Consider the following 144,179-nt stretch of genomic DNA (forward strand, 5'->3'; position numbering starts at 1 on the left):
TTGATTGAAGATTCAATATATCAACTCTTTGCATTTGAGACCTTTCCATGAGTTGTGACAAAAGAGAAGCATTATCAAGTGCCATCTTGTTCTTAACAAACAAAACACAAATAAAAATAAATAAATCTAAAAGACAATACAGAAACAAACAATCCAAGGGATTAGCAAATTTTCTAATCCCCGGCAACGGCGCCAAAATTTGATGCGAGATTTATACGCACACAAATTAAACCCTGTTTTTGACAATTGTAGTATAAGTATAAGTAGGGATCGTTCTGGACCGGGGATTAGGAGGGATTGTTAATCACTTGGATTTGACTTTAAAACGTAAAAACATAATATAAAACACTAAACTAGACTCAAAGAATGTAAAACTAAACTTTAAAACACTAAAACAAATCAAAAGACTCAAAATGCTTTTAAAAACACAAACTAAAATGCTATACTAAACTCGAAGAATTCAAAACTAAAAATAAGAAAGATTAAGACTAAGACTTTAAACGAAATATGGGGGGATTGATTTTGGACGAATTTAAACTAAAATGGATAGATTGTAAAGAAAACAAATTGTAAATATGAAATTGACGGAAATGAATGGATGGTATGGCTAGCTAAGGGGTTCTTCTCCACACATGTTACACTTGCATAATAAAAAGATTTCCAATTGCATTTCAATAAATTATGAAACTCATCACCCCGGGTTAATTAGGTCCGCTTAAATTAACCGTCAAGTTTTCCTTAAGTTAATGAATTGGATGATTGCATACGACAACCCAAAGCATTCCCCACAAGTTCCCTACATGAATTGCATAATAGAGATACAAGCAAGAATCATTAAGTTCTTTGAAAACTATAAGTGTTGACGAGGCATTCGTTACTATGGAATACGCATGAAACTTATGCCAAGAATTCGTTTAACGCGATTGTTTATAAGCAACCTCCACTACTTGTGAATATAAGTTCATAACGATTAGGTGAAACTCACTTATATTCTAGCGTCATATTCATGCATGAAAATTAAGTGTACACTCTCAATAAACATACATAAATAAGTTATCAATCAAACGGTTAAACAAATTGAACCACAACTTATGAAACGCAATTAGAAGTAATCAAATCAAAATGCAAGCATAAACATTTATTTCGAATCACCCCCTAGCTAAAGGGGGATTAGTTCTTCATAACATTGAAATCAAAGAAACACCTAAACATTCCAACAACTCAAACTTGAATTGTATGAACGTTTAGGCACTCTTCTCTTCCATTCCTTATACGTACAAAACAAAGAGAATTAAAATGAAACATTGAAATCAAAGAATCACCTAAACATTCCAACAACTCAAACTTGAATTGTATGAACGTTTAGGTCCTCTTCTCTTCCTCGTTGTTGTAGCATAAGGTCTAAGGATAGTTGGTTTGGGGGAATGGAAGTGTGGAATTGAGTGAGGAGTGATGGAAATGGAAAGATGGTTGGTGTTTGGATTAGTAGGGAGGGGGGACTCACGGCTAAGGAAAGAATGGGAGTGTTTGAGGGGTGTTGTGTTGTGAATGAGATGTTCTTGAATGAATGAATGCAAGGGTATTTATAGGAGTAGTGGAGGGAACATATGGTTGTTTGTTTAAGATGCAAGTGGCTAATTAATGATGGAAAAGTATGTGATTTAAAGGATGCAAAGTGAATGAATCATGAATCATTGTGGATGAAAGGTGGAAGTGCATGTGTTGATGCAATAAATAATGCATGTAGGGTTAGGAAATAATGAAGAAATGCATGTGAGATGTTTGGAAAGGAAATGGGAACCCACGGCAATGAAGTTGTTTTGTGTTGTGAATTATGATGAATGCATGTGAGTTAAAGAGGGAGAATGTGGTGAAATGATGAAGTAGGAAGGTGGAAATGCATGTGAGATGTTTGGAAAGGAATAAAGAATGAATGGTGGAAATGTGAGTGAATGATGTGCATGTGTGAGAATGCATGTGGAATTAAGAGGAGTATGGAAGTGAAATAAATGAATGATATGTTAAGTGATAAGTGAATGATATGTGGTGAGTGATAAGTGAATGGTTTGATAAGTGATAAATGAATTAGTTTAAAGGGCTAGGGTTTAAGTACATAGAATGGGCCTAAAATAGGTTGGTTTGTATGGCATAATGTGTTTGATTGAGCTAGAGCCATTGTTTTGTGTCTTCAAGTGCATACAAGGCCTTCAAATTCGTCCATCCTCTTGGCTCCATGGATAAGCTATCCAATCCATGCCCAAAAATGCTCCAAATGGCCTCAAAATGCACTTTCTTGCTCCCTAGGCCCTTAGAACCTGAAAACACACAAAAGAAGCATAAATGACTAAAATAACGAGAGAAACATAACGTAAATGCACGAGAACAAGCCATTTAAGTCGCATGAATATGCTCCTATCAGCAGTGACATTTCCTCTCTATAAAAATCGTGCAAACACACCTCATTTCAGAGGCATTCATTCATTTTCATATACACTTCATCCATTGCAGAAATGTAGACCATCAAACCATCTTTGTGCCGTGACTTTCCCTATTAATCCAAACACCACTCCCCAAACCATTCACACCATCAAACTATCCTTAGACCTTGTGCTACAACGAAGAGGAAGAGAAGAATGCCTAAACGTTCATACAATTCAAGTTCGAGTTGTTGGAATGTTTAGGTGTTTCTTTGATTTCAATGTTTAATTTCAATTATCTTTGTCTTGTAAGTATGAGGAACTAAACTCCCTTTAGCTAGGGGGTGATTCGAAACTATGTTTATGCTTGCAATATGAATTGATTAACTTTGGTTGGAATTTCATAAGTTGTGGATTCAATTTGTTTAACCGTTTGATTGATAACTTATTTATGTATGTTTATTGAGAGTGCACGCTTAATTTTCATGCATGAATATGACGCTAGAATATAAGTGAGTTTCACCTAATCGTTATGAACTTATATTCACAAGTAGTGGAGGTTGCTTATAAACAACCGCGTTAAATGAATTCTTGGCACTAGTTTCATGCTCATCATAGTAACGAATGCCTCGTCAACACTTATAGTTTTCATGTTGCTTAATGATCTTTGATTGTATCTTTATTGTGCTTTTCACGTAAAGGACTTTTGGAGAATGTTGTGAATTGCGTTGCGCAAATCCATCCAATTCATTAACTTAAGGAGAACTTGACGGTTAATTTAAGCGGACCTAATTAACCCGGGGTGTTGAGTTTCACAACTTATCGAAAGACCAACTGAGAATCAATATTGTATGCAAGTGTAACATGTGTGGAGAAGAACCCCTTGGCTATTCCATCATCCATATTTTCATCACATTCATATTTACATTTTGCCTTTAATTATATTCTGTCCATTTAATTTAATATCGTCCAAACACATTTCCCCCATATTTCGTTGAGTCTTAATCATTCGTATTTGTTTTATTTTTGTATCTTTAAGCTTTTGGAGTCATAAACACTTTCAAGTTCTAGTTTCTATTTGAGTCAATTTGATTGTTTTAGGCAGTTTGAGTTTTTCAAAGCTATTCTAAGTCATAGTAGTCTTGTTAAGAGTCTTTACATTTAGTTTTTGTGTTTTCAAGTCAATTCAAAATAGATTAGCACCCCTAGTTAATCCCCGGTTAGAACGATCCCTACTTACATCATTACTACAATTGTCACAAATAGGGTTTAATTTGTGTGCGCATAAATCACGCATCAAATTTTGGCGCCGTTGCCGGGGATTAGAAAATTTGCTAATCCCTTGGATTGTTTTATTTTCGTTTGTTTTTATTTTATTCCAGATTCTTATGTTATTTTGTTTCTTGTTCTAGGTACCAGTTTATGACTCGGAGTTCTCATCCGATTCGTGAACATATCCTGGAGTGATTGGGTTCTTCGTCCGGCTGCAAGACGTAAAAGAAAGCGCTACTTGGGAGGCAACCCAATGCATGTTCATAAAAAAAAAATAAAAAAAAAAAAAAAAATCATATATTAAATAAAATAAAATAAAAAAAAAAGAAGATACTAAACATGAAGAAAGATGGAGCCTTCACAGAGGTTGTTTGCGTGAAGCCCCACTACGAGGCATAGAAGCGGGAGGCATAGAAGCGGGAGGCATCGGAGCGGAAGGCATCGGAGCTAGAGCATTCCAGGCCTCAATACTTGGCCAAGCGCTGGATGACCCAGGAAAAAGGTGCCTCTGGAGATAAGCAGCAAGCTTTTGACGGTCACTTTGAATCCGACCTTCAGATTCTTGCAGCTCATCAAGCTTCCTCTTCATGCCCGCCGAATAGTTATTTGCAAGCACATGCAAACTTCTATTCTCGTACTTAAGCTGTTTGATCTCCTGCTTAAGACTTTCCACCTCTCCCATCAACGATTCCACTTGGCGGGACCGAGCAAGCAGGCGTTGGCCCATGTTGGACACAGAGCTCGCACACTGAACACTAAGTGCGAGGGACTCTTGAACGGCCAACTCATCGGACCGTCCTGACAGCAGCCTACTATCTTTTGGAGTGAGGAGGTTCCTAGCTACTATTGTAGCTGTTGTGGCGTCCTGCATCACAGAGTCTTCACCTGAAAGAGGACCGTTAGAAGATAAGAAAGAAGGGCGCCATACGTTACATTGACGCGGCGCGCCCGTATCACTGCTAAGGCTCAATTCCAAGCTAAGGTTCGATGGGTTTGCCATTTTTCAAAAGTGTTCAAAGAGAAGGGGCGGATGGAGTTAAATTTCAAGGGGCCGGAGACGATGTTCAAGAATGGGAAATCTTCAGAGTGTGTTTGTTGTGGTGATCGATAGCTCTATAAGAAGCCAAGGCGACGCGTCCACCAATTCAAAAAGCTGGAATTTCCGGCGTAATTTTGGCGACGCGTTCTCGGCTTTTCAGAAGACGTGTTCAACTTTGTCAAAAGATTTCTTCTTTTCAGAAAACACGTGGAGGCCATCATCGCAACTACACGTCTTTTGCCGACAAGCGCAAAGCTCGGCGACGCTTTCTCTGCTTTTCAGAAAACGCGTGCAGCTTTGTCAAAAGAGCCGCATCCGCACTACTACGTGTCGTTCAGAAAGCGAAGGAGCGTCGTTCAGAAATCGAAGGGGCGCCTGCTCAGAAATCGAAGAGGCGTCTTCAAAGATCGAAGAAGCGCCACTATTTCAAAAAGCCGGATTTGCGAGATCAAAATGTTTGTCGACAAGGGTAAAGAACAGTATGATAGGAGCATATTCATGCGACTTAAATGGCTTGTTCTCGTGCATTTACGTTATGTTTCTCTCGTTATTTTAGTCCTTTATGCTTCTTTTGTGTGTTTTCAGGTTCTAAGGGCCTAGGGAGCAAGAAAGTGCATTTTGAGGCCATTTGGAGCATTTTTGGGCATGGATTGGATAGCTTATCCATGGAGCCAAGAGGATGGACGAATTTGAAGGCCTTGTATGCACTTGAAGACACAAAACAATGGCTCTAGCCCAATCAAACACATTATGCCATACAAACCAACCTATTTTAGGCCCATTCTATGTACTTAAACCCTAGCCCTTTAAACTAATTCATTTATCACTTATCAAACCATTCACTTATCACTCACCACATATCATTCACTTATCACTTAACATATCATTCATTTATTTCACTTCCATACTCCTCTTAATTCCACATGCATTCTCACACATGCACATCATTCACTCACATTTCCACCATTCATTCTTTATTCCTTTCCAAACATCTCACATGCATTTCCACCTTCCTACTTCATCATTTCACCACATACTCCTCTTAATTCCACATGCATTCTCACACATGCACATCATTCACTCACATTTCCACCATTCATTCTTTATTCCTTTCCAAACATCTCACATGCACTTCCACCTTTCATCCACAATGATTCATGATTCATTCACTTTGCATCCTTTAAATCACATACTTTTCCATCATTAATTAGCCACTTGCATCTTAAACAAACAACCATATGTTCCCTCCATTACTCCTATAAATACCCTTGCATTCATTCATTCAAGAACATCTCATTTCATACACAACACACCACAAACACTTCCATTCTTTCCTTAGCCGTGAGTCCCCCCTCCCTACTAATCCAAACACCAACCATCTTTCCATTTCCATCACTCCTCACTCCATTCCACACTTCCATTCCCCCAAACCAACTATCCTTAGACCTTATGCTACAACAACGAGGAAGAGAAGAGGACCTAAACGTTCATACAATTCAAGTTTGAGTTGTTGGAATGTTTAGGTGTTTCTTTGATTTCAATGTTTCATTTTAATTCTCTTTGTTTTGTACGTATAAGGAATGGAAGAGAAGAGTGCCTAAACGTTCATACAATTCAAGTTTGAGTTGTTGGAATGTTTAGGTGTTTCTTTGATTTCAATGTTATGAAGAACTAATCCCCCTTTAGCTAGGGGGTAATTCGAAATAAATGTTTATGCTTGCATTTTGATTTGATTACTTCTAATTGCGTTTCATAAGTTGTGAATTCAATTTGTTTAACTATTTGATTGATAACCTATTTATGTATGTTTATTGAGAGTGCACGCTTAATTTTCATTCATGAATATGACGCTAGAATATAAGTGAGTTTCACCTAATCGTTATGAACTTATATTCACAAGTAGTGGAGGTTGCTTATAAACAATCGCGTTAAACGAATTCTTGGCATAAGTTTCATGCGTATTCCATAGTAACGAATGCCTCGTCAACACTTATAGTTTTCAAAGAACTTAATGATTCTTGCTTGTATCTCTATTATGCAATTCATGTAGGGAACTTGTGGGGAATGCTTTGGGTTGTCGTATGCAATCATCCAATTCATTAACTTAAGGAAAACTTGACGGTTAATTTAAGCGGACCTAATTAACCCGGGGTGATGAGTTTCATAATTTATTGAAATGCAATTGGAAATCTTTTTATTATGCAAGTGTAACATGTGTGGAGAAGAACCCCTTAGCTAGCCATACCATCCATTCATTTCCATCAATTTCATATTTACAATTTGTTTTCTTTACAATCTATCCATTTTAGTTTAAATTCGTCCAAAATCAATCCCCCCATATTTCGTTTAAGTCTTAGTCTTAATCTTTCTTATTTTTAGTTTTGAATTCTTCGAGTTTAGTATAGCATTTTAGTTTGTGTTTTTAAAAGCATTTTGAGTCTTTTGATTTGTTTTAGTGTTTTAAAGTTTAGTTTTACATTCTTTGAGTCTAGTTTAGTGTTTTATATTATGTTTTTACGTTTTTAAGTCAAATCCAAGTGATTAACAATCCCTCCTAATCCCCGGTCCAGAACGATCCCTACTTATACTTATACTACAATTGTCAAAAAGAGGGTTTAATTTGTGTGCGTATAAATCTCGCATCAAATTTTGGCGCCGTTGCCGGGGATTAGCAACTTTGCTAATCCCTTAGTTCTTTTCTTTTTTTTTGGTTGGTTTAGTTGTTTTCGTTTTAGTTTCTAACTTAGTGTTGTTTTCTTTGTTTGTTGTTACTTTTGATTTTTGATTTAATTCTCTTTCTTTTTAGGTACTAGAGAAGTAAGATATGGATTTTGCTAGCATTCAAGCTCAATTGGCAAATCTTACTTCTAAATTGTCGCCGTATGCCGAAAGGACCACAATGCAGAGTGTCCCTACATTTGGTGCTTCATATAGGCAAGGATTTCAAGCCAATCAATGTCCACAAAGAGATTGGAGGGATCATTCAAACTCTATATGGTGGGAAGATCAACAAGTTCAACGTGAAGCATATTGGCAACCATATGAGGAGTTCTATTCAAGACCTATGCAGCCACCACAACTTCATATGCAATATGCTCAATTAAATTCAAGTTCGCCAATAGATTATATTCAAATTCTTAATGAAATAAATTCTTTGGCGCAGGGGTCACAAAATCAAGCCAAGGAGGCTCAACAAGAAGCATATTGGCAACCATATGAGGAGTTCAATACAACACCTATGCAGCCACCACAACCTCCCCCACAACAATTCCAATCAAGTTCAAGTATGTCCATGGATAATGATAAAAATTTTCAATTACTAACCTCTTTGACGCAGGACGAACAAAATCAAGACAAGAAGTTGGGTAAATTGGACGAGCAATTTGGGCAGATTATGGAGTTCATGAAACAAATTCAAGAGCAAAGTGAACTTTCCAACTCAACTATTGAAAACTCGAAGGAAGATTTTGAAATCCATAATGCTATCACTTTGGGAAGTGCTATGGAGGTTGGAGCTGACCTAAAAATGTCCAAACATAGCCTAGAAGTGGATGAAGAGCTGCTAATTGAGGAGGAGGAAGAAGACATGCACACGGCAAGGGTAGAACAACCCTTGCCGCAGCCCCCTAAGCCCTCTAAACCACCCACCACCAGTAAGGACGTCCCAATTTCATGTTATTTTGATGTTATTCCACCCAATGTCCCTTTTCCTAGCAGGTTTTTGATTCCCAACCAAGAAGAGAGTAAAAAGGACATCGTGGAAGCCTTCCCAAAGGTGCAAAATGCTATTCAAATTCTTGGTGCAACACAGCAAGTTTTAGATGGTGTTGAATTCTTCAAAGGACTTTGTACACCAAGAAGAATGATTCAAGAGAAGGTAGTGGCTGGAGAAGATGTAGAAGGCATCAAAGAGGACAAATTTGAAACCACAATTCCCAAGGAAGTTGGATTTTATGACACGGGACAAGTCATAACTTTCGAAGGGGTGTTTATTCTGGAGTTCATTTTGGAGCACACAGGTAAGCCGCCTCCCCGAATTTCAATTTTCTTTTATACTAACATGTGGTTAATGATTCAGGCACCCAAAATGGAATTTAAACTATTACCGGATCATTTCAAGTATCACCGCCCATTCAAAGATAAATTCCATGCCGTTTGATTTTATTTATGTTAAAAAAAAAAAAAAAAAAAAAAAAAAAAAAGAAAGATACTAAACATGGAGAAAGGTGGAGCTTCACAAAGGTTGTTTACGTGAAGCCCCACTACGAGGCGCAGAAGCTGAAGGCGCAGAAGCGGGAGGCATAGAAGCGGGAGGCATCGGAGCGGAAGCCATCGGAGCGGGAGGCATCGGAGCTAGAGCATTCCAGGCCTCAATACTTGGCCAAGCGCTGGATGACCCAGGAAAAAGGTGCCTCTGGAGATAAGACGCAAGCCTTTGACGGTCACTGTGAATTCGACCCTCAGATTCTTGCAGCTCATCAAGCTTCCTCTTCATCCCCGACGAATAGTTATTTGCAAGCACATGCAAACTTCTATTCTCGTACTTAAGCTGCTGGATCTCTTGCTTAAGTCTTTCCACCTCTGCCATCAACGATTCCACCTGACGGGAGCGGGCAAGCAGGCGTAGGCCCATGTTGGACACAGAGCTCGCACACTGAACACTAAGTGCGAGGGACTCTTGAACGGCCAACTCATCGGACCGTCCTGACAGCAGCCTACTATCTTTTGGAGTGAGGAGGTTTTTAGCTACTATTGTAGCTGTTGTGGCGTCCTGCATCACAGAGTCTTCACCTGAAAGAGGACCGTTAGAAGATAAAAAAGAAGGGCGCCATACATTACCTTGACGGGGCGCAACCGGATCGCTGCTGAGACTCAAATCTAAGCTAAGGTTCGATGAGTTTGCCATTTTTTTCAAAAGTGTTCAAAGAGAAGGGGTGGATGGAGTTAAAAATTTCACAAAGGGCCGGAGTCGAGTTTCAGGAATGGGAAATCTTCAGAGTGTGTATATTGGCGGTGATCGATAGCTCTATAAAATGCCAAGGCGACGCGTCCACCGATTCAAAGAGCCGGAATTTCCGGCGTAATTTAGGCGACGCGTTCTCGGCTTTTCAGAAGACGCGTTCAACTTTGGCAAAAGATTTCTGACAAAGCTGAAAACACGTGGAGGCCATCATCGCAACTACACATCTTTAGCCGACAAGCGCAAAGTTCGGCGACGCTTTCTCTGCTTTTCAGAAAACGCGTGCAGCTTTGTCAAAAGGAGCCGCATCTGCACTACCACGTGTCGTTCAGAAAGCGAAGGGGCGTCGTTCAGAAATCGAAGGGGCGCCTGCTCAGAAATCGAAGAGGCGTATTCAAAGATCGAAGAGGCGCCACTATTTCAAAAAGCCGGAATTGCGGGATCAAAACGTTTGTCGACAAGGGTAAAAAGTACCACCACTTGATATTATCTCTATATATGTCGACCTTCGTCTTTTATGGCAGGGCAAACCTGAAGAAAATGCCCAACTCTCCCTCACCTCTGAGGGCGCACTCCCAGCAAGGCCTTTCAAAATACTCAATTCTTTCTTCTTCCCCAAAGATGATACCAGATGCCTGGAGTACATATGACCCAGGAGGAAACGGTGGATTGAAGCATGTGCTGATTCATCCACCGCTTCTTCAAAGCAAAGGTATCTCATATCATCAAGGTCAAAAGCAAAAGTATCTCATATCATGCTCTTTCCCTGTCTTTTTCTTTGTCCTTGTTCTTACTCGCATGGCAAAGTAAAAGAAGCAATCAGCCGGCACTTGGAGTCAATCTTCCGATCTGGAGCCAACTGCCTGGAATCTATTCCTGATTGCTTACCTAGCGTTGCTCTCGAGTAGTCATCTTCAACGGTTGATACACTTCCGGAGAAGGGACCACTTCTGCAAAGGGGAGCGAGTAAGGCAAGTGAAAATGATACATTGAAGCATGTGGAGACAAACATAGGCTGAGTTATCCTCCAACCCTTTTCAATACGAATTGGAAAGATTGAACAAAGAAACAGACCAAAAGGGTAAGCTCAGACCTTCGGGGGAGACCAAAAGAACCATCCTGCTGCCCAGTTCAAGAAGTAGCACAAAGGAAAATCAACAATGGGCAGAAACCAGTTCAAGAGTAAGCCTGTGGAATCATCAAGATCAAGCCTCAATGCAATCAACAAAGAGAAGAGGGAATTTACACTCCATAACCAGATTTGCGTCCCTAAACTCTTCTCTTTGTTAATTACATTCTGCCATGTTTAGTATGTTTAGTTGTTGTTTGTGTGATTACTTATGTTTTGTGTGAATCTATGCTTAAAACATTGAGGACAATGTTTGATTTAAATGTGGGGGGGTAACTAATGTTGTTAATGCAAATTCGTGGGATTTTATCACCCATAACTTCAAATGTTGTTCCTTGCTGTTTTAAGGTGTTTTTAAGTTGTTTTAGAGTGTTTTAGTATGTTTTGTTTTTATAACTCCGAAAAGCACATAAAAATTTGAAAAATTGTTTTGAAAAGCCTAAAAAGAGTGTTTTGAGTCGTTTTTGTGAGTTTGTGTCTTAGGGTACCTTCCAACACAATGATAAGGATTTGGTTTGTAATTGCATGACTGTTAAAAAGAGTTATAAACATAGAGAAAAGTTTGATTTACTCTTGGTTTATGCTTAGTTATGGTTATAATGTATGACTTCACATGCAATCATAAAAGAAAAATTCGTTTTTGTAACATGCTTGAAGGAAGGAACTCAAACAAACGCTACAACCCTGTGAGACTCGAGCCATTACCTTCTTTGGAGAGTTATTTTCTGTGATTCTTTGTTTTCTAAAGTTGTTGAATGATCTCATTATTCCTTGCTTGGTTGCTACTTAGAATGCAATTGTATCATGATAGAACTAAATGCTAGAACTTATATCCGTTTCATTCAAAGCATGATATTGAGTTGCATAACATATATCAAGATGAAGTTGTGTAGTTGCCACCATAGCCAAATAGCCTTACTTCCCATATTTCGTATATATTGTAAGTCTTAACACCGTTGAGCCTCGTTTAACCTATTTTCTTTGCTAACCATATCACCCCTTACCTAGCCTAGATTAGGACCATCCGTACCCTTGTTCTTAAAAGATAGTGAGCATGACTTAAATGAATTCCTTTTGAGTACATTTTGCAAGAAAATGAGTGTGGGGGAGTAAAAGTTTGTTCTTAAGTTTGTATGTTTTGAGAGTCAAAAGAAAAGAAGAAAAAAAAAAAAATTTGTGAAAAACATATGAAAAAGAAAAAAGAGAAAAGAAAAAAAAAAAAAAAAAAAAAAAAAAAAAAAAAAAAGAGCTTGTTCCCCCTTGTTGTTCAAAAGTTGAGTTTTCATTCAAAAGTGAATTCTACGTTAATTCAAATGCTTTGCTCGCTATTTCTTTAAGAACCTTTGTTTTCCATATACCTTCTTTGTTAGCCAAACACCTTTAGCCCCGTTACACCCCTTTGACTTCTATCTTGATCGTTATGTGTTCAATAATGTGGAGTTTGAAATTGATATGAGCTTATGGAATCACTGGTTCTCATTCTAAGTAGTAGCATTCCATTCATGAGATCATATTCATGTCATTATCGTAAATCCAGAAAATGCTTTCCTTGTTATAACATATGTGAGTGTTCGTCTACATGTTTACATCAATCTTCTCACATATAACTAGTGTAGGGTGTGTAGTCAGAAAATCTGTGTGAAAAACGAGTGCATATCTTGTAAGGATTTGAGCAATTTCTCTAAGGCATGTTACTACATTCAAAACATGGTTTTAAATGCTTAATTGTGAACTAGTATATGGTGACTATGATTAAGAATGTACTTAAATGTGAAGATGACTAAAATCTGTGAGAATGATGATTTTTAACTTGTCATGTGCATTGGAAATCCCTAAGACGGTTGTTGGAAGGTTTAGGTTGTGTTTTACGTGTTTAGTGTCGTTTTGTTTATTTGTTTTTATTCTGTTTTGCTCGAGGACTAGCAAAAGCTAAGTGTGGGGGTATTTGATAGGAGCATATTCATGCGACTTAAATGGCTTGTTCTCGTGCATTTACGTTATGTTTCTCTCGTTATTTTAGTCCTTTATGCTTCTTTTGTGTGTTTTCAGGTTCTAAGGGCCTAGGGAGCAAGAAAGTGCATTTTGAGGCCATTTGGAGCATTTTTGGGCATGGATTGGATAGCTTATCCATGGAGCCAAGAGGATGGACGAATTTGAAGGCCTTGTATGCACTTGAAGACACAAAACAATGGCTCTAGCCCAATCAAACACATTATGCCATACAAACCAACCTATTTTAGGCCCATTCTATGTACTTAAACCCTAGCCCTTTAAACTAATTCATTTATCACTTATCAAACCATTCACTTATCACTCACCACATATCATTCACTTATCACTTAACATATCATTCATTTATTTCACTTCCATACTCCTCTTAATTCCACATGCATTCTCACACATGCACATCATTCACTCACATTTCCACCATTCATTCTTTATTCCTTTCCAAACATCTCACATGCATTTCCACCTTCCTACTTCATCATTTCACCACATACTCCTCTTAATTCCACATGCATTCTCACACATGCACATCATTCACTCACATTTCCACCATTCATTCTTTATTCCTTTCCAAACATCTCACATGCACTTCCACCTTTCATCCACAATGATTCATGATTCATTCACTTTGCATCCTTTAAATCACATACTTTTCCATCATTAATTAGCCACTTGCATCTTAAACAAACAACCATATGTTCCCTCCATTACTCCTATAAATACCCTTGCATTCATTCATTCAAGAACATCTCATTTCATACACAACACACCACAAACACTTCCATTCTTTCCTTAGCCGTGAGTCCCCCCTCCCTACTAATCCAAACACCAACCATCTTTCCATTTCCATCACTCCTCACTCCATTCCACACTTCCATTCCCCCAAACCAACTATCCTTAGACCTTATGCTACAACAACGAGGAAGAGAAGAGGACCTAAACGTTCATACAATTCAAGTTTGAGTTGTTGGAATGTTTAGGTGTTTCTTTGATTTCAATGTTTCATTTTAATTCTCTTTGTTTTGTACGTATAAGGAATGGAAGAGAAGAGTGCCTAAACGTTCATACAATTCAAGTTTGAGTTGTTGGAATGTTTAGGTGTTTCTTTGATTTCAATGTTATGAAGAACTAATCCCCCTTTAGCTAGGGGGTAATTCGAAATAAATGTTTATGCTTGCATTTTGATTTGATTACTTCTAATTGCGTTTCATAAGTTGTGAATTCAATTTGTTTAACTATTTGATTGATAACCTATTTATGTATGTTTATTGAGAGTGCACGCTTAATTTTCATTCATGAATATGACGCTAGAATATAAGTGAGTTTCACCTAATCGTTATGAACTTATATTCACAAGTAGTGGAGGTTGCTTATAAACAATCGCGTTAAACGAATTCTTGGCATAAGTTTCATGCGTATTCCATAGTAACGAATGCCTCGTCAACACTTATAGTTTTCAAAGAACTTAATGATTCTTGCTTGTATCTCTATTATGCAATTCATGTAGGGAACTTGTGGGGAATGCTTTGGGTTGTCGTATGCAATCATCCAATTCATTAACTTAAGGAAAACTTGACGGTTAATTTAAGCGGACCTAATTAACCCGGGGTGATGAGTTTCATAATTTATTGAAATGCAATTGGAAATCTTTTTATTATGCAAGTGTAACATGTGTGGAGAAGAACCCCTTAGCTAGCCATACCATCCATTCATTTCCATCAATTTCATATTTACAATTTGTTTTCTTTACAATCTATCCATTTTAGTTTAAATTCGTCCAAAATCAATCCCCCCATATTTCGTTTAAGTCTTAGTCTTAATCTTTCTTATTTTTAGTTTTGAATTCTTCGAGTTTAGTATAGCATTTTAGTTTGTGTTTTTAAAAGCATTTTGAGTCTTTTGATTTGTTTTAGTGTTTTAAAGTTTAGTTTTACATTCTTTGAGTCTAGTTTAGTGTTTTATATTATGTTTTTACGTTTTTAAGTCAAATCCAAGTGATTAACAATCCCTCCTAATCCCCGGTCCAGAACGATCCCTACTTATACTTATACTACAATTGTCAAAAAGAGGGTTTAATTTGTGTGCGTATAAATCTCGCATCACAGTACCACCACTTGATATTATCTATATATATGTCGACCTTCATCTTTTATGGCAAGACAGACCTGAAGAAAAACGCCCAACTCTTCCTCACCTCTGAGGGCGCACTCCCAGCAAAGCCTTTCGAAATACTCAATTTTTTCTTCTTCCCCAAAGATGATACCAGATGCCTGGAGTACAGATGACCCAGAAGGAAACGGCGGAATGAAGCATGTGCTGATTCATTCACCGCTTCTTCAAAAGCAAAGGTATCTCATATCATCAAGGTCAAAAGCAAAAGTATCTCATATCATGCTCTTTCCCTGTCTTTTTCTTTGTCCTTGTTCTTACTTGCATGGCAAAGTAAAAGAAGCAATCAGCCGGCACTTAGAGTCAGTCTTCCGATCTGGAGCCGACTGCCTGGAATCTATTCCTGATTGCTTACCTAGCGTTGCTCTCGAGTAGTCATCTTCAACGGTTGATACACTTCCAGAGAAGGGACCACTTCTGCAAAGATTGAACAAAGAAACAGAGATAAAAGGAGAAAGCTCAGACCTTCGGGGGAGACCAAAAAAAAAATCATGCTGCCCAGTTCAAGAGTAGCACAAAGGAAAATCAATGATGGGCGGAAACCAGTTCAAGAGTAAGCCTGTGGAATCACAAAGATCAAAGCCTCAATACAATCACCAAGGAGAAGAGGGAATATACACTCCATAACCAGATTTGCGTCCCTAAACTCTTCCCTTTGTTAGTTACATTCTGCCATGTTTAGTATGTTTAGTTGCTTTTTGTGTGTTTACTTATGTTTTGTGTGAATCTATGGTTAAAACATTGAGGACAATGTTTGATTTAAGTGTGGGGGGGTAACTAAGTATATTTAATGCAAATTCGTGGGATTTTATCACCCATAACTTCAAATGTTGTTCCTTGCTGTTTTAAGGTGTTTTTAAGTTGTTTTAGAGTGTTTTAGTATGTTTTGTTTTTATAACTCCGAAAATCACATAAAAATTTGAAAAACATGTTTTAAAAAGCCTAAAAAGAGTGTTTTGAGTCGTTTTTGTGTGTTTGTGTCTTAGGGTACCTTCCAACATAATGATAAGGATTTGGTTTGTAATTGCATGACTGTTAAAGAGAGTTATAAACATGGATGAAAGTTTGATTTACTCTTGGTATATGCTTGGTTATGGTTATAATGTATGACTTCACATGCAATCATAAAAGAAAAATTCGTTTTTGTAACATGCTTGAAGGAAGGAACTCAAACAAACGCTACAACCCTGTGAGACTCGAGCCATTACCTTCGTTGGAGAGTTATTTTCTGTGATTCTTTGTTTTCTAAAGTTGTTGCATGATCTCATTATTCCTTGCTTGGTTGCTACTTAGAATGCAATTGTATCATGATAGAACTAAATGCTAGAACTTATATCCGTTTCATTCAAAGCATGACATTGAATTGCATAACATATATCAAGATGAAGTTGTGTAGTTGCCACCATAACCAAATAGCCTTACTTCCCATATTTCGTATTTGTTATTAGTTTTAACCCCGTTGAGCCTCGTTTAGCCTATTTTCTTTGCTAACCACATCACCCCTTACCTAGCCTAGATTAGGACCATCCGTACCCTTGTTCTTGAAGCATAGTAAGCATGACGGATAATGAATTCCTTTTGATTAATATGTTGCAGAAAATAAGTGTGGGGGAAGCGATTTTTGTGTGTATGTATGTGCCTAAGTCTTAAAGGAGGCACGGGAAAAAGAAAAAAAAAATGTGAGAAAAAGAAGAAGAAAAGAAAGAAAAAAAAAAAAGAGTGAAAATAAGTGAGAATGGACTCACAAGTGTGATTGTTGAAGAAAGGGCCCAAAAAGTTTGAATATGGCCCTAAGTTTTGTGACTTCCCCTTGGGTGTTCAAAGTTGACTTCTGCGTTCTAAAGGGAATTCTAAGTTAATTCAAATGCTTTGCTCGCTATTTCTTTAAGAACCTTTGTTTTCCATATCATTTCTTTGTTAGCCAAACACCTTTAGCCCCGTTTCAACCCCTATGCTTCTATCTTGAGTGTTATGTGTTTCAATTTGTGGAGTTTGAACTTGGTATAAGCTTATGGTGTCACTGGTTCTCGCTTCTATGTAGTAGCATTCCATTCATGAGATCATACCTAAACATGCTTATTAACTCCAGAAATTGCTCTCTTTATGATACATATATGTGAGTGTTCGTTTTCATGTTTACATCAATCTTCTCACATATAACTAGTGTAGGGTGTGAAGTTAGAAAATCTGTGTGAAAAACGAGAGTACATCTAGTAAGGAATTGAGGGAATTCTCTAAGGCATGTTACTACATTCAAAACATGGTTTTAAATGCTTAATTGTGAACTAGTATGTGGTGACTATGATTAAAAATGTACTTAAGTGTAAAGATGACTAAAATATGTGGGAATAATGATTTTTAACTTGTCATGTGCATTGGAAATCCCTGAGACGATTGTTGGAAGGTATAGGTTGTGTTTTGTTCGTTTTGTTTTGTTTTTGGTTTCTTTTGTTTTGTTTTGCTCGAGGACTAGCAAAAGATAAGTGTGGGGGTATTTGATAGGAGCATATTCATGCGACTTAAATGGCTTGTTCTCGTGCATTTACGTTATGTTTCTTTAGTTGTTTTAGTACTTTAAGCTATTTTCGTGTGTTTGTAGGTCCAAAGGGCTAAAGGAGCAAAAAGATGCATTTTGGAGACTTTTGGAGCACTTTTGGGCTTAGGATGGATAGCTTATGCTTGGAGCCAAAGTGTTGGACGAAATTGAAGACCTAATTGAAGACCAAAGTGTTGGAACCTTGTTCTCTTTAGTTTTAGGACATTTAAACCTTTCCTAATCCCAATCATGCCATGCATAACACACATCCATTCTAACACATTGTCATTGCACATGCATTTCCTTCATTAGTTAATTCACATGCTCCCATTACTTATCATCACCACTCATTACTTATCACATATCATCACCACATATTGATAAGTCTCATTTTGCATACATTTATATATTCCTTATTTGGCGTCTTTGTGATGTTTTTGGATTAAACTAGTTGCATTTTACATTATTTGGTGTTAGTGTGCAGTCAAGTGTGTATTTGGATCAAAGGGAAGGCAAATGAAGTAAAAACATTCCTTTTGGTAGCTGAGCATTCTTCCAAACGTGGAGAGGATTCTAGGGAGTTAAATTGAAGTCCAAATGAGGAATCTAGGACTAAGGTGGCTGCTTAAATTCAGGAGAAGATATGATTAGGAAAGTGGTGCATTGGAGTCACATTGGATGGTTCTAAACAAGGCAAAAACATGCGGACACCTTGTTCATTCCACATAACTTGTGCCGTGTATTCCCTTGCCTTGTCCAGCTCCCTTTTGCACCAAAAACATTCACTCCCATTAATTAAACCATTCAGCCATATTTACACCAACAAACATCATCATGCCGTGCAAATCCCATGTGGTTCCAGCTCACTTTTGCACTTCTAAACACCAAAACATGCATTCACATGCATGTTCACAACATGGCCGTGCATTCCATTACCTTTCTCCAATTCATCTTTGCAGATGTCCACTCCCTTGTTGCAGACATTGCACATGTATCTTTGATTAAATAAACCACATACCTACAGATCATGTCCATGCCTTGCATCCATCATTCCAGAAATCCACTCATCCCATCATTTCATGCGATTCCAGCTCCTTCTTGTCTATGCCGTGCACTTTCATACTCTTTTCCAGATTTGAACAACCAATTCCAGGTTGTCCATTTCAGCTTTGCAGCCAACACACATGCATGTTCAATTAAAATAGCCAAATGCATGCATTTTTCCCTAGTGCCGTGCATCCACCACCTCAGAAACCCACTCATTCCAGCTCACTTATGCACTGCCATCTGACTTGTGCAATTCCAGCTCCATTCTTAATGATGGCAGTGACATTTCCTCTCTATAAAAACCGTGCAAACACACCTCATTTCAGAGGCATTCATTCATTTTCATATACACTTCATCCATTGCAGAAATGTAGACCATCAAACCATCTTTGTGCCGTGACTTTCCCTATTAATCCAAACACCACTCCCCAAACCATTCACACCATCAAACTATCCTTAGACCTTGTGCTACAACGAAGAGGAAGAGAAGAATGCCTAAACGTTCATACAATTCAAGTTCGAGTTGTTGGAATGTTTAGGTGTTTCTTTGATTTCAATGTTTAATTTCAATTATCTTTGTCTTGTAAGTATGAGGAACTAAACTCCCTTTAGCTAGGGGGTGATTCGAAACTATGTTTATGCTTGCAATATGAATTGATTAACTTTGGTTGGAATTTCATAAGTTGTGGATTCAATTTGTTTAACCGTTTGATTGATAACTTATTTATGTATGTTTATTGAGAGTGCACGCTTAATTTTCATGCATGAATATGACGCTAGAATATAAGTGAGTTTCACCTAATCGTTATGAACTTATATTCACAAGTAGTGGAGGTTGCTTATAAACAACCGCGTTAAATGAATTCTTGGCACTAGTTTCATGCTCATCATAGTAACGAATGCCTCGTCAACACTTATAGTTTTCATGTTGCTTAATGATCTTTGATTGTATCTTTATTGTGCTTTTCACGTAAAGGACTTTTGGAGAATGTTGTGAATTGCGTTGCGCAAATCCATCCAATTCATTAACTTAAGGAGAACTTGACGGTTAATTTAAGCGGACCTAATTAACCCGGGGTGTTGAGTTTCACAACTTATCGAAATACCAACTGAGAATCAATATTGTATGCAAGTGTAACATGTGTGGAGAAGAACCCCTTGGCTATTCCATCATCCATATTTTCATCACATTCATATTTACATTTTGCCTTTAATTATATTCTGTCCATTTAATTTAATATCGTCCAAACACATTTCCCCCATATTTCGTTGAGTCTTAATCATTCGTATTTGTTTTATTTTTGTATCTTTAAGCTTTTGGAGTCATAAACACTTTCAAGTTCTAGTTTCTATTTGAGTCAATTTGATTGTTTTAGGCAGTTTGAGTTTTTCAAAGCTATTCTAAGTCATAGTAGTCTTGTTAAGAGTCTTTACATTTAGTTTTTGTGTTTTCAAGTCAATTCAAAATAGATTAGCACCCCTAGTTAATCCCCGGTTAGAACGATCCCTACTTACATCATTACTACAATTGTCACAAATAGGGTTTAATTTGTGTGCGCATAAATCACGCATCAAATTTTGGCGCCGTTGCCGGGGATTAGAAAATTTGCTAATCCCTTGGATTGTTTTATTTTCGTTTGTTTTTATTTTATTCCAGATTCTTATGTTATTTTGTTTCTTGTTCTAGGTACCAGTTTATGACTCGGAGTTCTCATCCGATTCGTGAACATATCCTGGAGTGATTGGGTTCTTCGTCCGGCTGCAAGACGTAAAAGAAAGCGCTACTTGGGAGGCAACCCAATGCATGTTCATAAAAAAAAAATTAAAAAAAAAAAAAAAAATCATATATCAAATAAAATAAAATAAAAAAAAAAAGAAGATACTAAACATGAAGAAAGATGGAGCCTTCACAGAGGTTGTTTGCGTGAAGCCCCACTACGAGGCATAGAAGCGGGAGGCATAGAAGCGGGAGGCATCGGAGCGGAAGGCATCGGAGCGGAAGGCATCGGAGCTAGAGCATTCCAGGCCTCAATACTTGGCCAAGCGCTGGATGACCCAGGAAAAAAGTGCCTCTGGAGATAAGCAGCAAGCTTTTGACGGTCACTTTGAATCCGACCTTCAGATTCTTGCAGCTCATCAAGCTTCCTCTTCATGCCCGCCGAATAGTTATTTGCAAGCACATGCAAACTTCTATTCTCGTACTTAAGCTGTTTGATCTCCTGCTTAAGACTTTCCACCTCTCCCATCAACGATTCCACTTGGCGGGACCGAGCAAGCAGGCGTTGGCCCATGTTGGACACAGAGCTCGCACACTGAACACTAAGTGCGAGGGACTCTTGAACGGCCAACTCATCGGACCGTCCTGACAGCAGCCTACTATCTTTTGGAGTGAGGAGGTTCCTAGCTACTATTGTAGCTGTTGTGGCGTCCTGCATCACAGAGTCTTCACCTGAAAGAGGACCGTTAGAAGATAAGAAAGAAGGGCGCCATACGTTACATTGACGCGGCGCGCCCGTATCACTGCTAAGGCTCAATTCCAAGCTAAGGTTCGATGGGTTTGCCATTTTTCAAAAGTGTTCAATAGCTCTATAAGAAGCCAAGGCGACGCGTCCACCAATTCAAAAAGCTGGAATTTCCGGCGTAATTTTGGCGACGCGTTCTCGGCTTTTCAGAAGACGTGTTCAACTTTGTCAAAAGATTTCTTCTTTTCAGAAAACACGTGGAGGCCATCATCGCAACTACACGTCTTTTGCCGACAAGCGCAAAGCTCGGCGACGCTTTCTCTGCTTTTCAGAAAACGCGTGCAGCTTTGTCAAAAGAGCCGCATCCGCACTACTACGTGTCGTTCAGAAAGCGAAGGAGCGTCGTTCAGAAATCGAAGGGGCGCCTGCTCAGAAATCGAAGAGGCGTCTTCAAAGATCGAAGAAGCGCCACTATTTCAAAAAGCCGGATTTGCGAGATCAAAATGTTTGTCGACAAGGGTAAAGAACAGTACCACCACTTGATATTATCTATATATATGTCGACCTTCATCTTTTATGGCAAGACAGACCTGAAGAAAAACGCCCAACTCTTCCTCACCTCTGAGGGCGCACTCCCAGCAAAGCCTTTCGAAATACTCAATTTTTTCTTCTTCCCCAAAGATGATACCAGATGCCTGGAGTACAGATGACCCAGAAGGAAACGGCGGAATAAAGCATGTGCTGATTCATTCACCGCTTCTTCAAAAGCAAAGGTATCTCATATCATCAAGGTCAAAAGCAAAAGTATCTCATATCATGCTCTTTCCCTGTCTTTTTCTTTGTCCTTGTTCTTACTTGCATGGCAAAGTAAAAGAAGCAATCAGCCGGCACTTAGAGTCAGTCTTCCGATCTAGAGCCGACTGCCTGGAATCTATTCCTGATTGCTTACCTAGCGTTGCTCTCGAGTAGTCATCTTCAACGGTTGATACACTTCCAGAGAAGGGACCACTTCTGCAAAGATTGAACAAAGAAACAGAGATAAAAGGAGAAAGCTCAGACCTTCGGGGGAGACCAAAAAAAAAATCATGCTGCCCAGTTCAAGAGTAGCACAAAGGAAAATCAATGATGGGCGGAAACCAGTTCAAGAGTAAGCCTGTGGAATCACAAAGATCAAAGCCTCAATACAATCACCAAGGAGAAGAGGGAATATACACTCCATAACCAGATTTGCGTCCCTAAACTCTTCCCTTTGTTAGTTACATTCTGCCATGTTTAGTATGTTTAGTTGCTTTTTGTGTGTTTACTTATGTTTTGTGTGAATCTATGGTTAAAACATTGAGGACAATGTTTGATTTAAGTGTGGGGGGGTAACTAAGTATATTTAATGCAAATTCGTGGGATTTTATCACCCATAACTTCAAATGTTGTTCCTTGCTGTTTTAAGGTGTTTTTAAGTTGTTTTAGAGTGTTTTAGTATGTTTTGTTTTTATAACTCCGAAAATCACATAAAAATTTGAAAAACATGTTTTAAAAAGCCTAAAAAGAGTGTTTTGAGTCGTTTTTGTGTGTTTGTGTCTTAGGGTACCTTCCAACACAATGATAAGGATTTGGTTTGTAATTGCATGACTGTTAAAGAGAGTTATAAACATGGATGAAAGTTTGATTTACTCTTGGTATATGCTTGGTTATGGTTATAATGTATGACTTCACATGCAATCATAAAAGAAAAATTCGTTTTTGTAACATGCTTGAAGGAAGGAACTCAAACAAACGCTACAACCCTGTGAGACTCGAGCCATTACCTTCGTTGGAGAGTTATTTTCTGTGATTCTTTGTTTTCTAAAGTTGTTGCATGATCTCATTATTCCTTGCTTGGTTGCTACTTAGAATGCAATTGTATCATGATAGAACTAAATGCTAGAACTTATATCCGTTTCATTCAAAGCATGACATTGAATTGCATAACATATATCAAGATGAAGTTGTGTAGTTGCCACCATAACCAAATAGCCTTACTTCCCATATTTCGTATTTGTTATTAGTTTTAACCCCGTTGAGCCTCGTTTAGCCTATTTTCTTTGCTAACCACATCACCCCTTACCTAGCCTAGATTAGGACCATCCGTACCCTTGTTCTTGAAGCATAGTAAGCATGACGGATAATGAATTCCTTTTGATTAATATGTTGCAGAAAATAAGTGTGGGGGAAGCGATTTTTGTGTGTATGTATGTGCCTAAGTCTTAAAGGAGGCACGGGAAAAAGAAAAAAAAATGTGAGAAAAAGAAGAAGAAAAGAAAGAAAAAAAAAAGAGAGTGAAAATAAGTGAGAATGGACTCACAAGTGTGATTGTTGAAGAAAGGGCCCAAAAAGTTTGAATATGGCCCTAAGTTTTGTGACTTCCCCTTGGGTGTTCAAAGTTGACTTCTGCGTTCTAAAGGGAATTCTAAGTTAATTCAAATGCTTTGCTCGCTATTTCTTTAAGAACCTTTGTTTTCCATATCATTTCTTTGTTAGCCAAACACCTTTAGCCCCGTTTCAACCCCTATGCTTCTATCTTGAGTGTTATGTGTTTCAATTTGTGGAGTTTGAACTTGGTATAAGCTTATGGTGTCACTGGTTCTCGCTTCTATGTAGTAGCATTCCATTCATGAGATCATACCTAAACATGCTTATTAACTCCAGAAATTGCTCTCTTTATGATACATATATGTGAGTGTTCGTTTTCATGTTTACATCAATCTTCTCACATATAACTAGTGTAGGGTGTGAAGTTAGAAAATCTGTGTGAAAAACGAGAGTACATCTAGTAAGGAATTGAGGGAATTCTCTAAGGCATGTTACTACATTCAAAACATGGTTTTAAATGCTTAATTGTGAACTAGTATGTGGTGACTATGATTAAAAATGTACTTAAGTGTAAAGATGACTAAAATATGTGGGAATAATGATTTTTAACTTGTCATGTGCATTGGAAATCCCTGAGACGATTGTTGGAAGGTATAGGTTGTGTTTTGTTCGTTTTGTTTTGTTTTTGGTTTCTTTTGTTTTGTTTTGCTCGAGGACTAGCAAAAGATAAGTGTGGGGGTATTTGATAGGAGCATATTCATGCGACTTAAATGGCTTGTTCTCGTGCATTTACGTTATGTTTCTTTAGTTGTTTTAGTACTTTAAGCTATTTTCGTGTGTTTGTAGGTCCAAAGGGCTAAAGGAGCAAAAAGATGCATTTTGGAGACTTTTGGAGCACTTTTGGGCTTAGGATGGATAGCTTATGCTTGGAGCCAAAGTGTTGGACGAAATTGAAGACCTAATTGAAGACCAAAGTGTTGGAACCTTGTTCTCTTTAGTTTTAGGACATTTAAACCTTTCCTAATCCCAATCATGCCATGCATAACACACATCCATTCTAACACATTGTCATTGCACATGCATTTCCTTCATTAGTTAATTCACATGCTCCCATTACTTATCATCACCACTCATTACTTATCACATATCATCACCACATATTGATAAGTCTCATTTTGCATACATTTATATATTCCTTATTTGGCGTCTTTGTGATGTTTTTGGATTAAACTAGTTGCATTTTACATTATTTGGTGTTAGTGTGCAGTCAAGTGTGTATTTGGATCAAAGGGAAGGCAAATGAAGTAAAAACATTCCTTTTGGTAGCTGAGCATTCTTCCAAACGTGGAGAGGATTCTAGGGAGTTAAATTGAAGTCCAAATGAGGAATCTAGGACTAAGGTGGCTGCTTAAATTCAGGAGAAGATATGATTAGGAAAGTGGTGCATTGGAGTCACATTGGATGGTTCTAAACAAGGCAAAAACATGCGGACACCTTGTTCATTCCACATAACTTGTGCCGTGTATTCCCTTGCCTTGTCCAGCTCCCTTTTGCACCAAAAACATTCACTCCCATTAATTAAACCATTCAGCCATATTTACACCAACAAACATCATCATGCCGTGCAAATCCCATGTGGTTCCAGCTCACTTTTGCACTTCTAAACACCAAAACATGCATTCACATGCATGTTCACAACATGGCCGTGCATTCCATTACCTTTCTCCAATTCATCTTTGCAGATGTCCACTCCCTTGTTGCAGACATTGCACATGTATCTTTGATTAAATAAACCACATACCTACAGATCATGTCCATGCCTTGCATCCATCATTCCAGAAATCCACTCATCCCATCATTTCATGCGATTCCAGCTCCTTCTTGTCTATGCCGTGCACTTTCATACTCTTTTCCAGATTTGAACAACCAATTCCAGGTTGTCCATTTCAGCTTTGCAGCCAACACACATGCATGTTCAATTAAAATAGCCAAATGCATGCATTTTTCCCTAGTGCCGTGCATCCACCACCTCAGAAACCCACTCATTCCAGCTCACTTATGCACTGCCATCTGACTTGTGCAATTCCAGCTCCATTCTTAATGATGGCAGTGACATTTCCTCTCTATAAAAACCGTGCAAACACACCTCATTTCAGAGGCATTCATTCATTTTCATATACACTTCATCCATTGCAGAAATGTAGACCATCAAACCATCTTTGTGCCGTGACTTTCCCTATTAATCCAAACACCACTCCCCAAACCATTCACACCATCAAACTATCCTTAGACCTTGTGCTACAACGAAGAGGAAGAGAAGAATGCCTAAACGTTCATACAATTCAAGTTTGAGTTGTTGGAATGTTTAGGTGTTTCTTTGATTTCAATGTTTAATTTCAATACTCTTTGTTTTGTACGTATGAGGAATGGAAGAGAAGAGTGCCTAAACGTTCATACAATTCAAGTTTGAGTTGTTGGAATGTTTAGGTGTTTCTTTGATTTCAAAGTTATGAGGAAATTCGAAATAAATGTTTATGCTTGCATTTTGATTTGATTACTTCTAATTGCGTTTCATAAGTTGTTGATTCAATTTGTTTAACCGCTTGATTGATAACTTATTTATGTATGTTTATTAAGAATGCGCGCTTAATTTTCATGCATGAATATGACGCTAGAATATAAGTGAGTTTCACCTAATCGTTATGAACTTATATTCACAAGTAGTGGAGGTTGCTTATAAACAATCGCGTTAAATGAATTCTTGGCACGAGTTTCATGCTCATCATAGTAACGAATGCCTCGTCAACACTTATAGTTTTCATAATGCTTAATGATCTTTGATTGTATCTTTATTGTGTTGTTCACGTAAAGGACTCTTGGAGAATGTTGTGAATTGCGTTGCGCTAACCCATCCAATTCATTAACTTAAGGAAAACTTGACGGTTAATTTAAGCGGACCTAATTGACCCGGGGTGATGAGTTTAATAATTTATTGAAATGCAATTGGAAATCGTTTTATTATGCAAGTATAACATATGTGGAGATGAACCTAATAGCTAACTTTACATCCTTTCAATTCCATCAATTTGTTCTTTCTTTTCTTGTTTCTGTTTTCATGTTTAATTTAACTTGTTGTTCAATTATGTTAAACATGTGGAACTATTTCTTTTTAGTTAGAGGCGAATTTGAAGCCATGGACATATGTTGGTTATGATTTGATTTACTCCAGTTATGAATTCATGAACTTTAGATGTGGGTTACTTTTTTGTTTTGATTAAGAACTTGTTTATGTATGTGGGTTGAGGGTCGACACTTAATTTGCATGCCTAAACTTGATGCTAGGATATAAGGGAATTTCACCTAATTGTTATGAACTTATATTCATGAGTAGTAAAAATCGCTAGTCACGATTGTGTTTAGTAAACCCTAGGCTGGATTAACATGCGTATTCCATAGTTATGAATGCCTAGTCGATGTTTATGATTTCCGTTGAACTTAATGATCTTTGTTGAATGTCTCTATCATGCGTATTCCATGTTAGGGACTTTGATTAGGAATAATTTGGTTGTAATGCGTATCCCATTCAATCCAATGAATCTAGGAAAATCTGAAGGTTAATTTAAGCGTACCTAATTAACTTGGAGCATTGTCATTCATCGTTTGTTGAAGTCATAATTGGGAGTCAAATTATATGCTTATGTTCATGTGTGGATAAGGAACCCTCTAACTAGTTTTTCATCATTCTATTTTATCAATTTCGTTTTTATAATCTGTTTTAATTAGAATCTGTGCATTTAGTTTAAATTCATCCAAAACCAATCCCCCATTTATTTTAAAGTGTTAGATTAGTTAGAAATACATTTAGTTTGTGTTTTTAAGAGTCTTGAGTCAAGTTACAACTTAATTTCGTCCAAAATTGGGTTTAAGGTCAGAAACTGCCTAGTTAGTGTTTTTAGGCAGTTTTGAGTCTTTTGAACTTGTTTTGAGTCTTTTGGTTTGTTTTAGTGTTTTAAAGTTTAGTTTTGCATTCTTTAAGTCTAGTATAGTGTTTTTTATTGTGTTCTTACGTTTTTGAGTCAAATCCAAGTGATTAACAATCCCTCCTAATCCCCGGTCCAGAACGATCCCTAATTATACATATACTACAATTTGACGAAAAGAGGGTTTAATTTGTGTGCGTATAATTCACGCATCACTAATTCCCAGTGAGATAGATTCCATTATGCAAAATCATACATGGGAATTAGTCGATTTGCCCTGGCAATAAGGTTGGGCATTTCTTTGTAGGTCCAAGCAAAAACGTCTTTGTACTCCATTAGCAGTTGGTAGTACTCTTCGATCTCATCCGCACTTAGTAGTGCACTTACGAAGATAGGCTTTAGTTCCTTGCTTGTGCCTAAATTGAGCTTCTTAAGATCATCAATTGTTGCTTACCGCTCATCCTCAAGCTATGGTGGCGCATCAGTGACGTCTTCCTTAGGGATCTCATCTTCTTTGTCTTCTTGGATTGTGATGTGGAAGATGTTTTGGACCTCCTCTTTAGTGTCGTCATCTTGGGCTTGTTGGTGTGAAGATTGGCCAATATGTACGATGATGTGCCTCTTTACCTTCAGTTGTCCTTTTGTGTCAACTTCCAAGGTTGTTTGGCGCTTTATCTTTGAAAGAATCAAGCTTCGAACGTCGTCCTTTGCTGCTAAACCGTCAAGCTTTTCTTCTTTTGGCATTGTCTTCCTCTTTCTACAAGGCTGCTTAGTTTCTTCAAGTCTTTCCAAGGCCGACCGTCATGGAGGAGAGCTAGCCATGTTGCTTTGTTTCTTAGGTTTTGAGAACCATTCAAAAATAGAGATTTGGGGTGTTGGTGTGTTAAGCCGCTTGAAGACAAAAGTTTGGTCTTAACCACCAATGCGATCAAGTACCAAAATTTTGGGTTTTGAACGATTCAGCCTATCAAAGATTGATGTTCGAGGGGCAGGTTTAGGCTTCTCTTGATTTTGTTCAACACTCACGCCGATGTGTTGAGTGCTAACATTTTCCTTTTGCTTGAAATCTTCACGGGTGTATTTGGTGTGAAGCCAAGTCCAGCTTTGTTGTTGTCAACTCCGTAAGCATGCTCCTTTAACTTTTTTAAGTCTCGATGAGGTTACATTCTTTTTCGTTGACGGTCTTTGCATTCTTCTTTCCAAGATTTGAAGATGAGGCAAAATCGTACCCAGCCTTTGACATGAGTTTTTAGGCGTTTGGGTCGAAACCTTCTTTGGTCCTTTAGGTTAGAAGAGAGCTTGGTTCTGCCCCCTTTGGCAGGGGTTTTACAAAACCTTGTGGTGGTTTTGAAACTTTAGCATTCCCTAGCTGTGTCAAAGGTAAAACTGCATTTGTCTTGAGCAGCTTTACATCGTCCTTGTGCAGCTGTGTGTCGGCTTTGCTTGTTCTAGTTTCGAATAAGGATTGCCTATTCTTTCTTCTTGACATTCGGATGTATTGGAAGACAGATGTGTTTGGTTATTCTGAGGGCATCACACTACCTTAGATTGTTGTGGGCTTAGCAGGCTCATCTTCGTTTTTGCGTGAAAATGGTATGGTTTCCCCTACTTGTTTCTTGGGCATGGCTTGGCACTCGTGTTTCTTAGGTGCAGCTTTGCATGTGGATTTGATTTCTTTTGGAAAGGCTTCGGGCACCATATCTTCATCCATATAGAACTTGGCGTCCGCAAAGTGTGATTTGGCTTTAGTAAATGGCTTGGTGTCACCTTGTATCACCTTCACCCTTCTCAATAAAACTTTAGGCATTGGTGGAAGGTAGACGGCACTATTACATTCTCGTGGATCCAAGGCCTTCCTAAGAGCAAGCTGTAGGAAGTTCTTGCATCAATCACATGGAATAGCATGCTTGACTTGAGTTCGCCAATGGTCATCTCGACTCGGATCATGCCCATCGCTCTTTGTCCTCCTTGGTTAAAACCTTGGATTAGTAGACGGCTTCGGGATAGTTCATCCACCTTGATGCTGATTATGATTATTGTTGACTTTGGCATGATGTTTATGGCCGACCTGTCATCCATAAGCATGCGGTTGATTTTGTTCTCTTTCATGTACCTAGAGACGAAGAGGGGACGGTTGTGAGGCTTTGATCCCATCAACAAGTTTTCATCAATGAAGTTAATTGCATCATGGGCAGCACAGCATATGGCATACTCATGTGGTCGAAGTTTCAAGCCTTCATCCTTTCTTTCTTGCACTTCGTGGTCGTCGAGACTCGCTAAGACCAGTACTAGTGTTTTTCGCATCTCCTTAGGCAATAGTAGTGCTTCATCCATGCTAAAGTATGTTGCCAGGCCTTCATTGGGCATGAGCGTGAGGGTCTTTTCCTCCTTAATGGCGATAGCTTTGCCTTTTTAGGGCTTTTCTATCTCTACTTTTACCATGTGACAGGCAACGGTAGTGCACTGTTGGAAGAAGTCCTTCGGGAAGTACTAGTGCAAGAAGATGGGAATGCGTGGGTCTTGCTCCAAAGGTTCGCTAGCGTACGTTGGCTTAGCAGCTCTTACGTTTCTTTTGGGCTTCTTACTGTTGCGGCAGCAGTGTTTCCTCCCTTGTTCCACCTTTAGCCTTGTGGCTTGTGGTATTGGCTTCTTTGTCCTTTTGTAGGTCACCAATGTCCATCCTTCTTCATCATTGTAAGCACATTTTGGTTACTTGCCCCCAGTGATGGTTGCACGGAAGGTGTCTTGTGGCTTGAGCATGGTCGGGAATGGTCATGCATCACTTGGAGAGGCATGGGATCGAAGCATCCAAACACAATCGTGGTAGTATATGTTGCATCCGTGTCTTCCAGGTCGAGTTCAATTTGCCATGTTGTGCTAACTTCATGATGAGCTCCTTGAGGACGAAGCACTTGCTAACAGGATGACTCACGATATGATGATACTTGCAATATCTAGAATCGTTAACGTGATTCATCTCTTCGGGGCGCTTGCGTTCAAGTAACTAAATTACCTTCTTTTCTAGCAAGTCATCTAGCATTATAGCCACATCAAAGTCAGGAAAAGGGTACGTCTTCTGCTCTAGTTCCCTCAAGGTGTTTTTGTACCTATCTTGGGTGCGAGAAGGCTCACCACTCTTCATCTCCTTCATTTTGTTCTTAGAGGAGATCTTGAAGGGCGCGGCGGAGGTCTTGATGGAGGGGTAGTATTGACGGCAAAAGCTTCCTTGGCGGGTTTTTTCTCAATCTTGTCTACCTTTGGAGCGAACACCTTATTCTTGTTGAAGTCGGTGATCGGCTCTTTCTTCCCATGATTGGCGATACTTAGCTCCATGTCGTGGGAATGAGTTGCCAATTCTTCAAATGTTCTCGATTTTATGGCTTAGAGGATGTAATGTAACCCCCAGTGCATGCCTTGAATGCACATCTCAATAGCAGAGGTTTCTAAAAGCCGATCTTTGCAATCCAGACTTAATGAACGCGACCTATTGATGTAGTCGACTACAGGTTCATCCTTCCACTGCTTTGTACTTTTCATCTTCAGCATGCTTACGATGCGGCAGGTGCTGTAGAAGCGGTTGAGGAATTCTCTTTCGACCTAATCCCAAATGTTGATGGACTCGGGCTCGAGTTCAGTGTACCAATCAAAGGCGTTACCTTTTAGCGAGCACACGAACTATTTAACGAGGTAGTCTCCCTCTATCCCAGCATTATTGCACGTTTCAATGAAATAGGCAATATGTTGCTTAGGATTGCCATTTCCATCGAATTGCGTGAATTTGGGTGGCTGATAACCCCTTGGCATCCTTAAGGTGTCAATCTTCTTGGAGTAGGGCTTTAAGTATAGCACGGAGTCATGTGAGCTCCTTTCGTACTACACCTTGATGGTGTTTGTGATCATCTCTTGCAGCTGGTGGATAGAGAAAAATCCCATGGGTGTGGTAGCTAGGTCCACATTCAGCTTCTCTTCGGCTTTCTCCACCAAAGGCTCCTCTTCTTCATCGGTTTTTTTCTTTGGTGGATTAACCTTTGGGTCAACTTTCTTGTCGTGCTGCACCTCCAGACGGTTGACGAGTATAGCAATCTACAAGTCCTTTTCCTCCATGGTCCTTGTCAACCTTGCGATTGCTTCTCTCATTTGTGCTAGCTGCTCTTCGATTGAAGTCGCACCAGTAATCATAACTTGCATGGCTACGGGATACAAGCTACTGCTTAAGTCAGCATCGGAAGTCAACGATTCGGAGTACCTCATCAAGCTTTCTTCCCTTGGCGCCCTTAGCTAGGTTAGGGTGATCACGGGCTCGTGCCTCGGCTGCACTTGCTCCTTTGGCAGAGTTGATGTAGGGGTGGAAGGCACGGCAGAAAGAGCTCTTGCCTTGCTTCGAGTTATGATGCCCAAAGTGCCACCATTTGCGGCAATGATGTTCTTGTTCTTCGCGTTGGTTGCGGGAATAGCTTGATCCTTTCTTAATGCCATGTATGTTTCTTGTGGATTTGAAGATAAGGATGAGAGGCAAAGAGGTCCCCACTAGGCATGCCAAATTTGTAAACACGAAAATTCTGTAACAAATGAAACAAGAACATGTGTACAAAGTAGATTTTTATTGATGAATTTGTAGGGTTACAATCTCTGTTTACAATTTTCCTCTGATTCAGTCTTCAATTTTGATGTAGATGCGTAGGTTGTTGATCCAAGGGTCGCGATGACTTGATCTTGGACGAACAATTGAACAATTGCTTCAAGTTTTGAGCTTGAAACAATGCATGGATAGTCTTCACCTCAAAGTTGCGGCAAAGGTAGTGTTGATGTAGGTTTTCGTTGATTCAAGGGTCTTTGCGACTTGATCTTGAATCTCACGTCGTTACAAGTTTTAAGCTTGCAACAAAGTCTTGAAGGAATCAACACAAGTGCTTGTTGATTCTTTAAGGAAATGCTTCGGCTTTGGTTGTACATTCTTTGAAGAGAGCTTTGGGAACGTATTAGTCTACAAAGATTTGGCAGAGGTTCTCCTTTTGTGAGAATTTCGGCCCTTCAATGTAGAAATTGTCGACCTTTATGCTTGTCTAAGGACCTTGTATTTATAGACTTCTCAAAGCTTGCCATTGGATAGATTTGGCTTTGATTTGTGTCTTGATTCATCCATGAGAGAATTTAGGCATGTTTTGTGTCTTAATTTGAACCACTTTCCCTTGCTTGGCTGAAATCTATAGGGCTTTCTTGCCTATTTTGTGAGCAATCTTCAATTCTTGTTTATTTTGTGAAGATGTTTTAGCTTTCTTTCCGGTTTTGGGAGCAATTTGGGCCCCTTGCCGATTTTAAGGAGATTTCTTCCTTTTGGCCAAATTTTGGGGAAGTTTTGAGCTTTGTTTGCTTGATTTGTGCCACATGTCATTGATGACTTGTCCATTTGTAATGAGTCATAGGCCACGTGGAGCTTTGTGATGCATCATTTGCATGCAACGAAATTTACATATCTACATCTGTATGAAAAAATTCTAAAATTTGCTTAATTCTGTTACATACACTTAATTATGTACTTATTAATTTCCGATATGTTTCAATTGTTTATTACATCTGCGAATATATATATATAGAGGAAATTGTAGTAGTGGTCCATCAACTTAATTCTAATTGGAGCAATGTTCCCTCAACTAAAAATCCATAACCATTGGTTCTTTAATTCAACAAAATGTGCAGTTATAGTCCTTTTCATGAACTCCGTTAGAACTTCCATCTAAATGAGTCACATGCCACCCACATGAGGTCGAATCAAGGGGCAAATATGGAAAACTAAATGAGAAAATTGTAGGAATTGTCCTTCAACTTTAACCTAATTGAAGAAACGGTCACTCAACTTTAACCTAATTGGAGCAATGATTCCTAACTTTAACCCAATTGCAGCAATGATTCTTCCAACATGTCTCATTATGACGGAAGTTCTAACGGAGTTGACGAAAAGAACCAAACGGAACGAACAAAGATAGAATCAGACCGATTCCCTAAATGCCTTTCTGGATATTCCTCAATGTCCCGGCTATTCACGGAACGTGAGAAGCAGATGAATAAGCATCATTGCTATAATTTCCTCTCTCTATATATATGTGTATAGATATATAGATGTACAGGTGCTTTATGAAGCGGGATCCCCATTTTCGCTGAAAAATGGGGAAGGCACAGTGACAGCCGTCTGATCTCTTTTAATGAGATCGTGCGGCTGGGCTTTAAAGATGCATTTATAACATTTCTTGTTCTTTCTTTTCGTACTTTCCTTTCTCTGCGTCACGAATGACGAACCACAAACCGGAGGTTCAAATTCAATCAAACCCCACTCTTTCTATCTTTTCCTTTATCTTTGCAAATTCATGTATTGGTTTCCTCCCTTGACCATTTTGGACGTTCTAGAGAGTAGGATTTTATTTTTCAAGTTCTGATTCTGGGTTGCAAGTTAATGGAGAAGGTACGGTAATAATTTGTAATTTAATTTAATTTTAGATCTAAATCTGGGTTGTGAATTTGTTCCTCTTTTTCTTCTCTTCAAGTTCTAAACACAGAACATTTGAATCAAAACTCAATAAGTTTTAATCCTTGATATTTGAATAAAAAAAATAAGCAAATTGATGATGTAAACACAAAAATTCTGTAATGAATGAAACGAGAGCACGTGTACAAAGTAGATTTGTATTGATGAATTTGTAGGGTTACAATCTCTGTTTACAACTTTTCTCTGATTCAGTCGTCAAATTTGATGTAGATGCGTAGGTTGTTGATCCAAGGGTTGTGATGATTTGCTATTGGACAAACGATTGCTTCAAGTTTCGAGCTTGAAACAACGCTTGGATGATCTTCACCTCAAAGCTGCAGCAAAGGTAGTGTTGATGTAGGATTTCATTGATTCAAGGGTTTTGGCAACTTGATCTTGAAACAAACGTCGTTACAAGTTTTGAGCTTGCAACAAAGTCTTGAAGGAATTGGCACGAGTGCTTGTTAATTCTTCAAGGGAGCGCTTCGGCTTTGGTCGAAAGAAAGTTTCGGCTTTAGTTGTGCGTTCTTCGAAAAGAGCTTTGCTAGTCTTCAAAGATTTGGCAGAGGTTCTTCTCAATGTGAGAATTTCGATCTTAAATATAGAAATTGTCCACCCTTATGCTTCCCTTGAGATCTTGTATTTATAAAGTTCCAAAGTCATGCCATTTATTTGATGTGGATTTATGTCTTGATTCGTCCATGGAAGAATTTAGGCATGTTTTGTGTCTTGTTTTTAGCCACTTTCCCAACATGAAAGCAACAGATTTGGGGTACTCTGTAGACTGGGTTCAGGGATTCGAATTTTACTTTTCAAATTGTAGAGGTAGTACCAATTGTGTTCCGATTTGAAGGGTTCAACTATTTGGTTTTTCTTTCTTTTCTATTTTACAAACTCAAAGGTGAAAACTCATTTGATTCTGATTAGAATGGGTTCACAGTTTCGTTTTCTGGGTTTTTTTTTCTTTACTTTTGGGTACCTATATTTCAGTCCTTGAGGAGGCGCGCCCAGAAATTGGGAAAAAAGATCCCAAATAATTGAACCCATTCTCCAAAATGGGAATTTGAAAACATCAGGAAAAGGTGTTGTGCAATTTGAATCAAGCAGGAGGACACCTAAATCCGTTCTCCAGAAAATGTCGAACTGGAAAAACCAACAACCCCAATTCTTTGAACCCATTTTTCCAGAAAATTATAAGGAAAAAAATAAAAATCAAATCGTTTAACCCGTTCTTCGAATGGCCTATAATGATAAGGCGAGGAAGAGATCGAAAGGTTAAAGCCCAGCCACACGATCTCATTAAAAGAGATCAGACGGCTCTCACCGTGCCTTTCCCATTTTTCAGCTAAAATGAAGATCCCGCTTCATAAATGAGATACTTTCGAGCTTGGGATAGAATAGATGAAGCTTCCAATAGTTTTGAAATTCCGAAATAAAAATTAATCAAAACTTTTTAAATCAAAATTAAAAACATGATATTTTCGACCCGATTCAGTCGAAAACTAGACCTACTACTGTTGTGGATGAGTTGAGGACATACGGTTGTGATCAAACATTTGTATCATGATAATATACGGTTGTGATCAAATATTTGTATCAAGATAACTTGCATGTTGTGATCAAATATTTGTTATAGAATAAAGAAAGTGTTGGTAATTTGATTTTGCCATAAAATGTTTTCAATACGCGCAAGGATAACATTGAGGCGAAATAAACTTCACAATTGTCATACAACTTCCATTCATAGATTAAAAGTTGCTCAATAACAACATGCAGCAGGAGGAGAAAAAGGAACTTATGTACTAAACCCCTCAACCTTCAACAACTTACCACCTTAATTTTGAGGCAATGTCATACACCAACTTACGAATTCGTTACAATGTCATACTTCCGCTAGTCAATTTGTTAATATGACCATTAAATGATGATGTTTCAATTGTAGGTCCCACAATTTAAAAAATAAAAAATAAAAAGAAAGATAACGACATATGATTAATTGCTTATGACCTAGAGCTTTTAGCCCTCCGTTCAAAATTCAAGTCGCTCGTTAATTAATTGTAGGAGGAACATAAATTCTTCACTATTGCTCCCATTTTGTTAATAAAATTGAGTTACCTATTCTAATAAATACGGATAAAAACAATATTGAAATGCACAAATTAAAAAGAAAAGAGGAAAGAAAACCTGTACAAACGTCAAAGCCTTGTCATACCCATATTCATTACTTGTGTAGCAAGGCGTCAAAGTCAGCCCTAACGAACCCTCTCTCTTCTATGTTTACCTTCTCTTTTCTATGTGTATGAAGGGAATTCCCCAAAATAATAATCAGCGTTAGCTAATACCCGTCCGCCAAGCCTAAACCCTACCCGCTGCGAAAACCTATGAGTCACTATCACCCTGGCTGTTGATCCGAACCACCGCGGAGCTGGCATTAGGGCCTGCATTCTCAACTGGAGGCATGGTACCCCACATCCCCTCTGATTCCGGTGGCTCCATCACCACAACTCCCCCATTGGTGAGTCCAAGTGCGAATTGATTAGGGTCGGATGGATGAGCAGCAATCACAGCTGGGTAGACCTTCGTGCTGTCAGACAACAGAATAATTAGTAATATGATGGTCAAGCAAATCGTATGTGTGTGTGTATTCGAGCGAGCGAGTGTATTTGTGCGTATAAAACCACTGGTAACCATATTACATGCCTGGGACTAGACATCACATATGCAGGAGTGCTTATCCGACATCTGATTCGGAGTGTAGAGGCAGTTAGAATGCATACACTTCCATCCTCAAAGCTTGCATAAATTGACTGGCTATCACATGAATAGGTAGCATCTGTGAGAGGACCAATCGATTCTCGTGGCACCCACTGTCGCAGCCAAAAAAATGAACAAATTAGTCACTTCATAAACAACTGCTACAAACCAAGCTCCAGCTAATTAATACAGAAAAGAAAGCCCAAGAGACCTGTTTAAGGCACTCCAACTTCGGTGCTTCATATATGGCTATTTGAGTTTCATGAGCAGCTAACACATGTATCTGATCTTGGTGAAACTGAACACGGGTCTGAGCATTAGGTGTAGGCACGCGACCAGTTGGAATCTGCAAGAACTTAGCAGCCTGGTTTCTCCATCCGTCAATGCTCCATGCACACAGCTGAAGTAGGAAAAATAAAATAGTTCATGTGACTCCACCCCAACAAGTTGAACTGTACGCAACCAAAGAAAAAAAATGAAAATGACACTTTCCAGCACAACCTGCCATATTAAAGTTGGGATGTGCTATCCACACACCCCTTTTTACTTCTCACACACCTCTTGTTAAATTCTGTCCTTTGATCTTCTTCAATTCATCCAATCCGATGGCACAAAATTAGAAGGGTGTATGAGAAGTAAAAAGGGGTGTGTGGATATCACACCCCTTAAAGTTATATATTTTATTGCCTACACACGCGCACGCAGAGGTAAGGCACGTTCCTCCTATCGTAGTGGTATAAGCATACCTGAGAATCAGCTCCTGCTGATACAAGAATATTTAGAACATTGGAAAATGCTAGGCCAGTAACTCTCCTTTGATGACCTTTGAGCTTGTTCTTGACCTGTGCAACAATAGAAACAAAATTACTATCTTAACACTGAATGTACTAACAAGTCTCGGTTCACCCTCAGTACCTCGTCAATTCGGACATTGTAGATTTGAATTGTAGAATCATCCATGCCCACTGCAATAATGTTGTTGTCCTGCGGATGGAAGGCAAGAAATGTTGCTGCAGGTGGTGAGGCAATAAAGGTAATCATCGTCTGCAATTTTAGGATGAAAACATGGGAGTTAATAAATTGAAAACATGATGCAAAATGATCAGGCGAATGATTACAATATGCATTCCAACTAATTGCACCTAATTAACAATCCAAATACACCGTTACCTTACAGTTCATCATATTATAAAGCGAAACCTTCCCTCCAGATGCCGATAGTGCATAAGAATCATTCTTTGAAATAGCAAGGCAATGGATAGGATCTTCAAGAGTTGTCTCGGGTACTTGATTGGTCATCACTATACCACTGGCAGGTTGCCATAACAGTGGTGGCACAGTGGTAGTTGCCTACAAAAACAAAAGCATTTTATACCAGAAAAGATTATAGAGAAATGTTCAAAGGACAAAGCGACTGATTGAAATGCTGCCTTAAAAACAAACCGTACTTTGCCCGAAACATTCTTCTCATCCTTCTGCCATTTCCAAAGTTTATGTACCCCAGTATTCGTCAATGCCAACATAGATGCTCCTGAATTTGCATATACTAACCGAACAATCTGAAATGGAGAACAAAACCATTTAAAGATGGGTTACAAAAACATAAAACAAGTACCACATTATTCCATCTCGCCAGTCTTAATGTACAATATACATGTTTTGCAATAATGACATTCTCAAAACACAAAGAAGCCTTAGTGCCTAGGCTGATGTTGAAACCCGTCTAGAGATGATTTTTAAGTACTACAACACAAATAGAATTTAGATCATGATAATCAAAAGGGTAAAATAGATACACATCAATCCAATATAACACCATTTAATCATTACAGAGTTACCATGACCCGAAAATCGCAAGCTGCTAATTTTCTTTAAGGGCTATGGTTCAAAAATTTTCAAATCTAATTAAATTTAAACTCGAATTTGTATGTTTTGCACAAAATAAAATAAAAAAGAACATGCTGTATCATGCAGAACATTCAAAAAGAAGCGAATTAATAAAACTTATAGGGCATGCTTTACAAATTCTATGACAGTAAGTACTAAACAACCAGGTGGCAGCCCTACAGGAAACCACAACTTGTGATTCCATGTTTAGAATAGCCACACGGATGAGTATTCTACAACCAAAAGTTACTCTTACCGCACTTAAACTTGCATACCTTAGCCACACAGATGAGTATTCTACAGCCAAAAGTTAGTCTTACCAATGCACTTAAACTTGCATACCCATCAGACAATTACCGACCTACCATACTTTAAAGGAATTGAGACCATCATGAAAGCTTGGTTATCAAATGATACTCACTCTATTTACCAACAGGCTATCAGGCAGCCATATGAAGCGAAGAAGAGACGGTTCATTAACTTCAGTTAGCTTCCAAGTTTTTGGTTTCTCTAGCTCCTCAGCAACCCTTACTTTGATGTTTGCAAAACTCCGGCCATCTCCGTTCTAAAAATGTTAAGAAGTCAATATTTGCAAACTTCCAAAAAGGATTACAGTTTAGCCTATATTAGAATCTAAAAAATGCTCAAAACATTAAGATATGTGAAGAATGTCCTGTAACAACTAACAACAGTGCTCTTTGAATAACTAAAAGAATGCAGCTTTTCAAAAGGACAAATTGTTCTATCTTAACAACTTATATCTCAGTTTCACACATGAAAGAGCAATCAAACTTTACCAGACTTCTAACTGCAACCGCGTTGTTTGTTCCATGAGCAGAACTGGAACCACCAGATGTTCCAATTATGGGTCCCTGCAGCATAGGCTATTCATTTTAAGGGTGTCACATTTTTTGTCACTTAATAAATCTGATAGAACAGCATACCTCCGTTGCAGTTCCTGAAGCCATCCGGGAGGCATCAACTGCACAATTCTCAATTGCACGTAAAATTCGAATGCCGTCGGCATTTGCAAGTACTTTAACACCATTCTCACTTGTTGAAACAGCTAGCATAGTTCCTTCCTTGTTAAATCGTAGACAAGGAGAAGCCTAACAGATGTTAAAGGTAAGTGTTGTTTCAACATTAACAATAACCTTGAAATATGACAGCAACACATGAAGATAGCCTATGTGGCCATTACCAGTAATCCACCCTCCGCATCAGTGGCATTCAAAAGGTTCACATTGTCCATGTCCCAATATTTGATTTGGGACTCATCACCAGCAGCCAAGAATCGGTTCTTCGTCGTGTCAAACTGCACAACGCCATGAGCTTGCTTCCCAAGCCCATTATATGTTCGCTTTACAGTCCCCTCATTTTCATTCCATTCCACAATGTATGATTCCCCTTCCTTATTAGTCCCACACGAGAAGAGCCTATGATAAAAATAAATAATGGGAATAATTAAGAAATAAAGTACCCAAGTTGAAGAATTTAAAAGATAAGAGAATTCAAACACTTGATGAAAAAAACAAAGATGATAAATTACCTTGTACCATCAGTACTATACACCATTCTTGTGCAAGAATGGCCTGGAGCATGGTAATCAACTCTAGAACCAACGTTATCATACAGCCATGCCTTAATTTTCCCATCAATGGCTGTTGCGAAGATGAACTGATGCAGAAAAAAAAAATAAAAAAAATAAAAAATAAAATAACATTCACTGAGTATTTACTAAAATAAAAAGATAACAACAGTTATGTTAGGGTAAATAACAGTTTCCGAACTGTCAACAACAGTATGAAAAAGACACTATAATGGTACAGTAATGAATGTAATAAGCATCAAGAAGCTATATGTTCATTAAAAGATCTTTTTTTGGTATGGAACAAAGATATGAGAACAGACAGTTTATAGAAACCACAAAAATGATTTACTAGCTTTAAAAATTTCCCTACACATACAAGTTTCCCTCCAACCTTGAGTAACAGTAAGGTTAACCAAATAAGTACCATTTACCTTAAAAACAAGACTTGCTCAATAAAACTAAGTTTTTGATACTTCTAATTATAAAGGTAAAATAAAGCAAATTAAAAGCAATAACTTCCACGAGTAAAAGCAGTGCTCATAACTAATAATAAGCACCTGAACGTTGTCCTTTATGTGTGCACACACAGAATAAACTGGTGCTTCATGACCTTCAAAGTTATATAGTTTATTGCCAGAGACAGCATCCCAGACCTGCATAGAAAGGAACCTTGATGACTGCAGGCCCTAGCCTTACCAATAGCAGTGAAGGAAAAAGCAATATAAACCAAACCTTAGTAGTCTTGTCCTCTCCGCAACTTATGATGCATAATTGTTTGTTTAGGTGAGTGAAAGCAAGATCACTAACATTACCAGCATGAGCATCAATCTGGAAGAATTGCAATTAAAAGGAAAATCAAATGAGCACATAAGTAATTACAGTCTTAACAAAAAACTGATAGCCGTACAATGCCAAGAAACCAACAGCCATCAATTTGGAATTGATGAGTCACTACAAACTAAAAAGAAAAATAGAGAATTACAACCTCTAGGTGGTTCCGTAAATCATCACCACCATGATAGGAATAAATGTGCACTACATGCTTCGAATGTGCAATACCTGAAACAGAAGTTGGGGAATAAGAAACAAAAACTACTTGTATTAACCTGATCAGTGAACTTCAACCATTTTCGACTAATTCATTAAGAAAAATTTTACCCATGACCAAAAACAGAAAGTTATTTTCTCATGAATAGAAAATATACACAAGTATTCTGTCAATATGAAAAATAAAATGGTAATGAGAAGACATGCCAACGTGGGAACCATCAGGACTCCAAATCACACGATTTACTGATGCAGTGTATTCATTTGCCAAAGACGCCTATCACAAAGACATGAAAACCAGCATCATATTAGTCTTATGGTTGGACCTTAGAACCATTAAGAAGTTTTGTACCAATAAAGAGTGGGAAAAGAACAAAAAAAAAAAAAAAAAAAACAAGCGAATTACACCTGTAAAGCCATTGAACACACAGAAAGATCCCAAATTTTGAAATTCCGAGAAACAAGCCTCTCCCTTCTGCCTACTTCCCAAATCGTTATGTCACCAATATTTGTTCCAACTGAAAGGTAGAACAGATAATAAAATTTAAATACGAAACCATACAACAATTAGACATTGACTGAAAAGGATAAGAGCAAAGAGAATAAATTCATTAAGCAGCAAGAGCAAACCAAGAAGCAGAGTGTGTTGCAGGGGATGAAATTCCAAGCTCTTGGCAGCTGAACCTAGAGTCAAATTGACAACAACAGTCTTTGGCAAGTCCTCAGAAGAGTGAGGGGTGTGGGCATGGATGTGGCCAGGATATGTGTGTGGAAAGATGTTAAGAGGCCTATTATTGACCTGCAAAGGCAAAAGGGAGGTCAGGTTTGGAGAAAGCCAGATTATTTAGTTCAAAAAGGTGTAACAAAAATATAGTAAAACAGTTAAGGCGCAAAGGACATAGCAACAATTTTAAGTATCACCAACTATACTGCACAGAGAAAAGGCACGGTCACAGTTAAGCTAGTTCCAGAATCTTATTTCAGTAAGAATAAGTGTGGAAAGAAAGAAAAAACAAATCAAACAGTAAGACAACAATATTCTCGCAAAAGAATAAAAAAACAAAAAAATTAAAAGAGACTACCAAATTAATCATAATGTGCTATAGACTAACCGAAATTTTGTGTAAAGTATAAGAATTATAAGCACATAAACATGCTGATAAAATACCTCATCTGATGTTCCCAACGCTCTTGATCTCTTGGACACATGTCCAGAATCTGCAGTTTGATGGTCCATTGCCGGGTTATTAGGAGAAGTCCTTGGGCGCTTTAGCAAAGATGCTACCATATCAAATAAATGCAAAAAGAATAGTAAAACTTAGTTGGAAAAGTGAAATTTGGATGAATTTAAATAAACAAAACCAAACGATGTGATGTAAGTTCCGATTCGGAAACAAGACAAAACAAGAATGATTGGCATATATCTCATGAGTGTAATTCATGCAAGCACTATTTAGTATTCAGTAACAAGTCTTAACATGTAAAAAAAACTTCTTACAGGCTAAAATATAAGTCAGGCAAACACGCATAATGAACATCATATAATCCTCTTAAAGAATTTCAACTACCAAGAACAAGGCCTTTTCCAACCATTTGGGGTGACTGCATCAATCACGATCCTCCATATTCCGACTTATCATGGGCATATTTTTATACAAGTCACTATCATATCTTTCTTAATTATCTCCAGATTCTCCACCCATACAAAATTGGTCTTCCTATTCCTCTTCTTCCTCTTAAAGAAATTCAACCAACAGAAAAAGCCATATGAATGGCAGTAATAGGCTGTACAACTATCTCAACACCGAAATAATCAACAAATCCCAAGTAAAATTCAAGGTTACTAAATGTCAGCAACAAAACTAAGCCAAATATGGGCCACCAATCAGTTTCACTCTTAACCCATGAATTCCACTTAGAAGATTGTTTGTTGGAAAACCTCTCTGCGTCAATCTTACTTCCTACGGTTTTCACTCATCCTCATGCGCTGGTTGTTAGTTCAGCAACACTACAACCAAGACCAACACAATGCCATATAGAGTTTTGAGTCCTTCATGTGTTCCCCCATGACTTCTAATACTTTTACAAACGGGTACTGTAAGCATTTAACAGACAGAATCAAAACAATTTAATTCAGATCCCAAGTGTTTTAAAAAACTAGTTTTAAGACTCGCATAGGCGGTTTATGGGGTGGGGTTATGAAAAAATGTCTCTGCCCAATGGGAGTGGACTAGAGACTAGCCTAAATGCCTAGGCTATCGCCTCAGGCGCCTAGGCAACCTGGGCATTTGAATTGTTTTGATAAAAAACAGCCCAAACCCAATACAACCTTGTTTTGGGCAGGGTTTTTATAAAATTCATGCTAATTTTGTGTTTCTGACTTAGTTTCTATTAGGTTATTATGACTTTATGATTTGAATTTCAGAAATAATAATAGTTCAAATATTTGATTGCTTGGCATGCTTGCTTGATTATTTTACAAAGTATTATTATATATAATATTAAGTATTATAATAATTTTAGGCACCGTGAGGCTATCACCTAGGCAAGGCTGTCCACGAAATGCCTTGGCTTTGCCTTTTAAAACATTGGATCCCACAGAGTCACTATTAATGGTGTTTGTTTTATCATCAAGAAGAGCTTGAATTTCTAGTGAGGCCATATTAAGTAAACTCCATCTAGTGTTGCCAAATCATTACGGTTTCGATTTACTAAATTAAGAGAAAACTGTATATGTTTGACATTTGCAAAGTCATGCCTACTTGTTGCCTTGTTCTAACAAAAATACAATGTAAATATCGAATTGTCTGTAATTCATACCAATCATTCCTTCAATAAGTATTCAAAAAAATTCTTAATTATCTTCAATGTCAAGTACTATATTGCTTGTGTAGATGTAAACTGTAGTTTGTAAATGTTTTTATTCCATTTTATCTTATATACCACTGCAAAACTGGTTCTTTTAATTAATCATATTACATCCATAATTTGTAATGTCTCCTCGTGATACAGCAATATCAGTAATTAAGCCACAAACATAGAATATTATACGGAAATAAGAAAATCAAATGCAATCATACATGTATTATTGGGAACTGTTAAACTGATTGGCCCAGAAGAAACTGTTTGGTATGGAGCCAAGGATGGGTTAGCCATCCAGCCAGGCAGAGATGCCAAAGGAGGTGCTGCAGGCTGAAAAGGCCGAAATCACAGTATGTTAGATAAACATACAAGTAAGAATTCCTACAAAACCTACTTCCAAAACCAAAGATATAATATGTTTACAAACTTACACCATGAGCACCTATTGGTAGAAAGCCACCTACTTTTGGAATGGATCCCATTAAAGGGTTAATTACAGGGGAAGTAGCACAAGCACCTGGTCCACAACTATGGTCCCAAAATAGAGTTTTTATGTCAGGGTTTTGCCTAGGATTATTGCAAAGATGGTGCTGCCAGTTTAAACTGCGACAAGCATAACAAAAAACAATATAAAAACAAAAAAAACAAAAAAACAGAAGAAAAAGAAATCACATTCCATGCATTAATTAAAGAAATAGCAAAGATAGATAAATATGGTTCAAATTACCTCTGATTGATCAATGTCCTCAGCCTTGACTTCTTAAAGTTGGGGAATTCAAGCTTATCATGGAAAATTGGATTTGCCTCAATTACCTTTTTCAGTTCTGCAAGCATTATAGCCCTGCCAGTCTTAGCATCACCATAGCTTGATAGTTGGTCATTCTCCCTGCGTTTAAAAAAAAGGAGGCTACTGTGAAAAACAAGAAAATATATAAAATACCCATTGGACAAACAACTAGGCAAACAAACACAAAAGAGAACTTTTAGAGCAAGCATACTTCAAAGTGGTCCACGGCACTGGTTGTTTTCTTCATTGTTCTATACACTTGTTGCTCTATGGTGTCTAGCAATTTAAATTTGGCACATACAGCATATTGAGATAAACAGACAACTTAAACTACTACATTCACAACTTCAGAACCTTATTGCCAACTGTCTCAGGTCAGTAACCTAGATTTGGCAATCTGTAACTGAAATCACTGATTCTCAATTATCTTTAACAGTCAATTTCAATGATTCAACTACAATTATTTCCTGATAATAGGAGTGCGCATGCTGTGAATGAAAAAATTCAAGGTACAAATAGGAGTGAATGTCATATTTTTAAGGAAACAGATTACAATTTGCAAATGATGAAATTTAAGAGTACGAAAGATACTTCCCGTCAGGACCTCATTTTTTTTGCAAAGGCAAACACTACACAATAGCCCCACTTTGTAAAAAATACGAAGAAAATTGTTACAAAATTAATCCATCTATAACAATCCAACAAACATATTATGAATGTGTAAACCCGTCGCATTGTACTCCAAAGTATGAAATTAACTTTCAACACTCCTTGATTGCCCATGGCTCATATTCAGTAACAAGCAATTGCCACATTGGCGCCACAAACCAAATCAATCATGAATCTAACAATAGCAACATTTTCATGTTCGTGACTTGTTTTACAAGAGCATGTATTTAACAATGAACATTAATTGGATGCCAAACACCAAATTAATCACACAAAAAAAAATACTCAAATCACCTGAAATTCTCCAATGTTAGAAGCATCGTTATTTCCTTGAAAATCTCTGGATTGACAGACGAGAATGCTTTCAAATCCTTCTGAAGAATCTCAACAGCTTTATCATTATCATGACTGCATTAAAGACAACGTTATTACTAAGACGCTTCAGTCTATACAAGTACTGCATCCAAAGAGGAAGAGAAAAAAAAAAAAAAAAAAAAAAAAAAGAGCTTACCTGTCAAGTGCCTCAAGGTATCTTTGTTTCCGAATCTCAAAGAAAATCTTCAATGAGTGTCTATTGTCCTCAACCTTAGTAAATCCTGACAAGTAGTTCTCCACCTCCTCCCAATCACCATTTGTCACAATTTCCTCAAGATACTTCATATTGAAGAAAAACCCGGACTCTTTCTCCAACCTTCATTCACACACAACCAAAAGCACCTCATTCAGTACAAACCAAACAATTCAAGTTGTATTTTCTCTGATTTTCCAAAGTAACAAAAAGAAAAGGTTTTTGTAACAAAAAGAAAAGGTTCAAAAACCTTCTTTTCTAATCCCCCTTAAATTTTATCAATTTTCTTGGCAACCAAGCAAAGCAAAAACCCGACCACCAACGAACAAATAAACATTCCTATGTACAAAAATTGAAAACGAAGAAGCTAAAGAAGAAGATCACTGACCTGTGAACAGTCTCCATGTATTTGTCTTCCTCCAAATACTGAAGAATTAGATAAACGAGCTCTCTCCTTGCCGCCATGGTTGTCGTCCCCTCCCCAATCAACTAATTACCACCAAAACAAAACAACACTACCAAAATTAGGGTTCTAAATTCTAATTCTCCCCAAGAAATTATAGTCCCCAATTCAATTCCTCAAATAATTCTCAGTTCCACCGAGCACCGTTTCAAGAATCACTAACACACATATAAGTTAACAGAGAGACACACAAATCCAAACACGCACTCAAATGTATACACACACATATATACATACATTAGTGAGTGGCTGTGCGTACGTACCTTCTTCCGGAAGAGTTGCAGATCAATCCTAGTGAGAGAAGGGGAGGTGGAAAAGGAGAAGAGAGAAAAAAGCAAGGTTTATGGAGGGTTGGGGTTTAGGATTTTTATAGGTGTGCGTGTGTCAGTGTGTGGCCTTTTGCGTTTTTGTCCTCTATTGCATTTTATACCGAAAAAGGTCATGTAAGAATCCTCTCGTAATCTGTCTTCTCCTTTCTCCCATCCAACTGGAACGATTGCAATTAAACAATGTCTTATGTTGATTTCTTTTACAACGACAAAATGATAAAAATAAAAAATAAATAAAAAGAAGTGTGAAAACAGAGGAGCAAAGGAAATGAGAGTAAGAGATGAGAAAATCCTACTCCCGTGTAAGAAGCGGGTCAGGCCACATTTCCTCTCTTTCAATATCGCTGGTGTCTGCCCTTATGTGGCATTTCAAAATCATTAATTTACCAAATTTTCAGATTATTTGTTAGCTTTTTTATTCATACAACTGTGTGTTAAGTAGTTTTCAATGCTAATCACGACACTAAGCATCACATAAATCTGTTTTTTAGTGTTTTAGTTACATCGGATTTTGCGGGCTTTAATTATTCTCTCTCTTATCATTTTTTTACTTTCAATGTAATGCCCTTGCAGGTAGCAAATGTTTTATCATGTTTATTTTGTCAAGGCTAATGCTAAAGAGACCATCTATTTAAATTATATTTTGTAAACTAGATGACGTGATTGTTGATGATTAGATTATTACTTAAATCCTGATTAACGTGTTTATTTCCTATTAATATCACATCACATGATTTTAAATTTAGTCTAAAAACTTGGTATACTTATATTCTTTTGCTAAATATATCCATTCGTGTCACATTTGCATTCTGACCAACTTTATTGACCGTTGACTAAGAATGCAAGTTGCAATGAAAATTTTAATAACGTCATTCTTTATTTCAACGAAAACTTTTGAAAAAAAAAAATGGATTCAGATGCATATAGACATTTCAAAAATTCCGAATTTCATGCCTAAATTTTTTTAATTTGCCAATTTTAGGTCCCGTTTGGTATTACTTTTTTTTCATCAAAAGTTGTTTCATTTTAATGTTAGCAATAAAAAAATGTTTGGTAAAAATAAAATATCCTACTTATTTAAAAAGCAATGACATCTAGACAACGGCTTTTACCGGTTACTTTTAAAGCTGATTTGATAAAATGCAGAGTTGAGCCTTTAAAGAATATCATCATTTCCTGTAATGTCCTCATTAGTTTTTTTTTAAATGACATTATTATCCTCTTACACAAATTTTATCCCTTGGAGAACAAAGTGATTGCCACCACCTACCAATACAAGCTAGTGTTCTAAAATCGGCTAGACGGTGGTCAGCCATCGGGATTAAGCCATGGATGGGAGGAAAATCAAGAAAGAGATTAGGTGGTGGCCAACCGCCGCAATTATCCATCTCAATTGACCCTAGTATGCCCCTCCATTCATTTCACATTAATGGTGGTACCCTAAGTAAGCATAAAATCTCTTACTTTGAGGGTGACTTCAGGTATCGTTTGGTATGCAGACGGGATGGGACGGAACAGAATAGGACAAGACAGGACGGAACGGAACGGAGCAGGAGCAAAGATGCCCTCGGATGGAAACAAGGAGGAAGATGAAGGAGACAGAGAGGTTATAATTTTGTGTTCCACAGATGTGGAACGAGTCGTTCCAGGGGGTGAGGCGGAACGAAAATTCATCCAAAACTCGTCCCATGGAACAGCTCATTCCACCCATTTTAGGTGCACCAAACGTGGGACGGAACCCTTGTCCCACTCCGTTCCATCCCGTCCCACGTACCAAACGATACCTCAAATCACAAATTCACGAACTAGGTTTCAGGCTCACACTCATGCCGATCCATCCACACACAAGCCCGGTTCAAGATAGTGTTCACCACTCTTAAATCAAAATCGAGTTCAGAGAAGGGAAGTAGTCTAAAACTTTGGAGAAAACCAGAAAGCTCTTTGGCAAAGCAAACACCAAACAATTGTGTTCTTCATCAAGCTCGTGAAGAATCAACATGTACAAGAAAAACGTGTCGATTCATCAACCACCAAAGCCGAAGCTTAACCACCATGTGAAGCAACTCGTAGTCTTGTTTCGTTCAGGATTAAACCTCGATGGACCTTAAGAAAACTTCCAGCCTAACTCAAGATCAAGTATTCATCACCCTCGAATCAAGTCCTATGCAAAGGGACTTCAAAGCATAGTGGTCAAAGTACATTCACTATGCCGAGGGACTTCAAAACACACTTTTTACACATGACAAGCACATGTATACGCAATGCCTTAAAGTGGGGGTCTTTTGTAGACACTTAAATTTTGGTGAATGAATGTTCGCAGCTGAAAATCAATATATCAGGGTTTGTTCTTAGATCTATATTAATTTCATGAGTTGAGTATGTTGTGTTCTTTTCAAGTGCAAATATAAGGATAGTATAATGGCACAAGTAAGGGTGTTGAACCACAGGGACTGATTAGAACTCTACAAATTACTAGCTTTATGTGAACCCTCACTAACAATGAAAATGAAAACTGAATTTAGATTTTTGTTTTGGAAGTTAAAGTAATTTAAAATGCAAGACAAGATAAAGATGAATGATAGATTGATTCAGAAACGATGCGAACAGAACTAGGGATATCGATTTCACCATTACAAGCCAACTCCGTGAAATTTAAGTCAAAACGCATTCAACTCTCCAATCTGCAACTAGGGTTCGTTTTACTTATTTATGGTCATTCATTTGATATGTAGTTGTGATCAAGTACACCTAATCTGCAACCTAGTTGTGATGTTCAACTTAGATTACCAATTAAGAATTCATTAAGAACAAGAAAACTTCAAAGAACCAAAGAAATCACATGGCAGGATGTATGCATAGCAGTTTCTTCATTCTTTCACATGTCCACCAAGATTAAGCATGATGCGTAGGTGATCAAACATTAATATTAACAAACAAATTATACTATAAAATCAGTGAATGAAACAAGAACAAAGATTGGTAATTTGAATACTTTAACTTAATAACATAGAGTAGTTTTGCAATGCTACATCGAAATCCCCAACTATGAACTTAATTACACAACATGATTACATAATATATAAATACCAAGAACAACATGACTGAAATTAAAGTTCATAGAAGAAACCCCATTGAAGCAATTATGATGTTGAACTTTTCCAAGAATAGCTCAGCTACGTGATTACTATGGTGGTTGCAGATGGTGAATGGAGAAAGGATTTTGTTTCTGGAAGAAAGGCCAAAGAAAGAGAAGAGAGAAAGCTATGGGTGTCCCCAAAGGGAAGCTTGTGTAAAAGTGACTGAAACTCTCAGTTTTAAGGTTAAGGAGGCTGCTATAGAATGCCAAGACATCCCAGTAATGGAGCATTTATTTCAAACGTTTTTTGTTGTTATTAGTCTTATAAAGAGCCATATTCATCACCATATTCAATTGTACACTTTGAATCTCTCTTTACATCAGAATCCTTATTCAATTCTCCACTTTCAGCACCATTTTGCCTTATTTATGCTTAAATGGCTCTAAAATACAATTAACTGCACATTAACACAAAATAGAGTAAAACGCAACCAGTTTAACTCAAAAATATCACAAAGAGACTAGGAATGGATGGTATAAATGTATGAAATATATGAGTTATCAAAGTATACAAAATTTTGTTCTTCAAGATATTTTTCAATTTGTTCTTGAATTTTTTTTCTTGAAAAAAAATTTAAGCATACCAATTACATACAAAAAAAATAAGAACGTACGAAATACGTACCAAGAAGAAATATAAAGTAACATATTAAATATGTACTAGGAAGAAGTATAAAGTGATGTGTCAAATACTTACCAAGAAGAAATATATGGTTAATCCAAAGCACCAAACACGTACCAAGAACATATAGGAAGGCATCCAAACAAATAGATGTACATTTTCTTCTACTAATAAATATGAATGAATTCAAGTGCACGTATCTAAAATACACATTAAAAACGCTAAATCATTGGCCAATATAAAAGGAAAAGGGTTTTTATCACAAATGGTCCCTAAGATTGATCAAACTCATCATTTTGGTCCCTCACTTTCAAAATCAATCAATGTTGTCCCTGACATTCACTGCCACACATCAATTTGGTCATTTTGTTAAGATTTCGTTACCTATTCTATTAGTTTGTATGTGGAACCTACAAATCCTATGAAATGGCGACACGTGGATTACACAAAATACGGATTTTTATCGCAAATGGTCCCTAACATTGATCCAACTGCTCATTTTTATCCCCGAGTTTCAAAAATCAATAAATTTGGTCCTTTATTTTCAATACCACATGTCAATTTAATCCGTCCGTTGAAGTTTCGTCAATATTTTTTGTCCCACTAATCCAATAATATGGCACCACATAGATTAACTATAAGAAACTATTTTTTTAAGATTTAAAACTAAAAGTAAAGTAAGAAACTAAACCAAAACTAAAAGAAACAAAAAAAAAGTCGTCATCGTCTTCATCATGGTATCTCAAAAAGAAAACGAAGGCAACATGACACTACTAAAGTACTTGGCCTCCTGAACTCGCACCTCAATTGGTTATAATCCTATCAAATTTGAATTGGATTCGGATTCGATTTTATCGAATTTAGATTGAGGTTTTTTTTTTTTTTTTTTTTCAATTGGGATGCAAGAAATGTCAGTGGAGAATACTCGTTTGTTGGTTCACTTTAAAAAAATAATTTCTTATAGTTAATCCAAGTAGAGCCATATGATTGGATTAGTGGGACCACATCAGCACACAAACGAAAAATATAGATGAAATTTTAGAGGAATGACTAAATTGATGTGCAGTAGTGAAAGTTAGGACCAAATTTATTGATTTTTGAAACCCAGGGACCAAAATGAGGAGTTTGATCAATGTCATGAACCATTTGCGATAAAAACTCTTATTTTGTGTAATCCAGATGTCACAATTTCATTGAATTTGTGGGTCCCACATACAAACTAACAGAATAGTTGGCGAAATCTTAACGGAATGACCAAATTGATGTACGGTAGTGAATGTCAAGGACGACATTGATTGATTTTGAAAGTGAGGGACCAAAATGATGAGTTTGATCAATCTCAATGATCGTTTATGATAAAAATTCAAAGAAAAATAGTGCTAAATTTCAATGGTTGGTATGATAGAAATTTCAATGATGGTACGATAGTAAATTCGTTTGCAAGCATTGGTGCAAGTAAGAGAATATATCACATCCCATGTGTAGTTTGAAAGAACTTTTATTGAAATTGAATCCAACGAAACCCCAGGGAAACTCCGAATACAGGCCTAGATCGTTTGTACAGACAGACTTTTGGGGTGCTAAGATCCAAAGTCGAGAGGGAAACAGCCCAGATCGTACGCTAAGGTCCGAGCTGTCGAGTGACGATTGCTCTATCTCTTAAGAAAGGCTATGAAGTGCTTCTAAATGGGGTGGAAAGAAACAACACCTTCTGATCAATGAAAGATCCATCTATGAATCTTGTTTGACATGTCATCCAAAAACTGATAGGTATATTAAATATAATGGAAAATTTGGTAATTTTTCATTATGAGAATGGCTACTTCCAATATATATGGCACTTAAATTGTAGAAAGAAAGTCTAAAAGACATGAATGTGGCCACTTAGTACTACAGTCTAGTAATATTTATCTCCACTTGTAAGTGAGAGGTCTTAAGTCCGATTTTCGCCAAAGATGAATTTAAACTCACATTATTATTGATGGCCTATTGTGAGGCTTGGCCCACTCCCCCAACTCCTTAGTATATAAATATCGTTTGGTAAAAAAAAAAATGGATGCTTATATTAACACCCCATGATCTTATGAATACACCCCAAGTTCAAAATTATTTTCTAAAATTCCAATTTTAGCCCTTTTATTTGTTGAAGACACCCCACCTTTTTACCACTACTACAAAAGTACCCATTAGTGTCGGTTTAAAAACTGACAAGAAACGTATAATACTGTCGGAAATTAAGCAAAATCCGACAGAAAATGGGTGGTGCGAATATAATAAGCAACAAAATTACATGCGTCAGGAAATGAATTTTCTGACAGAAAATACTCTAAAACCGACAGAAATTGTGTCGAATATAACCGACAGAGAATATATTAATAAAGAATAAATTAGAGTATTCTTTGTCGGATAAAACCGACAGAAAATACTAAAGTCGACACAAGTTCTGTCAGTTATAACCGACAGAATATATATTAATAATAAATAAAAAAATATACTGATGTGTCTCAGAGTTGTCTTGGGCAGAGTAGCACCCTCATCAGCAAGGAAGAAAGTTTCAAGGGATAAATGGTAAGCTGCAAACACTGCATACTAGACAACATGCTTGATCTTCTTTAGTTCTTCAACACAAGCACCCTTCAGCAGAACCTACAACAAAAACTGACAATATAAGAGATCACCCCACCAGGCTCTAAAAACCTTTTATGCTTTATCATAATGTAGATTATGAATAAATTACAATAAGCACAATTAAACAAACAGCAGAAACTCGAACTATAAAAGAAATGTATATGGAAAACATTACTGTGCAGCAAAGACGCCTTGGACACCCTTCGAAAAACATCGGGGTTTTCACTGGTTTCTTGTTAAACTGATTGGCTCCGCCTTGGACACCCTCACCTTGTAATAGTTGTGATACAAGAGCTCCAAAATGCCCCTGTACCACAGCTCTAAGTGGTTCCTTGTTACCCTCATTTTGTTTCTCCTTTGCAGGAGACATACTCGAAAGGCTACTGCTTGATGAAAACACTGCACCTAAGATGAACGTTTTCTTGTCCAATAAAAAGTAAGAAATATATCAGTTATAAGGAATTTAATGTTACAAAAAATTGTCATCAATTCTCAGAGAGAGTGAGAGAATCCAGTGGAAGGTGTCGATTTGGGAGAATGAGGAGATGTCCATTGGGAAACTGCGATTCAGGAAGACGACACCGAACATTTTCTTGACTCTGTTGTGATGAAAGAAGAGACTGGAGATGCTGACAATAAATGAGGAGAAAAGAGTAGGAGAAGGAAATGAGGGAAGGAGGAAGACACAGGCGCAAGGAAGAGATTTTATTCTGGAAAATTTCATTACTGTCGGTTAAAACTGACAGATTTTTTTTTAAAATATAAAATTGACAGAAACATTTTCATTACTATCGGTTCTAACCGACATAAAAAAAAGCAGCAAAAATCCCCCTAATATTCCCTCCCAAAATTTTAAATTCCCACCCCCCCCCAAAAAAAATTTTGTTATAATTTTAAAAAATAAAATAATAATTGTTTGGTTTAATAAATAAATAATATGTATTTAAATAGAAGACATTTTTAAAAATTAAATAAATAATTGTTTGGTGACACAGCCCGACCCGGAAAGTCCACTAGGATTCTGAATCGAGCTGTGCTGGTCGACACCCGGAAGGTGACGAAGCCATAAAATGTGATGATGTGTAAAGTGTGAATAAATTTAAACCTAAGAGTACCTATATACACAACTACGTGATGAGCGGGTATGGACCCATTTCACACGTGATACAGAGCATAAACAAGTACAGTGAACAAAGATAATAATTATACCATCAATATATGCCACCAGAACTGGGAGTGCCACATGTCCTCGTCAATACAGAACCATGCTACTAGAACCTGGAGGGGTGTAAAAACAAAAAGTGTGAGTGGTCAAAACAAACATTTTCAAAATTATTTCCATTATCAAAGGTAGTAACCCCTCGTCGTAAAACTCAAATAGTTTCCAACAAATCATACTACGTAGAAGTATGAAATCAAAAGTATACTAACAATAAACTCAGAAGTATAATACTACTCAGCATCTCATTAGCAATATAAATAATCATGTGCCTAATAAACCATATTAGCAAGCAAGCTGGAGTCACCTATAGTGACCTGTACGACTTATTCATATCTCATCACATATCTCATCATTCATGGCTAGCATATAAGTCGAAGTCACCTATAGTGACATGTACGACTTATTCATATCTCAGTAATATGTCAGTCGGATCCACCTCTTGTGGCCTGTACGGCTGAACCCATAGCACATCATATATCCCTACACACGAGTTGGAACCAACTATAGTGGTCAGTACGACAAGCTGGGTGTAAATAAATACGCTCAAGTTCTACGATCACATGAAGGATGTGCGAAGTATCGCAAGTCACCTGCGAGTCAGAACTACCTAATGTGGTACGTATGATAGGCTGGCACCTATCTTGGATTCAAGGTGAGCGTGTGGTGCGGGAGGTAAACGATCACGTGAAGGCTAGGCCTTACCACGGGCAGGAGCACTAACACCGAGGTACAGGTTTATGAGCTCTAATATATCTCAACACAATCATACTCACTACCATCATTATCATCAAAGTGTTGATAGGAGCATATTTATGCTACTTAGTTATGTTGTTTCCTTGCATTTAGTGAGTTAATTACTATTTATTTTAGTTTTTTAATCTGTTTTCGTATGTTTTTAGGTCCTAATGGCAAAAGGAGCAAGAAAGGGCATTTTGAAGCTAAATGGAGTAGTTTTTGGGCATGGATTAGATAGCTTAACTATGGAGCAAAGAGGATGGACGAAATTGAAGTCAAGAAGGGCTAGGAAAGGCTACAAATCTAGTGGATAAAGTCCTAATGCAAAGAAGATCAGGAAATAGCAAGAAATAAGGAACCTTATCCAACCTTATCTTATCCTATCCTAACCAACCTTATCCTTTCCTAACTCTAACATTATGCTATCCTATCTTATCCAAATTAGGTTAGGACTTAAATCTAGCTAATTTGAGAGGATTAATTACACATTTAAACACCTATTTCAGTTTCTAGAAGCCTTATCCATTTGTTTGCCGCATATGGACCATTCCTTGTAGGTTCAGGAGTTGCAATCCTTCCTCTACACCTATATCATGAGTCCTTATCCATTTTAGGTCCAGAAATCTACCCTTTATCCCTTCTAGAAGTCTAAATTCTGCCAAAAAATACCTAGTTTCTAGAAGCCCTTAATTTCTGGCGAAAATTCCCTATCCCTTTCCCGTTTGGTTTCTACAAAGACTTAACCCTTTTCCCATTGGATTGTGCAATCCTTTTCCTTCAGAAATTGTGCATAAATTAGCCTATAAATGCAACCCTATGCGGCACCATTCAATCCATCCATTCACTCATTCATTCATTCATACTTTCAACCACCCTCTACCCCAAATTCACACCACACCTCAAGAGCCTAAATTCACACAAATCCCCATTGTTGGCAACAAGGAAGGAAGGAGGAGCCACCTGGAGTGTTTCTAGGTGTATTCTATCTTTGTTTTTAATGTTTAAGTTTAATTATCTTTGTTTTGCGAACATGTGGAACTAACTTCTTTTTAGTTAGAGGTGAATTCGAAGCCATGATTATATGTTTTATATGAATTGATTACGTCCAGTTATTGTTTCTTAAGGCATGAATGTGATTTGTTTATCTAAGTTATTAAAACTTGTTTATGTATGTGAGTTAGGGGTCGACACTTAATTCGCATGCATGAATTTGATGCTAGAGTATAAGGGGGTCTCACATAATAGTTATTCACTTATATTCACAAGTAGTGGAGGTTGCTAGTCACAATCGTGTTAAGTAAATCTTTGGTATGAGTCTCATGCGTTTCATAGTGATGAATGCCTTGTCAACGCTTATGATTTTCACAAAACTTAATGACTTTTGATATGTATCTTTATTATGCGTTTCATATAGAGAACTTGAGAAAGATAATTTGGTTATGATGCGTATTCCATTTAATTCAATGAAATAAGGAAAATTTGATGGTTAGTTGTGCGATGCAATTAACTTAGGGCGTTGTCATTCATAGTCTAAAGGAATAATAACTGGAAATTGGTTCATATGCATATGTGTCATGTGTGGAGAAGGACCCTCTAGCTAGCGGATCACCCATAATTTTCCCTAATTTCGTCCAAGTTGTTTAGAGTCTTTATAATCTGTATGTTTTTACCTTAATTTCGTCCAAAATCCAATCCCCCTTTACTTTGTTGTGTCGAATTAGTTAGAATTTGTCCAAGTTGTGTTTTTAAGTGTTTTGAGTCAAGTTAAAAGTAATTTTCGTCTAAATCACCTTTAGAGTCTAGTTTGAGTCTTTTTTATTGTTTTGTGCTATTTTGAGTCTTTTTAGTTTGTTTTGAGTCTTATAAGTCTAGTTAAGTGTTTTTAAGTGTAGTTTTGTGTTTTTAAGTCAGTTTAGAGTAGATTAGCATCCCTTCTAATCCCCGGCCTAAAATGATCCCTACTTTCATAAACTACAATCATAAGGTTTTAATTTGAGTGTTAGAATATTTCACTTCAAGTGTACTTACCAGAATCTCACCTGAGCGTCCGCAATGTCATTTGGCACTTCAAAGCATTCACAATAATTAGATTCAGGTAATATACATATGAATATGCCATGATACAATCTAAACCCAAACATTTCATAGTGTTTCCAAATGTATATAATATAACATAGCGTGAAATGCATAATCTGTAACGCCCCACTTCCAAACTACTTAGTTTTGGGAATAATTATTGGTGATAAGCTCAACTAGACACTAGTTTAATTAACTATCACTACTTACGTTTCCTTACTTCAATTTCTCAATTGTTCATACATTGATTTATAACCAACATTTAACCACCAAGACATAGGGTTAAATCTCATGTTTTTCACTAGATTCCTTCGCATTGCTCATTTTCCCAAACAAAGCTTTTGCCTCGATTATTTAATGTCACTTATTATATGGCTGCATTTAACGTCTCATTAGACTGCCTACGTACCCTAAACAGGGATCAAGCCATTCGTAGTTCACAATAATTACTTCAAAACATTCATAGTAATCATAAGTAATAATCGATTTATAAACGTTTGTGGAATTATCAATCATATATATATATATATACACACACAATAGAAAGGAAAAGACCCACTCACCTGAGGTCCGTGCTACAACTCCCTAGCATGCATATCGAGACATCACAAACCAATGTTGCCAAGAGCAATTATCAAATCACGTCTCAAAGTTCTTATCGATAGAATACATAATTTACATAAAACACATCCCTACATAATTCACTTTGGAAGATCAACATCACGGATTCCCGATCTGTTACTTTCAAAGATTCACATTATGTTCCTAGAACCACGTCCTAATGTTTCATTAGGATCCAACGGTCGAATCTCCACCAATTGCCATAACCAAATGGCGGTCAACATTTTATTTTAAAAACTTACCAATCCAATTCGGGAAGATCCGTACGTCGGATTCCCAATCCGTAAGCTCCTACATTCTTCAAATATTACGTACTACAATGTAACAAAGTTTGGTGACAATCCAACAGTCAGATCGTCGATTCACATAAATACCTATTAACGTATTGTAGAGAATTTAGGTTCCAATGATCAACCTACGTCATTCAAATATCAAAACTGAATTCCAGACATTTAATAAAAATAGCATTGGCAGCCCACTAACCACGCGAAGTCACACGCGCCGCCACCGCCGGTGGCGGTCGGCCGCCCCCGCCGGTGGCGGTCGGCCGCCCCGACTCGCCGAAAAATTCAACTATTTCCAAAAATTACCAAAATTTACAGGAATGAAGATCTCAATGAATAGAGTAACGTTCATACCTGTGGACAAGGCCAATTAGGCCGGGAAGAGCTTTACTTTTGTTAAAACCCATCGAAAACCCTATATTTGGGCGTGTTCAATTCGACCTCCAAACTTGCTCCGACGCCTCCTGGCTTTGTTCCTAGGTTCCAAGGAAGTGTTTTGGTAGTGGTAATTGAAGGATATTGATTCACAATTAGTGAATCCCGAGTAATGTCTCACGGCACCCACCGCCGGTTTTTAGAACAATTTACCACCAAATTCCTCCTAATCTTGGGTGAAAATGGAGGAAGGGAGGTCAAGGGATGATATCCAGGTGGAGAATGGGTGAAATTTGTTGGATTACTTGGTGGAAATAACCCGGAATTAGAACCGGGTCGAAACCGGTTTTGGTCGTGGACGTGGGTATGGCTGACGGGAACAAGGAAATCCCCTCTCTTGATTGGTTGTCCACCCATTTCTCCTAATTGGTCATTTCCCCTTTTTATCTGATTGGTCCGCTCGTTCCTCCCTAATTTTCTAATTGGCTACATTTCCCACATGTTGGGATTTAATTTTCCTTTAAATCTAAAGTTTAGTGAAACAATTTCTAATGTCAGTAGTTATACCGTTATAATTTGGACTCGCAAACGGATTTCACCTATGCGTCTATAGCTTCAAAATCTAATCTAAAACATTAATTGTGACTTCGAACGGTCAACGGAAGTCAAACACCCTCACCTCAAAGGTTATTTTCGTAAAATCACGTATTAAAATTATAAAATCATCATTTTTAGGGATGGGCTATTACATTTGGTTTAATAGATAATAACCCTTGTAAAATATGCAATAAAGAAACAAAAAGATAATTGTACTATGAAAGTATAACATTAACTCTTAAGTGTTTATTTAATCTACTGTTTTGATGCGATACACATTCTATGAAACTTTTTTCAATGATCTAACCGTCAAACTTGTTTGTATACACTCCGAGATCGCACACGTAAAAAAATCATAAAAAACAAATTAGGTAACAAAACAAAACTTGTTTGTATGCATTGAATGAATTCGACTTCAATTTAAAATATTTACACTGGTGGATACCACAAGTCTATACTTGATGGAAGTATAATATTAACTCTAAATGATTGTTTAATCTACCATTTTGATGCGCTATGAATTCTATGAAAATTTTTTCAACTATCCAACCGTCAAACTTATTTGTACACACTTCGAGATTGCATACGTAAAAAATTGTAAAAAATAAACATTCAGAGATTAGGTAATGGAACAAAAGTTTTCGATGGTTATAAACGAAAAATCACAATTTAACGGTTATTTTAGCTCCGATTTTAATGATTTTTTTACAGCTACACTGCTTGACCCTATAAGAATGTAATGAATGAATTCGATCTTCAATTTAAAATATTCACACTAGTGGATAAATCTTATTTTATACTTAATGGAAGTATAACATTAACTCTTAAGTGTTTATTTAATCTACCGTTTTGACACGATACACATTCTACAAAAAAATTTCAATGATCTAACCGTCAAACTTGTTTGTACATAGATCGCATACGTAAAAAATAAACATTCATAGATTACATAACGGAACAAAAGTTTTCGATAGTTATAAACGAAAAATCACAATTTAATGGTTATTTTAGCTCCGATTTTGATGATTTTTTTTACAGTTTCACTCCTCAACCCTATAAGAATACATTGAACGAATTCGATCTTCAATTTAAAATATTTACATAGTGGATACCACAAAGTCTTATTTTATACTTGATGGGGAAGTATAATATTAACTCTAAGTGTTTGTTTAATTTACCATTTTGTTGCGATATGCATTCTACGAAACGTTTTTCAACGATCCAACCATCAACCTTGTTTGTACACACTCCGAGATCGCATAAATAAAATAACACAAAAAACAAACATTCAGAGATTAGGTAACGAAACAAAAGTTTTCGAAGGTTATAAACGAAAAATCACAATTTAACGGTTATTTTAGCTCTGATTTTGATGATTTTTTACAGCTACACTCCTTGACCTTATAAGAATGCAATGAATGAATTCGATCTTCAATTTAAAATATTGGATAAATCTTATTTTATACTTAATGGAAGTATAACATTAACTCTTAAGTATTTGTTAAATCTATCAATTTGATAGGATATGCATTCTACGAAACTAGTTTCGACGATCCAACCGTCAAATACGTTTGTATATACTCCGAGATAGCATGTGTAAAAAATTGCCAAAAAAAAAAAATATTTAGAGATTATTCTAGCGGCCGTCCAAAATTTTGCTTTGTTCGTGTCGGTTATATCCAACAGGGGCATGAGTGAAAAAAAAAAAATTAAACATGTGCTTATTTATTTATTTTTAATCAATATATCATTTTAAAATAATAAAATCAAACATGATAGAGTACACCAAATGTTCATGTGTGTTTATGTGCCAGACAATGTTCTTTGTGACGCATTGAAAAAAATTGTTTGACTTTCTTTGTATCTTGTTGCTTGCCTGTGAGGGAGCATAATCCTTATTACAAAAATGATTGAGCTTCAAATTGTAGTTTGTTGTAGCATCCCACATCGCCCAGGGGAGTGATCCTTAAATGTATATTCCCATCCCTACCTAGCACGAGGCTTTTTGGGAGCTCACTAGCTTCGGGTTCTGTAGGAACTCCGAAGTTAAGCGAGAAGGGGGCTAGAGCAACTTCATTATAGCATCCCACATCGCCTAGGGGAGTGATCCTTAAATGTATATTCTCATCCCTACCTAGCACGAGGCCTTTTGGGAGCTCACTAGCTTTGGGTTCTTTAGGAACTCCGAAGTTAAGCGAGAAGGGGGGTAGAGCAATCCCATGATAGGTGACCCACTGGGAAGTTGCTCGTGAGTTTCCAAAAACAAAACCGTGAGGGAATGGTACCCCTAAAATGGACAATATCGTCCTACGGTGGTGGAGCGGGCCCTAGAAGTGATCCGCCCCAGGCGGAGATGTGACGTCGACACACTTCCGGCCAGGGATTGGCTCTGATACCATATTGTCACATCTCGGCCCAGGACGGATCACTTCTCGGGCCCGCTCCACCACCGTAGCACGATATTGTCCGTTTTGGGCTTACCATTCCCTCACGGTTTTGTTTTTGGGAACTCAAGAGCAACTTCCCAGTAGGTCACCCATCATGGGATTGCTCTAGCCCCCTTCTCGCTTAACTTCGGAGTTCCTACGAAACCCGAAGCTAGTGAGCTCCCAAAAGGCCTCGTGCTAGGTAAGGATGAGAATATACATTTAGGGTGTGTTTGTTTGGGTTCACTAGCCCTCACTAGATTGGACTACATTAAAAATTAGTGTAGTCCCGTGTTTGGTAATCCCAGGGACTAGTTTTAGTGGGATTAAACAGGATTCGCCTCGACTAGAGACCTCGTTAGAGGTTCTTAGCGAAACCCCCCAAAATGCAGCGGACTGCTAAGCCTTTCCTTCGTCTGCTTCGTCTGTTCACTGCTCATCGTAATCAACGACCTCGACGTCAAATCCTCCACTCTTTCCTTGCATGGATCTTCTTTTCTCTCCCTGCTCTATCTCATTACCACCCACCCCTAAATCCCAAAATCGAATTAGCACTCACCGATGGCTCGATTCGATCTGAGGCCCAGATCGATGCCGGTGCCACCCCATTCCATTTCCAAAGGTCATCTCCCGCTCTCTCTATCTAAGTCTCAACGATGGCTACCACCGCCGTAGCACCACGCCAGCTCGCTCAGAAGGAGGTTGAATTCAGATGATGTTGGCCGCGAAGTCCATTTGGGCACGAAGAACTGATATTTTCAGATGGAAAGATGTAATGCCATATATCCTCAATCTTCCTCAGATTTGCTTATTTTTTTGGTAATATAATATGAATTTCAGCTTTTTGAATATGTTTCGTTTGGTTTAATGATGTTTGCAATGGTGGTTCTTTCTAATTTAAGCTGAGATTATAGAAAGCCCCATTTTCTGGGTTTGTATATATATGTATATATATATACACACATATACATACACGCACACATATATGTATGTATATGTTTTTGCTAGATCTGATGTATGGCTTTTGTATTATTTGTTCTTGTTGGTATATTTCCTTATTCGCAAAACCCACATTGATTCTTTTGTGTAAATTTGATATTTTTGGGGAAAAATTGTGATGGGTTGCTTTGTTGTGGATGGGTTTTTATTTAAATGTGAAACAAATTATCAATTGTTGGTTCTGAAATCTCAAGAATTTGCAATATCTAGTATGGTAGATGGCACTGGTGGCAATTGCTAGAAGAAGAAAGGAGGTTGGATTAAATACGGTATTTGAGTGACACCAACATACTTTGAACATGGAGAAGATGAAATGTTTAACAGGAATAACGTTAATATTTGGTTGAAATTGAAGTTGAAGAAAATAAAATATTTTGTAATATATCATGGGTTTTTTTTTCATTTTTTTTATTATCCTGCTTCTTAGTTTGGCACTACACCAAACGCTTCACTAAACTAGTACAGCTTAGTCTAGTCTAAGCCAGTCCAACTTAGTTCCTGAAGCTAGTCCAGTCCGAGACAGTCCAGTGCAACAAACGCACCCTTAAGGATCACTCCCCTAGGCGATGTGGGATGCTACATTGTTGTTATTATTTCTCTCAGAAAATTTATGGCTCATGGGAATTGGGTTCATTAGACTTTAGGGTCATGAGTGAAAAAAAATAATAATTAATATGTATTTATTTATTTTTAATCAATATAACATTTTAAAATAATAAAATTTTCATTTCTGTCGGTTATAGACATCAGAATACTAAAATAACAACCGCCAGAAAGTAAAATAATAAAATAGTCAATTTCTATCTGTTATAACCATCACCATTAACTTAAAAACCACCAGAATATGTCAAAAATGTTTTTAAAAAGGATTCAAAAATACTGTCGGTTATAACTGATAGGATTTTTTTTGATATCTGCCATTAAATATCCCCCAAGACTTTATGTTAGATATAACTGACAAGATTTTTCTAATATCTGTCACTAATTAAATGATGTGTCGTATACAATTTATCCGACATGATTTTTCTAGTATCCACCACCATCATCCGCCACCTAAAGCTAATATTGTAATAGTGTACAGTAGTTAACAAATTAAAACTTTCCAAAACCCTATCTCAACTGCTCACCCGCCGCCACCTTCTTCGTTAGTGTCGTCGACCAACGATAGTCACCTCCTTCCCGCCGTTCTCTCTCTCTAGAATTCTCACTTCTGCTAATATTTTGCAAAACATGGAATACCATAAAATTGAAATTTTAATGCCGAAATCAGCCTAATGAGGGATACCCACATGAAGGGCCGGAAAAATCTAGAAAAGTGCTACTTGCAGAGAAACAATCCTTCCGTAGTCAACTAGGAATTGGCTTTCTATGAGTTTAATTGTAAGTGAATAGGAATTGACTTTCTATGAGTTTAATTGTAAGTCGGCATATGTTTTGATATACTTGAGATCATTTTGTTATTGGAGGTGCCACCATGGTGGGTGGCTGTCGAGGAGTAGTATGGCAAAGAAGGCGGTGTTGATTTTGTTTGTTTGCTTTTTATCTAATTTAAATAGGGTAAAAAGGGAAGTTCGAACCAAATAAAAGAAAGTGGGGTGTATTCATAATATTGTCAGGTGTTAATAAAACTACGTAAAAAAAAAAAAAGGACAAATGTTTAATCTCACAATTTCAGAAGTTAAGCATCTGTATTAAAATGCCCCTAGAAATTATGCGAGCCAATAGGTAACTAATGCTTGACTAATGACTTGTTTCTTCAAGAATCAAAATACTTCATCCTCAAAAATCCAATTCCTCCAAAACTGTGAATTGAATTTCTTATTTTTTGCTGGTCGCACTTGTGTTTGAATTCTCACTGGCCAAAACACACATAAATGATCCATACTTGAAATTCTACTCATCATTTTAGTTCCGGTTACAAAATTAGTCGTCATTGCTAAATAAGTAGTAAATATGAGAAAAATGGCGAAACTTTAAACAATTAATAAAATTATTAATAAATACAAACCGTAAGACCTTTTCAAACTCTTGCTTTAAAACTTACAATACTTAATTCAGGAGATTTAGGTTTTAATCCAGAAACAGTTTGACAGACCCTGATCCGGAATGTTCACGTAAACACCCAAATCATGATGTGTTGATCGATACCCACAAAGTGACAAAGCCATAAAGCGTAGTGATGTGGAAAAATGTGAATAAATTAAAAACTTGAAAGTAACTAATTTAGAGTGCGCATGTGAGTGAAATTGAACCCATATCACACAACTAATGTCAAAGCATAGATAAGTTGTAGTAAAAGAAGAGTAAGGACATTTATACCGAAAGGAGGAGTCTCCTACATAATAGCTTTTACCAACAATCCTCGTTGTCAAGAAACATCTGCCACTAAAATCCTGGAAGGGTGAAAAACAAAGGTGAGTCGGCCTGAAAATAAAGTTTGTAAAATATTTTCGAAAAGTGTAACCCCCTCGTTGTAAAACAGGTATATGCTTTCCCAAAAATATTTCAATACTAGTATGTAATACGGAACCCTGCAGCAGAAGTGAGTGAAAAGATGTAGCGTACACCAACAAGATATCTCAACATTAAATCTCAAAACATTATTACAAGAAATCAATGCTCATTAATTTATGTAGGCACGCAAGTCCATTGTAGAGATATTCAAACAATGGAACATGCTGGGTGTAGGTTTTACACTCTGGTACTACATCACGTGTGCTGCACTAGTCGCATCACATACAAGTCCAAAACATGACACAAAAGGACATGCTGGCACCTAACTCTAGATCCAAAGCGAATGTAAACGGTGCATGTGAACTACACGTGAAGTTGGTCATTGGCTCATAGCAGTACAAATAACTAAAAGACACTGTGCAAACATGTAATAATGAGCAGACAAAATGCAAGGATGTCATGCCACAAGTTTATGCTCACAAATAATATTAAAAACACAAATTGTACGGAAAATCTATTTGTAAAGCTAAACATGGCATGTCACATCATAGTATATAAAAGCAGTTGTTGGGAAAAAATCACATATACATACATACATATATATACACGTAAAACGAAAAGACCCACTCACAAATTTATGTAGGTCGTAACCGTCCAACTATTCTGCCCACTGTACTCCTCTGGGTGGTCTATTCCTAAACGGAAAAATTACTGCACTAATCACTAAACTACTAATAATTAATGTAATAAACCTAATTTCTCCCAGTTTGCACAAGAACGGGATCTTCGTCAGAATTTTGGGCCATAACACAACCAAATTTGACCCATAATATACCAAAACGAAGCTTAGGACAAGAGGAATAAGATTATACCCATTTGAAGGCTAAATGTTGGCCAAAGCTGCTCGAAAAATGGCTTAAAAGCTACTGCCCGACTTGGAACATTTTGAACATAGGGGATTCGAGCATGCAAGCTCAAATCCGTGGCCTAGATATTGTGGGAAGTCGTCCTACACCTTCAAATTCGACAAAGTCACTAAGGTTTGGCCAAGTTTGGCATGGTAAATCCTACAACTTGCTGGAAAACATGGTGGGTTAGATACTTATCCTTTAAACACTTAGAAACCTGCATGCATGGTAGAAAAACGCACTGGAACCCAAGAGAAATTTTAATTGTAGACATCCCAAGCTTAACGTTGTCCGAGAAGTTTCAATTCACCAAAGTTCATTGAACGCTGAAACAGAAACCTTGTTTCGTCCTAGTGTGGCACCACTAAGGAGTTGCATATGGTCCTAGATAATTTTTGGGAGAATTTGGGAGGTGTTGATGGAGCTTTGGAGTGATGGTGGTGATGTTCACTGAAAGTGAAAGAGTAAAGAGGGATCTACGGGAGAGTTTCAAAAATTTTCGGTGTTAAGGAAAAAAGTAAGAATGAATGTGGGACGGGATTTTGCCAAGTGCTCTAGAGGGTGTCCTCATGGACCGACAGAAGATGCTACATTAGTAAGTGGGTGGACAATCACCAAAACATCATCATTGTCTCCACGTGTACGAGGCTCCTCATACACGAAGTCCATGGTGATATTCTCTTATATTCATCCGGATATAAGGGGTGACTATAACAACTCAAACGATTTCTTTCTTTCTGTTTTGACCTACCGACAAATTAGGAATTTGCTTAATAACTAAGGAATCTCCTTTTTCATCTCAAGTCAAAAGTAAAAGGGTCAAACTTGGAAATTAGTTAACAAAGTTTCCTAATGATCTGTAAGTAACGTCACATCAATACTTGTGAACTAAAATGGGATAAGATAGGTTGAAAAGTATTCGATCATTCATGTGTTTTTCTGTTGAAGTTGTCAGCAACTACGTTTACACAATTGGGGTAGTACACGAAGGTGCAATCGTAGACATTGATTGATTTTTTTTTTTTGTTGCAACACTTTTGGAGATTGTCAAGAATGCTGTCTGTTGATATCACGTCTCCGAAAAAGGCACATGATCTAAACAAAATTAGCATTTGGGAAATTAATGTAATGGTAATTGGCTTTGAAATTGCTTAGATTAAATCATCGGGGTTTAGAAAGTTTGACTTCAAGGAAGTTCTTGATAAGGTTATCACGAATCCCTCGGGATATAGGCAGAATACACGGTCCGTCAGGTTCATGAACGATATTGGAGCATTCGCCAACCCGCATGACATCACAAGGAACTCATAATGAACATATCGAGTCCTGAATGCAGTCTTAGGAACATCATTATTTCTAATCTTCAGCTGGTCGTAACCAAACTTCACATCAATCTTGAAGAAAGCTCGGGTTCTATAGAGTTGGTCTAAGAGATCTTCAATTCAAGATATGGATTAACTGTTTTTAATCATCACCCTATTGAATTGCTAGTAAACAATGTAAAATTTTAAGGTTCAGTCTTTGCTCTTCATGAATTAAAGCAAAGGTCTCTACGATGAACATTCAAGGAAAATAGGTGTTATACTTGGACGTAGATCAATGGTGCCTCACACATCTCAATCTAGTGGTATCACAGATAGATATTTAGGAATCACATCAAGAATTTAGTTTAACTAGTTTCATAATTTCCAGCCATATCGAATTGTCGTCTTCCTCTACAACACGCGCTAAAAAGCCTTCATTATATTTTCTTAAAAAAAGTTTCTCCTTCACAGTGAGAATTAATTTGTGCTTGAATTTCTAATGTTTGCCTACAGAGGTGACCACAGAGATAACAGGTTGTCGGAAAATGACTAAAAGAATAATAATGATATAATCAATCCATCTTGTGGATTACATGGAAATCCATGAATCCAACAAAATAAGATTAACTAGCATTATTAGATTGGTAATGGAAACAATGCAATCATTGTAGTCACACATGACATAATAGACTTTACCTTATGGCATTGGGATTCTACCCAATTGAGGTACCATGTGATTGAAGTATTTGAACAAGCAAGGGTATGATGATTGACTGGTGGTTTATGCCATTGACATGACTACATGTTTGATATTCACTTGCACGGCTTGCTCCTAAGTTTCTACTATTGTGATTTCGACGGCCCTAATTGTCTTAATAAGTGTGTGTGTCAGCCGTGCCATTACCTAATGTCTCTATGGTATTCTAGTAATGTCTGTTTCCATGGAATAGTGAACTGGTGTCCTAGCAATGCTATGATATCCATATACCGCATTGCACTTTCAATATAAAGAAACCATATCGCCTGGATACTGGTTCACAACTCTTGGATATAAGATAGTCTTGTTTTGGTGCGTCACCAAGGTTGGCTACTAACTAAGGCATGATCGGCAAAGTAGGTAAGATTTCTAGGAATGTTGCTCTTATGAGGTGATTTTATCGCTTTTGGGAAGACAAACTACTGTCTTTGGTATGTAATTATGGAAACTAGTATTTGTGCAGTTGCCATAAGCTCGAGAATGAGAATTATTGAAATTCGATCTTCCTCCTGAAGATTTGAAATCATAATTGATAAGTTTGAAAGATTGACGTTGTCGGGGACCAAATGTGACTGTCCCCAGATGTTATTCCGTTACCTGCAACCACATCAGCACTAACATAGTTACTCGAGACATTTTCAAAACTTCGAGGTGAAGCAAAACCTCGAGGAAATTTTGGGAGGTGGCACAAAAAATAAAGATTGCCAAGGATGAAAGTGCTTGCTGTTTCCTAACAAAGAAGGGTTGGTAACTACGGCTGCATTGTAGTTGGGATTGATCGGTAAATTTCAGGTGGTACACAATTATCGATACGGCTACCCTACTTCAGGGTCAACAAAACGTCTCCATTTTAGGTCTTTCTATGGCAATGAGGTTCTTCACTTAAAAATCTAATGGCAGTCGCCAAAGCATTCTTCTAGAAGGTCAGTAAGTCGTAGAAAAGTGTCAGTGATAGTCATTCCAAGTTACCCAAAACTAATGAAAAGTTGCCATATTTCGTGTTCGACGAGGTGGCATAATTATGATATTGGAATTCAAGAACCGAGAATGCCTACATTATGTGTGTGATGATTGCGATACCGCCTAACCTATGCTTTGATACCAAACTGACACACCTCAACCCGGAATGTCCACATAGACACCCAAATCGCAATGTGTTGGTTGACACCTAGAAAGTGACGAAACCATAAAGCGTAGTGATGTGGAAAAATGTGAATAAATTAAAAACCTAAAAGTAACTAATTTAAAGTGCGCATGTGAGCGGAATTGAACCTATATCACACAAGTGATGTCAGAGCATAGATAAATTGCAGTAAAAGAAGAGTAATGACATTTATACCGAAAGGAAGAGTCTCCTATATAATAGCTTTTACCAATAATCCTTGTCGTCACGAAACCTCTGCCACTAAAATCTTGGAGGAGCGAAAAACAAAGGTGAGTGGGTCTGAAAATAAAGTTTGTAAAACCTTTTCGAAAAGTGTAACTGTAAAACAAGTATATGCTTTCCCAAAAATATTATAATACTAGTATGTAATATGGTACCTTGCAACATAAGTGAGTGAAAAGATGTAAGGTACACCAACAAGGTATCTCAACATTAAATCTCAAAACGTTATTACAAGAAATCATTGCTCATTAATCTATGTAGGCACATAAGTCCATTGAAGAGATATTCAAACATGGAACAGGCCGGGTGTAGGTTTTACATTCTGGTACTACATTACATGAGTTGCGCTAGTCGCATCACATACGAGTCCAAAACATCACATAAAATGACAGGCTGACACCTAACTCTGGATCCAAAGAAAATGTAAACGATGCATGCGAACTACACGTGAAGTTGGTCCTTGGCCCAGGATAGTACAAATAACTAAGAGACATCGTGCAAACATGTAATAATAAGCAAATAAAATGCAAGGATGTCATGTCACAAGTTTATGCTCACAAATATTATTAAAAACATAAAGTGTATGGAAAGTCTATTTGTAAAGCTAAACATGGCATGTCACATCATAGTATTAAAAACAGTTGTTGGGAAAAAATCACATATGTGTGTGTGTGTGTGTGTGTGTGTGTGTATACACGTAAAAACGAAAAAACCCACTCACAAATACATGTAGATCGTAACCGTCCAACTATTTTGGCCGCAGTACTCCTCCGGGTAGTCTACTCCTAAACGGAAAAATTACTATACTAATCACTAAACTGATAACAATTAATGTAATAAACCTAATTTCTCCTAGTTTGCACAAGAACTGGATTTTCGTCGGAATTTTGGGAAGAAAATCAAATGCCCTGTTTGGAGCTGTTACACAACCAAATTTGACCCATAATATACCAAAACTGATGAATAAGATTATACCCATTTTAAGGCCAAAAGTTGGCCGGAGCTGCTAAAAAAAGGGCCTAAAAGCTACTACCTGACTTGGAACCTTTTGAATAGAGGGGATTCGAGCATGCAAGCTCAAATCTATGGCCTAGAGATTGTGGGAAGTCATCCTACACCTTCAAACTTGACCAAACCAACAAGGTTTGGTGAGGTTTGGCATGGAAAATCCGACAACTTGCTGGAAAACATGGTGGGTTAGATATTTATCCTTTAAACACATAGAAACATGCATGCATGGTACAAAAACGCACTAGAACCCAATAGATTGTTTAATGGTAGACATCTCGAGCTAACCGTTGTCCGAGAAGTTTCAATTCGTCAAAGTTCATCGAACGTTGAAATGGGAACCTTGTTTCATCCTAGTGTGGCACCACCAAAGAGTTGCATATGGTCCTAGATAATTTTTGGGAGAATTTGGGAGGTGTTGATGGAGCTTTGGAGCGGTGGTGGTGATGCTCACTGGAAGGGAGAGTAAAGAAGGATTTACACAAGATAGTTTGAAAGATGAGCAAAGGTTGAGTGGGTATAGAAAGAATCAATTGAAATGAGAGAAAATGGGGGAAAATGGGACCGTGAGGGAGAGAGATGTGAGGGAAAAGTGATGGGATATGGCGTGTGAGAGAGAGAGAGAGAGAGAGAGAGAGATGTGAGATAGAGGGAGAAAAAGAAATTATATTTATAAAAGAAAAAAGAAAAAAAAATGATGTCTGATGGATGGCGGCACAAAAGTGCGGGTTTCAAAACCCATAAAAATATTTGTTTAAGCGACTTGCATGGCCATCCCTCATCATTAAGCCTCTTTTAAGGCTTTTTCTTTTTTATTGTTTTCACAGGCCGAACCAAGCAATGATGCACAATGCATGAGGTCAGTTTTTAGAATTTGAATTTCTCTCAGGTAAATTTACACTGTTTCGAACATCACTTTTTATTTATAACTCTGAATTGAGTTCCTTCTGCGGTCACGTGTTCGTAAAAATGAGTACTATTCAAAATAGTAAAATAAGACTAGAAAAGTGAAAGGAAAATTGAGTTCCATGTGGAAGGCCTACATGGCATCTTAGGGGTATTTTGATAATTTCACTACTACTGAGAATAAAATACAATAAATCTCAGGATGGGATGTCACACAATTTTTTTTTCACTCTAATGGTTCTTGGTTAAAATTTAGCCTTTTCAGGCTAAATTTTTTTTAGGTCAATAAAATTAATTTAGAATATCATAACTTATTTTGATGAACATTTTAACTTAAAATTTGCCATTTGTTAAACATTAATATAATTTCTATTTAAAAGTTTCAAAATATTTAAATATAAAAACTAAAAAGATTATTTAAAACTAAAAGAAAAAAAAATGAAAATAAATAAGAACATAATGCACACCTACTACCCACCCCCTATCAGTTCATCGGAATCCCTCAATTAAAAATCAGTTGCATTAGTGAATTTTTCTTCTTATTCCCTCTAATGCCCTTGCTTGGTCTACCCCCATTCATTAATGTTTTCCCTTCATTACTTGGAATGACTTTTATTGGTCTGATCATTTTAGGGTTTCTAGGTAAAGACTTTGATAAATTTACAAAGAACAGTGACATTCAAACCCTAACCAAATAAAACTCCCCCCTTTCTTTCTTAATAATTCTCACTTTGTAAAAAAGAGTTTGATGATTAGAGGAAAATAATAAAGGTTTGATGAATCAACAAATATGTATTTTTGGGCATGCATTGAACATTAACTAAATGAAGGGGTTGGTTTGGTGGGGACGGGAAGGAGGGAGAGAGGGAGGAAGGTGAGCTTGAGATAATAGATCTTTTACATGTGTTTTGGATTTTAGTTTATGTAGTAATTTTTTTTTCAACTTTTATATTAAATTTAATAAGGAGAATCATATATTAATTTGGTTTTACACATGACAAATTTTGAGTTGTGGAGGAGTACCACTCAGTAAAGTTCAGTGCAAGTTAAATTTTTCTTCCATAAAGCATTTATTTATAGAGTTTTTAAGTGAATTTTGAATTAAATATTTTTTTAATTGTTTTAGCCGTTGGACTTATTTTTTATTTTTTATTTTTGTCAAAGATATAGATTTTATTAAATACGAATTGAAATATTTACATCTTCTTTAATGTTAATAAGAAACTCAGGGCCAAATACATCTCGCAAGAAAGATCCTCCGTGCCTGGAAGCATGGTTTGCAACAGCGTAAGAGCATCTCTGAAGGAGATGCCAAATTGTCCACATAAACCATAACAGTAAAAAAAGATAACCACTAATTGTTTCTAACCAAAATGCCAAATCCTATGTGCATGACATGGAATGGTAGCAAAGGGGCTTGCTGTCAACTTTGACAGCAACTTCAAATTTTTTTTTTTTACCAATTATTAAATGTCTTTTATTAATATTTTAATGTCATTTATTATTTGATTGTTGAACGGTAAAGTTGGTTTGGCTTCTGAGCTTCAACCACCACCACCCACTGACCACCACCAAATATCATCCATCCCATTACCTTACTACCACCCTAAATGCAATCACTGCCGGCAACAATGGTGGCGGCGATGCTGCTGCTCCTCTTGCTAATGGCGTTAATTGTGGTGAATGTGGGAGCATCTAACACAAACAGCGTGTACAACCCATGCACAGACACAAGATTCAGAGGTCCGACGGCTTTACATTTGGGATCGCATTCTCGTCTAAGACCTATTTCTGCCTAAATAGGAACTAGTCACATCAGCTCTCGCCCTGCGACCGTCGCCTCTCATTGTCCTCTTCCAACGACTTTGTATTAGTATTAATTAATATGACTTTTATTATGAATTATTTATATGTAAAATTTAAAGTATAAGACATAAATTAGGAAAAAACATGTTATAAAATAATAGTTTAATTTGACATATCAGTAGAGAGCAAAACATAAAAATATGTCAAAATGTCATATAAGCTGTTAACTTTAAATTTAAAATTTAAAATTTGACATCTACTTTGGAAATGGTCTAAAATGCCTAGTTTCCTCCTTGTGGCACAAAAACAAACTTCGCATCTTGAATCCTAGAAGCAAGCCCCCATATATTCAAAATTAAGCTTTCAACATCCGCATCACAATCAATTTCCCGGTTTAGCGTTTGGATTACGCGCGGCTCTGACTGCAGCAGCCTCCGCTACAATAGAGCTTAAGAACATCGATCAGTGTCCCCGTACCTCCCGCCACCTGCAAATCCCAAGAAAAGTCTCTAACCATCCACCCAACTCCTGCATGCATTATAGTTGCATTCCATGCACCATCGCAATTGAATTTGATCGAACCGAAGTTAGGTCGCTTCCATCTCACCAATTGACCAGCAAACACCCAAGACTTTGCCGTTTCTTGAACATCCTTGCTGACAACTTTCCCAGGTATTGCAACTTTGAATTCATTAACCTGTCTTCTCCATACCTCAATAGCTTGTATCGGATTCGCTTGAGAGCCTGTAAAGATCATCTCGTTTCTACTTTTCCATAAGGTAAAAACAAACTTGCGCAATATTTCCTCCCTTCAATCTACATATTTCCACCTCTGTTTCAACATTCATAAGCCGACGAGCAGGATTTTGTCTCGCTGCAAGTGAATTGGTGCAGCATCACCAAAGAAAAAAAAATTGAGCTTATTTGAGACTTTCATCTCCTTTGATTGAATTTTGTACAATTAGATTTTTTTACCGTTAAATTTGATCATATTCATCATCAACCGTTGAAATATAAAAAAAAAATATGAGGGTAGCAAAAAGTTTGTAATATAAGAAACTAATTAAAATAATAATATAATATGATTGGATAAGTTAAAAAAAAAAAAAATTGCAAAAACAACTCCATATTCTTCATGGTCCCTCAACTAATTCACCACAAAAACAAATAAGTTTGATCTCTTTCATACCAAATGAAATTTTGACTTGAATTTTTATAAGAGTAAATTGTAGCTATGGTCCCTCAACTAAAAATCTATTATCATTGGTCCCTCAACTCATCAAAATGTCCAGTTATGGTCCCTTAACTAAAAATCTATTACCATTGGTCCCTCAACTTTAATTCAACTGGAGAAATGGTCTATTAACTTTAACCTAATTGTAGCAATGATCCTTCCAACATAACTCGTTTTGACAAAATTTTTGACATAGTTGACGAAAATGACTATAATTACACATTTTGATGAGTTGATGAACCCTAATTATATAAATGGTTATTCCAACATAACTTATTTTGACCAAATTTTGACTAAATTGATGAAAAGGACTATAGCTACACATTTTGATAAGTTGAGGAACCAATGGTAGTAGGTTTTTAGTTGATGGACCATTGCTCCAATTTGATTAAAGTTAATGGACCATTACTACAATTTACTCTTTTTACAAAGGATTGATTTCAAAAGTATTTTTACTAAAATAGCTGTTAGTCATTTTAAAGGCTGTCCAAACAAGTCCTAATACCATCTCCCTTAACTTTTGTGCGAAATATCTTAAGTTCAACTTTCGTATACGACAGACTTTTGAAATAATTGGATTTAGGTTCACACGGAAAAATAAAAAACTGGATTAATGTTTGTGGGCTTAAATTCAATTTGGGTCGTCCAACAGCCCACACCAGAATCCAACTATCGAAGTAAGCCCATTCCAAAGGCGGTCAGGTCCTCACCCCTCATTACCGTCACGTGCGATACGACCGCCTCTTTCTCTCCTGAGAAAAACATCTCAAAACCCGCTCTGCGTTTTTCAGGGACAAGAGCCAAACCCCGCAAAACCCTAGAAAACGCGAAACGCCATTGAAGCTCCTCAAAAGCTTCTTCGAGCGGAAACACTAGCAGGAAATCTCTCTCTCGAAAGCCTTGTGCAGGGTTTCACATTCGATTCGGTTTCTTGTTCCGCGGTATGTGGAACAACGGCCAGATTGCGCCGCCTGGCACCGGTGGTTCGTCGATTCCGCCACCGCCGGCTGCTCAGCCATCTTACACGGTATTGCCTTCTCCAGCTGATGCCGAGGCGAAGCTTGAGGAGAAGGCCCGGAAATGGCAGCAACTAAATTCCAAGCGGTATAGCGATAAGCGCAAGTTCGGGTTCGTCGAGTCGCAGAAGGAGGATATGCCTCCTGAACATGTCAGGAAGATCATTAGGTTAGTTTGCTTCTGCTTCACTTTGATGTATATCTTTGTTATGCTTATTTGAGTTTTCATATACATTTTGGCGTCGAAGATCTGTAGGTTAGGTTTCGGATAGGGGATTTGTTTTGGGGTTTTTGTGTTTATATTTCAACGAGCTGACTAGAAAATTCATAGGAAGAACTGTGAAGAATAGGGTTGCTTAAGTATTAGTGTGTTGAAATTGTTCACGAAGCACTTAAGTGTGAGGTTATTGAAGAGGTTAGACCGATTTTGGGTTTGAGATTTATGGTTATTGTTGAATGTTGTTGGGTTAAGTATTGTATGAGAAAATCTTTGGACCGTTTGTCAATTTATACGCACCCTAGAAGGAGCAGTGGAAAATTGATTTGTTTTTGGTTGAATATGTGAGATAGAGAAACTTCAATTTTTCATTGGAGATATCTTTTATTTTTTGTTGTACATATTCATCTTTCACGAAAAATTGATTCATTAGAAAGTTTTTCGAATTCACAAGTATGATTTCGTTTCTGTTATCACTATTTAGAATCGGCATGATTATGTTTTTTCATGCTTTTTACTGGTGTCCTGACCCTTTCATGGTTTCGTGTAATGAATGTGCTTGTACTTTACTGCATTAGGTAGATCTTGTCCTGAATAGTATTTAATTTGGTGTGTCCTTTGACAGAGACCATGGGGACATGTCCTCAAAGAAATTTCGTCATGATAAACGAGTGTATCTCGGAGCACTTAAGTTTGTCCCCCATGCAGTTTACAAGCTCCTCGAGAATATGCCAATGCCATGGGAGCAGGTACTTGTTCTATGTCTCTCGTATCCTTCCAAACTGTTCATTTTTGATGGTTAAATTTGTCCATTATGTGATATCTACCAAAGTGGCACTGATTTTATTAATCACTTCTGTAACAGGTCCGGGATGTGAAGGTTTTGTACCATATAACTGGGGCAATTACATTTGTAAATGAAATACCATGGGTTGTTGAACCCATCTATTTGGCTCAGGTGCTTATCTCTCTTTCATATCATTGATATGCTTCTTAAGTTATATAGTATGCTATCCAATTCTTGAAGTTTATAGTCTTTTCTTGCTCCTTGTTGATATTTAGTGGATTCGTTTTATTTAATTTGTACAGTGGGGTACGATGTGGATTATGATGAGAAGGGAGAAGAGGGATCGTCGGCATTTCAAAAGAATGCGGTTTCCACCATTTGATGACGAGGAACCTCCATTAGACTATGCTGATAATCTGTTAGATGTTGATCCTCTAGAGCCAATTCAATTGGAGTTGGATGAAGAAGAAGATTCTGCTGTGTATACATGGTTTTATGACCATAAACCTCTTGTCAAAACAAAGCTCATTAACGGTCCAAGTTATAGGAAGTGGCATCTGTCGCTTCCGATCATGGCAACTCTTCATCGACTAGCAGGACAGCTGCTTTCTGATCTTATTGACCGCAATTATTTCTACCTGTTTGACATGGAGTCTTTTTTTACAGCCAAAGCACTCAACATGTGCATTCCAGGTATCCATATTTTTTCTCTTGTCTTGCCACTTATTGAAAGGAAAATAACTCTTGTTTCATTGTTTTTGTTTTTCAATGTTTGTTTGTGGTGTGTCTTTCTAGTGTCAACCTTCTATGAAATGGACTGTTGCTTGATACATTCGTCTAGCAATATTAATAGTTGTCAGGTCCAAAGGGGTCTGTTTGCGGATTGATGTGATTCTGGATTCCTGCTTGACACTATATCTTCACACTTTGCATGATTTTAAGAAGTTGAATGTGCAGTCTATGGAAATAATAGTATCAATTGATTCCTTCATTTAGCATATACATTGTTGTGTCTCAATCATTATTATACTTTAAATCTTTCTCTTTAAAATTTTTGGTGCAGTGGTGGTTCCTTTTAATTTTTTACTGCCCATGTTGGATGTTAGTGCTAGGCCAGGGTTATGTTTACTGTTTTTGGATAATGCTCTGCTGCTCGCTGTTTTCTTCGTGACCTTTCACAAATATTAACTTACAGAGTAACTAAAAAAAGGCCGTTGTTAGGTTATATCTTTTCCTGTTGTTCAATTTGGTGTATCAGCTTTGAACTTATATGCTTTTCTTTTGTTTTGCTACACCTTTTGCAGGTGGACCTAAATTTGAACCATTGTATCGGGATATGGAGAAAGGGGATGAAGACTGGAATGAATTTAATGACATCAACAAACTCATTATTCGGTCACCTCTTAGAACAGAGTATAGAATTGCATTCCCTCATCTCTACAACAATAGACCAAGGAAGGTCAAGCTCTGTGTTTATCACACACCCATGGTGATGTACATAAAGACCGAGGATCCTGATCTACCTGCGTTTTATTATGATCCATTGATACACCCAATACCCAGCACTAACAAGGAGCGGCGTGAGAAGAAAACTTCTGATGAGGAGGAAGATGATATCTTTACGTTGCCGGATGTTGTGGAACCTTTTCTGAAAGATACTCAGCTTTATACTGACACAACAGCTGCCGGAATCTCCCTTTTGTTTGCCCCGCACCCTTTTAACATGAGATCTGGTCGGACCCGTCGTGCAGAAGATATACCCCTTGTGTCCGAGTGGTATAAGGAACATTGTCCTCCTTCATATCCAGTTAAAGTTCGAGTCAGCTATCAGAAGTTGCTGAAATGTTTTGTATTGAATGAGCTGCATCACAGACCACCCAAAGCTCAAAAGAAGAAACATTTGTTTCGATCTCTCCAAGCTACCAAGTTTTTCCAAACTACAGAACTTGATTGGGCTGAAGCGGGTCTTCAAGTCTGTAAGCAGGGTTATAACATGCTGAATCTCTTGATCCACAGGAAAAATTTGAATTACCTTCACCTTGATTACAATTTTAATCTGAAGCCTGTGAAGACCTTGACAACAAAGGAGCGTAAGAAATCTCGGTTTGGTAATGCTTTTCATCTGTGCCGTGAAATCTTGCGGTTGACAAAGCTTGTAGTTGATGCCAATATCCAATTCCGTTTGGGTAATGTTGATGCCTTTCAATTGGCTGATGGCTTACAATACACGTTTTCTCATGTTGGTCAGTTGACTGGAATGTACCGTTACAAGTACAGGTTGATGAGGCAGATTAGAATGTGCAAAGATTTGAAGCACTTGATTTACTACCGGTTCAATACTGGGCCAGTGGGAAAAGGACCGGGATGTGGGTTCTGGGCACCAATGTGGAGGGTGTGGTTGTTTTTCCTTCGTGGCATAGTTCCTCTTTTGGAACGGTGGCTGGGGAATTTACTAGCACGTCAATTTGAGGGGCGCCATTCAAAAGGAGTGGCGAAGACTGTTACTAAGCAGCGTGTTGAAAGCCATTTTGACTTGGAGCTTCGAGCTGCTGTGATGCATGATGTTCTTGATGCCATGCCCGAGGGTATCAAGCAAAATAAGGCCAGAACTATCTTGCAACATCTCAGTGAGGCATGGCGTTGCTGGAAAGCAAACATTCCTTGGAAGGTCCCTGGTTTGCCAGTTCCCATTGAAAATATGATTCTTCGTTATGTCAAATCAAAGGCAGACTGGTGGACAAATGTTGCTCATTATAACCGTGAACGTATAAGAAGAGGTGCTACTGTTGATAAGACAGTTTGTCGAAAGAATCTTGGAAGATTAACTCGTCTCTGGCTAAAGGCGGAGCAGGAACGACAGCACAATTATTTGAAAGATGGTCCATATGTCACACCAGAAGAGGCAGTTGCAATTTACACGACAACTGTGCACTGGTTGGAGTCAAGGAAGTTTACACCCATTCCATTCCCTCCATTGTCGTACAAGCATGATACCAAGCTTCTGATCCTTGCTCTGGAGAGGTTGAAGGAGTCTTATAGTGTGGCTGTAAGATTGAACCAACTTCAAAGAGAAGAGCTGGGTCTCATTGAACAAGCCTATGATAATCCTCATGAGGCATTGTCACGAATTAAGCGTCACTTGCTCACTCAGCGTGCATTCAAAGAAGTTGGCATAGAGTTCATGGACTTGTATAGCTATCTGATTCCAGTTTATGAGATAGAACCTCTTGAGAAGATTACAGATGCATATCTTGATCAATATTTATGGTATGAGGGTGACAAACGTCATCTCTTTCCCAACTGGATCAAGCCTGCAGATTCAGAGCCACCTCCACTCTTGGTTTATAAGTGGTGTCAGGGAATCAATAATTTGCAGAGCATATGGGATACAAGTGAGGGGCAATGTGTGGTGATGCTTCAAACAAAGTTTGAGAAGTTCTTTGAGAAGATCGACTTGACGATGCTAAATAGGCTCCTGCGGCTCGTTCTTGACCATAATATTGCTGATTATGTCACTGCAAAGAACAATGTGGTGTTGTCCTACAAAGATATGAGTCATACAAATTCGTATGGTCTCATACGTGGTCTTCAGTTTGCATCTTTTGTAGTACAATATTATGGGCTTGTGTTGGATCTATTACTTCTTGGGCTGACTCGAGCCAGTGAGATTGCCGGTCCACCCCAGATGCCAAATGAGTTCATCACTTATTGGGATACAAAGGTTGAGACTCGGCATCCTATCAGGTTGTATTCTAGATACATAGACAGGGTGCATATCTTGTTCCGCTTCACCCACGAGGAGGCTAGGGACCTTATTCAGCGATATCTTACTGAGCATCCGGACCCCAATAATGAAAATATGGTTGGATACAATAATAAGAAATGCTGGCCAAGAGATGCTAGAATGAGGCTTATGAAACATGATGTCAATCTTGGGAGGAGTGTTTTTTGGGATATGAAGAACCGTCTCCCTCGAAGCATCACAACTTTGGAGTGGGAGAACAGCTTTGTGTCTGTTTACAGCAAGGATAATCCAAATTTGCTTTTCAGTATGTCTGGATTTGAAGTTCGGATACTTCCGAAGATAAGAATGAGTCAAGAAGCATTTAGTAACACGAGGGATGGGGTTTGGAATTTGCAGAATGAGCAGACAAAGGAGAGGACTGCAGTTGCTTTCTTACGTGTTGATGATGAACACATGAAGGTGTTTGAGAATCGTGTGAGGCAGATTCTTATGTCTTCGGGGTCTACAACGTTTACAAAAATCGTTAACAAATGGAATACAGCGCTTATTGGTCTAATGACTTACTTCCGTGAAGCAACTGTTCATACACAAGAACTGTTGGATTTGCTCGTCAAATGTGAAAACAAAATTCAGACCCGTATTAAGATTGGGTTGAATTCAAAGATGCCTAGCAGGTTTCCACCTGTCATATTTTACACGCCAAAAGAAATTGGAGGACTTGGCATGTTATCTATGGGTCACATATTGATTCCACAAAGTGACCTCCGTTACAGTCAGCAGACAGATGTTGGTGTGACTCATTTTAGGAGTGGAATGAGTCATGAAGAGGACCAGCTGATCCCAAATCTTTACCGTTACATACAGCCATGGGAGAGTGAATTTATAGATTCTCAACGTGTTTGGGCAGAATATGCACTGAAAAGGCAGGAAGCTCAGGCACAAAATAGGCGTCTGACTCTTGAAGATTTGGAAGTGAGTATACTGTTCTTGCCCAGTGTTCATTCTGCTGTTATATCCTATTTTTTTTCAAAAAGGTTTCTTCCTTTGCTTTTGTCTGGGGTTGTACATTATTTTAGTTTCTTCATTCTGCTGCATTGTTCTAAATACTTCTTCGTTTGGTTGACAGGATTCATGGGATAGGGGAATACCACGCATAAATACTTTGTTCCAGAAGGACCGGCATACTTTAGCATATGACAAAGGATGGAGAGTTCGGACAGATTTTAAGCAGTACCAGGTGTTGAAACAAAATCCTTTCTGGTGGACACACCAGAGGCATGATGGAAAGTTATGGAACTTAAACAACTACCGAACTGATGTGATTCAAGCCCTTGGAGGTGTTGAAGGAATCCTTGAGCATACATTATTCAAAGGAACATAGTAAGTTAATATCTATTGTTGTCATCCTAAACCATAAACTACAGAACATTATACTGTGCTTTATTACATGGCTTGTGTATGAAAGATATTGACCTACACAAGTATAGCTGAGATTACTTCTTATGCAACTAATCAGAAGCCATCATTACATCGGAACATAAATGCATCTTAGCATATTTAAGGGGCCTTTTTGTATTCTAGCATGTGCTTTAGGTGTATATCAAAGGTGAAACTTATATATGGTTGTGTGGAAAACAGATGTCAGTTTTAAGTTTTAACATATGCTTTCATCTTTAAGTGACATCAGGTTATGGATGGCAAATAAGTTCTGTAAAGTGTATTTCTGTTGATTTTGAAAGTTAATTGCACATCACTGAACATTTTTTTTTTTTTTTTTTCCAATTTCAGCTTTCCTACATGGGAGGGGCTCTTCTGGGAGAAAGCATCTGGTTTTGAGGAGTCGATGAAGTATAAAAAGTTGACCAATGCACAGAGATCTGGGCTCAATCAAATCCCTAATCGTAGATTTACTCTTTGGTGGTCACCTACCATAAATCGGGCCAACGTATATGTTGGTTTCCAAGTGCAGCTAGATTTAACTGGAATATTTATGCACGGGAAGATTCCAACCTTGAAGATATCACTGATTCAGATATTCCGTGCTCACTTGTGGCAGAAGATTCATGAAAGTGTTGTCATGGATCTTTGTCAGGTTTTGGATCAAGAGTTGGATGCTTTGGAAATTGAAACTGTGCAGAAAGAAACGATACATCCCAGGAAGAGTTACAAAATGAACAGCTCTTGTGCTGACATTCTTCTGTTTGCTGCCCATCGATGGCCAATGTCAAAACCTAGTCTTGTAGCTGAGCCCAAGGATGTCTTTGACCAGAAAGCGAGCAATAAGTACTGGATAGATGTACAACTGCGTTGGGGAGATTATGATTCTCACGATATTGAGCGTTACACCCGAGCGAAGTTTATGGACTATACCACTGACAACATGTCCATCTATCCTTCTCCCACAGGTATGTGGTTTTTCTGGTTGCCATACTGTTTCAGTGTCTGTATTTATCTTTTTTGGGAATTTAATCATGCTTGTTCCATGCAGGGGTGATGATTGGTCTTGATTTGGCCTATAATTTGCATTCTGCATTTGGTAACTGGTTTCCTGGTTCAAAACCCCTGATTCAACAGGCAATGAACAAGATCATGAAAGTTAGTCAACTGCCACATTTGAAGTTTTATGATATATTTTCTGAATAGATTAAAACACAAGTAGCTAACTAATTGGTCTTCGTGTGCTTGCAGTCAAATCCAGCCTTATATGTCCTGAGGGAGCGAATAAGGAAAGGATTGCAGCTATATTCTTCTGAGCCTACAGAGCCATATTTATCATCCCAAAACTATGGGGAGATCTTCAGCAATCAAATTATTTGGTTTGTTGATGACACCAATGTGTATCGTGTTACAATCCATAAGACATTTGAAGGAAATCTCACTACAAAACCAATCAATGGTGCTATCTTCATATTCAATCCAAGGACGGGGCAGTTATTCCTGAAGGTATGTCTCTGTTTCTGTGATATCCCTCAACCCCACACACAAACACCACAACCCCACACCCCCCTCTCTCTCTCTCTCTTTCTCTCTCTTTTTCTTCCTTTTCTCACCCTTCTGTGGAGGTTTTGAACCTCATGTCATAAGTTCATATTTTGCAGGTTATCCACACTAGTGTCTGGGCAGGACAGAAGCGTCTTGGTCAGTTGGCAAAGTGGAAAACTGCAGAAGAAGTTGCTGCACTTGTGCGTTCTTTGCCAGTGGAAGAACAGCCAAAGCAAATTATTGTGACTCGTAAGGGAATGTTGGATCCCTTAGAGGTTCATTTGCTCGATTTCCCCAACATAGTCATAAAAGGAAGTGAGCTGCAGCTTCCTTTTCAAGCTTGTTTGAAGATTGAGAAGTTTGGTGATCTGATATTGAAGGCTACTGAACCACAGATGGTTCTTTTCAATATTTATGATGATTGGTTGAAGAGTATTTCATCATACACTGCATTCTCTCGGCTAATTTTGATTCTTCGTGCTCTTCATGTGAACAATGAGAAGGCAAAGATGTTATTGAAGCCTGATAAAACAGTCGTTACCGAGCCACATCACATCTGGCCTTCTCTTTCTGATGATCAATGGATGAAGGTAATCTCATTGTGTTGCATTCCTTTAAATAATATTTTTTCTGCAAGCAGCTTTTTGTTGTCACACTCTCACTAGTCAGAGTTGCTATGACAACCTTTAGTCATCGTCTGTTACATTTATTGATCTGTCCAGAAATCTGAAAATGATTTTGATTTTTGTATCCAAACGGACCTTTGCTAGATTTTCCACAGTTGACCATATTGTTAACCTTTTCACACTTCTATGATGCATGGTACAGGTTGAGGTTGCTCTTAGGGATCTCATATTGTCAGACTACGCAAAAAAGAACAATGTGAATACATCAGCCCTAACACAATCTGAGATCCGTGACATTATACTTGGAGCTGAGATCACCCCACCTTCGCAACAGAGGCAGCAAATTGCGGAAATAGAAAAACAGGTGATGTTTCTCTTCTGGTGGTTTGCATTTTGATACACACAACACCGACGTGTATATGTAGACTTGTTCTTCATGACTCAATTATATATGTGGGCCATTTTTGATCGTCTCAAGTTAACTTATATTGTTGAATTTGCATTTTCAGGCCAAAGAAGCCAGCCAGCTGACAGCAGTCACAACAAGGACTACAAATGTGCATGGTGATGAACTCATTGTCACCACTACTAGTCCCTATGAGCAAAGTGCATTTGGCTCCAAAACTGATTGGCGTGTGAGAGCAATATCAGCTACAAATCTATATCTCCGTGTCAATCATATATATGTGAATTCAGAAGATATTAAGGTAGGGTTCTATTTTTAATAAATATGATATTTTGTAGTTTTTTGTCTTTTGATCTTTTCTTATTCTTATCCTTGTTTGTTCAATTCATTGACATGGGAGCATGAATGGTGTTACAGGAAACGGGTTACACCTATATTATGCCAAAGAACATTTTAAAAAAGTTCATCTGCATTGCGGATCTGAGGACGCAAATAGCTGGTTACTTGTATGGCATAAGCCCACCCGATAACCCTCAGGTCAAGGAAATCCGCTGCATTGCAATGCCACCACAATGGGGTACCCACCAGCAAGTTCATCTTCCATCAGCTCTTCCTGATCATGATTTCCTCAACGATTTGGAGCCTCTGGGATGGATGCACACACAGCCGAATGAGCTTCCTCAGCTTTCTCCTCAGGTATTTTGCATGATCAATCTATCAATCCCTCTGATCTTTGATTGATTGTTATGCTTGTTTGGGGTTTGCTTTCTATAGAGGAATGTGGCGAACAAGAAAATAACCTTTTCCTTTTGTTGCTTTGCAGGATCTCACTTCTCATGCTAAGATTTTAGAGAACACCAAGCAATGGGATGGGGAGAAATGCATCATTTTAACCTGCAGTTTCACTCCAGGTTCCTGCTCCTTAACTGCGTACAAGCTTACTCCATCTGGTTATGAATGGGGACGTGTCAATAAAGACACAGGAAGCAATCCTCACGGATACCTTCCCACTCATTACGAGAAGGTGCAGATGCTTCTCAGTGACCGCTTCCTTGGTTTCTATATGGTGAGATTTGTAAATACACTTTGTTCGGCCTATTTGTGTTCCCACTAAATCTAATATTGTTGGAGGGTCTCTACTTTTACTGGGTTAATTTGTTTATTTTCTGTTTGGTTCTAAGATTCCGGACACTGGTCCATGGAACTACAACTTCATGGGGGTGAAGCATACGCCGAGCATGAAGTACGGCATCAAGCTTGGAACACCCAGGGAGTACTATCATGAGGACCACCGGCCGACCCATTACCTTGAGTTCAGCAACCTGGAGGAGGGTGATACAGTGGAAGGAGATCGCGATGATACTTTCACATAAAACTTTTGTTGTCAGATGTAATGCAGAGGTGATACAAGGGTTGTTTCGTATTCAGAAACCCTTACTTTTATTGTAAGAATCCTTTTGTGGATGAAAATGCTTGTGCACCTGTAAAGCTAGTTGGGACGAACGTACGTTTGTGTTTTTTGACGAGGCCTGTAAATATTTGAGCTAGGAGAGGAGAGTACTAGTTTTGTTGCTGAAAGAAAGTAGAATGCTCAAAGTGGTAGAAAGTAGACCGCTTGTATTTGAAATTTGAAATTCTAAGCTATTGCCTGACAACATAACCGGATAACATTCTTTCGGCATAAGATGATGTGCTCGAACGGCTATAGTATTCCGGTTGGCGGTCGCTCATCACATCCTACATTGAAACCAAACAACAAAGCAAAACGAAAAACTTTGAGCACATATGCAGAATAAAGTTATAACAAAGAAAAGCTTTCATGCTTGTTCTGTAACGTACTTGTCTTGGTGAGTTTAGTGCACTACCACCTAGCTTGAAAGAATTCATGCTCTCGTTGCTCTCAGTCTGTTTAGCTTTGCTAGCACAATCTTACCAAGATCCAGTCTGTCTTTTCGCCTCATTTCATTGCACTCTAATGCGAGCTGCGCCAACTTTAAGGCTTCCTCAACAGGCCATGGTCAAGCATCTCGGGGAAGGTGGGTGCAACCCTTTCCGATGCTTGTGCCGCCTCAATCGCTGCATTACTTTTTGCATTCTCCTTTTGTGCCAGTGCAAATGCAGCTTCCTCAGCGAGTTGTGCCTCTTCTAATCTGTGCTCTCCGGCCAATTTCCACCGGTGAAGATCCTCTTCCTGTGAATTCACGTCATTAGATTTTACGCTTCAATTTTCCAATATGCTTAACAAAGTCTCTAGTCAAATGATGATTCTCATCCATACCCTATGTTTTGCTGAGACAGCCTCCCAGAAACAAACCTCTGGAGTGCTGGTGGAGCCTTATGTGTTGTTGCAAATCTTTCGAATCATTATATTGCCTTGGTTGCCGTTGTATTTGATAATGTAGGGAAGGTTTTGAGGGTTCAGCGGTAGCCGGTCGCAAATGCATGATCTTTCCTTTGCCAATGGTATACACAGAGCAAAAGTTTGGTGCCTCTTTTGACACACTGCTTGGAATGTCTTTATTTTTGAATCTTTTTGTGAAAACAACAAGATTAGGATTATAAATTTATAATTAACTAACTAATTAAGGTGTAGCAGAACAAATACATGAGATGGACAAGAAATAATGAGATCTGAAGGAGAAGAAAAAGCCACAGCTGTTTTTGGATGCAGCCCCAAGCACCAAGACCTCAATAGAATTAGTGTCAGTATAGTTGATGAGTGCTCTTGCTATATCAGTATCCTCCACTATCAATCACTTCATTGCTTTTAATCTGCCACAAACCATTACAATCAACTAAATATGATAAATTAATTGAATTTGATTAATGATCAAATCATTACTTTAGTCTAAAGGAAGGAAGAAATCGACATTGTACAAATGGACAGTGTTTTGGGGATTGATTTCACTTTATTTACGAATCTGCCACTGAATCTCTCTACCGCTACTGTTGGTGGGCTGGGTTGCTTCGTTTTGGGCTATGTTTGCTGGGCTTGCCTCAAATGTTGATGAGGCTGGCCCTTTTGGTGTTCAAATGACGAGAATGCCCATCTAGGGTTAAGATCGGACGGCTCGGATGAAAGGTTTTGAGGGAACTTTTGTCATCTGAACTGTTGGGCTGATTGATATGCACCAATTCTCATATTTCCTTAACTCAACCTGCAAGTAGCGGTGACAATGGAGGAATAGCACAAAAGGAGGAGATAGAGAGAGGAAGATATATTTTTGTTTTAAAATATTTTTCTTTGAATATAACCGTTGTTCATTCTCCTTCACAATTGGTTACATATATAGTTCCCCAAGCACCATAAGCCAATTGGCATAACTAACCATTTAACAACTTAATTAAAAATACGTATTTAGTAGCTAAACTACGATTAAGATAATCACAGCCCTAACATTGCCCCGCCCTTCAATTAAACCTTGTCCTCAAGGTTACATCTAAAACTTGAAGTTTGGAAATCTTGCAGTGAACTCTAGGGCTGGGTTCGGTTCAAAACGGTTCGGTTTTTTGCCAAAACCGAAACCGAACCGAAATTTTGGTTCGGTTCATTTTTTTTTCGGTTCGGTTTTTTCGGTTTTGGTTTTTTCCGGTTCGGTTTTGGTTTTTTTCGGTTTTTTATTTTTATTTTTAAATGATGTAAATGGAAGGAACCTACCTATCAACCTCTCAGTTCTCATATATCAGAGAATTGAGAGCCTCAAAATCCTGAATATATTCAAGTAATTCAACTACTTGTGATCAAGCAGAACGAATTCAAATTTTCAAAAGTTAAGCAAATACATAAACATATATTCTTCAAGGAAATGTACATCGCCAGGATTCAAAATTCAAAAACTTTAAAATTTACAAAATCATGAAATAACTCAACAAATTAACTGATCGATGCAAATCGAAAAACAAAAAGCAATTGGGTTCTTCTAAATACCATAATCAGACTTCAATAGCGATATCGCCATGATCGTCACAAGCTCTTTCAATTCCTCTTTTTGTTGGATCTTGAAAAGGGCGAGGGAAAATCATGGTTTGGAAGAAGGAATCCGCGAGGAGGACAGGAGAAGACTGGAGAGAGAGTGATTTGGAGGAAGAGAGGAAGGAGAGAGAGAGAGAGAGAGAGAGAGGAAGCAAAGGCAAAGAGGAAGCAGCGAATGGAACAAAGAGGTGTTTGAGATCTGAAATGAAATGGGAGTGAGACGGCTAGGGTTTGTAAAGTTAAGAAATTTTATAAAGCATTAAACATAAGAAACCTATAAATAAATTACGGGTACAATTATAACAACACAAAGCCTACAGTCAAGTTGGCTTGCAACAACCAACCCCAACCCGCAGGGAAAGGGTTCAAACACCCTGACGGCAACATGTATTTTTTTGTATTTATATATGATTTTTTTTTCGGTTTGGTTCAGTCCGGTTTGGTTTCCAAACCTCAAAAATCGAAACCGAACCAGCCAAATTCGGTTCGGTTCTGTTTGGTAGTTTCGGTTCGGTTTTTTTCGGCCTCGGTTCGGTTTGGTTTTCGATTTTTTGAACCCATCCCTAGTGAACTCATCATAGTCTTCCCAGGTTGATTCTTCAACACTTTTGTTCTGATGTGGTAGAAATTAACACACAAATTAAACCCTAAATATATATCAATTGTAGCACGAGTAAGTAGGGATCGTTATATTCCGGGGATTAGAAGGGATGCTAATCAACACAAATTAAACTTGTAAAACAGAAAACTAAGTTAAACTAACATCAAAACAATGAGGGGGGAGATTTTGGATGAATTTAACTAAAACAAAAGTAAATGGCAGCAACTAAATTAAGTTGTGAATGAAATATGGATGAAAGGATAACTAAAGGATTCTTCTCCACACATGAAACATATGCATACAAATCGATTTCCAGTTATTCTTCCTATAAACCATGAATGACAATGCCCCAAATTAACTGTGAACAACACTAATTAACTCTCAGATTTTCTTAAGTTCATTGAATTGGACTTAGGGACTCAACCAAATTATTCTTCTCAAATTCCCTAACTATGAAAAACATGATAGAGATACATCTCAAAGATCATTAAGTTCTGTGAAAATCATAAGCATTGACAAAACATTCGTAACTATGAAAAACATGATACTCCTGTCAAGAATTTACTTAACTCAATCATGACTAGTGACTTATACTACTTGCAAATATAAATTCATGACGATTAGAGGAAATTCCCTTATATTCTAGCATCAAATCCCTGCATGGAAACTAAGTGTGCACCCTTAATAAACATACAAGAATAAGTTTTCTATAAAGCAGATAAGTAAATCGCATTCATGTTTTATGAAACAATAACTGGATGTAATCAATTTATATAAAACTTATGATCATGGCTTGGAATTCACCTCTAGCTAAAAAGAAACTTAGTTACACATGTTCATCATAACTGAAAAGCAATCTAAAATAAACGTTGAAACTTAAAACAAAGAGAGAAAGTACTCTGAAAATTCTAGCAACTTCAATGGATGAATGGTACGCGCGGCACACCCTAAATCGCTACAGGAATTTCATATATATATGGGGGTGAGGGGGGGTGAAATGGTTGAATCCAAGTAGGAAAAGGTTTTGGCATTTTGAATTATTTTAGGATTCTAAAAATCAGGTAGCGAGTGTTGGAATGTGATTAGGATTCCTCCTTGCAGCTGAAGATAAGATAAGATAAGATAAGATAATGTTCCTCTCCAACTAGGATTCCTCTTTCTTGTGTAATTCCTTGCCTTCCAAGCCTTAACTTTAATTTCTCCAGATTTTAGCACATATCCAGCACCATTTAAACACCAAAAATGTCCAGCCCATATGCTATCCAATCCAAGTCCAAAACTGCTCCAAATTGCTCTATTTGGCTATTTATTGTCATCTTTACCAACATGACCTATAATAATATGAAAATAACTTAAATTATCAAAATAAATGGAAATTAACAAAGTAAATGCAAAGAAATAAAATAACAAAGTCGCATAAATATGCTCCTATCATGTTCTTCTAGTGGATAAGCAATTGAACCTTAGCTGCATTGTTCTTCTTGTACACCTTTCTCTGCAGCACTGCCAAAGGCTCTTGAACTTGTAGTCCATCATTAGTAACCAATGGTAGCAATGGCACATGATTAACATCATGTCCTATATGTTTCTTCAAAAAACTGACATGAAAGATTAGGTGTATCTTGGAAGTCTCAGGTAGCTTCAACTTGTAGGTCACATTACCCACCTTCTCCAGCACTTCAAAGAGGCCATAGAACTTAGGGCGAAGCTTGTGATAGGCATGAGTTGCGAGTGATTGCAACTGATAGGGAATAAGCTTCAAGGAAACCAAATCTCCCACATCAAAAGTCCTTTCACTCCTATGCTTATCTGCTTGCACTTTCATCCTATTTTGTGCGATGACCAAGTTAGTTTTAAGCATCTTCAACATTCTGTCTCTAGCAATCAGGCCTTGTTCTACACTCTCCAATTTAGCAGAACCAAGTTCATAAGAGGCAATGTGTGGAGGAGGAAAGCCATAGACAATTTCAAAGGGGGTGAACTTTGAAGCAGTGTGGAAGGAAGTGTTATAGCTCCATTCAGCCTAAAGAAGCCATTGGAACCACTTCTTAGGTTGAAAACTTGTAAAGCATCTCAGATAGGTTTCTTAACACCTATTAACAACTTCTGTTTGGCCATCACTTTGGGGGTGGTACCTCGAACGCATTCACAATTTCGACCCTTATAGTTTGAAAAACTCTCTCCAAAAGGCATTAAGAAAAATAGTATCCCTATCACTTACAATGGTTCGAGGCATGCATGAAGCTTAAAAATGCTTTCTACAAATTCTTGGGCTACCATGCTAGCAGTGTATGGATGTCCCAAGGCTATAAAATGTGCATACTTCGATAGCCTATCCACCACAACTAAAATCATAGACTTCCCTTTGCAAGAGGGTAGGCCACAAATGAAATCCATACTTATATTTGTTCATGCTTGCTAGGGTATTGGAAGAGGCTGCAATAACCCAGGTGGTGAGATAGTTTCATACTTATTATGTTGAAAGAGGCTGCAATAACCCAGGTGGTGAGATAGTTTCATACTTATTATGTTGACAAATTCTGCATTCGGCTATCCAAGCTTTGAGGTCCTTTTCATCCCAACCCAATAGAAGCCTCTTTTCAGCCCTTGGTAAGTCTTCAACACCCCTTCATGGCCTGCCATGAGTGTGGAGTGATGCTCATCAAACACCTTATTTCTCCAACAGAATCCACACCTAGGACAATTCTCCCCTTGTACTTCAAAGAACCATTGTCAATGTGGAACTTAGAGGTAGCAACACTTTGTCCAAGGGCTTGAGCTTGTGCTTCTATATCTTGCTTCTTCACTTTAACTAAAGGGTCCTGTTCTAAATCCCTCATGAGTTCATCTAGCCACCCAAAATAAGGGTAGGTGATAGCTAGAACTTCTCCCTTATTCTCCAAAGGTAGCTTAGGAAGAGAATTTGAACCTGGTGCTCTAGAAAGAGCAATTACCACAATGTTCTCCTTGCCATGTCTGTATTGCACTTCATAATCAAACCCTAATAGCTTGAATACCCATTTTTGTTGAAATGGGGTATTTACTCGTTGACTCAAGAAGTATTTCAAGCTGTTGTGGTAAGTTTTGATGATGAAATGGTGCTCTTGGAGATAATTTTGCTATTTTTTAACTGCATACATAATTGCAATCAGTTCCCTTTCATAAGTTGACAAAGCTTGGTTCATGGGGCCTAAAGTTTGACTTGCAAAAGCTATAGGTTTTCCCTCTTGCTGCAAAACTACTCGAATGCCTAAACCAGAAACATGAGATTTAATAATGAATGGTTATGTAAAGTTGGGTAAGACTAGGAGTTGGGGTGAAGTCATGGCTTGTTTCAAATGTTGGAAAGATGCCTCAGTTGCTTGTGTCCAAAGAAACCTTTCATTACCAGTGAATTTGTACAAGGCTTGGCAAATTTTGCCATAACTAGGTACAAACTTTCTGTAGTAACCTGTTAAACCTAGAAATCCTCTCAATTCCTTCACATTCTTAGGCGTAGGCCAATCCACTATAGCTTGAATTTTAGCCAGGTCTGCAGAAACCCCCTCACTGGAGACTATGTGACCTAAGTACTCCACTTGGTGCTGCCCAAAGGAACATTTCTGTTTCTTAGAAACAATTGGTGTTTTTGTAACAACTCCATTGTTTTCTTTAGATGAACTAGATGTTCCTCCCAAGAGTGACTATAGATTAAAATGTCATCAAAGAGCACAAGGATAAACTTTCTCGGATAAGGCTTGAATATGTCATTCATGAGGTTTTGAAATGTTGCAGGGGCATTAGTGAGGCCAAAAAGCATTACAAAAAACTCATAGTGCCCCTCATGAGTTCTAAAAGTTGTAATCTCAATGTTATTCTCTTGCATTCTAATTTGATGGTACCCGGACCTGAGATCAAGCTTAGAGAAATACTTTGCCCCATATAATTCATCAAGAAGATCATCAATCAGTGAAACGGGATACTTATCCTTGATTGTGATGCTGGTCAATTCTCTATAATCCATGCATAATCTCCATGTTCCTTCTTCTTAACTAACAACACTTGAAAGGAGAATGGACTATGACTATGCCTGATGAACCCAGATTTAAGAAGTTCTTGCACTACCTTCTCAATCTCATCTTTTTGTGTAGGTCCATAATGATAGGGTCGAATTCTTGGGGGTTTAGAACCTGGGATAAGTGGAATTTTGTGATCCTGTGTCCTGTGTGGGGGTAATTGTGAGAATACTTAAAACAATGTCTCAACTTGTTGCAAAATTGCCTGTAACTCATCCATTTGCTGAGAACTAAGTGTACTTGAACCCTTTGAATTAGATTCCAAGAACTACAACAATAGCCCCAAATTGGATTGAAAGAACTCTCTGTTAAGTTGCTGAAGTGACATTTCTTGCACTGTAAGCTGTGGTGGCGTACTATAGGATAATTTGAACTTGTCTTTTCCTACTTGGAACTCCATTGTAAGCAACTAGAAATCCCAAAGTACAGGACTCACATTGGACAACCATTGCACTCCTAATACCAAGTCACAACCCCCAAATGGAAGTGTAAATAAATCAGTGTGATATTGATATCCTCCTACTTCCACGGGTATGCGCCTACAACACCCTTGGCTTTTGATTTTTCCCCATCGGAAGTCATCACCTCAAATGGTTTGGTTGCTTGCAAAGACTACTCCAATGTCTTAATAAGCCTAGAATCAATGAAATTGTGTGTACTACCCGAGTCTAAAAGGATTCTCACAGAGTGGTTATTGACAGTGCCTAAGACTTTCATGGTTTGTAAGGACTGTATGTTATGCACCCCATAAAATGCACATTCACTCAGTACCATTCCCTGGAGTTCAACCTGCACTCATTCATCCAATTCTTCATAGAGGTCACCCTCATCACTCACATCTAGCAAGAGTAGCTGTTTGTGGACACACTGATGCCCCCTTACCCACTTATTAGTGCAAAACCAACATTCCCCTTTGTCTTTCTTGTGCTGAACCTCCTTAAGGGTAAGCTTGCGATATGGTAACATAGTAGTTTTAGGCTTAGGAGGCATTATGGCAAGTGGAGTAATTTTAGCTGAATGGAGGGTTCGAGGATTGAAAGCTCGTAATTCAGAAAGCTTAGCATCAACCTGAACAGCTATCGATATGGCAACATGGACCATGACAGGCCTTAACAACTTAACATTATATATTAATTCTCATTTTAAACCTCCAAGGAAACAACTCTTGAGGAGTACAGGTCCAACATCTTTAACATGATTAGCAAACTTACGAAATTTAGTTATATAATCTTTGAGAGTACCTGTTTGGTGCAATTTGAAGAGTGCCTCAGTACAAACCTTGAATTGGAAGGCCCAAACTCCTTACAAAGTGCACTAGTAAATTCCTCCCAGGTAGGAGTAGTATGAATGCAATTGCGCCATTTGAACCATTACATCTCTTCATTTTCCAAGTAGAACGAGGTGGTAACGACCTTCTGAGGATCTGGAGTATTGTAACAAGCAAAATATTGTTCGGCCTAATAGATCGAAGTAAGAGGGTTGTCGCCACCTGAAAATCGTGAAAAATTCACTTGTTGTGGCCATGGAGGTCTCAGTGCTTTTTCTAGTGTCAAACTGATCACGAAGAGGTTGGCAAGAAGTCTCCAAATCAGAATCGGTGTAGATCGGTGCTGGATTAGAAGATTCGCCCACCCAGAAATGATTGTTCATGTCGAAGTTGCTCAAAGGAAAAGGCTAACTTAGCCTTGAAATCAGTGAAGAGTTTGGTTGAGAGCTCAGGATTCGAGGTAGCGATGGAGGTTCGAAGGAAGTTGGGAAGGTCTGCCAATGTTTCTTCAACAGTAGTGTGACGGGCATCCATGGTGGTTAATCGAGTCGTTGGGGTGTGACGGGGCATACAAGAGGGAATCGAGGATCGAGAAGGATGATACCAATTGATATGCACCAATTCTCAGATTTCCTTAACTCAACCTGCAAGTAGCAGTGACAAGGAATAGCACAGGAGGAGGAGATAGAGATAGGAAGAGATATTCTTTTTTAAATATTTTTCTTTGAATATAATCGTTGTTCATTCTCTTTCACAATTGGTTACATATATAGTTCCCTAAGCACCATAAGCCAGTTGGCATAACTAACCATTTAACAACTTAATTAAAAATACTTATTTAGTAGCTAAACTATGATTAAGATAATCACAGACCTAACATTGATGGGGTGGATTCTAAGTTATTTACGACTTTACCACTTTTCTGTTTGTTGGCCAAGATGGCCACTGTTTATGTCGGGAAAGCCCGTGCGTGGTTTTTTTGAGTGGGAATTTTAGATTTCAAGTGGGGAGAAACTGTGCTTTGTTTCGATAGGTCAAGCCTTTGTGGTTTGATCGGTCGAGGTGATGGGAGCTACGCGAGGGATTGAGGTGGTGGGGTATAAGAAGGGTGGGATGCTGAGAGAATGGGTTTTTAATGCAGATATGGCGAAGGGGACAATAAGGATATTGGAATTGCAAATTCGGGGGTGAATTTTCTCCGACCTGGAGAGGATGATGCATATATGATGGCTAGTTCATTTATGGATCGTTGGGATAAATTGAATGCTTAACAATATTAAGTAGGACTTAATAAACTCAATAATAGCTTGGGGCGTTTTTTTGCCTGTTCATAACAGCCATGACGTTTTTATGGCTGGTAATAACCTTTCTTCATGTAATTTTTAATTTTCAGTGTTGTTAAGTTTAAGGCCCTTTTGAATTCTGAATGTAAGTTAATGATTAGTGATAAAACATGTAGAGAAGGTGTGTCTTCAGTGGGGGTGTCTCAATTTACACTTTTGGATGTTCATATTATATCTATCAGTGGGTAGGCAGGTAATCGGGTGTGCGTTTAGAGCTAGTAAAGAGAAGAGAGTCTTTGAGTATAAATTGACAGCAAGCGATTACCTTGGAGAGAAAAGATAAAGGTGATGATTGTTTTCCAAGTGATTAGAGTTGAAATAATTCAGTTGATTATATCTGTGTTATACACACGGACACCAAGCTGCTTTTATCTAATCCATCTGTTCTGCACTCATTTGCTTCGTTTTTACAATTACAAAATAAATTTTTTGTGTGTGTGTGTTTGTCCTTAATGCTTATTCTAATTAGAGAGAAAACGAGTACAAATTATCAAGAATTAGTATAGCTTCAGATATCAATAGAAATACAACGAAAACGAAAGTAAAGAAAATTTTGAATGTGATGAATGATATCTTAGTGTGTCTGTATGCCTGATGCACATACTATAAGGTAATGGCTTTCGTTGTTATTTGGTTGCATTTGCCTCTAGTTGCTTTCGCAGGTTCTGACCGATTAATTTATCGATTTTTAGGTGGTAATCACCTTTTATATTCATATTGACTATTTCATGGTTTATAGATGTGGTTTGATTTTGATCGCTAGATGAGGAAATCAAGCATGTCTGTGACTTGGTTTTCTTTGTTTTAAAATATACGATGCTATGCCTGTATATGTTGTTGTATGTCTGTTTATTTTTAACAAATTTTTTTCGTCCCTGTTTATTTCTCCTCGCTCTGTCGATGCATCTGCGTGCTTTGTTTGTTCAAGTGGCTTGAACTGTCTGTTTGCCGGGGGTTTTGGTTTAGTCGCTGGCCAAAAAACCTCTATGGCCATCTGTATCTTGCTATTTGTTTAGAATGCTTGATTGGATTCATATGTGTATGAATCTGTAGCTGTTTTTTCTTATCAAAGAAGTCGAAAAGGAAGGTTTGTGGTTTTGTGCCCTCGAAAAATTTGTTTTGGAAGACGGAAGTTTATCCTCTTCTTTGTGATTTTGTTTAGGGGGACTAATTGTTTTCGAAGAGGACAAATTTACCCTCTTCACTGTGTGTTTGTACAGGGAGAGGATTTGTTTTAAAAGATGACAAATTTTTTTTCCTTTAGGTGTTCGTGCAGAGGCTTAAATGACATGCGTTATTTCTTTGTGCATGATTGTTGACTGGCTACGAAATATAATATGTATGTCATATATATAAATCCATATTGATGTGATTAGATTTCTTCAATTTGTATTTATATGAGGTTTGTATTTGTGTGAGGGTTGTCAAAGACTCCATTTCATGATTCCAATGTGTGTGTTCTTTTGGGGGCCGTTTTGTGACCATTTGGTTTTCATTTTTCAGTTTTTGTTTAAATTTATTTTTGGATATTTCCAATAACTTTACTTTAGTGTGTATCTATATAGATTTATATATTACAATTTAGTATAGATTTATATATTATCTTCTTCTTAGGGTTTTTTAAGCATTTACCTTCTTAGAATATCATTTTTAGAAAAAGCTGGAGCGTTGTATTTTATAGCGCCATGTAACTTTCTTGTCATTGAAGTGAGATGTACAGAGGAAACTGATGGATCTCTGAAAGGAAACTCAGTGGGAAGTCCTTAACACACCCTTTTCTGTCTCAGAACTTGTGGCTTATGTGCATGTATTAGTGTTATATTAAATATATCAATATTTTAAATAGCTGACTCATTTTATTCCCATCATTTTTCAGATTTTACTTATGTAGATATTGACTCTTCATTCTTTTAGATGATTGACAGATTGGATGATGGAACCATGGTAGCCAAACTTGGTCCGCTTGATTATAAAGGAACTTTACGAGGCTATGTGCTGTGTCTAATTTTACAGACCTCCATCATTAATTTTTTCTTGCTCCTTTTTAAATATTGAAGTGGTTTCAAGATGTTGGAAGAGTTGTTTTCTAGGCGCATGTGGAAGATCGACCAAAGGTTAATAGATTTCTATATTTAATATTTATGTTTTTTTTTTTTCAGCTACGTTAATATTTCCCGGTGTTACTGTCTGAGAAGCTAAAGAGTTGGGCCTTTTGAGATGATCAAAGCTAGTATTCAGAGTTTGCCTCGATTTGGTATCGCTCTACGCCTAAATGTCCAGTCAACTGTTGTGCCTCAATGCATTTTGGGGAGAACCAGCTAACTTTGGGTTCGAGTGGCATTTCACCCCTAACAACATTTAGATTAGGACTTTCCCATATTTTAGGCCTTCATTATGGGATATTTTGATCTGCTATTGTGATATTTTCAAAGATAATAGGCTGCTTAAAACATCAATGCTGTGCCTAATGTCTAAACATATAAAACTCCTTTTTCTATATGAAACACATGTGCTTCGTATTTTAGATGTGAATGACAAATTTCTCAATTGGGTAATAAATCCAAAGCAGTTCCTTTAACAATAATGATATGATAGATTAAATTGTTGTGCATCTAACAACAAATCTGCTGTTTGGAAGTTAGCTGTTTCCTTAACTTTTACGTTGCCTATTCTCATAACTTAATCTAATATGTTGTGTGTGTGTAGGAGATGTGTTAAAATAATTAACCTCTTCATGCTTAACAAATTTCTTCTTCAATTCCATTTCTTCATTAGTGTAGGTGCAACCTTTGGATTTACCTATTGGTTCAATTTCGTTTAAGTATTTCATGTGGTGGGCCATGCCAAGATTCAGCGTTGCATTAATTTTTAATTCTACTTAGGCCATTTCAACGGTTCTCAACTCGTAACGAACATATTCGATTTCCCGAACCAACTCAACGTATGTACTCTTCCAAAACAAATCGTGTTGAGATATGTATACCTGGAAATAGAAGTTTGGAAGGACGCTTAGCATAACTTTTGTTAGAATATGGTCGCTTATGGCCAATAGTTTATTCTTCCGTAGATGGTACATTCATGGTGATTGGATAGTGAGATTTCTAATTGGGTGTTGGACAAACATTTTGGCTATAGGAGGATTTATGTGTGTTTGTGTATTTAAGAGGATTGGAGGATGAGTTTTGGGTGTTGGTTGTTGGTACCAAATTCACGCACCGTCGTGTGTGGAGTAAGTGCTCGAACTCGACTACCTGTAAAACGAAAAACAATCGTAAGCAAGCCTAGGACCAGGGGGAGGGTGTGTGCCAGCGTAAGGCTCTTTGACTGTCAAGTTAGAGAATTATTTTAGACTGAAGCAATGTGCAAGAGAATTCAAGTGTTTAGATTACGTTACAAAAGATGAACCCTAGACGAGTGTATTTATATCATGGGGAGAAAGATCTTTCTAGGATAGAATCCTTGTTCTAAACAGGGAAAATCCTAAAGGATATCTAGGAGTAGATATTGCACCCTCTTATGAGTTATGATTACTTACGACGCACGTAATTTCCTAAATTATAGGAATTCCAAGACTTAAAGGATCTAATTGTGTCCACATCCGAATCATATTGCGTATCTTGCAGAACAAGCATGGTCATCAAATGGAGTCGTTAGAACTCCGCCTATTGCCCCAGAACAGAGTGATGGTGGCATCGCTACTCCATTTGGTCCAGCTTTGCGCTGAGCTAACGAGTCCATGACTGGACTTCTGAGATAACTGTGTTTGAATCAGCCTTACTCCAGCTTAGAAAATCATGGTCCGACAATTGCCTTTAACTATGCATCTAAGAGACAACCTGTTCCTCTTAAGGATGGATAGTTATCCAAAGACCATACTTTCAAAGTAAACTGGAATACGTACCATTTAGTCTTCTATCTTCATGTATTGATCCGACTCTTGGCATTAAAATGGAGATGTTTTGAATTTATACATTCGTCCTCGAGTACCGTGCCATAATATCTGTAATGATGAGATTTTGCGTTTGTGATGTGTACACGAAAAATAAGAAATCTTCTCTGATATTCTGTATTGTTGTTTTAACCGTCAAATTCACTAATCCCAAAGTATGTCGGTCCGTATTCAACGACTGTATGATTTTGTCCAAAACCCTCAAATCACTCGTCGTAAAAAAAAAAAAAAAAAAGGCTCAAACTCTCTTCGCATACAAATTCAAAAACTCCCATTTGCCTTCTCGAAGCCTTACCCATGGCATTTTCAAGCAAAAACGCCAAATCTTCCAAAAATTTACCCTATAACTTTTCATTGACGAGGGTTTGTAACCAAGAAGAGGGCCAAACTTTCGTTGAAAACCACCAGGATCCTTTGGGCCAATGGAAAGTTTGGTGGGAGCCAAGTAAAGACATTTTGTTGGAAATGTGCCCTAAAACCAATCATATGATGATACTTTATGGACATTTCACATGTTAAAGTAATCTACTTTAATATAACGGGCAAAGATTATTGTTTTAAACCGTCTCATATAAATGTTATATGCTTAAACAATAAGTCCAAGGAATATGCAACTGGGAGAATGTGATCTAAAGAAGTTAGATACATGAGACCATTCTTTTTCGTATACATATCCTAAATGTTCCTGATCATAGGATTGCCAATTGGGCATTGACAGTCCGTTAAGATCAGTACGTGCTATGTCTTCTCTTAGGGAGAGTGACTGGTCTCGAGTCATTGGTGTGACTGACACCAATAGAAGCATGTAGGTGCTCAATAGAGAATGAGTTCACTGAACACGATCAATGAGGAGTTCTCATACTCATGTCATATGAGAACTCATGGTTGGGATAATGCAAAGTAGTCTTTTGACCTGAGGCATCATAATTGTTTTGTGGTTAGGTCCTTTATCTTTGACTATGTCAAAGTCACTTCATCAGAGGGTGTCCACAACATAGTTGGGGTTAAGCCACTTAGCCATGGAGGCAAGTGAATGTGCAACAATGGATCTCTACCCTAAGGCCAGCCATATAGAGAAAGGGTAATGAACTTGCTTTAATTGCAAGTTTGCCACTACATTGTGAGGTGGTATAAAGGCAACTTTATAGTCATTTCATCCTTAGGGTTTCTTTTGGAGAAAAGATGAGAACACAAGCTCCCTTTTCTCTCTAAGAGGCCGGCCACCCTAGGAAGGTTTTACTAGCATCTAAATCTTCCTAGGTCACTCATCTCCTCATCAAAGCTTTCCTTGGTGTGGAAAAATTAGAGGTTCTCTATTTATGGAACTTGGAGAATCCTTTCAACCATCCTCCTCCAAGAAATCCATGGAGCTAAGAAGTAAGGAATGAAGGCCCTATCTCTTGGGTGATTAGCCTTTGCTTATGCAAAGAGGAATCAACAAAGGTATAATATTTCTCAACTCACTTTGTTCTTGAGTTGAGTCTTGGTTCACCCAACTACTAGGCTTTAAATTTCATGGGTTAAGTTTTGTTTTTGGGTGCATACAAGCATGATTCTGCCTTTAATTGTTAATTGCATGTCATAGATGTTGCTCAAATGAACTTGTTTTCATAAATATTTCCTTCACATTTACGCTGCACTCCTAGCATCGTCTGATCCTCAGCGTCCATGCACTGGGATTTATCCTTGGTTATTGGATTTAGGTCTACACTTCCCTCATTTTGATTTCTTGAAAAGCTTCTTGTTGTGCTACAACATGACCATATGCAATCTTTCCCTAGGAGCCGTCAGACTTATCTTCTGCTTGAAATTACTGAACTAGTGGTATAGAGATAACCTAGGCATTCAAGAATTCAAGATGTTGCACAACATCAAGATGGGTTTTGACGACCACTACTAGCTCTCAGCCAGACCTAGGCTCGTATGAGAGTCATACATTCAGGACATCGCCGATCAAGACAAGGATTAATTTAGGGACATCCTGCTTATCAGTGGAAATTGGGAGGGAGAAATAGGTGGAGTTAGGGTCAAGGGAAATAAGCGAAAGCGATCCAGCAGCTCTTCCTCACAATCGTTGGCTGGCTAATCTCAACTTTGATTGCTGGTCAGAAATATCGTTCTTAAAGGTTTTGGGGAGGAGGAGGACATTCCCCTGTAAAGGAAAAGGTCCACTCCTTCTCCGACGTCCACTAGCCTTAAAGCACCTGCCCCATTGTCTTTGGTGAACGTACCACCAACTTCATCTTCCTTGGTTCTAAAGCCAGCGTCCTAGCCACCACTAGAGCCCAAGCCCGAACTTTCATCTTCGACATTTTCATTATTTTTGATGCAGGATGGGAAATAAAAGATTCATTTGGCATGGAGCACAATAAATTATTGGAAGATAAATTTATTTGTTGGAATAAAAGGGGTGGGACGTTTTTTATTAATGAAAATTCTCAAAGTGTTTCTCTATTTCCGTTTTGTGGCTTTCTCTTTATGAGATTGTTCTACTTTATTCTTCTAGTGTCTAAGTTGTAGGCTGGTACTATAGATGGGGTTTTGGGGTTTTCAGGTTTCTCCTCACACTAAGAGATAGTGGACCCTATATATCAGTTTTCCTTTTCATTTTATTTTATTTCTATCCGCTGCGCCCTGCATCAGTTGGTTATCAGAGCTTGAGACTTTTTTTGAACTGGCACATCATCTTTGTTGGTCGTCAAATCTGGTTTAGTTTCCTTTACTTTTATTTTGAGAGTTATACATCATCGGAAGGTTCAGGGAGTATAAATTCCAATGCAACAAACTTTGCATCAAACGGAGTTTTGTGTGAACTGATATTGGCAAAACACCACAAAGTGTTGGTGTTGCGAGAAACCAGTATATCATCTATGTTGTGGGCAAGGTTTTGAGTTCATTAAAAATTACTTGACAATCAAGCCATACATCATTGGAAAGCCCTTCTAGTCTAGTTTCCAAATCTTCAAGCGGTTTTCCAATCCATTATTTGTGCAAAACAATATTCTTATTTTACTAAAACATGTCGCTGCAGTCAGTATTTGAGGAAGCATATGTTCTATGAACAGAAGGCCAAGAAACAAGTGCTTCAAATTTTTTAGGTGACAAATTCCTAAATCTTGACCTTCCTCCAAATTTCGATCTTTGTCCATATGGTTCTTGTGAAATTTGTTGTGGTATATGTCATTATAATTTTATGTGTGGTGATGTTGTTGATGATCTTACAATTGATGACGGTACTGGTGGCCAAGAGTTTTCTCTGCAGGTTGGAGTGGATAATCAAGAGATGTATTTGAATTCTATCAAGGATAATCATGATGACAACAATCTGCTTTTTGAATTCAAAATTGAACACAAAAGAAAACAAATGAACACAATTGTTTTGACAGAGGTGGTAGAAACTTTTGCTAAGTTTCAATTCTAGATCGAGTTTGGTTGGATTTTATACATGCTTCCATCAACAAGAGGTTGAGTGAAATGATTGATTTGTTAAAAGTTTTGAATATTGACGCATTCTGTTCATATCCTGACACTATAGTTCGATTCCAAGAGATGGCTAGCCTCTGTATATTCTATGCAAAGAATCTGTTTGTAAATGTGAAAAGGAAAACAAAGCATGGCAAGGCAGAATGGTTACAGCACTTTGCGGTTTGGATACTTGTTCTTACAAACAAAACTTAATGATGAGTTTTCTTCGAGAAGAGGAGAATGATGCAGGATGGGAAATAAAAGATTCATTTGGCATGGAGCACAATAAATTATTGGAAGATAAATTTATTTGTTGGAATAAAGGGGGGGTATGATGTTTTTTATTAATGAAAATTCTCAAAGTGTTTCTCTATTTCAGTTTTGTGCCTTTCTCTTTGTGAGATTGTTCTCTGTTTCAGTTTTGTGCCTTTCTCTTTGTGAGATTGTTCTGCTTTGTTCTTCTAGTGTCTACGTTGTAGGCTGGTACTAGAGACAGGGTTTTGGGGTTTTCAGGTCTCTCTTCGCACTAGGGGATAATGGACCCTATATATCAATTTTCCTTTTCGTTTTATTTCGTTTCTATCCGCTACACCCTGCATCAATTTCTTCCACCACAATCAAGTAGAGTTGCAACTTCTCCTCATGTGTCATCTTCCATTCCCGTTCTTCCATCAAAGAGTTTTGTGGAGGTGCCTTCTCAAATCGACAATCCTTCGTTAGTAGCCCCAACAAGGAATGAAGGGACGGTATGACCTCCTCTCGTGATTAGGCCCTCAGTTGATCACGTTGCTTTTCCTTTCGAAGCTAGTGGTCTTCGGAACATAAACTATGCTCGAGCCTTCTTGGTACTATAATTGCCCTGCAGACTATAAAGAAGTTTATAAGTCTCTTGAGGACATCTTCATGCAGTGTTATGGAAGTTGTTACGAGGTAATTTTCCATTCCCTTGTTTTCTTTCCATGAGTATATTTCAATATTGTTGTTCTTCTATATAGCTTCTTGTTTGTTAGGCTAATGCATGGATGAAGGTGGTTCTATTCCGTCAAACGAGGCGGATTTGAGAACTTGAACGAACATCCCATTAAGAGATAGAGACAAGGTTGGAGTTGGAGTGACGGTTGTCTCCTCAATTGGAAGAGCTTAAGAGGATGTAGGTTAAGCAACAAGCTTTGAAGGATTCTCATGAGGCGGAAATACACAAATACATCGATGCTGTTACGCTTGATGAGATAAAGGCCAAAAACTACCACGAAGATCTCATGAGGGCAAGGGAAAAGTTGAGGTTGGAGTGGTGAGCCAGGCTAAAGCAGATCAGGCCCTAGCATATTCGAGGGACGAGTCAGGGCGTACATTGTCTTCAAAGCGTAATGTTTAGGCAACAGAACAGGCTGTTTTCAGTTGAAAGTTAGACATCTTTGCCTAGGGGTGGGAAAAGTTGGGACGGATCCTTGCGGTTCGGGCAGAGTACGATATAGGTCCAAAAATTATAAATACCAATCGGGGTGGGGCGAGCCGATTCCTTGTAAATAACGGGGTAGGCCGGTTCTAAAAATTGGAGAAAATGGGCCTTCGGCCCAGACCGTTTACTGACAATTGATTGAATCTTTACCCTTTGGGCCTCTATTACCCAGTACCCACACTCTCAGTCTCTCTTATTCTTTCTTAAACCTAATTCAATCAACTCACCCTTTACCCTCTCTCTTTTTCTATCTCGACTCCTCGATCTCTCCTCCTTCTCGATCTCTCTCGATCTCCTCCCTCTTGATCTCTTTTGATCTTTCTCTCCCATCTCATCCGCCCTAAACCTAGCATAACCCCTTTATTCCTTTCATCTTCTCCAACCTTCACAAAGCATAACCAGACATATACCCAGCTCACACGCCGTAAACCCAGCTCACACTTCATAAAGCATCACCAGCTGCGCCACAAGCTGCCATCCATGCCCTTCTCTTTTTCCTCCAGTTCCGCGCTTGAGCTATTGATAATTTCAAGTAATTTCTCTAAAACACTATTTATAATTTCAGAGTTTATTGATTAACTTTCTCTCTGGATGCCTCTGTCTCCAATCAAACATATTGCACTACTGGTTTAGTTCTTCGCTAGTAAACTCCCTGGTAGCGGATGAGGATCTTGATGTCGGATATCGAATCGGAGATCTAGAGGATGAGTGAGTTCGGGAGGCGATCATAACCCGAAGACAAAAAAAAAAAAAAAAATAGAGGACCCGTGTACCTGTCTCGAACCGGCCTGTTTGTAACGGTTCGGGTTAGGTGCGGTTCTAATGGTCAGATTTGTAATACTCGACCTGACCCGGCTCGTTTCCTTTTTAAGTAGGTCCGGTCCGGTCCCTCCAAATTTGGGCCTGGCCTGGCCCGTGCCCACTCTTATCTTTGCCAGGAGGTTGACTAGACAGAAAATGCTTGTATCGTGGACCTTCAGTGGCTCATCGACATATATGTCTCTAAAATATCAGTCTTTCGAGATATCCACCAGAATATGTGATAGGAGCATATTTAGGCGATTTACTTAGCTTGTTTTTCGTGCATCTATGTTGTTAATTCATAGTTGTTTTAGTAGTTTAAGCCATTTTCGTGTGTTTTTAGGTTCATATGGCTAAGGAAGCAAAAAGATGCATTTTGGAGCATTTTGGAGCAAAATTGGGCTTGGAATGGATAGCATATGCTTGGAGCCAAAGTGTTGGACGAATTTGAAAGCCTTGTATGCACTTTGGACATAAAACAAAGGGCCTAGCCCAATCAAACAATCTTTTGAGCCATGCAAAACCTCTAGCCCAATCAACAACCCTTAGCCACATGCATGCACATGCATCATAACCCCAAAACCATCAAGAAACACCCATTGCCGTGCCTTGCACTCCCCCTTGCATTTTCAGCCATTCCACTTCATCATTACACCACCTTCTCCATCTTTATTCCACATGCATTCATCATAATTCACCCTAGCTACCACCATTCACACACACATGCACTTACTCTTTCATCATTGCACCACCAATTCAACACATGCATTCACACACCAACAACAACTCAATGCCGTGCATTCCCAATCCCTTTCCAGCATTCCACATGCATTTCCACCTTCCTACTTCATCATTTCAGCCACATATTCATTCACTTAATCATTAAGCCACACATTCACACACATGCACTCCCATTTCTCTTCCCATTCACCCTTTGTCGTGCATAACCTTGACATTTCTAACCTAATCCACAACTTTTCCTAGCTGTTTGCATGTGCATTCCCCATTCAAACTTCCAGCCTTCCCACTACATTATTGCAGCTGCATCCTCTCACCCTTTAATCATTAAGCACATGCAAAACTTCATCATTCATCACACATCCCTTGGCATGCAAAACAACACAAAGACCCATCCTGAAAATCCTTGCCGTGCACTTCACATTGAAATTCCAGCATCTTCACATGTCTTTCCAGCTTTCCCTTTCATTTCCAGCTCTCATTCTTTATCATTGCAGCCACCTACATGCATTATTTATTAACTCTTCATCATGCAGCCAGAAAATCAGCAAGAAAGCTTCCCAAACCCGTGCATACACACACCATTCCAGCACATACACACTTTGCCACATGCAATTCCAGCTTTCACATGCTTTCCTAGCTGTTTTTCCATCATTAACCAGCCACAAACACCTTAAACAAACAGCCATATACACCTCCACTCCTCCTATAAATACCCTTGCATTCCCATTACCTAAACACATCTCATTTTCATACACAAGATACCACAAACACATCCAATCTTCCCTCATTGCCGTGAGCTCCCATTCCCTTATATTTCCATTCAACACAGAAATTCCATTCACAACACAACACACAACACAAACACTTCCCCTTTGCCGCAAATTCCCTTCCATTTCTACACAATCTCTTCTCGGCTTCATTCCATTCCATACACTCTCCCATTCGCAGAAACTGTCCATACACTCTCCCATTTGCAGAAACCATTCAACCTTAGCTGCTCCACCTTCATTTACAACACACTTGGAACACCAACACCGAAGGCAACTCTTAAGGGATTTCGACATCAGTTTTGCTTCAAGGGTTCTTTCTCCTTAATTCTATGTTCATTCATGTTGTATATTTTTATATCAAACATTCTGTAAACATGAAGTGTAACTAATTTCTTTCTAGGGATTCGATGTAGCCTTGCAAGATTGCCATGTAGTTATTTCAGAATGCTCAGTTGATCCATCTATTTCTTGTTTCATTCTCTGATTTAATTGTGACTTTGTGTGTTGATTTTAATGTTTGATCACCATTTGATTTAACCACAGGTTGTTTAGCCAAGAGTAAAGCACACATCATGCATACTCTTGGTGGATATGTGAATGAATGAAGGGAATGCTTTGCAAACAACCTGCCGAGTGTTTCCTTTGGTTTTATGAAAGTTTCTTGTGCGTGTCATGTTCTTGATTAGGGACCAAAGTTGCACATCACACTTAGGTTCATGATTAGGAACATTTGATCAAGTCCACACATCATATGGTTGATCATATCTAAGTGAAACAAACCCAAGAAATAGGTAGATGGATGAGTATAATCTGATTCAACAAGCATGGACTTGGCTTAGCAATGGTGAAACCGAATCCCTAGCTTCATCTCCATTTGTGCTATCTCATTTTATTAGTTGTTGATTCATTTATTTGTGTCTACTTCATTTTCTTGTGCTTTCAAGTTACAACAACAAATCTGCCTAAGTTGATTAGTTTTATTTCTCTTATAGAGTTCTTGCAAAACAAGTAGTTGTAAAGGTCCAATTAGTCCCTGTGGATTCGACGCCCTTACTTGTGCCATTATACTAAACATATTCTAGCACGAAGAAGGAAAACCTCAATCAATATGCTCATAGAGGAATGTGATGAAGGATGTAACTTGGGGTTTCTTACAGGTTACGCTCTATGAGATCACCTCAAGGGTTGGGATGTTTATAAGATCTTAGAAGAGATCAAACACATGGATATTTCTGTTTAAGAGCATCTACTGAATGAAATTTTAGAGTTACTAGTAGTTGAGTTTGTGCACCTCCTCCACGTTTTTCTTCAATTTTCCTTTGCAACAGGGAGATAAGAGCACTTCCACGATGGGAAACCCTCTTCCAAGCTATTCACTATTTAATCCATCTAATGAACAATAACTGCCCTTTGCATCTCCACCGTTGCACTTGAATAACCCTGGTAATAGGCAATAAAATATTATTATTATTTTTTAAAATAATACAAAATAATTTTATTTGTAATTTCAGATAGGATTTTTGATCGGTCTCAATGTACCACTTTCTATTAAAAAAATTATTTTTATTTTTTCAATTTTTTCATTTCACATGGTGCAAAACCTTTGTTATTTTCACATGGTGCTGATGCACCATTCCAAAGCCTTTTTAATTTTTTTAATTTTTTAATTTTTTATTATTATTGTTTTTCTTCTTTTCACATGGTGCCAACGCTTTTCTTTCTTTTTCAAGCTTAGCAGCTCTCTCTCACTTGATTTTCAACCCACACCCAAATTTTCAACCCGTGTCCCCCCCCCCCCCCCAATGCACCCAAACCCTCCTCGCCTCTCTTCCTCCATCTTCACCACCCCACGGCCGCCTCTATTCCTCCATCTTCACCATCCCACCCACCTCAGGCTCCATCAATGGCCCCGATCTTCCTTGCTCCCTAACCAAACTCTCTCTCTCTCTCCTCTTTCCTCCAAAAACAAATCCCAAATCGTACGATCTGGGTGCGCCAGTGGAAGGAGGAGGATTGCAAGTGCGTGGGGGCAAAGGCGGTGTGGGGTGCGGCGAAGGAGGGACTGGATCTCTGCCATTTGTCTGTGGGTGTTCATCAACCTCGGCAACGAACTCTGGCGAGAGCCGTTGAGTTCGAAGCCTGGGTTTTACAATTTTTTAATTTTTTTTATTAATATTTTATATTTTTATTAATTTTATATTGTGGCTGACGTCAGGGCGACATCAGCCCACGTCACATTGCCTTCGGACTCTCGGGTTGGCAACTCGTGCCGGGCCTCTCTCTCGGGCCCGCTCGAGCTCCATCGTCAACACATGCTAGGCTTGGTTGCTCAAGCTCTCTACCAGTGTTCACGGACCTGTCCCTCGGGGGAGAGCACACGCTGGAATTGCTCCAAAGGAAGAAAAAAAAAAAAATTGACGCGGGGAAGTCACACCACATATCCTTTCGTACACAAACGCGCTGCCAATCCCACCAACATTCGATCTTGCTAGTCAGCCATGGACATTGCGGCACCCACGTTCCCGTCGTCCCACAACTGATTTCGCCCACCTCCGATGGCTGCCGCAGCTCTCTCCCTCCTCCCCTCCTCCTCCTCCTCTCCCCACCTCCTCTTCCCGCCCTCTTCTTCTTCTTCTTCGTCCTCCTCCGCTTCCTCTTCTTCTTTGTTTGTATCGGGTGGGACCCATTTGAGGACCCACGTCTGTCTTAGTTCTTCGCCATCGTCATCTTCTTCGTCCACTTCTTCTCCATGGAAATTCAGCACGAAACGCAGCGTTGGGAGAGTATATGCTGCTTCTGGCGATTACTATGCCACTCTTGGGGTTCCCAAATCTGCCACCAGCAAGGAAATCAAAGTCGCTTATAGACGTTTGGCTCGCCAGGTAACTGTTTTCACACCCTAGTTTTTTTGGAGTAAATTTGTTTAAGTTACTTTGGAAATTGTAAAAACCTCGACATTCAAGTGTGGGTATTATACAAATGTATGCATTTTTTCAGCAACCAAACAACTGGTATATTTGCAAAATTATAGTATGATTTTTCTAGATTGAACGATGACATATTCCATGCTTTTGTTTTGATATAATTCGAAGTAACTTATCAAAATTTATGGCTTGCTAGTGCTTTTGTTTCATGTTAAAAGGAGAAAGCTTTAGAAACATTAGGAAGCCACTGCAATTTATGCCATGGTTGTGTTACACGAGATACGATCAGATTCAATTTCTTTGGGACTTACGATTGTATCTAAAGTTACTGTATTTTATCCATTTTGAATGAGTAATTAGCACTATATATGTAATTCTGACCTTCTTATGTATTGTTATGCTCTCAAGTACCACCCTGATGTCAACAAGCAACCAGGAGCAACCGAAAAGTTTAAAGAAATCAGTGCTGCATATGAGGTATGAGACATGCTTTTCTTTATCTCATCTATCCTAAAGACATGCATCACATTCACATAGCAAGCAATGAAATTAGAATATATGATACATTATATAGTTTGTGCTGTTGTACTTGTGGTACTCATTGTTCATTATCTTTTATTGGCGTACATTGGTTACTGGCACAAGAAACGTATTTACAGTATAAAAGAAATATCAAAATTCAATCCAATCTTTTTACATATTCTATATGGATTGTTATTTTCTCAGAGGTTTTGCTCCTCTTACTGTTAATATTAAAAGCTCGTTCTTAATTTACTGTTAACAGAACTGCCATAGAAGCATATTGCATATCTAAGTTAGACTCTGAATCAGTGGGCAACATTAATCCAAACTCACCTTAGTTATTTGTATTAACACGTATGCTCATAATCTGTCCAAGTATGACCTCCATCTTTATCAATGAAATCACCAATACTGCAGTCAAATTTTGTTTCTTGGCTTTCCTTCATTTCCAGGGTTCTAAGTTTGAAACATGTATGAACTCTTGTAGTCTGCAATAATTTAATGTTGGGGTTTATGCTTGTTGTTTCCTTAGTCTCCAATGAAGTACAGTATCTTGCTTATTTTTTCTTTTCACATTTATAATATTCTGTTGAATTCTGAAATACGACCCTGTCAGGTGCTATCAGATGATAAGAAGCGAACTTTATATGATCAATATGGTGAAGCTGGAGTTAAGAGCGCTGTAGGGGGAGGTTCAAGTGCCTATACGGTAGTGGATGCAGTCATATATATATTTTTGCTAATTCATCTGATAAATAAATAAATGTGAAGTATGGCAGTCACTTGATGTATGTAGAAACTTGCATATCAATCATATTGTTGCACACTATGCAGTATCCAGTTGTTGGAATATTCTGGGGCAACAAGGCCTCCATTTGGTCATTCTCCTTTCTGAAACTCAGGTCATAAGAACCACAGTAAACAACAACAGACATGCACTTGCACACACACATTTTAGAGTTAAGGAGAGGCTACTTTGCCACAGATTCATCAAAAATTAGAGGATATGTTTCTCCTTGTTAACCTTAATTAATATTCAAAGGTATATGCTACTTCCTCTGCAACATTCTTTATTTAGTAGTATTATTTAAAAGGTGTATGCTACTGTCTCTGCAACTTTCCTTACATAACAGATTTATTTGAGGAGCATAGATTATTTGTCGATATTCTTGCTGAGATTTTATGTTCAGTTGTTGCATTTTCTTAAACAGGTTGCAGAATGTATATATCTTATTACCATATATTGATCACCTGAATTACATGCCTAGTTTACCTTTCACCTGTAATCAATGGGAGAGAACTTGTCATCCCAGTTTTTTTATGCAATATCCTCTATTCTCATGACAATGTTTATTTGTTGGAAAACTGTTGCAATTAGAGCTGTTTCCTCAATTGTTAATTTGAGTTCTTTGCTGAATGTTGAATTTTATTTAAAATAACTGTGTTCTTATTCTTTGACATGGATAAAAGATGTTTTTCCTTTTAACATTATTATAGGTATCTGAGTAGACCTGTATAAGAAAATATAGAGCTCTGCAATGTTTTAGTAATCGTTTGCTAACGATAACATATATTAAAGCTTAAATTACTTAATTTTTGCAGATGCTTATTAAAATTTAAACTACACACCTTTTACTCCTATTTTGCAGACAAATCCTTTTGATTTATTTGAGACTTTTTTTGGGTCAAGTATGGGTGGATTCTCTGATATGGATTCTGCTTTTGGAACACGCCGTCGTAGCACTGTTACAAAGGGTGAAGACATCCGGTGAGTTATTATGTTGCAGACAATACATATGTTTTGATTACAACCATTTTTTTCATACATACAACACTTATATTCACTTGATACTTAAGAAATCATATGTATAACAACCTTCTATACATATTGGTTAATAGTATAGCCTGATTATGTCTGCTCCGATTTGCTTCTTAGTAAACAAGTTTTCTAATAAATTGTTAATTAGTTATAACACACATTCAACTCGATCAGGAGAGATAAGATATCTTTTGTTCTTTACAGTGAACTTGGTTTATGATTATAAAATGATATCATATGGAGGGATTCTTATTTTAACTCAATTCTTTTGCTCTTCGTGTAAATGTCTGGGAATTTTATTTTCTTTGGTTTTAAGGATGTGCTTTGAGTTGCTTCAGTAATCAGTAGCACAGGTGTTTATTGTCCTTTTATTAAACTTATGTGATAACTGCAATTTTACTTGACGAGTATAATGATAAAGAATATTAGAGCCTCACTGCTATTTGATCACATGTATACCACCTACTATTTGGAACATGTTATTTTTGTCTACTATTTGTGGTCATTTTGTCTTCAGTGTGTTAGAAAATTTCTTACTTCCATTGTTCAGTTATTGTTGCAATACAAAATGAATATACAATCGACGGTTTTTTGTTGACCTTTGGTCCAAATATGTTCAGTTATGACATCACTTTAGAATTTTCTGAGGCTATATTTGGAGTGGAAAAAGAATTTGAACTTTCCCATCTGGAAACTTGTGAAATTTGCACTGGAACTGGTGGTAAAATAGGCTCTAAAATGCGGATTTGTTCTACTTGTGGTGGGAGGGGTCAGGTTATGAGAACAGAGCAGACACCTTTTGGCCTGTTTTCCCAGGTAAGGGCTTCTGGTTTCTATTATATTGATTTTTCATTTTGCACTCTGATATTTTGTGCATTTTCATATTAAATAAAAATCAGAAACATTCATTTAGTGTGATTTCTCAAGGGTTATCACTTAGTGTTTTAACTGCTTATTTGCCTATGGTTAGAAATTTGTCCAGTTTTGCATTGAATCCAGTTTAAATTCTTCTAATGACTGATTGCATCTCTAAAGAGTACCTTGATTATTGGTATTATTTTAGAATAGAACTGGATAAAGGTTTTTGCACTAGATAGCACCAACTGGCGATAAGACAAGAAAACACTTTTTGAGGTAAATTTGGATGTGATCAATACATCAAGGAAGGGTATGGTTTACTCAGTGGTATTCTGCACACAGGAAGGCCAAACATAGAACGGTCTGTGGTAGGGAGAAATGAAATCATGGCCAATTCTTGATCTTGTAAATGGAACTGATTGCTTGTGGCGTCATGGAGTTCTACATGTTCATGAATGTAATAAATCTACGATACATTGATGTAGCTACATGTTAGGTTTGTTTTTAAGTTCATGTGTTAGCACTATATGGAACTGATTGTTCAAGTCCACAACTAATTGTGACCACGGGCTTATATTTAAGTTTATATTGCATCACTCGGGTATTGGCACCCTGTATTCCCTGCAAGACTAGTTACATGATTATTTGAATAATCTTTCTGGTCATGTTAGGTTTCCATATGTCCAAATTGTAGTGGAGATGGTGAAGTCATTTCTGAATACTGTCGGAAGTGCTCTGGTGAAGGACGTGTCCGTGCTAAGAAAAGTATTAAAGTTAAAGTTCCTCCAGGTGTTAGCACAGGAAGCATTCTGAGAGTTGCTGGAGAGGGAGATGCTGGGCCGAAAGGGTAGGTGGCTGAATTTCATTTTGTTTTTTACCATGCATTTTCAAGTTGCTGTCTTTGTTTATGTGTAAAGTAGATAATCTGTTATATATGACTAGAAAAAGTATGAATGTTCTCTGTCATTCATCGTTTTCAAGCAAATAGAAGGTGCATATTCAATATTCACAGCATCGATCCTTCCGATCCCTCGACTCGATCGATCTTTCTGTTCTTCTCCTCTGATTCTTCAGTTTCTCTTCTCCGATCTCTCTTGCATCAACATCTTTGCAAGCTATGGCGGCGCAATCATCTTCGCCACCACCTGAATCGTCTTCTCCGTCGGTTCAAAACCCTAATTTCTCTGGAAATCCAAGTCCTCTGAGTTCCTACACCTCCCTTACGATCCATAACATTGGCAGCATGGTGCCGATCAAGCTGAAACGATCGAACTATCTGCCATGGCGTGCACTGTTTGGCCCAATTCTACGGCGCTACAAGCTTCTTGGAATCATTGATGGTACTGATGTATGTCCATCGCCATTCCTACCTGATCGCAGCATTAATCCTGCCTTTGAGGAATGGTACGAAAAAGATCAAAATCTCTTGATCTGGTTCAATTCCACACTCTCTGAGGAAATCATCCCCTTCACGGTGGGTGTTTCTTCGTCTCGCGAACTCTGGTTGAAGCTTGAACAGAGATTTGGTGGAATTTCAGAGGCTCATATTCATCAATTACGGTCGCGTCTCCAATCTGTTCAGAAAGGTTCTCGCTCCATCTCCGAGTATCTTCAAGAAATTAAGGAAATCTCAGACTCCTTGCAAGCTGCTGGTGCCTCCGTTTCTGATCGCGACCTAATTGCAGCCACACTTCATGGCTTGCCTGATGATTTTGAGTCCTTCATTGACTCAATCATGCTTCGATTGTCCTCTACCTCTCTTGATGAACTCCATGGTCTTCTTCTCACTAAAGAACTGTCCATGGCTCGCCGCAAAAATATCAGTTCATCCTCTGCTACTGAACCTTTTCAAGCCTTCTCGGTGCACTCTCAGCCTCCTCTGCTACCTACTCCTTCTGTGTTCGCTGCTCAGCACCAATCTTCATCCTGGCAACAATCAAAATCTGCAAATCGTGGCAAACATAACAGAGGCCATTCCTTCTCTCACAGAGGCAATCGCAATTTCCAAATGAACCGTGGCAATTACTCCAACACTCGTGGAAATCGTAACTTTCAAGGCTCTCGTCATCCTCAAGGCTTTTCCCATTTCAAAGTTCCCTGTCAAATCTGTGGTTCTAACAGTCATGAGGCTCTTGATTGTTTTGATCGAATGAATCCTGACATCTGTGGTCGGATTCCTCCAGCTAAACTCACTGCTATGTATGTCAATCAATCTGCCAAACCAGCTCAGCCTTGGTTGATTGACTCGGGTGCGACTTCTCACATTACTAATGATGTTGCCAACATTTCTTCTCCCACTCCCTATACTGGTGAAGATAAAGTGTATATTGGTGATGGTAAAGGTCTTTCTATTCATCATATTGGTTCATCTGCTTTGCATACTCCTCATACTTCCTTTAAGCTGCAGAATGTTTTACACGTTCCCTACATGAAACATAATCTCTTGTCTGCTTATCAGTTTCTCAAAGATAATAACTGTTCATTGACCCTTGACCCTTATGGATCCACTGTCAAGGATCGTATTTCGGGGAAGATGCTTTTGCGGGGACCCGTTAGAGATGGATTCTACCCTCTTCAAGGCTCCAGCTCTTCTTCACTTTCTTCTCCCTCAGCTCTGCTCAGTGTCAAGGCTCCTGTCAAAGTTTGGCACCGACGCTTGGGTCATCCATCCTCCTCTATTTTCAGAAGGGTAATTTCTACTAATAAACTGTCCTTACAAGGCAAGTCTACTATTGATTTCTTCTGCTCAGATTGTGCTCTTGCCAAGAATCATAAGCTTCCTTTTGGAATTTCTTCTTCAACAACAACTCACAGTCTTCAACTTCTACACTGTGATCTGTGGGGTCCAGCGTCTGTTATCTCAAACAGTGGTTTCAAGTACTATTTGCTCATTGTTGATGACTTTAGCAAATATAGCTGGTTTTTTCCTTTGAAGTCCAAGTCAGATGTTTTTTCTACATTTGTTGTCTTCAAATCTTATGTAGAAAATTTACTTGGAAATAAAATCAAAGTTTTGCGCTCAGATTTAGGGGGTGAATTCATCAGTACCTCTTTTGCTTCCTTTCTCAGTACACATGGCATTTTTCACCAATTTAGCTGTCCACATACCCCTGAACAGAATAGTTGTGCTGAGAGAAAGCACAGGCATCTTGTTGAGACAGCTCGTACTATGCTAGTTGCTTCTCATGTTCCTCATGTATTTTGGGTTGAAGCCTTCTCCACTGCCATCTATCTTATTAATCGGCTTCCCATCTCTGGTATTTCCTCATCACCATGGGAATTATTATTCAAGCAACCCCCAGATTACTCTAAACTTAAAGTGTTTGGTTGCCAATGCTTTCCTTGGCTCCAACCATATGTTCACAGCAAATTAGATGCCAAGAGCAAAAGTTGTATTTTTCTCGGATATAGCCTTCAACACAAAGGCTATCGATGTCTTGATCCCCTCACCACTCGAATTTACATCTCCAGACATGTTGTCTTTGATGAAAGTTCTTATCCATTTCAATCCCTGCAGCCTCCCTGTTTCTGTCCTAACCCATCCTCACCAGCAAGCTCTTCCTCTTTGGATCTTTATTTTGAGAAATATATTCCCCATCTCTCTACTAGCCGTGCACCATCTTCTTCACCTGTTTCTCCTTCTGCCTCCGATTCTCCCCCTCCTTCTTCTTCTCAACCCATTTCAGTCCCTGCTGCTTCCAGTTCTGACTTTGTTTCTGAATCCTCCACCTTACCCTTAAGTCAGTCCAATCCTCCTCCTCCTCTTCCTCTTAATTCTCATCCAATGATCACAAGATCCAAGGCTGGCCTTTATAAATCTCTCCCTCATGCCTATGCAGCAACTAAGCATCCTCTTCCTGTTGACACTGATTATGTTCCTAGTACATACCTGCAAGCTTCTAAGCATGCTCATTGGCGAGCTGCAATGCAAGATGAGTATAATGCATTGATCTCTACTGGTACTTGGTCCATTGTCCCCGCTCATCCTTCCCAAAATATAGTTGGATGTAAATGGGTGTTTCGAGTTAAGAAAAAGGCTGATGGCACCATTGACAGATTTAAGGCCAGACTAGTGGCAAAGGGTTTTCATCAACAAGAAGGTATTGACTTCCAAGAGACCTTTAGTCCAGTTGCCAAGCCAGTTACCATTCGGATCTTACTCAGTCTTGCTGTCCAACATAACTGGTTTCTCAATCAATTGGATATAAGCAATGCCTTTCTTCATGGTGACTTAAAGGAGGATGTCTACATGCAACAACCTCCCGGGTTTGTTGATCCCAATTCTCCTACTTCAGTTTGTAAGTTGAAGAAATCCCTATATGGACTAAAACAAGCTCCTCGAGCTTGGTTTGATAAACTTTTTCAAGCTCTTCATTCTCTTGGGTTTCAACAATCTTCATCCGATGCCTCATTGTTTGTTCTTCATGGTCCTCATTTGGTTATTGTTCTTGTGTATGTTGATGACATTCTAGTAACCGGTCCTCACTCCCAAATCTGTCAACAGTTTATCACCCAACTCAGTTCTCAGTTTCCAGTAAAGGATCTTGGTCCTTTACACTACTTCTTGGGCTTAGAAGTACACAGATCCTCCCATGGCATTTTTGTTCATCAATCCAAGTACTTAATTGATCTTCTTAAGAAAACACACATGGAGGGTGCCAAACCGTGCTGCACACCCCTTAGTTCCACAAAATTAGATAACAGTGGGCCTCTCTTGTCCAACCCCACTGAATATCGTTCTATTGTTGGGGGATTACAATACCTTACTTGGACTAGACCGGATCTCGCTTTTGCTGTCAACCAGATCTGCCAATTCATGCATGCTCCCAGGGAACAACATCTTCAGGCAGCTAAACGAGTTCTTCGATTTCTTAAAGGTTCTCTTTCCCATGGTTTATGGTTCACCAAGGGTTCAACCCATCTTTCAGCATACTCTGATGCTGATTGGGCTGGCTGCACTTTTGATAGAAGATCTACCAGTGGCTATTGTGTGTTCTTAGGCTCCAATCTCATTAGCTGGAGTGCTAAGAAACAAAGTACTGTTGCACGGTCATCTACAGAGGCTGAATATCGCTCCTTAGCTCATACAGCTGCTGAACTTACTTGGGTTTGCAAAATCCTCAGAGATCTTCACTTCCCTATCCCTACACTGCCTACACTTTGGTGTGACAACATCTCAGCCATCTCCCTCGCATCTAATCCTGTTTTTCACGCTCGTACAAAGCATGTTGAGATTGATTACCACTATATTCGCGAATTGGTTCTAGCTAATCTTCTCAAAGTTCAGTATGTTTGCAGTGCAGACCAATTAGCTGATCTTCACACCAAGTCCTTATCCAAAAGTCGATTTCAGTTCCTGTGCTCCAAGCTTCCCATTGGAATCTGTTCTGATTCCCCTTCTAGCTTGAGGGGGTGTATTAGGGAAAATGACAAGTCACCCATTTCAGTTACTGTAAAATAGTCTGTTATCTCTAAATGTAATTAACTGTGCTACTGTTTGTGATTAGTTAGAACTGTTATAAGGTAGGTAGTTAAGGGGTATCTTTGTAAATAGCCAAAGGCTATATATATGTCTTCACAGTGTACAAACTAATTAATTCAGAAATACAATTGGAAAGCTTACAGAGGAAGTTTCCAGATTCTATAGATACTACAAAGTTTATAGAAGGCTCACAAATAGCATTACAACAGTAAAATCATGTGAAGATTCTCATCTAAAACAAAAGTCATGTGATGATGAGTGAGACATTGAAGACCTATTCATCTTATTTGTATAGTTTTTTTCCCTTTTCTTCTTTTCTTAGTCCAGTTGTTGTATCACCAATTTATGTCATATGGACTTTGCATGTGTAGTGTGTCTAATTTCTATGTTGTTTCAAACTGTTCCCTTGTTCGCTGCTTATCATGTTGACCTCTGTACTGTATGAAAATTGTGGTAGTTTTGTTAGCCAGTGTGTTGAGGATTTAATATTCTCAAGTATTATAGCCTCCCGGATTCCATCATTCATCTCAATTTTCCGCTCCAGCTACTCTGGCAGAACGTTAAATGTTTCTTCCTCTCCTTGAGAGTACTTTTTTGGGTGAAATAAAATTTGTACTTGGCAAATTCACAAATTGTTATTTGTGCATTTAGCTTCAGAGTGTCTGTGTGTGAGATACTGTGATACACAGTTAGCATCAATTGCTGATCTTCATTGCACTCTGAAGGGGTGCCAAGCCTATGGTCTCCTCAACGTAGGAGAGCCAACGTCATAAATTGTTGCCGTGGGAGTGTGCGTTTGTGCAGCCCTTGTAAATAAATAAAAAATGCTGATCTTGTTATACCATCAGGGGCCCTCCGGGGGATCTATATGTATATCTTGATGTTGAAGAAATAGAAGGAATTCAAAGAGACGGGATAAATCTCTCCTCAACTGTTTCTATCAGCTATCTGGATGCCATATTGGGGGCTGTTGTTAAGGTATAGTTTGTTATTTTTATTCAGCATAACTTTAGATAAATTCATACCTCCATTTAATTGTTATTTTAGAATCTTATCCCATGGAAAAAAAGTATCTCACTAAACTTACACCGTTTTCAATGCCTTGGAGTAGTAGAAATGTTAAGTATACCGTTTTCAATGCCTTGCATCATTAAATTTTTTTTGTAACTTTGTGCATGACGCTTAGATCTCAATAAACATAATGCTCCTTGAATACTCTCTTCAGTATGCTGACACGTGGATGTGTGTATGTTAACTAGTTTTCTATTACATGATGAGCCATTGGTTTACTGCATCCACACATTTTGAGACCAAATAATTCCATATTTTCAATATGCCCATCAGTTTCCTTTTTACAAGCTGAAATTCTAGTTTTGTTGATTTATCTTTTTTATTTTTTATTTTTAATTTTAAATTTTCTACCAACTTCTTGAATCCAGAGATTTATAGGGCTTTCCGTGTTTGTCTGGAATGTTTTATCTTTTTCTCCTTTTTTTTCCACTATAGCTCACCGGTATCTTTTTTATGACCAATCAATTGAATTTCTTGCATCTAAAACAGGTAAATACAGTTGAAGGAATTACCACACTACAAATCCCACCAGGTACCCAACCTGGGGATATTCTTGTCTTAGCAAAAAAAGGAGTACCAAAGTTGAACAAATCATCAATACGTGGCGACCACATATTTACAATTAAAGTAACAATACCAAATCGTATCAGGTATACATTTTTCTCTTTTTAGTTTCGTTGTACTGGGTAGCTGTAGTGGATAGTGTCAAGAATTCATCTCCCTGTATGGTCATACTTCAATGCATTGTTGCAGACTTCAAACTTTTGGTGTATGCTTTGTGGCAGTATGTAACGTCTTCTAGTGGTAGACCATCCATGTAAAGTTAAAAAGACATGAATTGATTAAAAGATTTTTAAAAGAAACATGAATATGAACATGATAATAGCTTCTTACAATATGAAATGTCTAACTTCAAAAGTAAGAAGGAAAAGTAAAAGGTGTATCGGCACTGCTGAGAAGGGTGTCACTTGTCAGCTACCATCATTCAATGGGTGTTGTGCTGTCGTAGCACACTCATGAAGACAGAAACGAGTAATGGTTGGAGAGAAGGGGGCATGCTTGATTACTCGATTCATAAATAATACACATCAAAGAGATCTTTAAGTTTCTATTTTCTTGTAAAGATGTAATCTCTAAAGAATGGGCGTTTTTTAAGATTTAACCCACATTTTTTTTTCAATTATAGTTCCAACGAGCGTGAATTGCTGGAAAAGCTTGCTTCACTGAGTAATACTACCACCAGACGTTCACGCACTCGCCCTAAATTGCAGCCAGCTAGTTAGTGATCGCTTTGTCATTTGAGGATGTTTTCTTTGTTTGTGCTTGCTGCAAACACTTTATAGAGTTTCAGGTTCAGTGTACAGATTTATGATTCATCTGACTTGAATTTGATGCTTTTGCTTCTGCAGCAACTAGTATGGAAACTGAGGTGGGAACGGTTGGGGAGAAAACAGAGGAAGGAAATGATCAAGATGACCCATGGAAGAAGTTAAAAGACTTTGCAGGGTAAACCTCCCTCTCTCTCTCTCTCTCTCTCCCACACACATGCACGCACACACTCATATCTTTCACCTACTGAGTATTTATGCTACTCACTGCTGTCACTAATTATTACTGAGTGAAAATTCAATATCTATTTGTAAAAGGTCTAAAAAAGATATCGAAAATGTGGTTGCTATCAATTTCCTAGAGATACTCTCTTATAATTGTGGCATCTCCATATATGTATAAGCTCCTGAGATGCTATTCTGTTTTCATGTGTAGAGTAATCGTCTCTTCATATGCACTTCATATGCATATTATTCTGTCATACGTGTTTTTATCTTCTCGTGATTAAAGCACTCATCATCTGCACTGCAATGACCGTAAAAGTTTGTTGAATTCGCAGGTCTGTTGCAAATGGTGCCCTAAAATGGCTGAGAGACAACCTCTAGGCTGGTGTGTTTAGGAGGTCTACTCCAAACTTACACTCGATGTTGGCTAAAATTCAGCTGTAGATTTTTTTTTTTTCTTCCTCCCATAAGGGGTATTGGACGAGCCATGCAGTCAAATGATTCCACTGTCTTACAGAAATTAACTTGCCAGCGCTGCAGTGAAGATCTTGAATTATGCTGTAGCCAACATTATTTTGTAGTTTAAAATTTGTCAAATGATACAGAATCACCTGCTGCAAGCACAAACTGATTTGTATCATCTAGCAGGCTAGAGGGGGCATCAAATTCTTGTTAGTGTATATCTCAATTTCAGATTGAATTTCTTGTGATAGTTGTTGGTTGTCAAGAGTATTTACTATTAGTCGGTGACGTTTTTGTAAACGTATAATTGGGTTGTGAGGAAGTACTGACGACTTGATATTTAGTTAGCATCAGTAGCTGAATCATGCGAAGAAATCGCTGGCTTCTGTCATTACCTTAATCTCATTAGTTTCTTTCACTCCTTTGCTTCTGTGTCTTGGTTCTAACAGATTTCACACCTATGACAAATGCTTTGGCCCATTCTCTTCCCCCCGAGGCATCTCAAGCTTAGACGCTCGGGTGCTTCTGGGGTGGTTGCCCTAGGGGATTTGTTTTGAAACTCCTCCTGGGTCCAAGCCATATGACTAGTCTGTTATCTTTCTCGCCACTGTGGAGACTCGTGTGTTTTGCAGTTCAACCTTCCCCTTTTTCTTGTTTAACACCAACAATGGCTGAAGTTGCAAACCGGAGGATGGATGACTTGTTGGATGAGTGGAAGACTGGAGTTCTGAAACGACAAGTTGTAAAACAAGAAGCAGCAAGTGCTGCTAAAGCCTTTATCGAAGGGTCTCAAGAAAGATATACCCAAAAGATGAAGTGATTGATAAAGATATTTAATTGAGTTGCGGATGTGACAGAATTATCTTTATTCAGAAGGACAGGAGAGAGTCAAATGATTGGTGAGATGCACTTGGATAACTTAGTAATCCGGTGTTTCTTCCAAGATTTGAAACAAGATTTTATAAGTTTCAAATTGACTTTCAAAATCAATGTTTTATTATGGAAACAAATGAAGCTTATATGTTGGAATGCCCGAGGTATAGGTCATGATGCCACTCGTCGGGTGTAAAAAAAAGTCGGCTCGGATTCACGCTCCACTAATGGTGTGTATTTATGAGCCTTTTATTACTCTTGCATCCATTCATCATTCTTTATGGAATTCTTTACGGTTTTTTTTTTTCTTTTTTTTTTTCTTTTTCTGTTTGGGTAAAATATTAGGCTTTTAAGTGTTCTGAGTTTATTGGTGAATTTTTTTTTTTTTTTTTTTTTATTTATTTATTTTTTTTTCTGTTTGGGTAAAATATTAGGCTTTTAAGTGTTCTGAGTTTATTGGTGAAGTTTATTTTGACCTCATCCCAACAGCTACCTATAAATGCACGCTTGTTTAATTATGCCGAAAACAGTCCAAATGCACTCCAAATAAAAAAATTGTGTACTTTTGACACCCAACAAGCTTTGATCTTTTGACTACTCATTCTTATGGTCAAGTAGCATATTATATGTATTCATTTTCTTAAGTTCCAAAACGTGTCAAACGCACGCTCGTTTGATGCCGAAAACAACCCAAATACACTTTGTAAGGAAAAATTGTATACGTTTGACACCCAACAAGCTTTTGATCTTTTGAGTACTCATTCTTATGCACCTAGTCGTGTATTGTATGAGTTTTTTGCTTAAGTTCCAAAGGGTGTCAAACGCACCATTGTTTGATCACATGAATGTCGAAAACAATCCAATACACTCTAAAGAGAAAAACTATGTATTTTTTTACACCCAATGAGCTTTTGATCATTTGAGTACTCATTCGGTTGGTTGTAGTAGCGTATTATATGTGTTTATTCACTTAAATTCCAAAGGGTGTCAAATGCATGCTCGTTTGCTCACATGAATGCCGAAAACAGTCCAAATACATTTTGTAAAGAAAAATTATGTACTTTTGACAACCAATAAGATTTTGATCTTTTGAGTACTCATTCATATGGCAAAGTATCATATTATATATGTTTATTTGCTTAAGTTCCAAAGGGTTTCAAACGCATGCTCGTTTGCTCACATGAATGCCAAAAATAGCCCAAATACAGTTCGTAAGGAAAAACTGTGTACTTTTTGACACCCAATACGCTTTTAATCTTTTGGGTACTCATTTTTATGGTCCTAGTAACGTATTATGTGTGTTTATTTGCTTCATTTACAAAGGATGTCTAATGCACGCTCGTTTGACCACATGAATGCTGAAAACAGTCGAATACACTCCAAAGAGAAAAATTATGTACTTTTGATACCCAACATGCCTTTGATCTTTTGAGTACTCATTCTTATGGTCCTAGTAGCATATTATATGTGTTTATTTTCTTAAGTTCAAAAGAGTGTCAAACGCACGCACGTTTGATCACATGAATGTCAAAAACAGGCTAAATACACTCTAAGAAAAAATTGTGTACTTTTGACACCTCATAAGCTTTTGATCTTTTTAAGTACTCATTCTGATGGTCCTAGTAACGGATTATATGTGTTTATTTGCATAAGTTTCAAAGGGTGTCTAACGTACGCCCGTTTGATCACATGAAATAAGAAAATAGTCAAATACACTCCAAAGTGAAAAATTGTGTTCTTTTGATACCGAATATTATTTTGATCTTTTGAGTGCTCATTCTTATGGTCCTAGTAGTTTCAAAGGCTGTCAAACCCACGCTCATTTTCTCATATGAATGTCGAAAACAACCCAAATACACTTTGTAAGGAAAAATTGTATACGTTTGACACCCAATAAGCTTTTGATCTTTTGAGTACTCATTCTTATGAACCTAGTAGCCTATTATATGAGTTTTTTTGCTTAAGTTCCACAGGGTGTCAAATGCACCATTGTTTGATCACATGAATGTCGAAAACAATCCAATACCACAGGGTGTCAAATGCACCATTGTTTGATCACATGAATGTCGAAAACAATCCAATACACTCTGAAGAGAAAAACTATGTACTTTTTACACCCAATAAGCTTTTGATCATTCGAGTACTCATTCGTTTGGTCGCAGTAGTGTACTATATGTGTTTATTTGCTTAAATTCCAAAGGGTATCAAACGCACGCTCGTTTGCTCACATGAATTCAGAAAACAGTCCAAATACACTACTCCGTAAGGAAAAATTATGTACTTTTGATAGCCAATACGAAGCAAAATTTTTGTCCTAACTAAGAACATGTGAGAACATTTGAACACATAAGCAAACTAATAACACTTTAAAGTAGGTATGCATTCAAAAACAATTCTAAAACCCATGACTTTCAAAGCCTAGTGAATGGTGAACCACAAGACTCTTTAACAACATTAAAGAGAAGAAAGGATTTTGAGATTCATTACCCTTGAAGCTCATCCTTGTTTACACAAGGGATTCATGGGCCTTCAAGTCACCTCCTAGCTCCTTAGATCTTCCTTGTGATTTTCTTCCTTTTGATACTCCTTTGCTCCTTGAGGATGTGAGGAAAGGATCTCCAAGAACACCAAAGGTTTAGTGTCTCTAAGTCTCCACACCAAGGATGAGGTGTGAAGTGAAATCGGTATCCCTAGTTCCATTCCCATTATTTCTGAATCTACCTATCATTTATTTTTATCTTTCCTGAATTTTTAGGTTATTTTAGTTTTCAATTGAAAAATCAAAATTCAGTTTGCATTTTCATTGTTTAGTTAGGGTTCACATAAAGCTAGTAATTTGTGGAGGTTTGAGTAGTCCCTGTGGTTCGACACCCTTACTTGTGCCATTATACTATCCTTATTTTTTCACTTGAAAGGAACACAACACGAATCATACCTCAGAGTATTCTCCCTCCACCATGGAAGGTTAGAGATCCCTTGTTGTGCATTAATATGCCTACATGACTAAATAGCTTGACCCTAACAATGTCGTGGACACTCTCGATGGAATGCCTTTGACATGATCAAAGATTAAGGACCTAACCATTAGATATCTATGATGCCTCAGGTCAAAGGACTACTTTGCATATTGTAACTTGTGAGTTCTTACATGACATGTATGTTTGAACTCTCTTTTGATCGTTGTTCAATGTACTCGATTACTTTTTGAGCACCTATGTGTTTGTCACAGTGTCTAACACTAAATGACTTGAGACTAGTCATACTCGTGCTTGAGTTAACATAACACATACTAACCTTAGCAGATTGTCAATGCCCAATTGGCAATCTTATGGCTAGGAACGTTTTGGGAATGAACATAAGAGAGAGGTCTTGTTAATCTAACTTACTTAGATCACTTCTCTCTTAGATTAAATACATTTCTTAGATTGCCTTATTGGTTAAACACATAATACAATAAATAGTGATTAATAATAAGCTTTGCCCTTCATTAAACATATAATAGTTTAACACAATAAGTATTCCAAAAGCTATTACATCAAATGAGTGGCTTTGTGGGCATACTTCCAACAGTCTCCCACTTGCACTCAAAGCCACCTTCCCATGTATCTAATACCCATCTTTTCCATATGGCGGTTAAATTGGATTTGAGACATTGGCTTCATCAGTGGATTTGCTACGTTATCGGCTTAGGCAATCTTGAGGATGTTGACTTTCCCCCCGGCAACATATCTTCTAATGATATTAAAGTGTCTGTCAAAATGCTTGTCTTTTTTATGAGCCTTGGGTTCCTTAGCTTAAGCTATTGCCCCACCATTATCACAGTACAAAGTTACTGGTGATGTAATGGTTAGAACCACTCCAAGTTCAGTAATGAACTTCTTCATCCATAATACTTCTTTGCCGGCTTCAATTGCAACGACATATTCTGCCTCCATCGTGGAATCAGCAATTACATATTGTTTCTTGCTTTTCTAGCTGACAGCTCCACCATTTAGAGTGAATACATATCTGGAGTTGGAACTTTTATCATCGACGTCAGATTGAAAATCCACATCAGTATAGGCTTCCACTCACAACTTTGTTGCTCCTCCATAAATAAGGAACATGTCCTTAGTTCTTCTTAAGTACTTAAGAATGGTCTTGACAGGTGCCTAGTGTTCTGATCTTGGGTTAGATTGATATTGACTAGTAATGCTCACATCATATGCGATATTAGGCCTTGTGCATATCATGGCATACATGAGATTTCCTATAGCGGAAGCATAATGAATAGCACTCATCTGTCGTTGATGTGATATTAACTAACACACAAATTAAACCCTATAATTGTAGTATGTGTAAGTGGTGCGATATTTTAAACGCGCACAAATTAAACCCTATTTGTGACAATTGTATTAATGATGTAAGTAGGGATCGTTCTAACCGGGGATTAACTAGGGGTGCTAAACACTTGACTCAAATAAATAAAACTAACTTTTTAAAACACTTAACTCACTTACAAGAACTCAAAACAAGTCCACAAGACTCCAAATACTTAAAAACACAAAATAAGATAGATTGTAATGACTAAGACTTAACAAAATAGGGGGGAGATTGTGTTTGGACGAGATTAAATTAAATGGACAGATTATAATTAAGGGCAAAATGTAAATATGAATGTGATGAAAATATGGATGATGGAATAGCTAAAGGGTTCTTCTCCACACATGTTACACTTGCATATAAGATGATTTTCAGTTGGTCTTTCGATAAATTATGAAACTCAACACCCCGGGTTAATTAGGTCCGCTTAAATTAACTGTCAAGTTCTCCTTTAAGTTAATGAATTTGATGGGTTTGCGCAACGCAATTCACTACATTCTCCAAAAGTCCTTTACGTGAAAAGCACAATAAAGATACAATCAAAGATCATTAAGCATCATGAAAACTATAAGTGTTGACGAGGCATTCGTTACTATGATGAGCATGAAACTAGTGCCAAGAATTCATTTAATGCGATTGTTTATAAGCAACCTCCACTACTTGTGAATATAAGTTCATAACTATTAGGTGAAACTCACTTATATTCTAGTGTCATATTCATGCATGAAAATTAAGCGTGCACTCTCAATAAACATACATAAATAAGTTATCAATCAAACGGTTAAACAAATTGAATCCACAACTTATGAAATTCCAACCAAAGGTAATCAATTCATATTGCAAGCATAAACATGGTTTCGAATCACCCCCTAGCTAAAGGGGGTTTAGTTCCTCATATGTACAAGACAAAGAGAATTGAAATTAAACATTGAAATCAAAGAAACACCTAAACATTCCAACAACTCAAACTTGAATTGTATGAACGTTTAGGCCCTCTTCTCTTCCTCTTTGTTGTGGCACAAGGTCTAAGGAAATGTTTAGGGCTTTAGGTGTATGTGGAATGGAGTGGGGAGTGGTTGGAGTGGCTGCAATGGAGGAGAAAAATGTGCAGAAAATGGAAGGGGATGCACGGCAAAGAATGGGGGATTTTGTGATGATGTGTTGTGTGATTGTTTTGTGGTGAATGGGAATGTTTTGTATGAATGCATTGCATGGTTTTATAGGGAGAGAATGGATGGGAGAGCATGTGAATGGCAGCTAGGAATGATTAAAGAAGGGAATGCATGTGGAATGACAACTAGGTTGGTTGGTGGAAAGCTGAAAATGCAAATGGGAATGCTGGAAATGCAAGGGATGCACGTCAAGGTGTGTTTGTGATGCATGTGGCTGAATTGTTTGGTGGGAAAGCTTGTGAGTGAATGATTAAAGATGCATGTGGATGAATTATAGAATGGGAAAGCATGTGATTGACAACTAGGGTGAATGGTGGCTGCAATGATGAAGTGGGATGGCTGAAATTAGATGGAAAGCCACGACAATGGGATGTGTTTTGTGGAATTGCAAGGTAGGGTGAATGATGATGAATGCATGTGGATTAAAGAAGAATATGGAAGTGAATAAATTAGAATAGGGCTGCAAGGTTAAAGGGCTAGGGTTTAAGTACATAGAATGGGCCTAAAATAGGGTGGTTTGCATGGTAAGGGAAGGGAAATATGGTTAAGCCCATGGCAAGGTTGTGTAATTGGGTTAGGGCCATTGTTTTGTGTCCTCAAGTGCATACAAGGCCTTCAATTTCATCCAACACTTTGGCTCCAAGCATAAGCTATCCATCCTTAGCCCAATAGTGCTCCAAAAGGCCCAAAATGCACTTCTTTGCTCTTTTAGCCCTTAGAACCTGAAAACATACGAAAATAGCTTAAAAGACTTAAAGAACTAAGAAATAACAACGTAAATGCACAAGAACAAGCCAACTAAGTTGCCTAAATATGCTCCTATCAGTAAGTAGGGATCGTTCTAGGTTGGGGATTAGAAGGGATGCTAATCTACTCAAATTAGACTCAAAAACACTAAACTAGGCTCTAAAACAGAAAACTAGACTCTAACAACTCAAAACAAGCTAAATAGACTCAAAACACACAAACTAAGTTAAACTGAGTCAAAACAGGTACTACAAAGTGATTTGGATGAAAATTAAATTAAAAAGACTCAAAATACTAAATGGGGACATATTCTAACTAATTTGACACAACAAAGTAAAGGGGATTGGGTTTTTGATGAATTTAAAGTAAAGACAAGTAAATTAAAGACTCTTAAACAACTTGGACGAAATTGGGTGAAATATGGGTGAATGGCTAGCTAGAGGGTTCATCTCCACACATGACACATATGCATATAAATAGATTTCCAGTTATCATTCCTATAAACCATGAATGACAATGCTTTAAATTAATCGTGAATTGCACAAATTAACTCTCAGATTTTTCTAATTTCATTGAATTGGATGGACAACGCATCGGCAACCAAATTATTTTTCAATAGTTCCCTACATGAACAACATAATAGAGATACAATCAAAGATCATTAAGCTTTGTGAAAATCATAAGCATTGACATGACATTCGTAACTATGAACTGCATGGTACTCCTGCCATGGATTTACTTAACATGATTGTCACTAGCAACCTCCACTACTTATAAATACAAGTTCATAACGATTAGGTGAAATTCTCTTATATTTTAGCATCAAATTCATCCATGCAAACTAAGTAGGCCTCCTTAATCAACATACAAGAATAAGTTATCAATTAAACAGATAAGTAAATTGCATTCATGTTTTACGAAACAATAACTGGAGGAAATCAATTCATATCACATATATGTTCATGGCTTTGAATCCACCTCTAGATAAAACGAGTTTAGTTCCTCATGTTTGCCCTTAAACAAAGATAAATAAAATTAAACATTGAAAACAAAGGATAGAATACACCTAAGAATGTTCTAGCAATCCAAGCTTGAATAGCAAGGCACGGCTATGGCTTTCCTCTCCTTTCACCTTGCAAAGCTACGGCACTAGAGGGATTTGTGTGTATGATGGATCTGTGGTGTGAAATTGTGATGAGAGATGGGTCGTGGAATAAAGGTTGTGGCACACTCTATTTATAGGGTGAAGGGAAGGCACGACAAGGCTCAGAAAGAGGAGAATTAGGACTCCAATCACCAAAGAACAAGGACATTCTCAATCAGATTCCATGGAGGACAAGGAATGGTCCTTGTGGCAGGAAACATAGCTTCTAGAAGGGATAAGTGCGGCACCAATGTAGGAGAATGATAGGGCTTCTAGAAACCTGATATTTAGGTGTTCTAATGTCATTTGGATGTCCCCCTTGCAGCAGGAATTAAGGTAGCAAAAGATTAGGATAGGATAAGATAAGATAAGATTGGATAAGGTTCGGATAAGATAAGGTTGTTTGGATAATGTTCCTTCTTTGTAGCTGATTCCTTATCTTCAATGCTTCCAAATTTGTTTCTCCAGATATTAAGCACATTCCTAGCCTCTCTTGATCTTCAAATTCGTCCATCCACCTTGCTCCATGCATGTGCAATCCATTCCAAGCCCAAAACTGCTCTAAAATGCTCCAAATTGCACTTTCTTGCCAACTTTGTCAATTGAACCTGAAAACACACAAAAATAGCTTAAAACACTCTAACAAGTAGAAATTAGCTATGTAAATGAAAGAAAACAAGCTAACTATGTAGCATAAATATGATGTTGGCCATCCTCGTTGCCTACCTCACCACGTCATGTATGTACATATGGATTCCTCCTGAAGGTAAGCACATACTTTGAACTTCCCCATGATAGGGTGAAGTCGGTGTATGAGCCACAAACAATTGGGCCTATCACAACCATTGGTCCAAGTCTATATGAATTAGTAGTATATAATACTCCCACTATTTTGATGAAACAAGTGAGACTATATGGAACTACTAACGAATGCATTGCATCCTCATATGGACTATATAGTCATTTTAGGTCTTCGGATGATTATGAACTGTTTGATTTCATCCCACATGAGCCTTGTGTTGGACCTTGGGTCTAAGGTAGGTAGTTGTTGAATTTAGTTACGCATTTAATCTAATTAAACCGTCATTGCCTATTGGGCATTGGACCCAACTATTCCAATTTGCATGCAAATAAACAAAAAAGGAATACTTGAAATAAAGAGAAGGGCTTATGCCCTTTTACCACACATTTGAAATAATCAAATTACATTCAAATCTAAACTACTTAACCCAAACATTCATAATGTAAAGTGGCCAATCACTGTTGTGTTCCTTTCAAGTGCAAATATAAGGATAGTATAATGGCACAAGTAAGGGTGTCGAACCACAGGGACTGATTAGAACTCTACAAATTACTAGCTTTATGTGAACCCTAACTAAACAATGAGAATGCAAACTGAATTTAGATTTTTTAATTGAAAACTAAAATAACTTAAAAATGCAAGAAAGATAAAGATAAATGATAGGTTGATTCAGAAATAATGGGAATAGAACTAGGGATACTGTGACATCCCACATCGCCCAGGGGAGTGATTCTTATATGTATATTCTCATCCCTACCTAAAACGAGGCCTTTTAGGAGCTCACTGGCTTCGGGTTTCGTAGGAACTCCGAAGTTAAGCGAGAAGGGGGCTAGAGCAATCCCATGATGGGTGACCCACTGGGAAGTTGCTCATGAGTTCCCAAAAACAAAACCGTGAAGGAATGGTAAGCCCAAAGCGGACAATATCGTGCTACGGTGGTGGAGCGGGCCCAGGTCTTTTTCCTTTTTACAGTGTGTGTGTGTGTGTATAAACTTTACGGTTTCCAGAAACGTGTTTTTTATATGGAACTATGCTTTGCTTGCCATGTCGTAAATATTTTAAATTTCAAATATTGCATTGTTATGCTTGTAAATTGTATTTTGTGATGATGGGGAGACTCATGTAAGCTTCAGGTGAGTATTATGTGATTGAATGGCTTGTATTGCATTGGTATACACACATTTATTTAGAGCTCATCATGGCCATATCCCGGTATTAGTGCTCCCGCCCAGGGTTAGGGCTAGCCTTCAAGTGATTGTTCACCTCCCGCACCGCACGCTCACCTTGGATCCAAGTCTGGTGCCAGCTTGTCGTACAAACCACAATAGGTGGTTTCAACTCGTAGGTGGCCCGCGAATTATCATACAGCCTTCACATGATCGTAGCACTTAAGCATACATATTTATACCCAGCCTATTGTACAGGTCATACTAGGTGACTCCGACTCATGTGCCAACCAAGTTATGAGAAGAATGAAGAGGAACGAAGGACCACATATTATTCTTAAGTAAAACATTAAGTTCTTCAGTCATATCAAAACGTCATTCTAAAAGGCAAGAAGCCTAAGTAAAACAAGTGGGCTCAACTGGATCCGAAACTGAAGTAGTGAGGGCATGTGGAAGAGGATAGCGGACATTGCCGTCAATGAAATCCTTGGGCTTGGAATGGCCTATACAGAAGCGAATGTTCATAGGATGCATTGAAAGAGGCAATGCCTGAGAGGTAGTGGGTTGTAGTGCAGCAGCTGAAGGAATGGAGACTGGCTGAAGCCCACTAGCCGAGTTGCTGGGTTGAATTGCCACAAAGGTGATAGGTAGACCCGTTGCAAAGTTTTGATCATGGGAGAGAAGCAGGGATAGATTAGAGGAGGCAGGAGCCATGTGCGGATCTAAATGCCGGGTGGACAATGACCTAGGAGCAGTAGGAGGACGAGTTAGGTCACAGAGGGAGAGACCATGGGCTAGGTCTGCGACACTTGAGAAGGCTTCAATAGAAAATGAACATAATTAGGCTGGGCTGCAAGGGCAGCAGTGCTCACGGATGGAAAATTGGACTCGTCAAAGGTGACATGGCAGGAAATAAAAACCCGATTAGTCTCAGGATCAAGACACCAGTATCCTTTGTATTGTAAGTTATAACCTACAAAAACACATTCTTTGGAATGAGGTTCCAATTTGTCAGTAATATAAGCACATAGATGTGGGTAACACACACAACCAAACGTACGAAGAAGGGATAAATTTGATGACGACCAAAGAGACAAAAGTACGGACTAGACCAACCCAAGGCCAAGGAAGGGAGTAAATTGATAATGAAGACAGCAATGAAGCTAGCTTCGACCCAAAGAGAGGGTGGGGCGTGGGCAATGTGGAGAATAAGATGCGTGATAATGGAGATATGATGGTGTTTACGTTCAACAATACCATTTTTGTTCAAGTGTATGAGGACATGAAGACACAATGGACAATTCCAACTTTGTTAAAGAAGTTTTAAATGAGTTATTGACATATTTTGTACTATCATCGGATTGGAGAAATTTAATAAAGGAATTAAATATATTGCGCACCATATTGTAAAGGGATTCAAAGTGCATAAAAACCTCGGATTTGGCCCGCATAGGAAAAATCCAAGAGTGACGAATCATCTGTAAATAAAACATAATTGCGAAAGCTAAAAATAGATGGAAGAAAAGACATCCAGACATCCAAATAAAATAAATATAAGGGAAACTGAGCAACAATATTATTAGATGTAAAAGGTAATTTAAACGACTTAGATAGCGCATAATGGTTACAAAACACCTTATTTAACTCAGGCATAGATCCTAAAGACAACTTAAATAAAACTTCGGACGACGGATGACTAAAACGGGAGTGCCACAAGAAGTAAGTGGTGGCATGGAAGGCATGGTGACATAAGGTAAAGATAACCCTCATAGTGGCCATGAAACAACGGAGAAACAGTGTTAAAATCAGAGTTTGCTTGACCAAATGGTGTATAATAACAACAGTAGAATTATCTTTAGTAAACTGAGAGGCAGAAAGAAGATTTTTCTTAAGAAAAGGAACATAGAAGACATTATTTAATTTAAACAAACGAGAACCTAAAGTAAGAGGGATAAAGCCTGTGTGAGTGATAGGGAGACGTCATGTTACCAACAACAACAAAATATTTATCATTATAGGGAGCAGGGTCATGGAAGGCAGCACCATGGTTGGTCATGTGGTGAGTGGCACCTGTATCAAAGTACCAGGTAAGATCATTAACAACACCAAGTGGGAAGGAATGATAAGCCGCAAAAGGAAGAGTGGAACATGGTGGGCACATAGGAGCATGATGACCTAGAGAGTTACAAAAATTGCACCAAAAATCAGGAGGAACACTAAGAATACCTTATTGATTGGGAGGATGAAAACCCCATTGGTTAGGTTCCTAACCCCATGGCCACCACCACGGTAGCCACCATGACCACATTTGCCCCAGCCACAGGGGCATCGATTAATACACTCACGACCTTGATTGTGTGAATGTTGTTGCTGGATGAGCTAATGATGCAGGTCCAGGCCTTGAGCCTAGTAAGCATAAGTATGCTACTGCTGCGGGACAGGTGGAGGCAAATGGGCCTGCTAGCCTTGGGGAGGCATGTGGGCTTGCGGCATGCTGGGCAGGAAAGGGAAAGCCTGGTGCGATAGCAAGTAGAGCTTGTGTTGCTGCGTCAATTTGAGATTGGGCTTCAAAGGTCAATATACAAGATCGTAAATTGGGAAATTCAGGCAAGGGAAGAAAATTTAAAAGGACAAGGATTGTCTGCCCTCCAACTTCCGGTGCCCTTCTGTTTGTGTGGTCACGGTTAACCCACATGAACATTTTATATTACTATTCATTTTTGTCTTATTATCATTATGAAATAAATAAATATAAAATGTTGACATAGCTTAACCGTGATCACACAAAACAGGAGGGCACCGGAAGTGGGAGGGCAGACAATCATTGTCCGATTTAAAAATGCAGTAACCAGCATAGAATATTCCAAACCAAGACCCTTAAGAACAAACGTGACCAAATCAGCGTTAGAAACAGGTTAATTAATTGCAACAAGAGTTTCGGCAATAGACTTAGCATTGGAAAATAGTAATTTATTTAGTATTTGGATTTGGGCTTAGCCCATTTGAATTAGGTTTTCGTTTCCTTACTTATTAGGAATTAGGGTTAGTTTATTATAAATAGACTGTTTTGTTATTCAAAGATAATATGTCAATCAAGATGTAGCCTCTTTGATTCATATAGCCTTCTTGGCAATCTCGTTAAATAAATTTGTTCATTGAGCACTCTAATATTCAACTTGGTATCAGAACAAGTTTGATCCTTCGGGATTTAATCTGCTTTTGTTTTGTTCATATCAATTTGTCTATCTCGTTGTTCGTTTTGTCCAATTTCGTTCCGTGAAACTTTTTTGTTTTTTGGTTTGGGTTAACCTTTGTTTGTCGTTTAAGAAAAAAAAAAAAAAAAAAAAAAAACATATCGGTTGAAGTTTGGAGCCGGAGTCGATCCAAGCCTCCAGCCCCACCGCTGCATCACCGCATCCAGCCCCGCCTAGACCACTCCTGCACCAGTACAAGATCCGCTGCATCTGCACCAGTTCGACTTGCCCCACCTCGCCTGCATGACTCACTGCCGCTGCACCCAGAACCTGTCTCTAGCCTGATCCTTCCCCACCATTGCGATTCGCAACGATCCCCACCACACTGCTCATTCTCACTCTCACCCAGACTCGCAAACCCCATCTGCACACTGCCGCTGCAACCAGAAACCTAGCACATCTGCCGTCCGAATCCACCCCGCCGCCAAGCCATCCAGTCACGCCACTGCCATTGCCTGAAATCCGTCGCTGTCTATTGCTTCCTATCCTGAAAAGCCTGCAACCACACCTTGGAGTCTGAGTTCAGAATGTTGGTCTTCACTTGTTTTGCACCCAGTTTGCTAACGTGAACCGAAGAAGGAGACAAATTGGTTGTTTGTTTCGGCCCAGGATGAAGGAAAGAATGGTTAATTTGGTTGCTTTTGACTGAGGTCCACGTGGGCCTACTGTTTGCCCGTCCGCACTTATTGATTGAAGCTGGTGTCGGCCTGGTTTGTTTGGGGTCCACATGATTGATGTAAGAAGGGTTTTTGTTGAGCTTGTATTGGATCTCCTGGTTGCCCACTATCACGATTACTCGAGTGCTTGAACTAATGACAACTAGAGTGATGTTGTGTACCTGATTATTAGTTGGATCATCCGTCGAAATCTACTTGCTTGCCAAATGGTTGAATGATGGAATTGCTTGACTGCTCGTCCGCGTGCTTGCTTGTTTGCTTGGATTGTTCGTTTGCTCGCTTGATTGCCCGTTTGCCTTGTCATGTCCACCTAACGGAACTTGCCTTGTTGTGTCCACCTAACAGAGCTTGTATCTGCATCTGCTTGTTGGCAAACTCATAACGTGTACCGCCATGAGTTAGACGGGGGTGTTGGAAAATAGTTATTTATTTAGTGTTTGAATTTGAGCTTAGCCTATTTGAATTAGGTTTTTGTTTCCTTGCATATTAGGGATTAGGGTTTGTTTATTATAAATAGAGAGCTTTGTTATTCGGAGGATAATATGTCAATCAAGATGTAGCCTCTTTGATTCATGTAGTCTTCTTGGCAATCCCGTTAAATAAAGTTATATATGATCAGTTAGTTCGTTTGTCCATTGCGCACTCTGATATTCAACTCTTAGCCTGATAGAGGTAATTCAAGATAGGGCGAGAGCCTTTTGTAAGTGCCAATAGTTGAAAACAGATATTGGTGGCATTGGCCACGGAGGCCTGAGGAGTGTGCATGAAGACTACATATTGCTTGAGAAGAAGTTATTCCAACGGTGGGTGACAAAATAGGCTCAGAGAGGGTGGAAGTCAGATAATTGACCACCAATTGATCCTATTGAAACCAAGCAGCAAACTAGGGATTCGGTTTAGCAGGTTCCTTGTCAGCAGCAGGAAGAGTGGCAGCAGGAGCTGGGAAAGAGCCATTAACATAGCCAAAATAAATTATGCCCGAGAAGAAACGGCTTCATAGTTGGGGTCCGTGAGTTTCAGAAAGTGGGCAGCATTGAGACCAGAAAGAGAGGAGCCAGTAGGAGTAGAGGATGAAGAGGCGTTGGTGGCCATTGGGAAAGGAGAGTCATGGCAAGGATTTGAGAAAAGTGGAGGGTGGGAGCACGGCAAGGAGGCTATGGTTTTACCAGGACAGGGAAACGTAAACAAGTGATACGATTTAGAATTATAATTTCTTTATTTTCATTGATTCACAAGATTACAAATATATACTAGTAAAGTTACTTGGCAGCACAAGGATTTACAGAACCTAGTCCACATAAAACCTATACAGAATCTTCTAGACTAACAAGTACTTCAGCACAAACCTAGAGTGAATCGATTTGGCTGCGAGACTCACTTGTAGCCAAATTTTAAACATGCCAAAGCATTCTCTCTCCTTTTTAATTTTTAGAAATTTAAGCACTCAAAGGAGGCACAAGTGTTCTTACTTGAGAGAGGTTCGAGCGGTGCTCAAAAGGGCTCGAGACCTTGAGTTGCTATAATTCTATACTTGTATTCTGATGGAAATATTGTTGTTCAAATGGTAGAAGCGAAAAATAGCAGATTATCATTGAAATGAACTAATTATTTAATTCATAGAGAATACAAGATTCAACCTTCTAATATAACCGATTCCAACCTTAGGTTGTCTGAAACAACTCCCCCGTTGGATTATTCCCAACCCCGTCATCCTCCTACAAAGTCAATGACAAATAACAGCAATTTTTTTCCTTGGTTTTTGTTGGTTTTTTTCTTTTTAAGGATGAACACTGGATTCCCATGCTAATGCGCTAGTTGTCTTCCGTCTTGCCACTCACTTAAACAGTGTAGTGTTGTTGAATGGTGTCAATGTCCAGTCCTTTAAGCTTCACCACCGACTCGACGTGCCCCTTGAGTGTGTGAAGCTCCCTCAACCTGGAAAGCAAACAAGCATAAGAATGGTAGGAACATAAGATCTTTTGAAATATTTCGGTTTGTGTTACAGAAAAGAGGGGAAATACCAGCTTAAGGTTGTATAATTACCTAGCAACTTCAGCTCGCCTCTTGGCCTGTTCGGCAATTTCAGACAACTCTCTGTAGTTGTTCTTGTCATTGAAGAGCTCAGATGTCTCAGGAGGCTGCAGACCGTGGAGGGTTCGCTGAGCGGTAGCCCATTGCGCCTCCCTCTCTCCCTTTCCGTAATCCTTCTTTGATGTGAAAGCAGTCTGAATACCAATACGAAAGAATCAAACATTTAGGATACGAGGATGAAAAGAAATTGTTTTAAGCATCAGATTTTATCAAACATACCTTTCTCTCAAGTACATTATCCCAGGCCTTGCCGCTCAACACATATCGAATGATGAACTTGAGAATGTCCAATGGTATGTAGGTGATAAGGCTGTAGAGCCAGATAACTCCTGCCCATCCCCATCCAATGCCATGGATTCTTGCAAAGCCCCAGTTGGCATAAACAGCAATTATGGTAGCAATCTTGATAAAATATAACAGCAAGAGGAAATTAGTAGTTTGCTCTTGAAAATATAAAAGAAAAAAATATTAGATACTATCAACAACCGTAAACTTGTCGAAACTTACCAGCTGTGCTATGACAAAGGCTCCCAAGAGAAAGAAACCGGGGCGTTCGACATAAGACCAGCTTCGCGATCGAGTAACAAAGATAAGTGCCTGACTAATAATACTAACTTGAAGGTAGATAGCCGCTGTAAGCTCAGGAAAGTTTCCCCTGATAGATCTTACCCCAAATTTTTCCTACAAGTTTTTTAGTGTAAGTATATTTGCAATAATATTTATCCACAAAAGACTTTTGCTTTAGTTGATTTTAGGAATTTTGCTTACCGTGAAAAAGTCAGAGCCATGAGCAGCCCAGAAGAAAACAACAGTCATGACAGCCATGTAGGTGCCAAGGACTACGCCAGTCGCGAAGATCTCCTTTAGTTTCCATGAGTCTGGAAGAGGAGATGGCTTCACCCTATCTTTAGAAATAGTCATGATTGTTCCGTCATTGAGTATGGCGATAACCAGAACCATGAAAGGCGAGAAATCAAACTTCCAGATGAGAGCAAGGAGCATAAAACCTAGCACAACACGGATTGTTATGGAAACGGCATAGATGGTGTAATTCTTCATCCTCTGGAAGATGGCTCTGCTCGTCAACACAGCACTGATGATCACAGACAACCCTGGTTCTGTAAGGACAATGTCGGATGCGCTGCGAGCTGCATCAGTTGCATCATCCACTGCAATTCCAATGTCTGCCCTCTTTAGAGCTGGGGCATCATTCACACCATCTCCAGTCATCCCACAAATATGCTTCCTGTCTTGCAGCCTCTTGACAATTTCATACTTATGTTCTGCATGGTATCTCATTACTTAGTTTTACTAGACAAAATCTTGGAATTTTCGGAAACAAACCTACTTGCATGAAGGGTTTAGTCTAGTTACCTGGGAAGACACCGGCAAAGCCATCAGCCTTTTCGATAAGCTCATCAATAGGGAGGCTAGCAATCGACTCGTCCTTTGTGTCACCAAGGAGGGAAGAAGAAGGATACATGTTGGTGCCCATGCCAAGTCTGCGACCGGTCTCTTTGCCAATGGCAAGCTGATCACCAGTAATCATCTTGACATTGACACCAAGATTAAGGGCTCGGCGAATGGTTTCTGCACTATCATGCCTTGGAGGATCAAAGAGAGGCAAGAGACCCACAAACTGCCATGGTGTTCCAGCACTCTCTTTGGTTTTTTCCGGCACGGTCTAAAGGCAAACAATTTATGAAGAAAACAACTTCAGTTATATGAAACCATCCTCGTCAAATTATAATTCAGAGGAACAAAGCTCAAAACTCACCTGTCTAGCAACAGCAAGGGAACGAAGGCCGCGATCTGCAAACTTGCCAATGATAGCATGTGCTTTCTTCTCAGCATCACCCTTTAGGTTGCAAAGCTCAATGATCTGCTCTGGTGCACCTTTGCTAACCCGATGCCAATTCCCTTCAGGGTCGATGTATGTTATGGCGGTACGCTTTTCCACTGGATTAAAGGGCAAGAAATGGACCTCATTTATTCCTTCCCTGGCCTGCAACACAAACAATAGTGCGTACATTAAGATGGTTAAATTAATCATTCACTGTCAAAACACGAAGAAATAGTTTATGCTACAAATGCAAGTACATAAAGGAATTGGACTGGGATATACCTCCTTGGGGTCTCCCAGCATTCCAACGATGCAGGTGTCAATGGCGTCCTGATTCTCAACCCTGGAAGCCCTGGCTCCAAGCAGAATTAGACCATCCTTGTCCACATCCTTTACAAACACCTGAAAATCAAAATAAATTCCATTAATGACATTTCCTCAAGCAATGGAATAATAGTCTAGGTTCTTGATTTATTTCTCTTTTTCTCTTTTCTTCACATCATAAAACAAATTTAATGAATGGTAAATCAATTGAACGGCCATAATCACCTCAACCATGGTCTTGTCAACTGTAAGCTTGTTGAGAGTAAGAGTCCCAGTCTTATCACTGCAGAGAACATCCATTCCAGCCATCTCCTCAATGGCTGTCATCCTCTTGGTGATGGCACCTTGTGTTGAGAGGCGGTGGGAACCAATTGCCATCGTAACTGACAACACCGTTGGCATAGCAATTGGAATGCCTCCAATGAGAAGCACCAGGAGATTGTCAATTCCATCTCTGTACGCCCGGTGCTGAATCGGATACATGACTATTACCTCGATAACAATTCCCACGCCAATGGAGCATATGCAGAAGTTTCCAATGGCTGTCAAAACCTGATCAATACGAAGTGCATATAAGGAAACGAAACACAAAAAATATTGAAAGGACTAAGTGCTTGTACATGAAGTTAATACTTGTAGCTTTAGACAAATGTCTAATACCTTTTGGAAGTGGCCTACTTGGTTGGTGCTGTCAACAAGGTGAGCAGCCTTCCCAAAGAAGGTATGAACACCGGTGGCAATTACAACTGCCTCAATCTCACCTTGCTTGACGGTGGAGCCAGAGAAAACTTCATCGCCAGGGTACCTTGTCACGGGTAGAGATTCACCAGTGAGGGCAGACTGATCGATCTTTAAAGGATCTCCGTCCAAGAGACGAGCATCTGCTGGGACAATATCTCCCAACTTAATACTGACCACATCTCCTGGTACCAAGATTGCAGCTTCTAGCTCATTCCATCTTCCATCTCTCAGAACCTACAATCAAACAAGCATATATAAAAATCCCATTTTCATTGTTTCTACACTTGATGTAACCATTACTAATGGTCACCTTTGTTTTCGGTGCAAGACCCGCCATCAATGCCGCTGCAGCATTTCCTGCATTGTTTTCTTCGATAAAGCTTATGGTAGAGTTGATGATCAAGAGAGCAGTAATTCCCACAAAGTCCTGCCAGTCTGGTGGTCTTCCCTGCATGGTTCATTAGAATCATGAAAATATGAGAGAGAGAGAGAGAGAGAGAGAGAGAGAGAGAGAGAGAGAGAGAGAGAGAGATGGTACCCCTCCATTTGCCAAGGCAATGGCCATGATTGCAGCAGCCTCCATCACCCACGATAGGGGATTCCACATAAAACCCAAGAACTTGAGCACTTTGTTATCCTATTCAATGATTAATCACAAGATTAATTTTCTTCCTTTCAAAACTAACATTGGGGACAAAAGTATACTCGAGTATTTCTTGAGAAGTACCTTCTTTTCTTCGAGCTTGTTTGGCCCGAAGATCTGAAGCCTCTTCTGCCCTTCATCGTTTGACAAACCCTCTTTTGTGCAATTCAATTGTTCGAACACTTCCTGAACTGGAATGCGCTCCTGCAATACATAGGAAGGCAAAGTTAATGACTGATATATCTTAACAACAACTCAATTACTTGGCATAGTCTTCGTCTCTTCAATTTTCAGCATTTTCTCAGCCATCAAACAAAGTCCATAGTCTTCTTCTCATCATAATATAATTTTAATCCTTAATATTTATAATTATGATTCCAGGATTATAAAAAACAAGCATCTAATGATTAATCAACTGCATGCCATGAAACCCAAGGTGCAAATAAAAACTTGCACTCATGCATGCATGCATAATAAAAAAAAATTTAAAAAAAAAAAATCAAACCTAAGATCTGTCTCAATTTATCAACTAAATTAGGATAAATGACACAAAATGGATTAGGAGAAACATTTAGCATTTAATCTGAAAACGAAAAATCAAAGATCTAAACCAGAACACGATAAGAAAAAACTCAAGTGTGGCTACATAAAGATTCAAAATCTGCATGGTGACAACATGAACATGTACAAAATGTACAACAAAAACGCGATCAAGAAAAACTTACCAGGTCGACATTTTCCTTCTTGATTTCCTCCAAGCTAATTGCTTTGCCTTCCGCCATTTTCTCTTTAGTTTTCTTTCACCAAAGACTAAACACTCATCTGCTCATACAGAAAATAAACACACATACACACACTCACACACATATATATTTATACAAGTGTTTCCAGGGTGGGCACTTTTAGAGACACTTAATTCCCAGCAAGTTAGAACCCAGTTTTTTCTAATCTCAGTGGGCCAGGTCCTTAATCAACGTGGGGTCCAGTTTTTCTTCTCTGAAAATCACACACTGTGTTGGTGTCTCTGAGGGAGGAATAATCGGTACTGTAAAGGTCTGAAAATCACACACTGCGGTGGTGTCTCTGAGGGAGGAATAATCGGTACTGTCAAGGACTTGGACTGGGAGTTTGTTTTTATAACAGAAAATGGCATTAGCTTTATATGGAAAATGAGTAATTGGATGAAGGAGCGAGAGTTTTGGTCTGCTTTCTAGAGCTATAGCCCTGGTCATACGGCCAGTTAAAACTTACAACCAGCTTCCTTACACTAATTGCGCTTTTTATTATTGTCTTAACTGCATGGCCCGATCAACTTCTGCGCCTTTTCACTCGGTGGCAGTTTTCAAATAATTAACATATGATATGCGTCATAAAACTAAATAGTCGGATCCATCTTTTTTTAATTTTCTCCCTTTTCTGATTACAATTTACACGACACCAATTGAAGTCCGCCTAATAATTATGTAAAAATCGATGTGTCAACAAACATTACGCGTATTTTGTTAGGAGTAGATAAACCAGTAATTTTCTTAGGCTAAATTGACGGGCTCGTTTGTATGTGTTTTTAAAATGACTGAAAACGTGTTCTCTAAAATCTTTTTCAGTCATTTTAAAAGCACATTCAAACGGAAAATGATCTTCACCGGATCCTTTTCCTGGGGATCCCGTGATCGTGACCGTTCATCATACATTGTGCGGTCAGTTTTCATTAGGTACTATTTATATTTAATTTTAAATTTTAAATTTTGAAATGATTTCTTACCGTATGATGTACGATGAACGGTCACGATCACGGAATCCTTAGAATCCCCAAGAAAATGATCCGGCAAGGATCATTTTCCGTTTGGATGCGTTTTTAAAATGACTGAAAGCATTTTTAAAGAACACGCTTTCAGTCATTTTAACAAAATACCCGAACGAGCCCATCAATTTGGCCTAAGAAAATTACTAGTTTATCTACTCCTAACAAAATACTTGTAATGTTTGTTGACGCATCGATTTTTACATAATTATTAGGCAGACTTCAATTGGTGTTGTGCAAATTGTAATTAGAAAAGGGAGAAAATTAAAAAAAGATGGATACGACTAGTTAGTTTTATGATGCATATCATATGTTAATAGAATGCATTTTTGCTCATCACCATTTAATGTGGTGTATGCTCACCACTTTATTTATCATCGTTAGATGAGTTTCAATTTCAAGATTTGTGCCTATCTACTGCACAAATCTCAAAATTCAAACTTATCTAACAGTGATAAATAGAATGGTGAGCATACACCACACTAAATGGTGGTGAGCAAAAATGATCCTGTTAATAATTTGAAAACTGCCACCGAGTGAAAAGGCGCAGAAGGCGATTGGGCCATGCAGTTAAGACAATAATGAAAAAGCGCAGTGAGCGTAAGAGAACTGGTTTTAAGTTTTAACCGGCCGTATGACCGGGGCTATAGCTATAGAAAGCAGACCAAAACTCTCGCTCCTTTATGCAATTACTCATTTTCCATAAAAAGTTAATGCCCTTTTCTGTTATAAAAGCAAACTCCCAGTCCAAGGTTCTTTAGACCAAACCCAATTCTGGGCTAAATGCTATTTTTTAGGTTTTATTCCCCTCCTCTCAAACCTAACTCAATGCATGCTAAATGTGTGGACTAAAAGCTAAAAGTTATGCAAAAGTCAAATTCTTTTCAGGATTTAGCCTAGAAAATGGTGTGAGCACCACCAGGGATCCCACCCACATGGGCATGTCTCTTAGGATTTATTGGATCCAAAGGCTAAGATCGAATATAATTAAATATGATCGAATATAATTAAATATAACTGTAAAAAAAAAAAAAAAATCTAACGGCCCAAATTTAAATCCAACGGCTAAAATAATTTAAAAAATTATTTAATTCCAGATTCACCCAAATTTAGTGATTTTTTAATATTTATCGGAATTTAAATATTTTTAGGTTAAAATATTCATAAAATTAAATTATGATAGTGTGCATAATTTTTTTTTTTTTAAATTACTTTAAAAGAAAAATTAGTCTAAATTTATTCTTTAATAATCTTTGGTTAAAAATTTAAGCCAAAAGGGTTAGAAAAAAAAAGCTGTTTCTGGGTTAAAATGTGACAGC

At 38.2% G+C, this 144,179-nt stretch overlaps 4 protein-coding genes across 4 annotated transcripts; 2 read left to right on the top strand and 2 right to left on the bottom strand.

Annotated features, from left to right (window-relative positions):
- Positions 1 to 36,263: 36,263 nt before the first annotated feature.
- Positions 36,264 to 46,890, bottom strand: LOC137740651 (topless-related protein 4-like). Its single transcript, XM_068480486.1, has 26 exons — positions 46,776 to 46,890; positions 46,438 to 46,538; positions 45,993 to 46,172; positions 45,776 to 45,889; positions 44,753 to 44,911; positions 44,457 to 44,628; positions 44,244 to 44,355; positions 42,332 to 42,444; positions 41,794 to 41,962; positions 41,572 to 41,681; positions 41,371 to 41,440; positions 41,102 to 41,175; positions 40,849 to 40,944; positions 40,674 to 40,769; positions 40,075 to 40,202; positions 39,727 to 39,961; positions 39,470 to 39,634; positions 39,323 to 39,397; positions 38,947 to 39,090; positions 38,087 to 38,197; positions 37,809 to 37,988; positions 37,554 to 37,682; positions 37,385 to 37,480; positions 36,850 to 37,038; positions 36,585 to 36,751; positions 36,264 to 36,468 (listed from the first exon to the last, which is right to left on the bottom strand). Exons 2-26 carry the CDS (start codon positions 46,512 to 46,514, stop codon positions 36,264 to 36,266), a joined length of 3,366 nt encoding a protein of 1,121 aa, XP_068336587.1. The 5' UTR covers positions 46,515 to 46,538; positions 46,776 to 46,890.
- A 28,197-nt stretch (positions 46,891 to 75,087) lies between these two features.
- Positions 75,088 to 85,855, top strand: LOC137738776 (pre-mRNA-processing-splicing factor 8A). The gene is made up of 15 exons (XM_068478249.1): positions 75,088 to 75,511; positions 76,185 to 76,308; positions 76,425 to 76,517; positions 76,649 to 77,039; positions 77,651 to 81,063; positions 81,218 to 81,471; positions 81,880 to 82,496; positions 82,580 to 82,686; positions 82,780 to 83,034; positions 83,190 to 83,663; positions 83,902 to 84,063; positions 84,209 to 84,406; positions 84,523 to 84,801; positions 84,929 to 85,171; positions 85,287 to 85,855. Exons 1-15 carry the CDS (start codon positions 75,270 to 75,272, stop codon positions 85,476 to 85,478), a joined length of 7,044 nt encoding a protein of 2,347 aa, XP_068334350.1. The 5' UTR covers positions 75,088 to 75,269; the 3' UTR covers positions 85,479 to 85,855.
- A 23,047-nt stretch (positions 85,856 to 108,902) lies between these two features.
- LOC137739682 (uncharacterized) lies at positions 108,903 to 121,642 on the top strand. The gene is made up of 11 exons (XM_068479344.1): positions 108,903 to 109,411; positions 109,862 to 109,930; positions 110,592 to 110,684; positions 111,625 to 111,743; positions 112,415 to 112,610; positions 113,324 to 113,499; positions 118,983 to 119,112; positions 119,695 to 119,855; positions 120,392 to 120,483; positions 120,615 to 120,711; positions 121,094 to 121,642. The coding sequence occupies exons 1-11, from the start codon at positions 109,085 to 109,087 to the stop codon at positions 121,137 to 121,139; spliced, it is 1,506 nt and encodes a 501-aa protein (XP_068335445.1). The 5' UTR covers positions 108,903 to 109,084; the 3' UTR covers positions 121,140 to 121,642.
- A 15,462-nt stretch (positions 121,643 to 137,104) lies between these two features.
- Positions 137,105 to 141,841, bottom strand: LOC137739842 (ATPase 9, plasma membrane-type). Its single transcript, XM_068479564.1, has 14 exons — positions 141,785 to 141,841; positions 141,144 to 141,263; positions 140,955 to 141,053; positions 140,727 to 140,864; positions 140,336 to 140,650; positions 139,901 to 140,227; positions 139,634 to 139,753; positions 139,286 to 139,513; positions 138,883 to 139,192; positions 138,277 to 138,791; positions 138,016 to 138,189; positions 137,728 to 137,910; positions 137,461 to 137,642; positions 137,105 to 137,352 (listed from the first exon to the last, which is right to left on the bottom strand). Exons 1-14 carry the CDS (start codon positions 141,839 to 141,841, stop codon positions 137,256 to 137,258), a joined length of 2,865 nt encoding a protein of 954 aa, XP_068335665.1. The 3' UTR covers positions 137,105 to 137,255.
- Positions 141,842 to 144,179: the final 2,338 nt, after the last annotated feature.

The sequence above is a fragment of the Pyrus communis genome, chromosome 7, assembly GCF_963583255.1.
Source record: "Pyrus communis chromosome 7, drPyrComm1.1, whole genome shotgun sequence".
Lineage (NCBI taxonomy): Eukaryota > Viridiplantae > Streptophyta > Magnoliopsida > Rosales > Rosaceae > Pyrus > Pyrus communis.

Bases quoted from the DNA above. Each gene is read 5' to 3' on its own strand.
- LOC137739842 (XM_068479564.1), bottom strand. From the start codon at position 141,841: ATGGCGGAAGGCAAAGCAATTAGCTTGGAGGAAATCAAGAAGGAAAAT. The intron at 140,651-140,726 runs GTGACCATTAGT...GTTTGATTGTAG, and splicing joins GTCTTGCACCGAAAACAAAG to GTTCTGAGAGATGGAAGATG. The intron at 138,792-138,882 runs GTAACTAGACTA...GATACCATGCAG, and splicing joins CTTTGCCGGTGTCTTCCCAG to AACATAAGTATGAAATTGTC.
- LOC137738776 (XM_068478249.1), top strand. From the start codon at position 75,270: ATGTGGAACAACGGCCAGATTGCGCCGCCTGGCACCGGTGGTTCGTCG. The intron at 77,040-77,650 runs GTATCCATATTT...CACCTTTTGCAG, and splicing joins ACTCAACATGTGCATTCCAG to GTGGACCTAAATTTGAACCA. The intron at 82,687-82,779 runs GTTAGTCAACTG...GTGTGCTTGCAG, and splicing joins CAATGAACAAGATCATGAAA to TCAAATCCAGCCTTATATGT.
- LOC137739682 (XM_068479344.1), top strand. From the start codon at position 109,085: ATGGCTGCCGCAGCTCTCTCCCTCCTCCCCTCCTCCTCCTCCTCTCCC. The intron at 112,611-113,323 runs GTAAGGGCTTCT...TGGTCATGTTAG, and splicing joins CTTTTGGCCTGTTTTCCCAG to GTTTCCATATGTCCAAATTG. The intron at 120,484-120,614 runs GTTAGTGATCGC...TTGCTTCTGCAG, and splicing joins CCCTAAATTGCAGCCAGCTA to CAACTAGTATGGAAACTGAG.
- LOC137740651 (XM_068480486.1), bottom strand. From the start codon at position 46,514: ATGGCGGCAAGGAGAGAGCTCGTTTATCTAATTCTTCAGTATTTGGAG. The intron at 41,963-42,331 runs GTATTTTATCAG...TTGCCTTTGCAG, and splicing joins CGTTGGGAACATCAGATGAG to GTCAATAATAGGCCTCTTAA. The intron at 36,752-36,849 runs GTCTCTTGGGCT...TGGCTGCGACAG, and splicing joins AGTTGGAGTGCCTTAAACAG to TGGGTGCCACGAGAATCGAT.